At 38.8% G+C, this 133,065-nt stretch overlaps 3 protein-coding genes and 1 non-coding gene across 6 annotated transcripts; 2 read left to right on the top strand and 2 right to left on the bottom strand.

Annotated features, from left to right (window-relative positions):
* Positions 1 to 13,964: 13,964 nt before the first annotated feature.
* On the bottom strand, positions 13,965 to 14,037 carry trnat-ugu (transfer RNA threonine (anticodon UGU)). The gene has a single exon. It is a non-coding gene; the product is annotated as a tRNA-Thr (tRNA).
* Positions 14,038 to 14,558: 521 nt separating this feature from the next.
* hhipl1 (HHIP-like 1) lies at positions 14,559 to 25,412 on the bottom strand. The gene is given in 10 exon segments (XM_067455701.1): positions 14,559 to 15,849; positions 17,219 to 17,301; positions 18,006 to 18,087; positions 18,476 to 18,621; positions 19,143 to 19,269; positions 19,399 to 19,727; positions 19,855 to 19,998; positions 23,861 to 24,354; positions 24,356 to 24,508; positions 25,209 to 25,412. Coding segments are annotated over 10 exon segments (2,184 nt in total). The 5' UTR covers positions 25,275 to 25,412; the 3' UTR covers positions 14,559 to 15,289.
* Positions 25,413 to 29,489: 4,077 nt separating this feature from the next.
* Positions 29,490 to 95,895, top strand: ccdc85ca (coiled-coil domain containing 85C, a). 2 transcript variants are annotated; one of them, XM_067455702.1, is made up of 6 exons: positions 29,492 to 30,526; positions 73,002 to 73,081; positions 82,452 to 82,556; positions 86,893 to 86,988; positions 88,856 to 88,954; positions 95,244 to 95,895. In XM_067455702.1, exons 1-6 carry the CDS (start codon positions 29,821 to 29,823, stop codon positions 95,331 to 95,333), a joined length of 1,176 nt encoding a protein of 391 aa, XP_067311803.1. In that variant the 5' UTR covers positions 29,492 to 29,820; the 3' UTR covers positions 95,334 to 95,895. The 2 variants fall into 2 exon arrangements, with proteins under 2 accessions (XP_067311804.1, XP_067311803.1); XM_067455703.1 differs by lacking the exon at positions 88,856 to 88,954 and having other exon boundaries at positions 29,490 to 30,526.
* Positions 95,896 to 103,557: 7,662 nt separating this feature from the next.
* setd3 (SET domain containing 3, actin histidine methyltransferase) lies at positions 103,558 to 129,628 on the top strand. Of its 2 annotated transcripts, none has more exons than XM_067455700.1 (13): positions 103,558 to 103,665; positions 105,154 to 105,281; positions 106,229 to 106,321; positions 107,233 to 107,381; positions 109,427 to 109,499; positions 110,441 to 110,697; positions 118,870 to 118,928; positions 119,864 to 119,978; positions 122,182 to 122,256; positions 123,527 to 123,693; positions 124,808 to 124,893; positions 125,464 to 125,624; positions 127,398 to 129,628. In XM_067455700.1, the coding sequence occupies exons 2-13, from the start codon at positions 105,179 to 105,181 to the stop codon at positions 127,860 to 127,862; spliced, it is 1,803 nt and encodes a 600-aa protein (XP_067311801.1). In that variant the 5' UTR covers positions 103,558 to 103,665; positions 105,154 to 105,178; the 3' UTR covers positions 127,863 to 129,628. The 2 variants fall into 2 exon arrangements, with proteins under 2 accessions (XP_067311801.1, XP_067311800.1); XM_067455699.1 differs by lacking the exon at positions 103,558 to 103,665 and adding an exon at positions 104,039 to 104,177.
* Positions 129,629 to 133,065: the final 3,437 nt, after the last annotated feature.

Here is a 133,065-nt window from a genome sequence, read left to right as displayed (position 1 = left end):
CAAAGCCATTAGCTTTAAGTCAGAGTTTATGTTACTTTAGCTAGTTCATAAAAAAGGGAGCTACTGTATGTGTACAGACAGCACGGGCACAGGTCCGCTGCCACTGGCCTGGTGGTTAATGCCGTGTTTACTCTTCCAGACCAACAAGAATCCCAGATTTCCTCAGTGCTTCCTGCAGGGGAACCACAAATGCCTATGAGCGATATACTGGCAACCAGGTATCTGTCCCTCACAAAAGAGCAGTGTACATGGATATTTGTGCTCGCACTGTATGTCAAAATATCCCCACAAAAACAGGCTTATGTGGCAAATAAATGCATAAGAGACACCTAAGCTTCCAGATTGCTGATTCAATCATCTGTAAAACTATTTTGTTAGGCTAACATTCTCATTTATCATGTAATTTAACATGTGCTTTAAAATGCCATCTTTGCACAAAATATATTTTTTATGGTATTATTTGCACCACAACATACACTTTATTAGTGATATTAGTGACAATATTATTAACAGAACTAAAGACCAGTTCACACCAAGGACGATTACGGTATAGGCTATAGTCTACTGGTAATATATCAGGTGTCAGATCTGCATCTGCGCTAGTTTCTGTGTTCTTTTCTGTGTCCTGTTTCCTGTGGAGTTTTTGTAGTTCTTTGTAGATTTTCATGTTGATTAGTCTCCCCAGGTGTTTCCCATTATAAAGATATTGTTTTAAAGGCAGGGTAGGCGATTAGTTACAGAACCATTTTTTGTTTTGCCGCAAAATTCGTTTCACATCCTGATATCATATTAATACATAATTTTGTGTTAATATGCCATACCCTATATTAGTGTTGTAGTACTCAAGATCGGCCTTAGTCCACTTGGAGACCACTTTTAAAAGTCTTGGTTTCCGTCTCAGAATGGACCGCATTTTTACTCTGTCTTGTCTTGGTCTCGGACAAAGATGACTCGGGATTTTATCTCAAGATCGGTCAAGACCACAGCTGAGGGCATATGAAGAGCAGAGAACTCCACCCCGCGGGTGCTCTCTCTGTCTTTAAAGGTGCCCTGAATGAGTTGAAACAATATGTTAAATTGTTCTCTGATATCAACATAGAGGGTATGTGAATTTAAAGCTTAAATTTAAATTTAATGCTTATTTAAAGGCAAACATTGCAAGCACGAACGCTCTACTTTCCCTCAGACAAAACCATAACTAGTGATTTTAGACTTGTCTTTTTTCGTCAATGATATTGTTTATATAACGTTAGTCACGATTTAGGCTATGTAGTGACTGTGATGTACTCTGAACAAGCATGCAGAAACATCATAATACTACTTCAGTAATAAAAAATCTACTTCACTACTTCAATATATATATATATATATTGAAGTAGTGAAGTAGATTTTTTATTACTGAAGTAGTATTATGATGTTTCTGCATGCTTGTTCAGAGTACATCTATATATATATATTAGGGCCGGGATTCGATTAAAAATTTGTATCTAATTAATTAGAGGCTTTGTAGTTAATTAATCGCATTTTAATTGCATATAAATAATTGACCTAAGAACAGTGAGATCCATTTTTCACATGGATTTTTAGTATACCATTGAATAATGACTGAATACATAAGCTTAATCAACAAAATATTGTTTATTGTTTGCCATTAAGTGTAGCAATGTGATATTTGAGGCTCGATGTGCTGCGGTGATACACAAATTCCTTGTTGTATAGCTTGCACACAACCATGCTCTTGTCGACGCTTCCATCCTTTCGTTTTTTAAAACCAAATTTCCCATCCACGGGGCCAAGCAAAGCGGTCTCATCAGCTTCATGTTCACTATGGTTTGTTGTTGTCGTGACCGGTCGTGACCGGTCGTGACTCGTGAACGTTAGTTAGTGTTCCAGTATAATCGGTCCGTCGAAACTCGTTCATTGAAAAATGTTCCGCGGTGCAAAAATAAGTGTGGTAAAAATTAGGTTATTTATTTTTTGCATAATTAACCTTAATTAATGCGTTAAAGTCCCGGCCCTAATATATATATATATATATATATATATATATATATATATATATATATATATATATATATATATATATATATATATATTTATACTGTATATATATTTACAAAATGAATAGCCGTGTCAAATGACTATCGTTTTAACTTGACTATCGGCTCGAGTGAACGATCTGTAAGCAAAGTATCTACAGTTGTATTTTGTAATACGAAATAATATTAACTTTTTTCATTAGACACACTATTTAGTTTTGTATGGTACTTGGAGTTTCCTGTTGTTACTGTACTAGCATCTTGCGTTATCTAGACAATACGGCCTCTCTAAGAAACTTTCAATTTAATCAGAAATTGTTTAAACAGTCAATAAGTGGATAAAATCGGTAATTACTGCTTGCACGAATATTGCCACTTTCTTCAGTTTAAGATGCTGAACGTAGCTTACTTGAAATAGGCCGAACAAACGCTCTTGAATTAAATAGTTGTGGTATCCGATTATAAACATCATGAATGTTGACATTTTTTATCTGTGGGAAGGGTAGAAAAGTCCTCACGTCCCCTGCACAGCCTGGAACATGACATTTGTGTCCATGAGAGCTGCCGTTTTTCGCTATCCTCGATTGTCGCTTGTTTACCTCCAGTCCTGATGATTCGGCTCCGTCAGTTCTGCCTGACAATGAACATGTTCAGACATTTGCAAACGTTGGGGGCGTACATATTAATGATCCCCAGTGATTGCGTCGCTGGTGGCGTTATGCTGAGAAGCACTTATTTTTCCGTGGTGTTTTTCATTCACGAGATTTACATATGAAGGAGGAGGCAATGGTGTGAGACTCACAGTATGTGATGTCAATGTATTGAACTCTCATTATTTCACTATGGCAAGGTTAATTCAATTGTTCATTATAGGGCACCTAAAATAAGCACCTTCTTTTCCCTTTCATATTTCACATATTAATCAAAATCAAAAGTTCGGAATACCGAATCCATAGTGAACGTTGCGCATTCTTGCAACAATTTTTTCCCCTTGAATTAACGCTGGGTGTGAATCGCGCTCAAAAAACTTTGATCTTCTCTGACCATCTAAGCATCTGACATAAATCATACTTTAAATAAACGGGAAGCAAATTCTCTCCAGTTATGAAGTGGTTTCTGTGTGACAAATCTTCCGCGATGTTCTAACAGTTGGGATTTACACAGAACGCGTCTGCTAATGTCCGATTCACGACGCGAATTACTCATTTGAACCAAATAATTTTACGCGTGCGTGTGCGTGTGCGTGCGTGCGTGCGTGCGTGCGTGCATGTGTGTGTGTGTGTGCGTGTGCGTGTGTAGTTAATCAAAATAAAATGTTGCACAACAAAGCTGCACAATAACATTTCCAAAATGTAAATGAAAAATATACATATATAAAAAATTGGCCTAGCAGTATACTAATGCATATCTATATAATACACATTCCACCTCCTGTTATTCACATTTATTTAAGACATAATGGACTGTGTCTGAGATTAATTCCTCATCGAGATTAGCATTTTTATGAAACTTTGAGTTTTAAAATGGGCGTGAGCGCTTTTCACGAAACAAACACGCCCTCTGTCAGTGTCAGTTTGGTGTTTCTGTCCAACATAGACCGTAAACAATATGGACACGTCGTCTTCAATGCCTATCACTGAAGAAAAGTTAAGTGTTATTTGCTTATAGAAGAAAAAGTTTAATTCCCATATATCTGCAATGCCTTTTGATTATCAAAACTTCTCACATAGTACACTTACACATCCACACATAGACATAGAGAAGTGCCAATCATGTATATTCGACATTTTATTATTCCATATTTAAGTGTCGGTACTTGCACTGGTCTTGACTCTGTCTCGGCCTGTCTTAATCTTGGTCTCGACCCTTCAAAGTCTTGGTCTTGTCTTGGTCTCGATCCTTCAAAGTCTTGGTCTTGTCTTGGTCTCGATCCTTCAAAGTCTTGGTCTTGGTCTTGTCTTGGTCTCGACCCTTCAAAGTCTTGGTCTTATCTTGGTCTCGATCCTTCAAAGTCTTGGTCTTGGTCTTGTCTTGGTCTCGACCCTTCAAAGTCTTGGTCTTGTCTTGGTCTCGGTTTAGGTGGTCTTGACTACAACACTACCCTATATATTGTATTGTTATATATTGTATTCACAACTCATCAGTTAAATATCTACCATCTTATATTTGGCATGACTGAATGATTTACAAAAAAAAGTTTTAGGGCTGGACAAAATTACAATATGTAACATTGATATAAGTGAGCACCGGGATTTAGACCTTGTATTTATATAAAGCATTCACAGGCAAATTTGCTTTACATATTTCCCCAGAATTTAAATCATTAAACATTTATTAAAAAAGGATATGGTAGGGGGTGCTATGACACATCTCCTAATACATAATCTCCTGATTAAAACACAGGTGAAGAAGACGCTGAAACAAGTGATAGAAGATTACTCACACAAATGTAAAATAATGTTATCATCAAAAATTAAACAGCATATAAGTTCAAAAGTACCTAATGTTACCAAATACAATGTCGAACCCATGAAGAGGAAAGGACTGTGAAACTTTGGGGTTGTTGATGATCTGCTCCATCTGTTTTAATCATTGCTGTGAATAAGGTATATTTCATGTATATTATAAACATAGTAGTATACTGAAAGTGCAAAAATAATATATAAATAGTAAACTATAAGTATAATGCTCTGTTCACTTAAAAAAACTACTACTTGTATTAATATAGTAAACTACTAGTATATTTATAAGTTCACTTGTAGTACAGATGCAGTACAAATGAGAAACGTAATTGTGCACTTAAAGTTTACTACTGTTACACTTATATTACATGTATAATATATACTAAAAGTATTTTAGTCCCAAGCGGTATTGAAATAGTACAGTTACAAGTTTACTACTAGTGAACATATTAGTATACTTATGACATACAGTACTTAAAAATATACCTTTAGATTACTTAAGTATATTTCATAAAATTAACTTGAAGTATACTTCTTTTGAGTACTCACGTTTTGCAGTTTCCCCTATTAAATCTAGTCATGCAGTGGGCTTTTTTGCCACTCAGTTTGGCTGAGGGGGCGTGTTCCGGCGGGAAAGCGATGTCAGTGCATAACCTCTATAGCAGGGGGGTCTCCAAACTCAGTCCTGGAGGGCCGCTGTTCTGCAAAGTTTAGCTCCAACCCCAAATAAAGGCCCTAGTAAGACAATGATAAGTTTAGGTCTGTTTAATTGGGGTTGGAGCTCTGAAGGACAGCGATCCTCCAGCACTGAGTTTGAGGACCCCTGCTCTATAGCCTAAAACGATAACTATAACAATAGCGGCACAGAGAACGACATCATTGGAGTCACTTTTAGAACATTTTTTTCCAGCTGATGAATGATACAAAAAATTGCACTGTAAAAAAGTATTTAAAAAATAAGTTACCTGGTAAATTTTGAGTTCATTGAAATACATTTTTTTAGTTACAATGAACATTTTTTGAGAATCGACAACCTTTATTCAAATATTATTAAAAGATTTTGTAAGCATATTGGTTATGTGTGTTTTATTTGTGAAGACGCAGTAAAACATGCCAAATTGTGCTATTTTCCTGATTTATCACATTTTTTATGTGGTTCAGATACAGTAATATTTTGAGTTTCTATTTATAAAACCAATTTCCTTTATTGTAGCAACTCAAATTTTTAATTTCAATAAACTAAACATTTTAAAGCAACCAAGTTACTTACTTTTTTAAGTTAAACCACCATTTTTTTTCACATTTTGACAGCCAATTGGAATCAGATGATAAAACTGCTGCGCATAATAATAAACAGAACATTACCATGCGTTCGTGTTGATGCTAATATTGTTATTATTATAGTTATTGTTCTTGGTGTGAACAGGCCTTAAGACTCATATATATTTATGAAGAAGTTTCAGCACAGCAACACAATTTCCTATTGGTGAAACTTTTGTGAATTTCCTATTGGTGAACCTATTGTGATTTCTTTCCTCTGTGGATGTGTTTGATATGGCATGTGTATTTTAGCCGTGACCCACAGCTAAGTTCACAGCTGAGCTTGATTTAGGTTTTATCAGTTAGGGATTTCAGCTCATGTGTTACGCTCAGGTTCATTCTTCCACAGGCACAAATGAAACGAATAACAGACAGACCAATGATGTCAGCCTTGATTATCTGCAACTATTCCTTTACACTATACCTGCCCTGCCACTGTCATTTCCTATTATTTATTTAACATTATTCTGTCAAATAAAAACAGATTTCAACTTATAGGTTAGCTCAAGAACTCAAGTATGAATATGTACTTCTGGTAGATTGGTATATTGGCCAGACAAATTCATCTAAAACTTTTTGGCCTTGTATCAGTTCCAAAATCGACTGATAGCCTTTTTTTTTTAAATGTTTGTTTAAATATATATTGTGTAAAATAAATATATATAATCATAATAATATTCTTTCTATTTTATATCAAATTTGCTAAGAGCAGTTGATTTAAAATATCAGCCTCTCCTCAAACCGTACATTTCACCACTCACCAACTAACAAAAAATACCAATATCTCTATTTTCTAAAGCAATTCTAATCCCACATTCCCTTACAAAAACTAAGGATACTTTGATTATATTTTAAGTATACTTAAAGCTGCAACTGTGTCTGTAACTTTTTGCACTCTAGCGGTTAATAAACAGAACTGTATGTACTAGTAGTATACTTGTAAGTGTACTATTTCAATATAAACTGGCATTCATTTTAGTGTATGAACTAACAAACAGTAGTAAACTTTGAGTACACAACACAAAAGTTTTTCGTTTGTATACTGTAACTATAACAGGTATAACAATTTTTACTGTTATGTATTATAAAATTGTTCATTATATGCCTAATATGGCTGCTTGATCAAAATGAGTGTTTCCCCTTTAATTGTTGTAATGTCATGAGCCATCATAACTTCCTGCTCTGTCTCCTTCTCTTCCCTTTCCCATTAGAACTAAATGGGAGAGAGAGAACAAGGATAATTCCACTCAAATAGGCTGCTTATTTGTTCGTTATCAGGATTAAAAGATGCAGGTTGCCCTGGGTTTTATTGTCCAAAGCCTCCACAAAGCTACTCGACACAGAATCAAGTGTTTATACACTGTAAACCCTAATAAGTTGAGAATACTCAAATGATTTGAGGAAAGTGATTCCCTCAATTCAATTGAGTAATGGAGTCTCCTAAAACTTGTACATTTAAGTTTACTTAACTTGGTGCTCACATTCACTGTACTTAAATTGTTAAGTTCACCAAACTGGGTGCACCAGTTCAGTACACCATGCTGGGTACAACCAATCAAAACTTCCCCATTGGTCCCAACATGCATTGCGGCATGAATAAATTATGCATCTGAATTGTGACAAATTTTCTTTGAATTCTTACTATTTGCTGTTACTTTTGCTGTTTTGTTCTGATGTTTTTGTAGCTTGTTTTATGTTCAGAGTTGATCTGTTTATCAGAATTTTTTCACCATTGTAAAAAGATTTTTGTCACCATTGTAGAGATTCATACGCAGATTAGTGATGTGGGTGTATGTCTAACTAATGCCATAGATTTAAACATTTTGTGCACATACATTTTTTTTTTTTTATATTAGCACAATAGTGAAGATTCTAGTATTATTAGACATCCAAAGCATTGGACTCTGCACAAGATCAGGAATTCTGCCTATACATGATGATGTTATTATCATCATCAATGAATGAACAACACCATTTCATGATATTTTCTCTTGGCTTTTTGTTACTTAACATATGTGTCTCACAAATACGAAGCAGCCAGAGAAACACTAATATTACATTATCAAGGGTCAAGAGCCCAACTAAAGCAAACGCTTATCTCCATCATGGTGACTTCCAACAAAACTATTATTTTCATTAAAACAGAAATAAAGTAAATCTGGTTATAAGTTAGTTCACGTATTATTGTTAGGTTTAGTAACTTACAAATTTTTACTTACCGAATTTAAGATTGCACACAATGAAAAAGTCTCCATCTTAATTTGAATCAGCAACAAGTAACAGATGAGGCGAAAAGGATCGCCTTTTGAAAATGTCCTCCAATCAGTGAATTAGTTCTCTTGTTGCTAGACAGAACTCCTTGCATGGCCAATCACATCAAAGCAACACTAGAGTGAGCTATTTTAATTACTTATGATTTTGAGTTCATACAACTTGAAATCTTAAGTTTATGTATTTTGTTGGTTAATAAGTTATACTAACTTATATGTCTGAGTTTTTAGACTCAACTAGTAATATTTAGTCAAGTTTACTTGATTTGTTTAAGTAAAGACAACATTAGGGTTTTACAGTGTAACTGGTGTCGCTGGCTGCACATCATGCTTACACGTGGTGCCGTGCCCCGGATGCGAGAGAGGTTTAGGGGGGTGAGTGTAACAGAGGCCAATAAGAGCTGTGTGCGTAAACCTTGTTAGCACACCCACCTCCCATGTCTGAGACCATGGTTCAAATCCCAGTCGAAGCAGGTCGGTTACACAACCATACTATGTGTGAACTTAGGTATACTGGTAGTTTAGTTAAATATTTGTATGACATTGTTTTGTAAATAAAAATACACTTTGATGTATACTCTCAGTAAACTACTAGTTTAGTAGTTTTATACTGCAGGTATATACTTAATTTTTCTTTAAGTGAACTTAACCTCATATTTATAATTTCATATATATGTATTATTTTTGTACTTTAAGTATTTATGTTCCTATTTAGGTATTTGTTTTTTTTATATGTGAAATAAACATTTAAATGTAGCTACTTTAAGTAGATTTTAAGTAAATTTATATGTTTACTACCAGTGGACTACACAAAAATCACATACTCAGAATTGGGAACATATCTGTTTTCAACATTTAACCTGTGGAATTAGAGAGAATTCACTATCTGAGCGGCTGGAACTTAACCTCTTGGGGTCAGTCTATTGTGTGCTGCACATTTGGGTCTTCATAAAACCTATACTTAAGAGATGTTATCACATTAGGGTATTTTAGCTATTCTCATTCACAGAGCACAAAGATAACTGACCTAGCCATGCAGACAACAGAATGGTATGATTGCTGCGGATGGCTGTGAAGCCAGATCTTTCATTGTTCAATAGGAGAGTTAACCAAATGTTTGCTGCTGGCTTTCTACGTGCGGCGCCACATCTGCTGAGCTCCGAGGTCCTTATGACTGTTTATTTTTTTTACGGATGCTTTTCTGTGTTTAGCTAGCTTTTACAGCCTCCAAAGGGCAACCATTGATCCATGGTTCATGAATCTGACCACTCAAAAAGTGTGTAGCTTTTGAGAACTGGGAATAAGGCTTTTTCAGTCAACCAGAGAGCAGTGCAAACTAGATTTTGTGTGGATTTTGCTTACTCAAACTCACCTCCACAATGAGGTTGGCTGTTCTGGGTGGTTTCTAGGATGAGCAATAGTAATACAGCTTTCCTTAAAGGGGTCATATAATGCAATTTACATAAATAAGTCAATATGATTCTTTAGTGTCTAAATGTAAAGTTTGTAATATACTTTATAAATTAAATACTTTTAAAAATTAGTGTTGTAAGAAAACTTTCATTTTACCTGGTCAAATACAGCTCTGTTTTCAGCAAGCCATTTCAGAGCATGCGACTTTAAATGATAATGAGCTTTGCTCACCCCGCTCCTTTGAGGGTATATTTTGGAGAAAAACTGTCAATGGGAATTTCTCTGAGGACACATCTCTCTGCAACCATATCAATTTGAACCAGAGTCGAACAAGATAAAAGGCCCAATGAAGGTTGAAAATGAAGGCTCAGACAGGACGTTTCTAAATGGTTGGTTAATGTAACGTCACTTTGATCTATCTTTGTATGTACTGGCAGGGTTAGCATAGTGAGATACAAATGATATGCTTTTAGATGTATATGTTACAGATGATGTTACAGCTAATGGTCATGAAAAACTATTGTAGGCTTGTCAGTGATACGTAACGTTATCTATGCAGTTTAATAACTGTTACAACACTTCTTTTTGGACAGTAATAGACACCGTTATAAACCATCTACAAAAATTAGTGTATTGTTACCATGTTAACTTTATCACCAGTGTACTCAGTTTGTAATAACACAATAACCATAATGTGCTGTTCATTATAAACATGAGATTGTGAATTATATTGAGAACGTCATACATAGAAAGCATGCTGTATGTAACTTACCCTGTAAACTTTAGCCGCATTCATCGTGAAGCGTGCACGCATTTCATACTACACACTGTAAAATGTAATAAGTTGACTTTACTTAGAAAAAGTGAGGAAACCGATTGCCTTAAAGTTTTCAAGTAAAGTAGCGTATTATTTTTTTGTTGGCAAAACTTATTAAAATGTGCATAGAAAACTTGTTAATGAAAGTATACTTAACTCAAAATTATTAGTTGGGTTAACTTGTTATTAGTACTCACATTACTATGAAAATATTAGGAAACCGACTGCCTTCAAATTCTCAAGTAAGCTTACTTAAAAAAATAAGTGAAGACAAAAAGCAACAACTGAACTCCATTCAACGCGTATTTATTACTTAATCGGTTTCCACGTTTTCTTCAAAGTGAATGGATGTTTAGTAGCATGTAGCCTGACAAGCCAGACCCACATCAGATGTATTTATCAAACTTTATTCGTTTATATGCAGCCTGTATCTGTGTCAGCTTTGCAGTGTTAATCTGCTGGTAACCTGGTTGGTGCCGAGCCTTTTTGTGTGTCGAGGAAACAAGAAAAAATGTGTTTTTCTTGTTTCCTTGACGGGAGGGAGAGCCCCCTTTTTCTTCTTCTTTTTTTTTTTTTTTTTGCATTTGCGAGTTTATATTTAATTCTGGCTTTTTTTCCTCACAATTGTGATTTTATATTTTGCTTCCATCAGAAATGTGAGATATAAAGCTGCAATTGCGAGTTAAAAATGCCAGTTTTGAGGGAAAAATGACTTTTTTCTCAGAATGTTTGTTTAAATCTGTTTATCTCACAATCTCAATGTATAATAGTATTACTTTATATCACACAACTCTGACTTTATAACTTACAATTGTGATTTTATATCATGCAATTCTGATGGAAAAAGTCTGAATTGTGAGATAAAAAGTCGCTATTATACCTTTTTCATGTTTTATGCATGGCAGAAACTAGCTTCCATAACTCAGGGTCTCCAGAGGGGGCAGGTCCTCAGGAAGGCCTCAAGCTGTGAGTAAACAGCTGTATGTATGATCGCCTGCCGGTCTGGAGCCAGGCACAGACCTCCAGTCCCACTCACTGACCCGTTCGTGTCAGTCACCACTCCTATTAATAGACAAGACCTGCAGCCATACTCTTCTAAATGAAAAACTGTTAGGCATGACCAATGGACCTCCATCAGATCTGTGTTTCATTGTTTGGTAAACCACTGAATCTAGTTTAAAGACTGCAAGAACTGTTAGAAGATAAACTCATTTCCTAACAAAACGTATTTGGACATACAGGTGTGTTTGACATGATCCACTAATGTCTGACAACCAAAAGGTGTCCAAATACTTTGTGAAAAGTTTTATAATGATATATAATTATAATATATATCTGACCGTTCAAAAGTAGCCTACGGGGTCTTTACATTTTTTTTAAATATATTTACAATGATATATAATGAGGATATATATTACCATTCTTTTTTTTTATTTTTTTTATGTCTCTTATGCTTACCAAGGCTGCATTTGATATAAAATATATTTGGATATAATAGATTGTAATTTATGTAATTTCATGTAATTTATTCCTGTGATGGCAAAACTGAGTTTTCAGCATCATTACTCCAGTCCTCAGGGTCACATGATCCTTCAGAAATCATTCATGCTGATTTGGAGTTCAAACATTTCTTATTTCTTACACATAATGTAGCCTATGTTAGCAAATTCATATTTATTTTGAGAAGGACTATACTTCTTGGCTGGCCTTCATGTGGTGATGTGATGAGCAGTGACACACAAGAGTTTGAAATACTCCAGCGCCTCTCCAGAACTGCAGGATGTGGTGGAGATGACCAACCTTTTGATAAGACAAGGGGGAAACATGGCAGGAAATGGGATTTGTTCAGGTTCAGCGCTCCACTTAAAGCTTGCTAGAGGAGAGCACTCACTAGTGTCCCATTAATTGACCATAATTAACACGAAGACCAATGTGAGATATGAAATGGGTTCATGTTGGGGTGACATGGTTGTTCTGGTTTGAAATGGCTTAAAACCACTTACATCCTACATCCACATGGCCCATCCTTTATAGGGGAGGCAGTTGTCAAACCTTTCAACATTTGTTGATTTTTGCATCATGTAATAATCATTGTGTCGGTTTTCGGTCATTTTCCAATAAATATCATTTTAAACAATAATGACAGGGACATGATTTTTGAATTGCACACTTTTAATGTGTTTGACAAGGGGATAGATGAGCAGAAGCACCATATGGGTGGCTGGCAGACTATTTATTAATATTTAATTACATGCCCATTAATGGCAGATTCCTAAAATATGACAGGTGCTCTTTCATATATTACACACACTCATTGATCTATTAAACAATAACATTGTAATACATGCAGTAGGCCTACTAAACCAGAACTGTTAAAATTATTTGTATTTAGGATACTTAGATTAAAAAAAATATTTTAAAAAAAAAAAAAACATGTTAAAAGTCTCTTAGTAGTTAAATCGATTGTTGATGAACTGTGCATATTAGCTGAATGCATTCGAAACAAAAGGTAGCCTACTTTTTTATATTCCGCTGAATAATTATTATGGCAGTGCAACACTGCCATCTATTGGCATGACATGTCTACTCTTACTACACAAATGTATTTTCCCAAATCAATGTATTTACAATGCCAGTAGGTGTCACTCTAACCCCACATTTAATTTATTTGAAATAAACTGTAGGTCTAGCACTGATTTGAATAAAAATCATACATCACACCTTTTTTGCATTATTACATGAGGGATATATGATACAATAATGTACAATGTACAATAACCACAATTATGGTGCCTGGAACCTTAGAATATGGAAACTAGAATATGGAACTTTAGGCACAAAATGTAGTATAGCCTGTGTGATGATTTATCAGTTTTTATGCCTTATGTGTTGAGTGTGAAGCTATGTAAAGCTAATGTAAATTAATAAAAAATTTAAAAAGAATTCTGATCTCGTGAGAGCTACAGTGGAGTTAAAATGACATTCATCTCTATTGCTGCTCTATTTAACAGGAAGACTTGCTTTGTAAATGATGTGTTTCTGGAGGCATAAAGAGCTAAATTACTGTTCAGAGGGATGCCAATTTTGGAAGGGAAGCTGGCAGAGATGGCTGGCACTACCTACGTGATTGAATGCTCAGCATATCAATGACCTCGTTTAAAGCAGAGCTGGAATTCAACGAACAAAGACATCATTGAAATGAGAACAATGTCATCTACCCACTTGGATAACACTTTATTTATTTATTTATTTTTTTAATGTGGATTTTAAGATGAATATATCAAATACAGTCATATCCTGTTTTGATTTTTAGACAAACCCTTGATTTAAAAACTTCGTGGGCAAGCTAAAAATTATGCTTGAATATAACGCATGAATAGAAAGGGGATTTTGCAGTACATCAATATTATTTACCGTTTTCATTAGAAAATGCAGCCTATATAAAAGTAAAACAAAATTACTTTTACTCTATCTTGCCTTTCAAGTTAGGCTACTTTAAAACACGCATTCATTCTTTGCTAACATTTAGCTTCGATTATGATATTCTTATACTAGAGCGTTTCTCTACACATTCTCTACACGTTTCTCTACATTGTTCACAATAAAAACTTTACGTGGTTGTAGAACATAGGGAAAATGATATAGGCCCCAGCGAGGATCGAACTCGCGACCCCTGGTTTACAAGACCAGTGCTCTAACCACTGAGCTATGGAGCCAAGATGTTGTGTGCTAACTGGCTAATAGCTAATAAATATGTGTACAATATGAAGTATCATAACTATGAGAATAGTTAAACATTAATTATAGCAGTACGATAACAACATAATATTTTTCCATGTATTTAATTAAACATCTATATACTTAAATCTAGTATTTACTTTGTTTAGCAAAAGTATTAGAGAAACGGTGTAAAATAAACATTTACTCAAGCAATATTTACAAGCTAGCAACTAGCGTAGAACAGAGGAAAAAATACTGTTTAGAGAAAATATTAAAATAACCAGCAGTAGCCTATCTCTTACAAAAATAAGTATAAAAAACGTCGTGTTTGCCAACAATGAACTTCTCACCGCACCACTAATTACCATATCTACTATCATTTGTAGGCTACAGCCGGTCTATGGCTACAGCGTACGCGCCTACTATAGCTACAACAAACGTATGTCCAAAACATTTTAAGACATTATGCTGATTTAGTTTCTCATGATTTGTGTTTGGTTTAAAATAATCACAAAACTTTATGGTAGGCCATCATTCCAAATGTATTTATTTATGTGACGCATGAATTCAACTTAAGTTACACGTTATGGTGTTATTTATGGGACAACAAACTTTTATTATTTCAGACAATGTAAAACATCCACATGTCTATATGAATTTGAGCATAAAAATCAACATCAAAGTTTTGTTATGAACTTACTAAAATATCCCGTTTTACAGTTTCTCACCCGCCATGGTATATTTCTCAGATCACAACTGAAATTCTCAAACTACTTGCTCAGCCTCCACATCATCTAGCCACTTGTGCACATCTTAAAGCAATTTCTAATAAGTTTGAATGAATTGCCAATGCTTTGATACGTTCATGCAATTGATTATGTAAAACTGTGCTGTTTCCTACATCATGTGATGTTGATCATAATTATAGGCCTACTAGTTCTCTGTTCTCTCATCCCCCGAAGTGCCGAACCATCTTGTTATTTCATCGCATAAGTCATTAAATACAAAATTGTTGAACTAGTTGAACTAAAGAGGATGAATTCAAGAAAAAACTAATCCATATGAATCAGTGGTTTGTAATTAATGACAGAATGTTTGGGTGAACTAACCCTTTAAGTATTTGAGAAATGTACCAGTGTGACTGAGAAAACCGTATTACAGACAATATGTCTTCTCTCTTGCAGTTGGAAAAGATGAGGTATGTGCTACAACTAATAACAAAAAGGTTGTTTCTGAAAATGTTCCAGATTATTTTAGGCCTGAATTTGAATTTCCACATATCACTCCTGCATCTTCGTAGTGAGCACAGTTGTGTGTGCCAATCCCAGCGTGCTGACAATCCAAGAGAGTTTCTTCAGTCCCCTCACACTGCACATCATCCAAAATAATCTTCAGACTCGTCCCTTCCCCAAACTCAGCATGCTTTGCAGCCTTAAGTGCATGGTGGAACCCGAGCTGCCGGCAGACCACTACAGCATTCTTGGTGTTCCAGAGATCATCACAAACGGTCCCCCATTCTCCATTAGCGTATATTTCCACCCTTCCCCGATCCCTCCGACCCTCTTCATCCCCGACTAATCTCACCACTCCGTTCTTGTGCTTGCCCTTCCTGCGTCTACCCTTCCGCTGTCTGGATGTCCTGAGGGGCTTGGATGTAGTTGGGGTCAATGGTGTGGTGGTGATCTGCCCATCCTGCTCATTTAAGATGTCCAGCAGCCCTTGAACCCAGACTTCTGAGCCATAGTCAGGAGGTTCTCCTGCATTTGAGAGTCTGGGATGCTTGGTGGGAACATGGACTCCTATCAATGCTGGAAAAAAGAGTGAATTTATACAAAAATCCTAAAACCTTTTTTATTTTTAATTTTAATTGTGTGTTAATTTCCATTCCTGAAGTCAATGGGGTTGTTTAAATGTGTTTTTGATTAAATGTTTTAAATAAGGTCTATGGTTAACTCAACCTAAAGATATTTTCACGGTTTACTTGACTCAACATAAAACAAATGTTCAAAAAGTGGCTAAATAGGGCTACAAGGGCTTTAAATTAAACATCACACAGAACAAGAAAACTTTTCTACTAGTCTGCTTCCAGAGCCTCATTGTTACTTTACATTGTTTTTACTTCTTACTTTGCATTTAGGGAGGATTGTCATGATGAACAAAACATGTAAGAATCATAAACTTTTGTTGGTTGCTGCCATTTTGAGGGAACCAAGGTGAATTTGGTGCTCTATTGCGGTACTCTATTGCACATTTGGTTAAAGCTACACTGTGTAACTTTTTTAGTTTATTCTTAGCTAAAAACACTTAGTTCTTTCCAAAATATTTCTGCTCATTAATGTATATTTACTTCTTTCAAGTAATAAAGTATTCTCGTAAGTTTATAATATGCCATTGAAAATACATAAGGGTGAGGGGTTTGAATGCTGGTCACCATGTTGGCCCTCCATCTTGAAAGTACATTAGCCAAAGAGGGACATACCCATTAAATCAAACTTCACCTTTCGCGTTTGTAGTTAAAACAGCACTAGGTAACTTTTCAACCTTCATAATATATTTTCAAGACTCTTGTGATAAAACCCATGAAATTATATTCATATGACATGCTGAAACATATGCCACTGACTGTACCTGGGATGAAGACATTTCACACGCGACGCCAGAAGAACAACTGCATGTGATCTCCTCAGTGTTCAGGGTAACTGTTAGTGCTGCACCAACCCGCGGGCCGCTTTTATGAAGTTATTTGGCCCGCCCCGCACCACTGTACATATTTTTACAACCCGCCGCGCACCCGCGACCATTAAATAGACATATGGGGTCCGCCGGGTTATGAGACGACCCACGCATCACTAGTTCAGGGCTATCAGGGCTTGTCGTGTCAACAAATGCACGCGCGATGGCATCCCCTGTTGTAGGATGACAGAGCTTACGACAGTAGTTGAGGACATTATTTTTTCCCAACTGTAGGGGGACCCCGAGAGCAAAAGTTGCTAAGTGCTGCTTTCAAACGAAATCGGAATTGAGAGGAACAGAAACTATTATTCACTGGATGGTCATATACTTTTCACCGCTAGATGGGGGAAAATATCACACAGTGTAGCTTTAAAAGAAGCATTATCGAATGGCAAAAACAGTTTTAGATGTACATTAGATCTCTTTTAAAGGAAGCAAACTTACTTTCCTTTGGCTTGAATGGTATAAGATTGCCCTTAACACGCACTGAAAGGGGCTTATAATGACATTTTCCTGGAGGTGCACGTCTGTAATAAAGCAGGGAGAGCATCTTAAAGTTTTAATGAATATTCTGGGTTCAATACAAGTTGAGATCAACAGCATTAATTTTTTCTATCTCGTCTCTCGGTTTCTTTAACAGAAGCAAAAGTTTAGGTTTTGTGAAACACTTATAATGGAAGCAAACGGGGGGCAATTTCTGGAGGATTTATAAACCAAAATGTGAAGCTTTAAATTTTGTTATTCTGCTAAAACTTGAGTATTATTTGAGCTGCAAACTCTTTCTTTTTCATTTTTTTTAGACGTCATGTTGTCATAGTTGTAAGAGTGGATATAACTTACAAAATAGGTTACTAAATCAATTGACTCACTAAAATCATGCATATTGTTTACATCTAGTGGCCATACTTTTAAAACAGTGAGTATATTTTAACATTAACGAATTGGCCCTATTTACTGTCATTATAAGTGTCTCACTGTAGCCCTGATGTTTGTTTCTTTTTCTTTTTTCTTTTTAAAGAAAGGGAGGGACAAGTTTACTGTAAACCAAATAACTGTAGTACTTTTCCAGTTTTGATTTAATCTACATCAGAGAGAGAGAGAGTAAGAGAGATAGATTACTGAGGCACGTATTGCTGCCAACACAGCATTCTGCGAGTAAAGTCTGATAAGAGGCAACACAAGCTGATCTTTGCACATGCGAGACTACATTATGAGTGATGAAAAAGAATACCTTGAGGGGTCAACAATCTTGTACACAACGCCTGTAGGAGATGTTGCACTTGGTATTTCGGTGGACATGAAATAGAGTTCACCTGGTCACAGAGAACACAAGTTAAGTCACATGAAATATAATGATCAAATTAATATAAAACTCTAAATATGTGTTTGTTTTTGTTATGCATTAGCAACTAATTTATGCAGCATATAGACCCGGTTTCAGAGACAGGGTTTAGATTAAACCAGGATTAGACTTTAGGTTAATTAGGATATTTAAAATATTTATATTTTATAAACACTGGTGTGCATCTTGAGACAAAACAATGTCACTGACATTTTTTAAGACACGTCAGTGCAAGTTGCTTTCAGTTAAAACAGCTCAAACATGCATTTTAGTCTAGGAATAGGCTTAAGCCTTCTCTGTGAATACGGGGGAGAGGTAAAGTGTGTAAAAGGAACATATAGCCTTTCTTGTATACATACCTGCCTCATCCTCTGCAAACGAAATGATGTATGGATAGTAATTGTTGATGAGTCCTGGAAATGAACAAGTCAGACCCACACCCATGCAAATCTCACTGTATTCCCATCTGTGTGTGTTTCTGTTTTCCTTTAAACTCATCAGGCGTCTGGAAATTCACACAGTTCACATTTAAAACAATGTTTGTCATTTAGAAAAAAGTGAGATTACTTATGACCTCAAGTAGTATCACAACAACATACATTACCATTCAAAAGATTTCAGTTTTAATGCTTTAAAAAAAAGTCCAACTCTCACCAAGGTTGCATTCATTTGATCAAAAATACAGTAATATGGAGAATTATCATTACAATATAAAATAACTGTCTTCAGTGTCACATGATCATTCAGAAATCCTTCTAATATGCTGATTTGGTGCTCAATAAACATTTCTTATCATTATTAATGCTGAAAACAGCTGTGCTGCTTAATGTTTGTGGGAAAACATAACATTTTTCAGGATTCTTTGATAGCTACAGTGTAAATACTGCATTCTGCATCAAGGTTGAAACTGCATTTATTTTAAATAGAAATATTTTGTAACATTTTAAATGTCACTTTAATTCACTCTTTCTTTAATTAAAGTATTAATTTCTTTTTTTTTTTTTGCTATTAAAAATGATTACTCACCCACTCATGAAGTCTCCAAATATGTACAAGCCATTTAAATTTGGATTTTCACAGCCTCTGTAAACATATCCACCTGTGACCGATTTACCTATTTTGTGTGGATATGCGTAAATCGGAAGAACATCATCTAGAAGTAAAAGAGCGTAAAAGAACGTAAAAGATTTTTGTGGTTTGAAAAAGACACTGATTCGTCCATCCATCAAATAAAAATGAATTCAAAATTTAAACATAAGAACTTTAAGGACTGTATTCCCACCTAAGGAGCTGTTGGCACAGAGTTTTTTGTCATAACAAGAGAAGCCCTCTTTTGCTCTCCAGCCATAATTCCGGCCCTTCTCCACAATGTTTACTTCCTCATACTTATTCTGGCCCACGTCTCCACAGAAAATCCGTCCTTTTCCTTCCTTGGTGTTCGGATCTCCTCTGTCTACTGAGCATCTCCACATATTCCTCACTCCGTAGGCATACACCTCTGGACGAGCGCTGGGTTCATGTACAAACGGATTGTCCAATGGGATTCTATACAGCGGCCCCCTTTCGTTGTCATCTACATCAATGCGAAGAACCTTTCCCAAAAGGGCAGATCTAGCAGTAACAGATAAGACATGGAAAATTATCATTACCAATCTGTCCTTCTTGTACCTAACTGAATTTAGCTTATTGTACAAAAATATTCAAGTATTATCAGAGTTGAGTCCCAGACTAAACTTACTTGTTCTGTGCATTTCCAAATTTCCCAAAGGGATCTCCTGCCATTCCACCATCCCCGGTGAAGATGTATAAGTATCCGTCATCGGCAAAGAGAAGCTGCCCACCATTGTGATTCGAAGCAGGTTCATCGATCTCTAAAATGATTCTGAGGGGACATAAAGATATGTGGAGTATTGGACAGTCTAAACTCAATTTAAATTATTGAAAGCATACACTCTAAAAAAAGAGGTTCTTTATTGGCATTGATGGTTCCATTAAAAACCTTAAACAACCAATGATCCTTTCCATTGCCGAACAGGTACTTTAAATTGGAAAAAATGTCTTCAGATTATTAAAATATAAATATAATAAAAAGGGGTTATTTTAAGAACTTAGTACAGTATTGTGAAGAACCCAAAATTATTCTTCTATTGCACTGAAATGAAAACCCCATTTTGGAACCTTTATATTTAAGATTGTGTCGGAACCAAATTAGAAAATAATGCATTTAGTCCTGATACACCTAGCAAAAAAAAAGGCTTTTATGACATATTTTGCAACAAAACTTGTCGAAAAAAACCCAGACGAATTTAGCCCCGCCCACAAAATTTTAAGTTGGGCAATTCGGTCTGGACTTGATCCGTTGTGGAGTAGTTATGCCCGAACAGAAACTGTTCAGACAAATCAAATCGTCAGGTCAGGCTTTATACGATGATTGACATATAATGCAACATAATTATCTACGTCACCAAAGAGCGTTTGGGTTAAATTTGTTCTAAACCTAAATGTAGACCTTGTTCCTATATGCATTGACCTTTACTATTTCTCTAAAAAATGACGATTGTGTTAGTAACTCTGTGTATCCTTCAATTATTTTTTACAACCTCGGCAAAGATCGTTTACACTCATCTTCTTCTACTTCTTCCAGCGTGCATGCAGCTGAGATCTGTTGAGTTGTTCATGAACGATTCGTTCTTTTTTTAACTAATCTTAAATATGACTTGGGAACAACGAGTTGTCTCAGAGAGCTATTTGTTCATTTTGTGTTGACCGTGCATGCGCTACAGGCCATCGGTTCTGTACTGGATCTTCTGCACTTAATCTATGGGGCTGTGAGAACGAATGACTCCCGAAGACTCGAGAGGTGAACTAATCAATTCTGTTTCCGGGACTGCATGCATTGATCATACAGGGCTGTCTCGGCCCAGATCAGACACTGTTGACGGGAACTAACGACTCAAACCCAAAAACAGGAGAAGTGTAACATTACTAATCTTTCCAGGGAACAGATGTGAATAAATGTGAACTGACAAAAAAAAAGAACGACTCGGATTCGAAGGGGAGGTGATCTAACAGACTGCATTGCCTGAAGACCCAGCTCAGCAATTAATTAATCATTTTTTTAAAGGGTTATTTCACCCAAAAATTCGAATTATTTAATTAATTACTCACCCTCATGTCGTTGGACACCCGTAAGTCCTTCATTCATCTTCAGAACACAAATTAAGATATTTTTGTTGAAAGCTGATGGCTGAGAAAGGCTTCAGAAAGGCCTCCATTGGCATTCAGTTCCCACTCACAAGACCCATAAAGGCACTAAAGACATCGATAGAAAGTCCATCTCGCTACAGTGGCTGTACAATAATGTTACAATGCGACGAAAATAGTTATTGTGCGCACAAAAATCAAAATAGCGACTTTATCCACCAAGATATTGACGTGAACTCAACGCATGCATGAGAATATGATGCAGATCCGCCGTTCAATACATGACCTGGAAGAGACCTACACGGAAGTTCACATCCGAGACCTACACGGAAGACAATAACTTGGCGGATAAAGTCATTATTTAGATTTTTTTGCACACAATAACTATTTTTGTCACATTGTAACATAATTGTACAGCCACTGTAGTGAGATGGACTTTGTATCGATGTTTTAAGTGCCTTTATGGGTCTTGTGAGTGGGTCAGTGGGAATATACTGAATGCCAATGGACGCCTTTCTGAAGCCTTTCTCAGCCATCAGCTTTCAACTAAAATATCTTCATTTGTGTTCTGAAGATGAACAAAGGTCTTACTGGTGTCCAACGACATGAGGGTGAGAAATTAATTAAATAAATGTCATTTTTCGGTGAACTAACCCTTTAAAGTTTGGCCATGGCAGCATTAGCTTATAATTTATTTTTTATTCCAAATGTGATCAACGTTTGCATAAGTGCTAGATATGTTGGGGAATTTAATATGTGACATTTTAATTATATTATGCTGAAATGAACGAAATAAAGATTTGTTCATTTTGCTGAACGAGATTCAAAGATCCGAGTCCGTAAAATGATCCAAACATCCCACTAATATGCGTCGCTCAACATACTTAATTTACTCCGTTGCTCTGATTGGTTGTGGGTCTATCCAATTTAGGTCTTTCCTGTTTGGTTGAAACATACCCCAATAATCACAACCCAATGGAGCAGTATCAGACTCATATTCTGATTAGAATTGAGTATGACCGTCAGGTTTAAACAATGCTGTGTACTAGGCTAAAGGTGCTCATTGTATGTGCGTACATATGATTGTATAGCCTCATATTCTGGCTAGAATTGTATTGCTACTGAAGTCTGAAACTGCTCTATTGGGCTGTAATTATGGGGCGTGTTTATGCGTGAAATAGTGAAGGTGAATGCATATACAAACAAGCTCTCTGTTTAGGATTCGAACAAATATAATCCAAGCCCCTTTGATGACGTGCATGATTACGTTACTGTTGATCATCTATCCGTCATCGTCTAAAGCCCGTCCTGATGATTTCATTGGTCCGAACAGTTTCTGTTCCGAGATAATTATTCCTCTATGGATCGAGGCCAGACCGAACCGCCCGACCTAAAAATGTTGTGGGCGGGGCTAAGTTCGGCTGGCATTCAGGCTAATGATTGTATATGATGGAGCTGAAAACTCATGAAGAGCTTATTATGTGTAAAGGAGTCAAAACAGCGGCAAGAATGCCTCTGTCACACACACAAATGAAGATCTCCTTTGGAGATACGGTTCTAATGCCTGTACCGAACTGTGATGGCCAACATCACGACTATGATGAGAAAAAAACAGGTATGCGTGAGAATGCTGTCATTTCACGAGTTCACACTTACATATAATTATATAGAGTAAATTTACATTTTTGTGAGCATGTTTGGCGTGCTGTCTGGGAGGAGGGATTGGAGCTTGAAGTTGGCCCGAACCCAGAGTACACCAGAGTAGTAAATTGGTTTTACATGTCTTGTTCCAGGTTGCGTTCATATTTTAATTCAAGGCAGGAGTCAGTTTCGACGTGGCCGGAGACCCATTTTTAAGCAACCTCTGTCCGCTTTTTTTGGTGTGGCAGGGTTCACACTTATGCAAATGGACCGTACTAACAAAGCAATCGCACCAGGGTTCATTTTAATCAAACCAAACATGCCAAGTGTAAAAGGGTGCATGCACACTTGTAGTTTGGTTCGCTTGGACCAGGACTGTGTGAATGCTGTGTGATTGGGATAAATGCGCTCATTGTTTGTCCGTGCGTATGTTCATATTTTTACCAGTTTACCAGTTTACCAGTTCGTGAAGAGCTTATAAAATCTGTAAAGTAGTCAAAACAGCGGCAGGAATCCCTCTGTCACACACACAAACGATCTGTGGCGAGGAGATGCGGTTCTGATGCCTGTACCGAACTGTGATGGGTAACATCGTGACTATGACGAGAAAAAACAGATGTCTTTTTTTGGGTCTCATCTTCCTGTCTTTGGTCCGTGTTGTCATTTATATATCATTCGAACTGCACTGGAGTACTCTTGGAAGCAGACCGAGACCCACATTTTCAGCTGTATCGGTCCGCTTGTTTGGTGCGCACCAGGGTTCGGATGGCAGTGTTCACCTTTATTAAAATGAACCGCACTAACAAAGCTATCGCACCAGGATTTGTGTTAATCGGACCAAACATGCCAAGTGTGAACACATCCTTAAAGTGTTTGGTCAAAGATAAACAGCAGCTCACCTCTCTGAACCATGGTCAACCACATTCATATCCGTAGAAGAGATACGGAACTCACTGACACGGATTCTCTCATCAAAGCCCACCTCAACAGAGTAGTATACATACAGCTTCCCATTGTATTTAAAGTGGGGGTGAAAGGTGAGTCCCAAAAATCCTCTTTCATCACCTTCCCATGGAGATGTCAACACAGCCTTTGTGATGTTTAGAAATGGCATTTCAAGCTTTGATCGATCTGGAAGGTATACCCAGACCAGGCCAACTTGTTCAGCAACGAAAAACCTATGCGTGCCATCATTGGCGTGAACCATGGCAAGAGGATTTCTAAGTCCATTGGCTACCTCTTCCAAACACAGCTGTAAGCAGCCCTCAGAGTCAGCAGCAGTGCGGCCCAGATTTTTGCTCAAGCGTTCATTGCTCAGCAGATGAGGATAGCAGTAATCTGGGTCATCCAGCTCTAGGTACTGACAAAGCCTGCGCTGGTCATGCTCAAGTTCTGGAAAGACGTGGATCGTCAGACAACAAGTTAAGAAAGGATCTGCACTTGGAATGGAACTGAGAGCAATAGTCGGGGCAGAGTCCAGGTATGGTCCGTAAAGGTGTGCTGGGGTCTTCGGCATCAAAAAGATGAGCAGCATACGGAGAGCATTCCTGAAGAACAGAAACAGAGTGGGGGATGTAACTGAATCAGGCCGCCCTCAAGCAATGCATTTGAATAGTCATGTCTGCTTTCCCACATTCAACACTCTGTGAAACCACAACCACTTAAACCTCAACTGTAGTGTTTAGTGGCGCATGCTGCACTGGGGAGAAAAAGCAATCCCTCAAGTTTTTATGTGACCCCTAAGAGTTCAAAACAGGCAGCTATATTTAGTAATATGTTTTCTACTTTGGCATGAATGGTTGGTAGGGTGTTTTGGCTGGTTGCTAGCTATATCGACTTCATTGTCTCGTACGTGTTTACGTTTTTTAAATTTCTTTTATATAGCCTAGGCCTTTTATTGTGCATGTTTATGTTGTTTTGTTTTTAGCCAGAGCTGTTCATTTACATTAATGTGCATATGTCTATTTGAACTGTTCGCTATAGTAGGTTCAGTTAGTTAATATTGGCAAAAAAAGAGATTCCTTTAATGACGTCATTTGGCCCCTCACCAACCAACCGTGTTTTCAAATCATTAGCAATGTCTGCCAGACAGTTGGATATCATATCATCGCGTTTACAATTTATAGCTGCAAATTGCGGTACGTGTTGAGAGGCACACAAACAATGGTTCGAGTATAGGCTACATTTACAAAGCAACTAACTAAACAAAAATATCGTTTCATTATTTGTGCAGTCAACTAAACTTACCTGACAAATCAGATCCTGAACGTACGCGGCACAGTTCGCATATCCATAATAATCGAAGCTTTCCATTATCCCGATAGTATTTTGCCATCAGCTCTTGGTCCCTGGCATAGTTACAGCAGCCGAAGTATTTGTACATCTGGCAGAACTGAAGCTCTTGTTCAGGCTGAAAGGGTGCTTTAAAATCCAAACACTGTGGATGCAGGAACGCAGGTGCGACCCAAAACGCCAACAAATGAAACAAAATAAACGGCGATTTCCATACACGGCCGAGAACATCGCAAAAATACCACATATTGCGCTCAAATCCTGGTGCCCAACTTACAGATACATGGAAGTAAAAGTTATGCAATGGCGAGGATACTCGTGTGTCCTCACTGACTTATGTAGTCGTGCACTTTGCCCTGAATTTAATCATCAACCATTCCCAAACAAATTCACGTCTTATTCACTGCGTAGTGAATCGCAAAGCGGTTGGACCTCTATCATAACCCATCTCCTTGTTTGAGTTACGAGACGCGTCTTACATTCTGAGCAGCTGTGAGACACACACGGGTCCAAACGGCAGTTCTCAGACTGTAATTCATGTCTACCAGTAATGTTGTGCTGCAGTTACCCATAGAAACGATAAAAAATGCTCATTACAAGATGTGTTTAGTTTTTGGTTTAACCCTTTAATAGTTTTATAATGTTAACACATGGCTTTTGCTTAATTATACACAATTATACAAATGTATACAAAAATGCAATTGTTATTTTTTTATTGCAGTTGTAGGCTACTTCAGTGTAATGCAGTTATATTTTTGTAAGGGCAGCATTTGGACTTTATGCTATAATATGAAATATTAATTTCATATGTTTCAAAAGTCCTAATGATGCCCTTACCAAAAAAAAAAAAAAATAAAAAAAAAAAAACAATTCTGAAGTAGGACTGCAGTAAAAAAATAAACATAATAATAATAATAATGGTATATTTGCAGTATAATGAAGTATAGGCCATACAATACAGAACATTGAAGTTCAACAGGAGTAAGATAATACAACTGCAGTAAAATTAACTACAACGGTACACCATTGTAAACCCGGAAATCAGTTAAGAAATTTAAAAATTAAGTAAGCAGAACTTGCAGAATTTTATTTTGTAATCAAACATTTTAATTGCTCTTAACTTGAAATATTCGCGTAAGCTTACATTACATAAAAGCGGTAGCCTACATTTAAAATTAAAAACAAAAAATATTATGTAATAATCTAAAATTTGTAGTGAAACTTGACTAGTTTTAACTAGCTAATTCAATGGGATTATTAACTGCTGAAATTAGGACAGCAGTATAATATATTTAACATATTATTTGTTCTCAAACTAAGCACTTGATGGTAACCCTATAAAAAATATAGCAGAAACTCTTCTAAACTAACATAACAAAACTTTAAACACTTTGTCTTCCTCTTTACATTGATTTTGCTCACAAAAACAAAACAAAAACAAACAAAAAAATGATAATTTATTTTTGGAATCTATCCCTTTTGAGTGAAAACAGATTGTGTATAACAATCTGTGCATGTAACAAAAGTGCGTGTCAGCACATAACGTTGTTATTACATCAAATTAACACTTTAACAATTTTCAAAAAATATTATTGATTATTATCATCATCATCATCATCATCATCATCATCATCCTAACTTTATATAGAACAGAAAGAAAGTCAACATCAACAGAACATAAGTCTTAAAGTTAGGACTTTGAATGTACGGTTGGCTTTGAATGTACGGTTGGCTTTGAATGTACGGAAACTGAACAATAATCTTTGTTCCATCTGTTCTTGCTGTTGTTATGCAATCACATTACCAGTCCTATTTCAAACGCTTGGATCACGTTGTGTTGTTTATTTTATGGCATGTTCTGTTGAAACTGGCTTTGCTTTGTTTGGTGTATCAAAGTCCCTAAGTGTAAAAACTATTGTTGCAAACCTCAGGATTATGTTTATTATCCAGGATACTAATATTTTTGTTCTGTTTTGAGTCAATGTGACCAAAGCAAATATGCATATAGAAAACTATATTAAATCATAGCCTAGTTACAAATGGCAGGATTGCATACTGTATATACAAATTATATATGAAACAGCATGTGAAAATTAGGCCTAATTAATTACTCTTTTTTATTTTATTTGAATGAACTTGAAGTTGCAGTCTTGCTTGTATTGTAACTTGGTGTGTGTGTGAATGACTTTTTAACCCTTGTATTGGAAACATTATGGAAACAAAAATAGCCAGTCATGTGCTATATAATGGCTAATGTACAGCGTTCTTATAGCATGATGGACAGAATCAGACTATATAAGATAGTATTCCGTCAATATTATGTGTTGGAGTCCACATGCAGTTTAGGATATTCATTACAGAGGTTTTTGTTTTTAAGGTTTTCTGCAAACTCTTTGCAATCTCCGAGTCAGTTCCAGCCATTACATTTGTTTATATAAGTTATTATATGTTTGTCTGTTATCATATTGATGCCATGCTACAATTATTGTAAGCAATGTTGAGTCATTTTAGCCCCTAGATGGCGGTGTGTTCACATCACAACCCTAAAGTCCTCGTTCCGTATTGAGATCATTTGATATTCAAATGTTATTGTTCATTCATTTACATTACATGATGTTTTAACATATAAATAGGCAATTTACCGATGTTGCTCTAGTCTTTAATATCTACAGGAATGTTCCTGCTATTCTTCATTGTTTAAATGTAGGTCAGAAATTAGAACGTTATTATTAACGAAATTAAGCCCCATCTGAATGCTCACAGAAAGCTTGGTGGCTATTTTTGGAATATCATTCACATGAAAATTATGAACTGCTTTTGGGAACCGAATTTGACTGATTCCCTATTGGCTGAAACATGCCTACTCTTTTGCTTGTGTTCAACCCTATCATTTGTCATTCACTCATCTCAAGTGGTGTTATCAAGCACAGTGTTATAAACGCTACTACATTGTTGGCTTTATATTAATGTGTTGCTAACATTGGCAAATTGTTCCTTTTTATTTTATTTTATTTTTAGGGTTTAAATTAATTGTATTCTAATGCAATAATGTGTTTCAATAGGATCATGGTCCTGTGAAGCATTTGGGTCTTTGGAGACTGCATTATGTGTTGTTCTAGTGGCAGAGCCCATATCTTACTTTAAACTACATGGGCAATTTGGCTTAAAAGACCCCCCCCCCCCCCCCCCCCACACACACACACACACACACACAAAAAACGTCTTCTTTTTTTCACAGATAGGCATACATTGGTCCTTGCCTTGCATTGGATGTGCTGAGGGACCTGGCAGCCTGATCAGCTTGTGTTGCATTTTCAGATTATGTGAATTAAATCTGGAATCATATCATGACATTCAAAGCTGCTTCCTCCTGGATGAATTGGTGATAATAATATAAAAACCTAAATAAAAGAAAAACTAGCGCTTAATAAAACGATTTGCATAAATCTTAATGGAACAAGGGAATGGACCAATGTTGACGGGATTTGTTTTAATAAAAATAAAATGTGTTAGGTTAAGTTTAAGATTTATTTATATATTTGAACACAAAATATATTAAGTATAGTTTTTTTGTTACTTATTTAAAATTCTTAATTCATAATATGAATAATATGTAAGAATTATTCAATCTGATGGAATAGCCTACATTAATTGAAATTCTTAAAACTTGAAAAAAGGCTGAACAAATTTTGATTGTAGAATTAGCCAGGTCTCTATGTATTCAAACTCAAAAAATTATAATTTTTAAAAACATAGCCTACTGCAGTTACTATACATTGTTATTAATGGTTATTAATTATTGCCAAGATTGTGCCTAACTCATTTAATCGTTCTTTCTTTCTTTCTTTCTTTCTTTCTTTCTTTCTTTCTTTCTTTCTTTCTTTCTTTCTTTCTTTCTTTCTTTCTTTCTTTCTTTCTTTCTTTCTTTCTTTCTTTCTTTCTTTCTTTCTTTCACAAAAGCATATTTAGTGCAGTCTTTGTATGTTATCCCAGTTGTGAATTCCCTTTCCATTCACTCTCATTTATAAAATACACATGATTTATATATAAATATATTCATTTTAACCAATAGAAAGGCTTATGTATTAAGACAAAAACGTGATATTGAATGCAGCTCAAAGCAATTCGACTGTCTGATACGTCAAGCGCCCCCTATAGGACATTAACATTGCAGGCAATGCAGCGCGCGCGTCGCGTACAGCGCTGACGTCACTGAACGCAGAGCTGATCTGAAGCGCAACTACAGGCGCATTTTCTCGCCATTCATCTGCCTCAGCGGCCGGAGAGTCTCATCACTAGGCACAGTGTCAGAGAGAGGGGATTACAGCTCTATTAAAAATGAAATGACGACATAAAAGGAATTTATTTAAAACACGGCTTAGCGTTTACTTATCTTTGGGTCACTTACGTGAGTTTTGTTCGTTACGCGAGTCCTTCTTTCATCTCTCGAATAACTGGATTTAATTTTAAATATGAGTTTTAATATCGCTCGCGACGTTTTCGCGAAGGAATGATTAGAAAACCGTGACCAGATCTCTCGCGTCAGATCACTTTTAACGACAGGAATATGGCAAAAAATATTATAGACGTCCCAAGGGATGATTTAAGTAAGGTGTCCGATGAAGAACTGCTTAAATGCAGCAAAGACGAGCTGCTTAGGAGACTCAGAAAAGTGGATAGTGAAAAGATGAACTTAATGGTGGAACACGGGAACATGATGAAGGACGTCAACCGGAGGTTACAAGTGCATCTTCACGAAATACGGAGCTTGAAGGAGGTCAACCAGAAACTGCAAGAAGACAACCAGGAGCTTAGAGAGCTGTGCTGTTTCTTGGATGATGATAGGCAGAAAGGGAAGAAGCTGTCCAGGGAATGGCAGAGATTTGGCAGGTACACTGCCAGTGTTATGTGGAAGGAGGTTGGCATATTCCAGCAAAAACTGAAAGACCTAGAGACCAACCAGGAGAGTGTGATGAGAGAGAATGTGGAGCTCAAGGAGATCATCCTCATGTTGGACGATGAGAGGAATGGAGCTGGATCCAGGAGCTCCATAGACAGCCAATCCAGTCTGACCAACCTGAATGGAAGTTCTACCATTGTAAGGGATGTTGGAGATGGGAGCAGTACCTCCAGCACGGGCAGTGCTGGAAGCCCTGATCACCACCACAGTCATATTCACAAGCCTTCAGAGGGAAAGATAGTTTCTATCAGAAGGTCTATGGACGATCTATCAACCAACCATCTTCTCAGAAGCATACCGAATGGGCTCAATGGTGAGTTTGGGCTTTTAAATTGAGGGTTTCATGGAACCCTTGAACCCATGTCTCTCCCGAATGTTGGTGTTTTAGCTGCTCCTTTACATGAAGAACATATATTTAATGGAGATTTGATATGCAGACATATGGGTATCATATTGATACAATGAACCTGAAATAGTCTAAAGCATGTAGAAGTGGGTTTTTCTGGGTCCTTTTGGTGCACTTTTAACCGTGAAAATCTTATGCAAAAGTATCCAAATATAGAAAAGGATGCTGCCTCATAATTTTATGCCGATAAGTAAATGTATTTATTGAGACATACATAGGTTTCCAGGTAAACACAGACTACACAGGATCACTGGGACTTATGGCCTCAGGTTTACTTCATGTATGTGACAGTATTAACACGTGGTCAGCAACTTATCCGAACAGGCTGGAGCTACAGATGCTGTTGCACTAATTGCCTGAGCCTGTGAAGTCAGATCTAATGTGGATTTAATGCTGTCTTAGCCTTGTGGCTTTGGGACGTGCTGTCAGGTCTGTCAATAGACCATCAGATACCTCATTCAGAAATCAGACATTTAATTCCTAAAAATGTCTGAGAAACTCTATTGTGGTGGAAAATGATAGGCCCTACACTAGCCTAAGTTTAGGGTAAATAAGAATTTTAAAAGGGTTTGATAGAAGTCGCTTACACTCTCACCATGGCTCACCAAGAAACATTTCTTATGTTATTATCAATGTTGAAAACAATTGTGCTGCTTAGTATTTTTCTGTAAACCATCATTGCTATTTTGATAAATAAAATTCAAAAGAACAGCATTTGAAATAGATGAAGAATAGTCTTATGTAACATTCTAAAGGTCTTTACGGTAAACCTAATCTTTAAACCTAACCCCAAACTTTTGAGCCGTAGCGTATAAATCTCTATATATTTTTTGCAAGTTGTTACAGAGATTTATTGTGATGCAGTGTCTTTAGAGCCTCTAACCTGTGACCCAAGAGGGTGTGTATCTGCTATTACGTTGTGTACTTTATGTGTTTACTTTTGGTTTGCACAGACAGATACCAAATGATCATAGCGTAACATTTGACTCCTTAGTATTAGTTTAGTTCCATCCTTTGATGTGCAATGCACATTTTCCAGTGCAGCTAGTTTTGTTTTATTTGAATGCACAGTTACTTGTATAGTGGTTCCCCTTGTTCCACCATTTATTTCCATAATCCTCTCAGTAAGTTGTACACAGAGGCAATAAGAGCTTTACATTTGTTATTCACGTCGCATTTAGCAATTTTAGCAAATGCTTATTTTTTAAGCAACATAAATGAAGAATGCTACAATGCAATTTAGTTCAAGTTTCAAAATGAAAGGTACAAGCTATGTGCTGGGATTCACTCAGCATGTCTATTCAATCGGTAAGATTCACTTTAGACTAACAGTAGGGTTCTCAACTCATTCCCGCCACTTGACAGGTAATTAATGACAAGCTCACCTTTACTCCGGCATGTAAATGTAGCAGAAAAAATACCTGTTATATTTACTGCTGATAGTGTCAGCTGGAAGCATCTGGCATTGGTGAAGATGTGGCTTTTATGCTTATAGACTCTCAAAAGTGGTATGCGAGTACATTTTTTAAATTATTGTTTTTTATATTCAGTGTTACAGAGCGTCTGATACCCTTTTGCTATTTATTTAATATACCTTTGCATTCTATTGGATGTGATTATACCTTTGCTTGCACTTCTCTTCGTGTGCCGTCACTGGCTAGTGAGCAGTCCAGTGCCATTTGACCTACGCATGCCAGGATGCTTTCATGTGATTGTTCAGTGATCCTTAGTTTGTCTGCTGAGCCACAACTCCGCCTCCAGAACTTCCTCCCATCATGACAGGCCATAGCATCCATGCTGTCAGTCACGTCTATATGGAGTAAAAGTTGTTTAGACAGAAATGAGCCTTTTTGGATTTTCTTTAGAGTCGTAGTACAAATTTATGGATGTTTGTTTCCACCTCAGAGTGAAAAAAAATATCACTATGGAACTATATTTATAGTTGCATGTGAGTTATTTTCCTATTTTAAACTTTATTTCAGTTACCTTTTCATTATTTTATTTTTTTCTGAAGTTAAAACGAGCTTTCATTAGAATTCATTACTTCTACTTTTGAAAAAAAGTCTCTAATTGTGCAAGTGACCAACACAATCTCATGAAAGTGCACCTATAGCACAAATTGTATTTATTGTCACCCTTTGGTGTATTAAATGCTTTGAGTATTAAATGCCATAAAAACTACGTGAAAACTATGTGGACACAAAAAAAATATTTTTTTGCTTATAAATTGCACAATAAATACAATTTGTGCTATAGATATGCACTGTCATATGATTTGAATTAGAGGAAGATTCAATTTAACATATTTTTGAATTAGAGGAAGAAGTTTTTTAACATATTTTTTCCTTTTTTTTAAAAAATAGTGGTATTTACTAAGTTTAAGAGCTACTCAGAACACCTTAGTTAGCAGCCACATAGCAACACCCTGTCCCGACATCATGTGGGCTTATGCATAGACCAGCGTTTTCTTTAGAACATGTTAAGACTATTTTGAAAAAATCCTGTGATCCTTTCCAAACCGTGATGCATTCTCAGAACTGCAGTAGTGTTGTATGTAAGCCTGTGTTCAGTCAGGGAGGGAGATTAGGCTGGCCGGCGTTCTCTTTCCCAGGCCTGACCCCCCGATGAGTTAATCTGAGCCACAGGTTGCATCTCTCCTTGTTTACAAAACTCAAAACAACCAACTTGGACTGCCAACCAACTAGGATAACATTCCTGCTTCCCATTCCACATTGACCAAATGTGAAAGAGTTCCAATTCTTTCTTACGTGGCTTGCATTAAAACGAAAAACAGAATAACTTCTTTAATGCATAGAATCAATCAAAATATGCAAGTTATTTTGTTCCTTCTCAAAATATTTTTTTCTCCTAGTGCTGTATCTGGAATAGCTCCCTTAAAAATGAAAATTCTGTCATCATGTACTCATCCCCTTGTATTGTTCCAAACCTGTCTGATTTTCTTTCTTCTGTGGAAGACAGAAGAATGTTGAAGAATGAAAACAGTTTTGGTTACCATTGACTTGACAAACAAGACAAGACATTACTTTAAAATATCATCTTTTATGTTTTTTGCTCAGAATAGGGATGTCACGGTACCAAAATTCCAGTAGTTGGTACCAATACCATCAAAATATTACGGTACCAATTTCGGTACCACAGCAAAATGCTATTTTAACTATTTTAAAAATGTATCATGTATTATTTATGATGATAATCATTATAAGTAAATAATGCAAAACATTTAAAGGCTGTAGGCTGTTTAAAAGTAGCATTGCTTATTAAAAAAGACAAAGTGAAAAATAATCAACCAGAGGCATAATTATTATCAGTAGAGGCCTATTATTATTACATATAGATGTAGCTAAATCTACTGTAGCCTACAACAGTAGCCTAATATATTGTATTAGTAGTCTAATAAAATTCAATTTCAATTTTTTTTGAACTTTTATTTTGACAGGATGCCGTGAAGAGCTAGAGTATCTGTGTTCCTGATATGACAGTTTTCACAAATGAAACAGTAAACATTTTGGGTTGAAATATCTCTTTAAATGTACTCCCAAATATGTGTGTGTGTGTGTGTGTGTGTGTGTGTGTGTGTGTGTGTGTGTGTGTGTGTGTGTGTGTGTGTGTGTGTGTGTGTGTGTGTGTGTGTGTGTGTGTGTGTGTGCGTGTGTGTAGGTATATATAAAGCTCAAATATAGCTCAGAAAATATAAATATAGCTCAGAATCATTTTATGGTTAAGCCATCCCGAGACCTGCCTTTAAAGTATGTATCTGTCCTTTTGAGGTAAAAATGCTTCTGTCTTTCATGCTTTGAAAAGACTCTGGCCCCCCAGCAAGCCGCCAATGGACTGATAGTTTAGTGGCTGGGGTCGAGATTCTGTTTCAGAGTTCAGATAACACTCCTCCCTGACTCTTCCCACGGATGGAGTGAAAAGGCCTTCAGTTGCCCCCATTCAAGACCCTCCATCAAGCCTTTAGAGCCCTTCTGTGGTACTCAAAGGTACAGATGCCTGGCTTGTCATAAAACAGATCCCAATTTACGAGTGAAGCTTTCGGTGTGGGGGTCACCCCTTTGAAAAAAAGCCCCTTGTTTTCTTGCGTTTGATTGAACCTGAATTGGATTAAAAAGCATTGTTTTATTATTCATGGCAATGCATTCTAAATTCCGTTCACGGTTCTTTACCAATGATGGGAATTCCCTCAAGTAATCTGTGAGATAATTGAATTGTTCTCCTGGGAATGCCAAATATAGGACAACATGGCTGCACCTTTTAATTCCCCATGCCAATTCTTGTTTAGTCATGCTTTACCTAAGAGTAAAGATCAAAGCAATGTTAGTTAAGTTGAGTGACTCTGCAAGTGTGTGTCCTGGTTGAGGCCGTCTTGTGCTGTTGGTGCAAGGCATTGTTCTTTTAAAAACAAACAGTGTTGGAGTGAACCTCCCCGACTGCTCAGACTTGTCAGAGGAGGGGGTCTTTGGTTCTGCTGAATCTGAAGTTTACCGTGTTATTGCTTGTTCCCTGCCGCTCGTCTTTGCCTCATAAAGAAAATAATAATCTTATGAAGCATGCAAAGTCCCTGTGAGGCGGTTTTGCCAGAGCAAGCTTTAAATGGGCCTGTAATTGGGCTGTCCCACTTCAGTCTGCTGACATTTACAAAATGGTCTCCTGGGACCAGCAACTCTGAAGTGCTAGTAATGATTATGGCTGAGAGGAAAATGGTGTTTAGTTTTGTGTTTTAAAGAAAAATTATTAGTTCATTTTTACATTATTACATGCCTGGTTTCACAGACAAGGCTTAAAGGTGCACTGTCAGAAAAAAAAGGTACATTTCTGTCACTGGGGCGGTACCCTAAGGTACAAAACCAAAAAAGGTACTAATATGTACCTTTAAGGTTCTACTATGTACCTTTAAGGTACTAATTTGCACTCTTAAAGTACTGATATGTACCTTTTAAGGTACTGATATGTACCATTTGGGGGTGAGTAAGGTACAAAGATGTACCTTTTCAATTTTGGTACCACCCCAGTGACAGCACTGTACCTTTTTTTCTGAGAGTGTGCTGTATGTTTTTGACTTTACTAAAGCATAATGCTGCGTTCACACCGCACGCGAATGACACGATTCGAGTGATTTACATGTTAAGTCAATGCAGAGACGCGAATAGGCATTCTGCGGCGCGATTCGCGCGAATGACACGGCAAGGATCACGCGAATTGAGCGTTTTGAAAGCGTGAATCGCTTAAGTTGAAAAATCGGAACTTTGGCGGATATTCGTGCCGCGTTAACCAACACTCTCAGAAAAAATGGTTCAGTGCTGTCACTGGGGTGGTACCCTAAGGTACAAAAGTGAAAAGGTACATCTTTGTACCTTACTCACCCCTAAATGGTACATATTAGTACCTCATAAAGGTACATATCAGTCCTTTAAGTATGCGTTTTTGTACCTTAAAGGTACATAGTGGAACCTTAAAGGTACGTATTAGTAACTTTCTGGTTTTGTACCTTAGGGTAGGGCTGGGCGATATGGAGCAAAAAATATATCTCGATATATTTTGCTATATCTCGATATACGATATATATCTCGATATTTTTACAGGAAAAATAACCCCCTAAAAACTACAGCAAAAAAAAAAAAAAAGCCAAATACCAAAAAACTTTTTTTTAAAAAAATTGAAGTACAAAGAGGTAGTCAATTGCTTTTGCGACATTTAAAAAAAAAACTCCCTGATTACATAAATAATAATAATTTAACTGTAAAAGAAAATAAATAATATTGTCTTCTTTTCATTTATTTCATGCTTTCAAAAGATGAATCAAAGACTCCCTTTTTTACAGTTAAAGTAAACAGTAAGCATTTTGCAGAAAGATGGGGGCATGACTGAGATATAAATAAACTGTTTGTCATAACACCACTTCCTGTTAAATTTGTATCAAAATTCAAACAGTGATGTTTGTCATGAGTTTGACAAAATTCAAACTCATCATGCAGATCATGTAGGCTACACATGAGCTGAATTTCACTTCTTTTCCAGTTACAGAACGAAATATGAATGTCAGAAGGTAGGCTATATGATAATATGATACAGTACAACTTACAGAAGAGCACCGCGTGTCTCAGGACACTCGGGATGTCGCGTTTTTCCCTCTTGGTTAAAACGTGAATAGACCTATTCATCATAATCCCGTGATAAAGCTGACAAAATAATAATAGTAATGATATTGCAATACTTTTTAAATGTTTTCAAATGATATGCGATCATTTTGACATTTTAACCGAAAACTATGCGATCAGTTAGACACAGATCATAAACTGGCATGATTGCGACCGCGTCTCGCACCAATAGTGTCAATCACCTGACTGTGGGTGAAACGTGCGATTTGAACTATGATGAACATTAATGTTTCTTTATGAATTTTAGCAAGCAGTTGTGTTAGAAGGAAAACATGGTCTCTAAACTGAGTCCTGAACAACGTACGCGCTTGTCAACATGATAACTAATCCTCACCTGGTTGTGGAAGCAGCCGTGTTCAATGAGACAACACGCGAGGGGAGGGGGAACAAAGCAAGAGGCGGGAGGCGCGCGAGGCTTCGAGAGCACAACACAGAGAAGGCAAACAAACAAAGTGGCCGAATCAGAATTAAATATAAACAATATATCGATATATACGATATGTCCAAATCCATATCGAGCTGAAAAAATATCTCGATATATTTTAAATATCGAGATATCGCCCACCCCTACCTTAGGGTACCGCCCCAGTGACAGAAATGTACCTTTTTTTCTGACAGTGAATGAGGAGCCTGCTTACTGCTGTCATGTGGTGAAGTGACGGATGGGAAACCCATAGGGGAAACCCCGAGGCCAGAGTAATTTAAAAATACTACTATATCGTGTCACAAAATGACACGATACAGTAGTTTTTTAATAGTTTTTCAGGCGAGAATGTAGTTGTTTAAAGCTCAAATATGCGATTTATTTATTAAGAGAGCTCCTATTTGAAAATTTGATCTGCCGTTTTCGGAGGTGTGAGACCCAGGCGATCACCGGAGCTCAGCGCTCATCAACCCCGGTGAGAGCAGCCTTAACTCGGCTAGTCCTTCTGCTGACTGCCGCTGCCTGGCAGAACCCCCTCCCATGACGCGAATTCGCGTCTGTTGTGTAGTGAATGTCACACGCGAATGAAGCGAAATTCACGCGCGAATGAAACGAATGGATTCAAAATGTTCACGCGTACAACTTCGCTCGAATAGCGCGATTTATTCACGTCATTCGCGTGCGGTGTGAACGCAGCATAAGAATAATATATTTGCAGACATTTAGGAAACATGCTCACATACTTATTTCTCTAAAAAAACAAAACAATTTATTTTTTGGTGTAAAACACAGCATATTTCTCACATGTAAGCCAGCAAACAAACCAAATGCCTCAGCACCCATCTAAAAATCTCTATGAATGGGAGCATGTTAAATCAACTCATAAATCAACTCATCAACTTATAGTGTATGAGTCTCCTCGCCTTCCGTTGTCAACTGCGCTAGTTCCTGTTGCATGTCCACAGACATGAGCATCGAGTCTGAAGCGGAGGGGGCGGGGGGGAAACCCTCTCCAATATTTTGAATTTAAACTGCAGTATTCATTTCAACTGCTAGCTGTCAATCTTACATACTGCACCTTTAAGCTAGTCCAAGACTAAAATGCATGTTTGAGGTGTCTTAAATGAAAGCAACTTGCACTGACATATATTAAAAAATATCAGTGCCATTGTTTTGTCTCAAGCTGCACACCAGTAATGTACATTGAGTAAGACATACTTATGTAAAGGAGTTTTTTATGCAATGTTTTGTGGTCACTGTTGTGGTGTGATTCATATTTATCATCTTGATGGGTTTTATAGCTCGGAGTTGTGCTATGATAAAGATCAGAAACCATGATCATGAAACTTTGACCATGTCTAAGTGTGAATTAGAAGGAAGAAAAAGTGCAAAATAGCCTTCTTTCCTCTCACAGAACCTCTTTACATGTGTATAATCCTCTCTATAAACTCCTTAATCAGATTCTAAAATGTATGAATATATTTACACCTAACTTCCTGCATCACTTAAGTCTTTAGAAAATTGCCAATTTTTAAAGCTGTTCCTGAAAAAAACGTCTGCTTGGAATAGGGAGTATTTGAATAATCTTTTACAGAATTACCATTCAGGAAAGACAGAAGTCCATTAATGGAGAGAGCATTTTTTCTCAATAGCTTCATTGTGTTTCTACAGTAGTTTACGTAAATTTGAACATGGTGTGTCAAGGTGAATCATAGACTTGGCGTCAATTAGGTCAAGAGACATATAAGAACGAATAACTTTTAATGTAGTTCACATAATTTTGGTGTGAAGCATCTTGATGCCATATTTAAATAACACTTTCAGTCTGTTTCTCACATAAAGGTATCATGTCTTCAGAAATCTTGGAATATAGTTTATGAATCATGTTTACTACTTTTATGTTACTTTAATGGTGCTATATATATATATTTAGATTTTTTTAAACTTGGCATTTTAATTTACTTTTTAAATATATGGACAAAAGAAATGGAGACATCCTGTAAAATATATCCTTTTGTGTACAGCAGAAGAGTGATCTAAATATTAAAGTAGATTTTTGGTGTTTTTCCATAATGCTTTTGAAGGTTTAGCTTTTGTGCCCATCCTATGTATGCTGTGTGATTTAAAAAAATGAAGCATCCCAAGTGAGTGTTCTTTTCTGAGATATTTCCACTTGTGCGTATTGAAACAGTTGACTGTCCGGAGTTACTACATTCCGTGACAACAATAGTGGAAGTTTCACATTGTTACTGAGTGAATACTGCTGAAGGGGCAGAGGGGGGTGGAGGGGGTGTCAGGGTTTAACTGTTGAATTCTGTTGTATTCTGATGCGCAGAAAGTAGAAAAGCCGTCATCTGTAGTCAGTGAACTGGTTAACCCTGTCAGAGGGTTGAACAGATGTAAGGTAATGAAGTCACTACTGAATAAATACATTTACACATGCCTACATGAGCCTGAAATTTCTGCCCACCGAAGCAGAAAGAACGTCCATATTGAATTAATTAACCAGTCATATAAAATGTTTTAGTTTTGAATAGCTGCTACCTCTGTTCCTTCTCTTTTTGCTCTCCATCCATTTCATATCCCCTCCTCTCTTTTACCGTGTGGAAAATATGAAGGCAGTAGATGGAAAATAGGGTCACAGGGTGGGTGGCAGTACTGGGTAAGTGGTGAGTGCCATAGCAACAGTAATTATCAGCTGGTTGATTGATCATGTAGAGCAAGATAGGGTCGGCACTGTTTGTATTCCGAGATAGTGGGTCAGGAGACTGGAGGGCACTTCGGATGAGATGATTGAGAGTAGGTATGTTTGGATTTCTTGACCACACAAAGGGGATACTGTCAGTATGTGACATTTGTGGAGGATTTTGGGTCTATTTTCTCATATTTAATGGATTTAAAAGGGATATTTTCACAAATAAAATGTTGCCCTCAATGTCACCAGCTCAATACTCAGGCTGCTCTTTTACAACAAAACCTTGTGTTGACCAGTTGGCTGTCAAGCTTCAAAAAAGAATGAAACTTAAAGCTGTCATATGATGTTGTTTTTATATTTTATATTTGATTATAAACATGCTTTAAAGTTAAAAAAAAAACACATGATTTTTTAAATAATGGACATTATTGCATATATAATGGACCTCTATTCCCAGTCTGTCTGAAATGCGCTGATTTCTACGAAGCCCCTTCTTCCAGCTCAGAATGCTCTGATTGGCCAGATGACCCAGTGCGTTGTGATTGGCTAAACACCTTAAGCGTGTTTATGCGTGTGTTTAAGCGTGTAGGAAATGTAATGCCTCTAACCATAATAATCAGCTTCAGCTTTCAAGGCTTTAAACAATTGTAAAAACACAGTTAATAATGTCATCAGTTGCAGCGGCAATAGCCCGGAGCTATGCCGAGTTCGCATCCCGAGTTTGAATCCTGGCTTTGTCGACTTTTCCTGATTCCATCCCCCTCTCCATCTCCAAGTTTGCGTCCTGTCATCTTTATAATTAAGGCAAATTGAAAAAAAAGGATTTATTTTTTTAAAGATGCTGGTTTTACCATATCAGTTCAAGCCCAAAATGCTGATGATCAAGCCAATCGACTTTGCAAGCACAACATGAGAAGAACGTTTCACAGTGGGGCTGAAACTGACAGTTTTTTTAAATCGATGAATCTAACATCTATCCGATGAATTGAATAGTCTAACGATTATTCTCCTCAACCCATGGCCATGTCCTTAAAACCTTGAAGTTTGACCATGATTGACAGAGCATTATTAAATCAATAAGTCCAATTTCCACACTTTAGATCGGGCTTCATATTTTTGTAACTACCCGAGTCTAAGCTGCCATCATTGGGGAACATAAACAGTGCAACGCATGCATTTAAATTGATTAATTTACTTAATTGATTATGTCAATATGTTGTTCAAGCCCTATTTTACAGTGGTAACTAGTCTTTGTATATAGCCGGCATTATACTTTCCCAGGTTCAGGAAGCACTACAATTTACTGCCTACAATTCAAGCCATGTCTGTTTTCTTTGTGTATGCCTTTGGATGGGCATTATGCTGATATTTCAGATTGTGACGTAGACATTTGAGCAAGTAATATCCAGACTTTGATCAAGGCATTTTTTTAAGGCATTTTTCATAAGTAGATTAAGGGTGTTTTCACACTAGCACTTTTGGCGTGCACCAGGGTTCAATTGACGGCAGGTTAAGTAATAAAAAATAATATTCCAATCAATCGCAGATGAGAGATAAATCATTGTGTTTGTCTGATAAAGACATTTTGCGAGCCCTGTGAGACAATCATTCAAAACACGTTGACGCTTTCAAAACAATCCCTCCCTCATGTGAACTGACAGGGGAGCAGAAGCTCATTAAATATGCAGATCTTATCCAATCCTAGCCGTGGGCTTTTACTTCCAGGTCTTCAGTGCGGCACGCCCATAAAAAAAATAATAATAAAAAAAAACAGCGTTCTGGAGAGAGCATCATAACTAGGGTAGAATTAAGAAAGATTACTTATTCTTTATGATGTTTTATAATGTAAAAAACACACAAACGTCATTAGTTGACCTCAGACAACAGTATAAAAACACACACACGCACGCACGCACGCACACACACACACACACACACACACACACACACACACACACACACACACACACAAAGTTCATGACCCCTTTAAAATGACACTGGATCATCATTAACTTTTAGATGCATAAACCCAAAGAGAAACAATACTGTGCTGTCAATAGAATAAAATACTTATGATTTATTTCATCATTTCCAGTCTTTATAAACCATTAAATGTTTTTAATTGAACTACAGTTAATACATTTTTTAGCTATATTATTATATATTATATTTGTATTTACATTTTGTACATTTCAGTTTTTCTTTGACTTGCTGTATTCTAGAATATCTAGAAAACAGTATTGTTATTTGAACATGTTTTATTTAATATTAATATTTTATTTGTATGTTTGTTTTTTTCTTTCCATTTTTAACACTGTTTTTCTCTGGCACACTCGTTTGAAAATCCCTGCTCTTAGGTACAAGTACTATTATTAGTGCACATTTCTTTAGTGAACTTTCTCTGCAATAGCTCAGAATGCATGTGAATTGATGCTCTTTTAATGGGACCACTTTTCCATGGCAGCTCTGAAACGGCTCAGTGTTTTTTCCAGAGAGCAGCCTGGGTCCTAAAGTTGATGTCAAATGGAAGGTCAGATTTCAGCTCCATTGCACTGATCTTGTTGACTCAGGTTCCTTGTCTTGGCATGCTACCTCTGGAGGAAACTAGCCAAGCATGAGTGAATCCGGTTGGATGAGTCTTTTATTGCTAAATTATTTTTCTTTGGATAATGGTCTGCCAATAATTTGATATTTCAATGACTTATGTGAGTTTTCTTCCAGCACACACATCTATTTTGTATGTATCATTGAATTATGAAGGATTGCAGTTTTATTAGTTGTGCTTGCGGCCCATTCATTTTTGACATTCATTAACTATTTACTTTGTGCAGAAAAGACAATTTTTAACTTTATAGTTTCTTTCCACACTCATATCCTTTGTGTCTGTTTTAATATCAAAATCTGTTGCTTTTCTTCGCTAATACTTTATATCATGTATGTGTACAGTTGATATCCAGACCATTGCAGAGCACATAGCCAGTTTTGAACCGCATTGAAGGTGTTTGGATGGATCTTTATTGTCCTTCTATGCTGTCCTCTAGGTGGGGGGGAGTGGGGCTGGCGAACCCCTGCCTCTGTCTAGAGGGGGTGTGAGGTTGTGTGCCGTCGGTTCGCTTGAGCCATCTGTCCGACAGTATTGTTTAACACACAAAGGGGAAAGAGCCCTTCAAAGACCACTAAGTGAATAGAGCCATAACGTCATTCTGCTTGAGCATGAGAGCGTCTTCTAGTCCTGGAGCATCTCTGTTTCCTGTTCTTTACTTCCTGCCCCATTCCTACTTTATTTTTTATTCCAATCAAGCGCTTGCTATTCACTATCTAAACTGTTCTCAACTCCTCGCCGATGCAAGACCTTTCCTTCCGCTCTTCTTTTAAGGCAAACTTGTAAGAACATGAAGTCGGGTGACAGTGTATTTGCTCTAGGAAGATATTTCAATGGTATGTTTATGAATTGTGGAATAGGTTTAATGTCGTTGTTAGGCAGCAAGTGAAGCGAATCAGTATTCAATACTTGATTTCCTGGCTTTTGTGAGTCACAAAGTCATGCACTTCACATTAGCACTGCATTTCTGGAACTGCTGCGAACACTTAATAGTGTAAGCATTATTCCATAAAACTACATTTGTACTTTTTTGAAGTGGTGCTTGACTGTGCAAAACTTGATTGGGTGTTGTAGGTTGTTGCCACGGTGTTCTGGGTGGTTTTTAGGAAGCCAGTGTTGTTATTTTTAACTAGAACGAAAACTAAATAATTATGAAATAATAAATGAAAATTAGAAAGGTTGCCTTGGCAGTTAACTGAAAGAAAAAAAGTTTACATTGGGAAACATGAGGAAAAGTGATGAAACTTGCTGCCTTAAAACTATTAGGTAAATAAACTTCATGTGTACGGTAATTGAAAAAATGAAGTTATATGAACTTGACAATTCCACATAACTTAATTGACTTAATTAAATGGCAACAGGTTTCCTCACTTTTTTAAGTTGTGATCACAGTTGAAGGAATATAATTAGGCTAATTAGAAATAAAAAATATATTATGCTAAAACAAATCACTAAACCTAATCTTAATGCTAATTATTAATTAATATTGATTAAAATATTAATATGTACTGCAATTAGATAATATAATACTATTTAGTAAGATTTTTTTTCTTTCCAATTTAGAAGATGGATGGTTGGATGGTACTACCATATGTTTTGTTGTTTCTGAAATGTCAACCCCAGGCAAAAAATCGGATCACTTAGAAAAGTCAGTGAGTCACACTATTAAAGGTATGCTTGATAGGACGAATTACTTTGTAAAATACTGTGGGTGCATTTCAATCAGCTTGTCAGGGCATTGATCAGTGAGTCGGCCATTTTAAGGGCTGTCTCAATTGCAGAATCCTACCAGTGCACTGACAACTCCACTCCCTAAAAAGTCCCACAATGCACTGTGAAAACCAGGGAGCATAGATGCCCACAAAGTTCCCTTTACAGAAGTTCTGGAGAATGATACATAAATCAAGTGAGCCAATTTTTACATAATAACACGTATTATATTTCAGACATACATCGCTAGTAAACATAATCTAGCTAACATTTATCATTTATTTAAGGTTGAAATGTTGCATTAAACAAGCAAAGTATACTATATATCGTAATGTATTTTAAATAACATTAAGATATCGATTCTGCTGTTCAGAAATACCAGGAGTGATTTAGAGAGTTGCATTGTCATGTCGCTGGAAAATAGTCATCAGTGTACCAATGTGTAGTGAGCCAGCGTCTTTACTGTCATTATCCTTGCCTGAAATCATGTACAAGATACACTGATTCATGACCTCGGAAGCTATAAGGAGCTGATTGAAACGCACCCTGTGTGTTTTCGGTGCCCTCAAACTGTCAGGTCTGTCTTCTGAGATCTCTTTGAAGCTGTGCCAGGTGAGGTGTATTTTGGAAATCACTGTCTTCAGCACACCTGTCCACGAGGAACCTTTAACAAATGCTGATTTCCTTCCACTGAACACGATCCAACAGAGTTAAAATAGCGTGAGTTTTATAAAGAATCTCCAGTGGCGGAGTGACTGTATTTTCTCACTTGCCAGTTTGAATTACATCTCATAATCTTTAGGGAGAAACTTCACACTTCATTGGAGGAAAAATAGCACATGTATACATTGCCTGTATGACATACCTGACATGTCATTGTTACAAGTTTTTATTGTGGGCAGTAGTACATAAACATGTCACTCTTGCCACAGTAAAGGTTTAATGGATTTTTTTACAAGGGATAGATTATCCAAAAATGAAAATTACTCCATAATTTACTCACCCTCAAGCCATCCTAGGTGTATGACATTCTTCTTTCAGACAAATACAATCTGAGTTATAGTAAAAAATGTTCTGGCTTAATAATGGAAGTGTGTGTGTGTGTGTGTGTGTGTGTGTGTGTGTGTGTGTGTGTGTGTGTGTGTGTGTGTGTGTGTGTGTGTGTGTGTGTGTGTGTGTGTGTGTGTGTGTGGCGGGGGGCTTTAATAAAGGCCTCCTGAAGCAAAGCGAACCGATGGGTTTTTGTAAGAAAAATATCCATATATAAAACTTTTTAGGGTAAAATATCTAGCTTCCGCCAGACCGCCTTCCATATTCAACTTACGCAGAAAGCGTAACGCCCCTCGCAGTTCAAAATGCTTAAGCTGCAGCTGACATCATACGTCTTTTTTCATAAAGAGACATCACACGTCTTTGAACATGGAAGGTGGTCTGGTGGAAGTTAGATATTTTACTTTATAAAGTGTTAAATATGGATACTTTTACAAATGCATCGCCTCACATCAGAAGGCCTTTATTAACACCCCAGAGCCGTGTGGATTACTTTTATAATGGAAGGATGCACTTTTTTGGTCTTCAAATTTTCCCATTCACTGCCATTATAATGCTTGGATTATCTAAGAGATTTTTTAATATAACGCCGATTGTATTCGTCTGAAAGAAGATATATACACCGAGTCATATACACCGGATGGCTTGAGGGTGATTAAATCATCGGCTAATTTTCATTTTTGGGCAAACTATCCCTTTAAAGTCTCTCATTGACCAATTAAATATAGTTTAAAACTCACTAATCTTTATTTCTTTGTGTCGAATGCACTTTTTACATGACCCGCTCACTTTTAGAGATGCAGCTTAAAGGTCTCTCAAATCATTCCTCTACCTATTTAGTATGCAGTTGGAAGAGTGCGGGTGAATTTTTAAAACACCCACCCTACTTCCAATGCTTGAAACGCTTACTGGCATACAAGTTAAATGGAATAGTGTTTTGTAATAGCGTTTTGAGATTCCACCTTCATTATGGGTGTGATCTGTTTGCCCCGATAATCATGTGATTACTCAGTATAAGATGTGCAATCAAACAGTGAGTCATGTGTACAGCAAGTAGATCACACACGAAACTGAGTGTTTCCCTGTAAAATAATATTTGAATAAGAAAATACCAGAATAATGCCGTTTTCTAGTACGAGCTGCGCTGCAGTCTATGCATGCTGAATTCATGTGTGTGTGGAGAAGAGCAGAGAGAGAGAGTGAAAGAAGGAAAGAGAAAGCTCATTTGGCAGAGGCTGGAGGTGTAATACTAAAGCACTGGCAGGCCCTTTAGTCAAACGCTAGGGCTTGTTGCTAGGATACATTCTTATCAATACCTTGGTATGCCGTCTATCTTCCCCACACGTTTCTCAGAGCTGCGCTGCGCCACTTGCTTATTCACTGCTCTATTTTTGAATCAAGCCAAGTCTGCAGCAAGCTGGGAGACCCCAAAACCCCTGTGTTAACTTTTATTTGTTGATGAGACGGCCCCATGCATTCTGAAGAAAAATAACTCTGTTCCTTTGTGCTTGAATTATAAAATGTGTCATTATTAAAAAAATTTCGGAATACATTTTTCCTAAAAAAAAAACAGTTTTTAGTCCCTATTAATGCATTCATAAGATATTTTTCCACTTTCTTTTTATCAATGTATCTAGAGCAGGAAGAAAACATGGATTCTGTGAATCACTGTTAGTTGGATTGAACTTTATTCATGTCTGCATACTTTCAGAGGGCGTGTGCTCAGTCATTTCAGTGTTAAGACGGTTCTTTTGTCACGTGTAATGCGTCCGGACAGTAGCAGATGATAAATGGTTATCCTTCATTATAATGGAAAGCACTGCACATATTGCATAGTTGTATTCAAACAAATGGGTTCTTTTATCTTTCTTCTTTTGTACGACGATGGGCAAAACAAATGAGAACAATGCATTAGTTTCTGTGAGCAGAGAGTTGATGATTTACAGTATACCACACAACTCCTCTGGGAATACTGCTGTACTGTATGTGCATAGTGTGCAAAACTTCTGCATGCATGGAATACTGGATGAAGTATTACGTGTCGAAATGTGCATCCAATAATGTACAATTACACAGTGCACTATGCTCAGCTTAACATTGAATTTTGAGAGAGAAATGAATCAGAAATGATATAAATTTCATTAAGTGAACTGCATTTTTATTGTTATTTTTTAATTCAAAATTGTATTTTACTTTTTATGATAACTAGACATCACTAGAGATCTATCAATGTTTACCAATACAAATTATTTTAATGCCTGCTATGCAGTTTTTAATAAAACATTATTTTTTGTTGTTGCATTTTTTCAAGTATTTGTATTAGTATATACTTTATTTTTTTAAAGAACTGATAAGCACCATAAAAAAATGTGAATATTTTTACTAAAATATCCATTAAAGCAATTATCCCGCTAATGTTTTCAGAACTTACCCAACGATCTGACTAACTCTCAAAGTTATTAAAGGATTAGTTCACAAAAGTATATTCATTTTTATTTTTGGGACGGAAATGACAGGTCGTTTCGCTCGATAAGACCCTATTCCTCAGCTGGGATTGCGCAGGGCATTGATTTGGACCTTTCAACCAGTTGGTTGCAATTAAAAAACATTATGTGAAGAAAAATCCTGGAATGTTTTCCTCAAAAAACAGAATTTCTTTTCGAAAGAAGAAAGAAAGATGCAAATATCTTGGATTAGATGAGGGGTGAATAAATCCTGGTGTTCTGGTGTTTAATTCTCAAAATGTTAGCAAAAAAAGATAATGTTATGGGAAAATGTTAAATGAACAGTCAAACAATCCCATAACATTAAAATTAAATGTTTCCTTAATGTTTGCATTACCAAGACAACATTTTAACACATTGAAAAATCTGAATGTTTCAAATGTTCAGAGAACATTTGGAAATGACATTTCACAACTTAATGGGAACATTCTTAGAACATATTTGTACCTTTTTAGCTGGGTATAAATTGTCTCTTGTAACCTAGCACTGGTATTTTATAACGTTTGTTGTTGCATACTGTACTGTTCCACATTATATTTTTAAAGGGGCTGTAAGTTAGGCTGTAAGCAGTGCATTCAGATTGCATTCTAAGCATAGTCGTCTCCATTCACATACAGTCATGGTAAGTGAGGTGTCAGCAGATCCTCAGAGTCTGTCTGGAGACATGCTCTGCTTTTCCTTTACCGGCATTGAGTGCTTTACTCCCTGGTGTTGTTTCAAAGCCTGTAGATAAGCGATAAAATAACCATATGACCAGATAAGCTTGTAATATGGCAATGCCGTAGGCACATTTATTGCTGTGTATTTTCCAAAGTCCCTCGCAAAACTCGTGATGACAATTACCTGGCAGTAAACACAAACTGTGCAATCATTCTTCACCAAGAGAACACAGCGTGAGTCACTATTATGAGTTCAATAAACAAAAAGATGACCCCTGGGCAATTTACACCTCTTTAAAAAGACAAACATCGAGTTCAAAATGAAGAGAGAGGGCAATAGAGCAGGGAGAGACAGGGACATTTAGTGGGAGAGAGAGCATATGCCCCTCTGCTAATCTACAGATTTCAGCTGTAAGATGATTACAGCTTTCAGAGCCTGCTTGAAAAAACGCAGTGGGCAAAATGGCTATAGTCCATCCTAAAAGATTTAGTAACTGTGCATTTAAAGAGAATTCTGCCCCCGGCAGAGTAAAACTCATTAATTAGACACTCGGCACAGCAGTGGGTTGTTCCGCAGCAGCACAGGGTCAAACAGCAAAGGAATCTTTAAAAAGCTGTTTTTATTATTTCTTGCCTAAATTGTGTTGCTTGCTGTTATTCAGCTGCTTTTCTAATGGACTGTGTAGATTGATTTGCATTTTCGAACAGTGGGATGTATAAAATAGTGCATTCAAATATGAAAAATATGTCATTATTTACCCAGCCGTATGCTGTTTTTATGCAGCTATTTCCTACACTGTAAAACATTTTGGTTGTTTTTTGTTGGTTTAACTTAAAAAACTAAGTTTAACTAGTTTAAACTGAGTTTATTGAAAAAAAAATTTTTAGTTGATACAATGAAGGAAATTTGTTTAATAAATAGAAACTCAAAATATTATTGTATCTGAACCACATAAAAAAAAAAGATAAATCTAACACTATTTGGCATGTTTCACTGCATCATCAGAAAACACACACACACACAATTACCAAATATGCTTACAAAATCTTTTAATAATATTTTAATAAAGGTAATAATTGTATTAACTCAAAATTTTAAGGCAACCAGGTAACTTATTTTCTAAATAATTTTTTACAGTGTATATAACAGCATTTTGTTATGACCAAAAAGCACTATTTAGGCATTTGGAAAGAATTGTGTGCTTTAAATGTAAAGTTTGTTTTGCACAAATTATATCTATATCTACTATATCGACTTATTTATATACTTAAAGCGAAATCAAAGAACATACTAATATGATGTGATTTCAAACAAAATCAGGCCTAAATGAAGTTTGTTTTGGGTGTTTGAATCAGTTTTCCAAAGCCATCTTTCCGGAAAAGTTTGCTCTGGCTGATAAAATCGGGAGACCATATTTTGATTGGCCCGGCAATGAGATAAACGAAGTTTACTCAAAGATGCCTTATTTAGTTCAATAAGTCTTCTGATGAAACAATTATAAATGAATCATGTTATTATTATATTTAATACGGTAGCTGTTTGATTTTAAGCTATCTTAGATAAAGTGATATAAATAAACATGGCCTGACTTTACTGGAGTGCCGTAGAGCTCGTGCAAACATCCACATTTTCTTATGCTTTATTAAAATGCTTGCTTTGTTCTAAGTTTTGCTGTTATTGAGAGGAAAGCATGCAGTACATATTTACATGCGGCGACGGATGTTCGATAACAGTACCGCTGGTCATGTATTTTGAACTTCGTTTTACCCCTACATGAACAACGGAAAAGAACATTGCAGTGGGTATATCGGGGGCCTTCAGAAGAGACTCATCTATTCGTCCCACATTATGAGGGAACAAATAGTGCCAATGTCTGGACTGAGGGAATTGTCTTGTCATGTGTAAAGGCCAAAAAGGCCAACAGAAAAAACGACATAAAGGTGTGAAACGACTATTAAAATTAGTAAATAATGGCAGACTTGTCATTTTTGCATGAACTATCCCAGTAAAGGCCCCGATATACTTCAAGTGAAATCAAAGAACGAACTGATATGACGTAATTTCAAACAAAATCAGGCCTAAATGAAGTTTAAAAACTGAGCTTAAGAACTGTAATATAATATTTTGGTCACAATACTGAATTTTTTCACCCACTTTATCTTATTCACATCACAAGTCTGATCAAATCTCCTCAATAAGCTGTATGATTTGCGGTGTAATTAATGTCTGTATATATATATATATATATATATATATATATATATATATATATATATATATATATATATATATATATATATATATATATATATATATAATATTTAGAATTGAAAGTTTGTTCAAATGGACAGTTTTCAATGTAGTCAAAAGATTCACTCAGTGTTCATTAAGAATGCGTGGGTGGTCACTGCTGCATTCTGGGTCTCTTAGGCATCAAGCGATGTGTCTTGCACATGCAGGTTGTGGTGTGGTTGACAGGGCAGTGTGCATCATGTTTGTGTAAGTGGCGGGGGGCACGACTGACTCTCGTCCTTGCCGCCTTATTACACCCCTGCGTTCATCGCCGCAGACTAGGGATGCGCGATATACCGGTACTGGAATAATACCGGTATATATTTTATTTAAAACGGTACGATATCATGATTTGGCACATTTCGGTATATGCTGCTTTTCCGAAGTTCACCGCTAGATGGCAGCGCGCTACCCCAACTGACCCGAAACAACCGGCTAATGTGACAACAACATAGACGGACAAAATGGATAAAGCAGTTGAATCTCACTCAAGATGCCCAAAACGAATGAATAAAGAGAGGAGTAGAAGTGACATTTGTAATGACTTTGCTTATAAAACTGATGAAGAACCATCAAACCTAGCCAAGAAGCATCTGTCACTATCCTGACTTTAAGACTTCTGAAGAGATCGACAGGTCAGTGGATCATTCAAACCATCTCATTTAGACATTTTTGTTTTTTTAACACTGATCAACGCACACACACAGCCTAACATAAGATCAAATATCACAATCTCCAGCGTTCGTTTCAACCAATGACATTTAGATCTCATTATATTTGCACGCATACTATTGCACTGTTTACATTCGCGTTAGACACCGCCGACTGTGTTTATGTGAATACTCACTAAAGACGGACATTTGTACATAATTCTGTGTATTTGACTGTTTAAGGAAACTTAATGTGTAATGTGCGAGCGTGACTAAGTGACAGGCGTGTGTGTGTGTGTGTGTGTGTGTGTGTCGTTGTTATAAGCTCATGTCTCCTGTAACTGTTATTACGAAATGCTATAAAATCTCTTGCGTGTTCAAATGATTTCCGTTCTCCATCCCGAGACGAGCGTGAAATGTTGAATCGGATTATGCAGATTGCTTTAGTGTAGTGCGATGTCTTTTGAAACCAGAAGCAATTTGCTAATTTTGAGAGATTTTTGCTGAAATTATTTCTCACAAGAAAGTTTTCAAATGACTGATTTGATGTGATAAGCTTCGCTGATTAATTTACTAATAAACATTTGTGGTAATTTCCCACTTTATAAACTCAAAACTTGCATAATTGTTCTCATTCGCGTGCAATATACCCGCGCTAATATCAGACCTTGTGGTATCGATTTAATATCGGTACTTCGGTATTAGATTGTGGTACCGTACCGAAGCCAAAATTGTGGTATCGAGCCATCCCTACCGCAGACAGAGATTGATAGTGACAGTGGCGTTGCTGCACGAGTCTGCGTGCACAAGGGCACATGCACGCTCTTCCTCTCTTTCTCTTCACGTTCTTCCTCTTGCTGTCTCCTTCTCTCATTCTTTTTCTTTTCCTCCCCCATCTTTTCTCCGCCTCTGGCTGTTTAGGCTGCGGACCCTATTGAGGATACAGGAAAAGCATTTGTTGACATTCAAATAACACCCGTGGGCCACGTCTTGTGAGCACACACTCCGTCACTGACACATGCTGCGCTCCGCAGCACATGAAGCCTTCTGGTGTTTCCTTGAACATGATATATGTCATTACATGATAGTTCATATTTGTGGCTTAACACAGCGGCATTGTTTTGAAGAATGTTTGTGTGAATGAAGACAATATGAATGAAACACAAGGGTTTAAGATGAATAAGACTTTTCTTATAGTTTACTTTTCCCATCTGTCATTTGCTTCTTTCTGGAATTGTCTTAATAGTTATATGCAACCTGAAATCTGACTTCAGACTTTCAGATTTACTATTCAAAATCTACTCATTGGTAATTTTACAAGGACGAAGACTTTGCGCTGTTCTAAAACATAATAATGTAAACCATAGCGAGCAAGGCAGCTCACTAACCGAAAAGAAACCTTACAAGATTAATAGCGGCCCTCGTGAGAAGCAAAGAATTGATACATTGATAGAAGCTTATGTTAGGATGGTGCTAAGTTAATTCTGCGACTTATTACTACAGTATGCGCATTGTTGTAGATCTGTTCACAAATTAAACCATCGTTTCTTTTCAAAAGATTTGGATTTGGATTAGACCACTTGATTGGTTATTTTTATGATGCCTTTATGACATTTTTTGGGATCTTTTAAGTTTTAGAGGAATTGCAGAAAATCTCTCAAATAAAAAATCTTTATTTGTGTTTGGAAGTTAAATGAAACAACAACAGGGTGTGATTAAAAATGTATTTATTTATTTTTTTTTTGGGGGGGGGGGGTGAATTATACCCATTAACCTATACAGTAAGTTGAGGCTTGGATAAAACAATTCTGTATCGCGGATCTTATTGCTTACATCAACGATACATATCGTCACATTTTTATATCGCTATATCTCGTTTAACGATGTTAATTTTTGTTTTGATTACTAAAAATGAAAATACACAAGTCACACAAATATCGGGTAAATATTTTGAATAATATTTAAAGGTGCACTGTGTAGTTTTCTATAGTAAAATATCCAAAAACCACCGGGCCAGTGTTACATATTTTGTTCAGCTGAGTTCTTACAATATCTCAAAATGTTTCCAACTATTTGTAAATTGTAAGAAAATTGCTATTTTAACCAAGGAGGAACGTCTGAGGGAGTCGCCTGTCAATTGCGTCATATCTGCGTTACCCTCGGTTTCTGGTTTTGTTTTGCAGAAATGCTTTACTCTTACTGCAGTGTGCAACAAGTGACACTAAGCGAATGCACAGAGTAACGTCATAACATCATTTTAAACACACTTAAATGTATCTAAAAGGATAAACAGAGCTGCATTACCTCATACTCATGATGTAGTGCAGCTTTAAAATAATATTTTTACATGTTAAATAATGTTTTTTTGTAAATGTAAATAAAACAAACAAAATTATTTTCTGTCATGACTCTTGGAGAGTTTAGCATGGAAATGGATATGACAAATGTTATTAGGTTTGGTCTTGGTGGAATAAATCTGCTACTCTGCAGTTATTTTTATTGTTGCTGCTGCTGCAGAGCAAGTACAGCACTTGCTACTGCAAATATACATGACACGCTGCTGTGAGCAAGTAAGACATGCTGCTGCTGTACAATAAAGCACAGGGGACGCCAACTGGCGGACTCCGGTCCGGATCCGGACCGAGAGATGCATCCATCAGGGCCGCGAAGCCTTTTGACGTAATTAAAAAACTAAATGCCAAATGCGAATTAAAAAATAAATTAATAAATTAATAATCACATTTATATCAGGCAGCTCAGTAGAACCGTTTTTTCCTATGTTGCCACAGTTGCGTTGACAGTTAAAGGGGTCGCACACCAAATGCACACATACAAAAAGTTCTCTCTGAATCGACTTCTGACAGTTTTGAATTGACTTCTGACAGAAGAACTGCACGATGGGTGTATCTTGTAGCACAGGGTAAAATAAGTATGTACATGGATGATTTGAGGGAAATATAATATAAATTTTATAAACCGTGCAGCTCGTGGCGTGTCCGTTTTTATTTCGGCTCCCATGTTAACGGGTGAGTTTGCACACCGTTCCGTCTTTAAGTTCAACTCAGCTCAGCCTTTTGAAATGTTATTTGAGGTTATTTACGTTTTTCTGGATTTAAAAGAATAGTTGAAATTAAGAGATACAATGTTTCTTGCATTTTTTTCATTTTTCCAACACTGGTGGCACTTTATTTTTACCTGTTTGTGTTTCTGGATAATATTGCTAATGATTTTTTTATCAGTGCAATTTGAAGCACAGAGAGAGCAGTGCTGAAGATAGCCTACATTTAGTTAGGTAGAGACTATACATGTGAATGAACATAAAATTATGCTATGAGATTTCTGTTTTGTTTGTGTTCATTGATTGTTACTGTTTATGTCAGTTCAGCAGAAAAAGCACTTTAGTTGTAGCAGTAGCCATGTCTGACAAAAAAATGATGAATGAAAAAATGCCTTCATCATTTTTTGTCAGATATGGTTGAATTAGATATTTTGTACCAATGCAACTTAAACAGAACAACCTCAAAATGAGATACTTTTATTAAAGGATTACTTATTGCTTTAACGATATGAAAAAACATGTTTATCTATATGAGAACATACTATATTTTGTTCAATAAAGACACTTTTTTAATCTACACGTATTTCTTTAGTCTGGCAAAAAGACAGCAATTCATGTTTTAGGTATATAATTGTCCAGACCTCGGCCAGTGAGGAAGGTTTATTTACTGGACCCCAAGCAATTTTAGTTGAAGACCCCTGATATTGCATATATGAATTACTCATAGGAGCTCTATACAGGCGGATCTAGCCAGCTGGGGAAGGTGGAGGGTTTCTGAAAGTGTACTTCATAGCAAATGCTGACCGAGTATTTGAAGGTTGAGCACGCAAGCTTATTGGCTACTGATACAGTAGAAAGTGAAACCAATCAGCTAGAGAATGATATGATTGACTTAAGGACCTATCAGCCTGCACCATCTAGAATTTTTTTGTAAATTCAAAAAAACTTTGTATTTACAGAAAATATACAATTTATATACAAAATTATGTTTTGTAATGTTTTTTAAAGCCACTTTCACTCACCATTTATTTACTGAATTTGTCTGCATTCATTTGATCAAAAATACAGTAAAAAACGTTTGTATTGTGAAATATTATTATAAATGTTACTTTCAGAACGGTTTTTATCCAGCTGGTGAACGATACAAAATAAACAGCGGCAGGTAAGCACGAGCTTAAAATAAACAGAAACAATATTATCTGTAGATGTGGACGCTAATATAGTTATCTTATATTTTGCTGTGAACAGGTCTTTAGTCCAGATTTCAGTGTCTCATGATCCTTCAGGAATCATTCTAATATGCTGATTTAGTCTTGAAGAAAAAATGTATTTATTAAAAAAAAGTAAGCTATAAAAGTTTGACTATCTTTGATGATTAAAGCCCTCCCCCTCCCCCCACCATTACCACCACCACCACGCACACACACACACACACACACATATACACACTCAGCTCGTTGTAGCTTGCAATACCTCCTGGGAGGATGATGCTGCTTTAGAATTTCCCCAAAATAAGGAGCAAACCTATAAAGCCTTGGAATTTTTTTTTGTTTTTTTTTGTGCAAATTATTTAAAAAGCAGGAAAATGACAGTCTGCGTGAAAAGTTATATAATATTTGTTTGGTGAGTGAGTGAGTGAGTGAGTGAGTGAGTGATACGATGTACTTTGACGTTAGTATTAGTCTGGACATGCCTTTACTGTGCATTTAAGGCCCTTTCGTTTCATTGCTGTCATGTCAGAAGGCTCTCTGTATTTTCCCTGACAGCAGTGCTGAAGACGTGCCCACGGGGCCAGGACAGGAGCCTGTTTCGTAACACAGTTAATGAGTGAAATCAGCACATCTCATGATTGTTAATGTGTCCCTGCTGAGCTTGCGCAATCTGAACTGGATACCTGCGCCAAAGCTTCCTGCCTCTGCCTCTCTGTGCCAAGGTTGTTTTACAGGATGCAGACTGTTTAATTCTATACTTGTCATTAGCGATTGCTCTGAAGAGGGAGTCGGCTTTGACTTTGCTGTAATTTGGCCAGCCTCATTGATGAGGGGAAGGCTATATTTTCTATTCTAAGCTCTTTGAGCAGTATTTTTGCAGAGTCTTCATTTATGGTGGGAACATTTCTGATGGAGTGGACATGAGTCAGTGGTAGTTTATAGGACCTGCAGGGACACCGTATCTCTTAATAACACTGAGCTGTTGTCTAGTCACAGTAAGGAATGTGAGATACCAAGATTATGTTGTGTAACTGATTCTAAGATGTCTGTAAACTGTTAGATTGTTATTTTAGGGAGCATACAAATCAGCCCCTAAAAGCTTATTTGTGTTTATTTATTTACATAATTTAAAAAGGGTTAATACCATGTATCGGTAAATAAAACAGAATTAATATATATATATATATATATATATACTTTGATATGTTTGATAGCTTTGTTAATCAAAATTGTTAATCAATATACATGGTTTCACATTTTTATGCAATTCAATTTGTACAAACCCGATTCCAAAAAAGTTGGGACACTGTACAAATTGTGAATAAAAACAGAAGTTTCAAATTTCAATATTTTATTCAGATTCAGAATACAAATAGATGACATAACAAATGTTTAAACTTAGAAAATGTATAATTTTAAGGGGGAAATTGTTGATTTTAAATTTCATGGCATCAACACATCTCAAAAAAGTTGGAACAAGTTCATGTTTACCCCTGTGTGGCATCGTCTCTTCTTTTTATAACAGTCTGCAAACGTCTCAGGACTGAGGAGACAAGTTGCTCAAGTTTAGAAATAGGAATGTTGTCCCATTCTTGTCTAATACAGGATTCTTGTCCTTGTCCTCTTTATTCCCGATTACATGGCATCTAAGGTTTTCCAGTTTTCTAAAAAGAACTTCAAATTTTGAAACGTCTGACTACAGAACAGTTTTTTCACTTTGCCACAGTCCCTTTTTAAATGAGCCTTGGCCCAGAGAAAACGCCTGCGCTTCTAGATCTGAATGTTTAGATATGGCTTCTTTTTTGACCTATAGAGTTTTAGCCAGCAACGGCGAATGGCGCAGTGGATTGTGTTCACCGACAATGTTTTCTGGAAGTATTCATGAGCCCATGTTGTGATTTCTATTACAGTAGCATTCCTGTATGTGATGCAGTGCCGTCTAAGGGCTAAGGGCCTGAAGCTCACGGTCATCCATAATGGTTTTCCGGCCTTGACCCTTACGCACAGAGATTTTTCCAGATTCTCTGAATCTTTGGATGACATTATGCACTCTAGATGATGATAACTTTAAACTCTTTGCAATTTTTCTCTGAGAAACTCCTTTCTGATATTGGTCCACTATTTTTCACCGCAGCATTTGGTGAATTGGTGATCCTCTGCCCATCTTGACTTCTTAGAGTCACTGCTACTCTGAGAGGCTTTTTTTATACCCAATCATGTTGCCAATTGACCTAATAAGTTGCAAATTTGTCTTCCAGTTGTTCCTTATTATGTACATTTAACTTTTCCGGCCTCTTATTGCTACCTGTTCTAACTTTTTTGGAATGTGTAGCTCTCATGAAATCCAAAATGAGCCAATATTTGACATGGCATGTCAAAATGTCTTACTTTCAACTTTTGATATGTTATCTATATTCTATTGTGAATAAAATATTACGTTTATGAGATGTAAATTATTGCATTCCTTTTTTCACAAATTGTACAGCGTCCCAATTTTTTTGGAATTGGGTTTGTACAATTTACCTATTTTTGCTTTTCTGCTTTTGTGTTACACACTTTGTGCAATAACTATATATCGATGTTAGAACATTATTTTTGTCCTCATAATTACATCAAATCATCTTTTTATGTGTTATTGCGTATTTAGCAATCTTTAGCAACATGCGAAACTTACCCATGAACTGTAGCAATCGTTACCTGAGAAACATATTTAGTTCCTGGTGACTCTTGCTAGAGGGGATCGATGTTCTAGTTGCGGGGTGGACAGTATCCAGGTCCCTTTGAATATCAACCCGCTTCAGGTTTCATGGGGAAATGCTTAACACCAGCGAGACGTACCAGAGTGGTGTGGAACAATGCCTCACTGTTTGGCTAGCCCCACTTCCACATCTTGCAGTAATTGAAATCATTCCTGGGCCTCCATCCTACCAAAGCTTATTTCCCTGTGCTGCTTGGGGACTTGTACACCGCAGAAGGTGGGAGGGGTGTAGAGTTGTTTTTGTAGAGTGTTACTTTATGTATGAATCGAATGTGGGGTCAACTGGAAAAGCTAATGAGCGTTTTATTAATTCCAGCCGTCAACCTGCCTGGGTGGCTGTGTTCAAATCAAGAACTGCAAAAGTTGGCACTAAAAACACTTCGTCCACACCCATACTGTAATATTTTCAATGTTTCCAGACATCACAAGACTAAGATTACATAACTTATGTAACCAATGTGTGCACAGAGATCAAAGTCCTTGCGGAGTTTTCCACCTCTGTAGTCCATTCGGTCAATGCATTGCATGCTAATGTCTATCTAGTCTTTTTTTTTTCTTAGTTTTTTCTTTTTTTTTTCTCCTTTTGTCAGTAATGGCAATATTGTAATGCTCATTCTGTAGAAACTCTTATGAGAATGGGTTTGGTGCTACAAATCTGCAGAATGGAGGTTACTACAGTATCAACAACTGTTTTAGTCACTCTTTGTTTCATTTTTGGGACTTTTTGCCTTTTATTTTGATAGGAAAGTTGAGTGTAGATAGGAAAGTAAGGCCAAGAGAGGGGAAATGAGATTAGGACACAACTAACCTCCCATGACTCACTGGATCTTACATGTCCTGAGCCACATCTGTGACTGTTTTTTGTCACATTTATTGATATTTATAGTTGAGAGAGAACAGGAAATTGTGGATAAAAGTTGGGGCCAGATTCACAGATTTCACATTGCCCATGTGAGCATAACTGCTACCCACTAATCCATAACGTTTTTTTCACTTTAATATGACACTAGCAGAAACCCATGCCATGTCCAGGGTTATTAAAATTTCAGTTTGGGTTTATATTTTAGACCTATCGGATAGATTTCACGGGAAATTGCGTACATACGTCACTCACCTGTGCTTGTCTCGTCATATTACAATTGCAAGTTTCAAACAGAGATTGGCGACAAAGAGGCAAAACTTACTAGCCTGGTCCTACCAGACTCTCGTACATTTAATTTGTACAGAGAATCTGGCCACTCTCCATTGACAAGCGTTAACTTCCTTGAAGGTGGGTACGCTGGATCTGCCATAACCAATCACTAACGTTTGGTCGTGAAGTCATTACAAACCATCAATGTCACCGTTCTCAGCCACTCCCTCTTTTCACTGATTGGACCGGTTATAATTTGATCAGAGAAAACCAGAGACTATACCTCAATCCCATACGGAGGAGAATTTGAGCGGGAGTACATAGGATGGCGGAGCCAGGCTAAAAACTTTTGGACTGCAGCTTTAAATTATGAAAATGTGTTTTATTTTTGTTTTTTCCCAGTTATGTTGGGGTTTCACACTTGGCAAGTTTGGTTAGATTAAAACAAACTCTGGTGCGATTGCTCTGTTAGTTTAGTTCATTTAAATAAGTTTGAACATCATCTGAACCTTGATGCGCACAAAAACAAGCGGACAGAGACCCATCTTGTCAGGGGGTTATTTTGACTCCTTTACACATTTTATAAACTATTCAAGAGTTCTCTCTGCTAAAATACCACCATATGTACCAACATACAATGAGCACATTTAGCTTAGCACACATCATTGTTTTGGATGTTCAGTAAGCTACGTCTCAGATATATGTCATAAAAGCTGCCCAATCAGATTGTGACCTTATCCTTATTCCTTTTGTTTTGTAGCTTTAGGTTTAGTTTTTTTATGTCCAGATCAAATTAATCAAGAGAGCTGAACTAAAAGTGTAAACACACCCTTATTTTGAGTTTGCAAAAAAAAAAAAAAAATCCCTTTTTTTGGTGGTTAGTGTTATTAGCGAAATTAACTTTTCGCTAATAACACTAACCACACCTCAACCAGATAGACGTCGACAGAAGGAGTAAAAACATGGCTCTGCAAGTGGGTCACTACTAAGACATGATCAAATAAGACAGAGGGAGACTTTCTCTGAGGCTATTCCACATCACAGCGTCTCTCCAATTAAGTCAAGCGCACCCCGAGATGTTGCCAGCACGATAGCAGATATATCTGGCATTACCGCGAACACGTGTTTCACTCCGTTTCTGTAAAGACACAGTAGGACAGCTTGTTAGAGTTGAATGTTAAGTTGTGTGCTCTGTTGGAAAGCCTACAGCGCTTTTGCGGATGGAGGAGAGGGTTGTGCGGCTGAGAATGTCTAATTTAGCCGAGATCACTAGAGGTGGCCAATGCTCTCACAAACGTCCCTGTGTCACTTACTAACATTAAATGATAACCTGGAGCCGTGTATTTTTATCCTTTTTGAATGTGAGTACAGGTGTTTAAAGGCCCACTGAAGTGCCTTGAAACTTGCAGCATTATACAATGTGTTGACGTAATTTCCAATCAAACAGGAAGAAAGGGTAGGACATATCAAACAGCTCCTCCCCTTTTTTAAAATAGCCAATAGTGTTTAGTTTATATCACAGCTCGGCTAGTGCCAATGAGATCAGTAAAGCTGCAGTTTGCTCCCAACCTCTAACCATTTCTCCTCCTAACCTCCTCCATATAGCTTTAAAATATAGCATTCTGTGCAGAATTCAAATGGGTCAGATATGTTTTCTTTTATGCGCCGACTCGCGCATATGATCCGCTCTGTGCTATCATGTTTCTGGACTGGAACCCCAATGGAAAGCATATTTACACTGTCTGAATGTGCCATTTACCATGTAGAAAATAGTAACTGTGTGAACAAGTTCCTGCATCTATTTATAATGTAGGAGGCGGGACACTTAAGATTCTAGAGAGCTTTTGATTGGACAGAAAATCTGATTAGAAGGTGCAGTGCAGAGTGATGTCATTAAAATCATTTATCGATATTGGTGGAAGTTTTAAATGTGAATATTGTCATTGCTCACTGAGCACAATAGCTTATAGATAACAGTAAGGCTAACATATTCATACTAAAAGCCAAAAAACTTTATTTATATGAGTGCGAGATGGAGAGGAGCGCTGAGGTAAAACCCTGCCCTCTGTTCAATATTCCATTTCACTTGGAAATACATTACAGCACTGAAGAATACTCACTCGCTATTTCTGGTTCAGTGGGACTTTAAAGGAAGATTCCACTTTTTGTGAAAATAGGCTCATTTTCCAACTCCCCTAGAGTTAAACAGTTGTGTTTCACCGTTTTTTAAATCCATTCAGCCGATCTCCGGATCTGGTGGTAGCACTTATAGCATAGCTTAGCATAATTCATTGAATCTGATTAGACCGTTAGCATCTTGCTCAAAAATGACCAAAGAGTTTCTATATTTTTCCTATTTAAAACTGGACTCTCCTGTAGTTACATCGTGTACTACAGCGTTTCTCAAAGTGTGGGGCGCGCCCCACTGGTGGGGAATAGAGACATGACAGGTGGGGCGCGACAAACGGGGGGAAATGTGTTAATTTTTTGTGCCCATCTCTATTAACCTTTTAAGCGGTCCCACATAGGATTTTTATTTCTATGCCCCTGAGAGTAAGGACCCACATATGGGATTTAGAATGTTCAGTGACTTGACATAACTGCCAGATTCAAATGGTGGGACACTTCAGATCGCACTGAGCCAGATGCTGACGCGCTCAGCTCTTGACATACATCATGCAGTGTTTTCAACCACATACTGTTTATTTTAGGTTTAATTTAATAGGTAACATTTAAATACACAAGTACTAGTAAAACAATACATTTAGAGTTTGTAGAATACATACTGGTGTCTATGGAAGCAGCAATAACAATACATTCAAAAAAATTGGCCGACATGTTTTATTCATATCAGATACACATAGTGTAAGTGTAAACTATAAAGTTAGCTCGATTCTTCTCCCAGTTCACCGGTCACTTACTTATTCCAGGAGAAGCTGATGAATATACGTGCTGTAAATCTGATTGACAGGACTCGGACCTGCGGTTGCATTTTTTTATAAACGGTTCAAATGTGGCAACGCCCATCTCACATTAAAAAATCAAGATCATTTATTTTTAAATGGCAAAACACACCCACAATTGGATTATTAGATAGTTGATGACATGGTAAGCAAGTTTGTCAGTATTTTGAATAAAAAACACATAATAAAAACACGTAATAAAAGCGATACATCTAGCGCTATTTTGGTTGTGGTGAGTCACGTGATAAACATGACGCGTTGCCATAGACACATTGAGGCGAAACGTTCTAAAATAACATTGCCTTAAAAAACACTCACACTGGGAGTCAAATGGGCTAAAATATTTTGACTGTTCACATGAAAGGTTTAAATGTGATGTTAATAAAATAAATGTTAACAGGCAAACTTAAAGGCTAGATATTTACCATTTTGTTGGGGTGATTGGGGACAGGTTCCCTACCTCCAAAGTGGGGAATGGCAGAAACAGTTTGAGAAACACTGGTGTAATCGTGTACTAAGATGGCTAGGAACTATACTCTCCACTTTTTATTTTCAAAAAAGTGGAGTGTTCCTTTAAATTTCTTTTATAATCCTTTAATGTCAACAATTGAAAATACTTGTACAATTTACCATTAATCCTCTCACCAATAATGGTTGTATAATCTGGGCGTATACCTATACATTTCCCAACAAAACATTATGGAGGGGTGTAGAAAACAGTTTTTCTCGCATGTTCAAAGAGTTCCTGCTGCATTTCAGCCCCTGCGGAGATAAAAGACACTCTGGCTGTGAATGGAGCGGGAGGGAGTGTAGCCTTCCGCTTCGTCTTTCTCCGGTCACGTCAGAGGAGGGTCGAGGTGGGGGTTATGTACGTGGCAGAACCGGTCAGGCTTTGTAGACAGCCTCCCTAATCAGCTTGGCTGTGCATCAGGTGATCAGATGTACTGTAGTTAGATTAAAGGGTCACAAGGATTGGCAAAGAGGATTAACGAAGAAGGACCTCTGCCTAGCGTTGCGTTTCTGGTGAGTCCACAACCATGTGTCCATCCCATCTGAGCTATTTAAGTTAAATTACCTTTCAAATCGTCATCTTCAAGCATGTATTGTTGTCAGAAATAAGATATGAATGGAAAACAAACATTGATTCGTTCTGGGCTCATTAAGTGTTCATCATATACTGTAATCAAGTCAGAGGCAGCAGTGACACCTGCTGGAGATCATCAATTTTATTGTGATGAACCATGAAAATGGTGTGGGAATGACTGATTGGAGAATGAGGATTAGGCATGTTTTATTAGTTTTGGGCTCAAAGGGCACAGGAGAGGAACCTTTGAATCTTATTTCAAAGGGCCGGGGCGGCCCATCCTTGACTGATGCTGTTAACATCTTTCTGATGTTTCGGGGGTATTAGAGTGATTCTGTGGGCAGAAACATGTTTTAAATGTTTTTAAAAGAATTGTCTTATGCTCACCAAGGCTGAATTCATTTGACTTTGACGGTAAACTAAATTTTTACAATTTAAAAACAACTGTTTTCCATTTCAATATACTTTAAAATGTAATTTATTCCTGTAATGTATGTGTGTGTGTGTGTGTGTGTGTGTGTGTGTGTGCGTGCTTGTGTACGTGAATGTATACATGCTCTTAAACAGCTAATCTCTTCTTCAGACTTCGCTCCTGAATGGTGCAAATGCATGGCACCATATCACCCTCATGATGTCTGTCATCTGGCATTTGTAGAAAAAAAACAAAAAACAGGAACTGCATTGTTGACATCATATTATGTAATTACAGAAAGCAGGAAATACCATTATGTTTTAAAGAGGCCATATTATGCCCATTTAAAAAAAAAAATCTTGATTTTGTCTTTTGACTCTACTAAAATAGGTTCCCTTATCGAGGGAACTTCCCACTGCGTCGAAACGCTTTGGGGATGCTCCCTAAGCATCAGCGAATCTGAAGCCTGAATAAACACTAGTCCAATCCGATTGGTCGTGCGTGATGACGTCATTGTGACGGCGTACCCGGAAGTATAAAAGGGGAGCCGGCGCATAATGGCGGCAGTTATTGCTCTTCAGCATAGCGCTCTCTGTTTGGTCTGTCTATTTACTGTTGTCTGTCCAGTTGCGAGTGTGTGTGTGAGTGACTTTATAGTAAAAGTATGGAAGAAAGAAAGAGTGGATTTAGACAGTGTGTGCATCCGTGTCCCCGCTTCATCTCGGGATCGGATACACACCTGTTATGTGTGCAGTGTCTGGGTGTGCAGCACGCTCGGGCGGCTCTCGAGGGAGCCGCCTGTGAGCACTGTGAGCGGCTGACACTCAGGCTGCTCCGCTCTAGGCTGGCCGTGTTCGATGAGACCGGCCAGCCTCGTGAGCCCCATGGTTCTGGACCCGCGGTCGCTGAGGCGTCGCGGCGTCGCAGATCATGGGGCTCACAGCGGGATCTGTCAGAGGGCTTTGGGACTGCTGCGGCACTTTCCCAATCCTCCTCTGACAGTTCCGATGATCTTCCTCCCCGTGTGGAAGCCCGCTTTGCGGCTTCTTCCCCCGGGGCGGAGGGTCCGATGCTCGTTCTCTCCGGTTCCGAGGAGCCGGAGGGCGCGGGCATCGGGGCGGGGGATGAGGTTTTTCCATCGCCTCATCCGCCCGCCCAGGAGGAATTGGTCGAGGTGTTGACCCGGGCTGTGGCTAAACTCAATATTGAGTGGCCACAGGAGGAACAGGAAGTCCGGCCACCCAGTAGGCTGGATGACCGGTTCCTCGCACACCGGGTCCAAACACCGCGCCGGGGTTTGCCTTTTTTCCCCGATCTGCACACCGAGGTGTGTAGATCGTGGAGGAAGCCCTATTCCTCGCGTGTCTCTAATCCCCCACTGTTGGACTATTCCAACGTCCTGGGGGCACGCGAGGCGGGCTATGGGGCGATGCCGCGGGTGGAGGATGCTCTCGCGAGCTATCTTTCGCCCGAATCGGCATCGTCCCTTAAAACCCCGGTGCTGCCCACCAAACCCTGTCGGGACACCTCAGGGCTGGTGGGCAAGGCTTATATGGCGGCTGGGCGGGCTGGTAGTGCGCTGCACACTTTGTCTATCTTGCAGGCCTACCAGGCTGACCTTCTAAAAGAGCTGGATGAGGGCGAGGGTCCCTCTCCGGAGGATGTGCTGGAGCTCAGGAAGGTCGCAGATTTGTCTCTCCGTGTTACCAGGGAGACGGCCCGTGCCATCGGCCGCTCCATGGCAGCTATGGTGACAACGGAGAGACATCTCTGGCTGAATCTGTCGGGGATAAAGGAGAAGGACAGATCCTTCCTCCTGGACTCCCCGATCTCGCCTTCTGGTCTGTTTGGGGACGCGGTTAACTCCGTCGTCTCCAGACACCAGGAGGCGAAGAGACAGTCAGCGGCCTTCCAGCAGTACCTCCCTCGCCGCTCTAAGCCCGGGAAGGCTGGCCCTAGCGGGCAGCCTCAGCCGCCTGCCAGCTCCTCCTCGCATCGTCAGATGCAGAAAGAGAGCGTCGCCTCTAGAGCCCCTCCTCCGGGAGCTTGGCAACAGAGGCGGCGCGCTCACCAGCAGCCTTCCGCTCCGAAGGGCGATCTGAGGAACGTCCTTCAGGCGCGAAAGGCTGCCGCAAAGAAGTCCTAGCCTCGGCAGGACTTCTCAGGGCGGTCCCTCCCGCGAGGGGGCAACCGAGGTTGCTTCCTTCGCGGCGCCCTGGGGAAATCGATGTGGTAATCCCGCCGTCTATGACGCTTCGGGCCACATCGATTTCCCGCGAACGCACGCTGCTCCAGCCGCCTCTGGAAAGACCTGCGGCTGGGCAGCTGGCGCGTCCGCACACAGAGACTCGTTCCCAACCACTTCCTGCCGGGCAACCGCTTCAGGGGGTCGGGGACGAGGCTCGTGTAACACCCGACGCCAGCCTCGAGAGGCTGGTTCCCTTAGTAGATTATCTCGGCGCATGGAAATGCCTTCCGAGTGTATCCACATGGGTCCTGCGCATTGTAGAAAATGGGTACAGACTGCAGTTCGGTCGGCCTCCCCCTGGGTTCAGGGGGGTGACCTGGACTACAGTGGTACCAGAGCGGGGTCGGGTAATGGAACTAGAAGTAAAAACCTTACTGGCAAAGGGGGCCATAGAACATGTTCCTCCGCCAGACAGGGAGTCCGGGTTCTACAGCCGGTACTTTATAGTTCCCAAAAAGGATGGAGGGTTGCGTCCGATTATAGATCTAAGGGATTTGAATCGGTCTCTAAGGAGGTTCAGATTCAAAATGCTCACTATCCCCATGATCGTGAGTCAGATCCAGTCCCAGGACTGGTTCGTCACGATAGATCTGAAGGACGCATACTTTCATATCTCCATCCTTCCATGTCACAGGAAGTTCCTGAGGTTCGCTTTCGGGGGCGAAGCGTACCAATATCGAGTACTTCCCTTCGGCCTAGCCCTCTCCCCACGCACATTCACAAAGTGCATGGATGCAGCCCTGGCTCCTATGAGGCTTCAGGGCATCCGTGTACTGAATTATATCGACGACTGGCTCATACTGGCCCAGTCGTACGAGATGGCGGTTCGGCATCGAGATGTCGTTCTAGCCCACATAAAGTGCTTGGGGCTGAGACTCAACACGAACAAGAGTGTGTTGACGCCGTCCCAGAGGACTACGTTCCTAGGGGTGGTATGGGATTCGACGACGATGCGGGCACAATTGTCTCCCGCGCGCGTCGAGACCATACTGGCGATGGTCTCAGGAATAAGGCTAGGCCACACCATCACTGTGAAGCACTTTCAGAGAGTGCTGGGGCACATGGCAGCAGCGTCCAACGTGATACCGTTCGGCCTGCTACACATGAGACCCCTCCAGTGGTGGTTGAAAACCAAGGGGTTTTCCCCCAGAGGGAATCCTTTTCGTATGATCAGGGTAACGCGCAGATGCCTTCGTTCCCTAGTCATATGGAAGAAACCTTGGTTTCTGTCCCAGGGGCCAGTGTTGGGAGCGTCCTGTTGCCGGAAATCCGTTTCAACAGACGCCTCCCTCACTGGTTGGGGCGCGGTCATGGACGGCCGCTTTGCGAGGGGCCCATGGGAGGGCCGTCATTCCTCCTGGCACATAAATTGCCTGGAGATGATGGCGGTCTACAAAGCTCTCAGGAGCTTTCTCCCGGACCTCCGCGGCCAACATGTCCTGGTGCGGACAGACAATACGGCTGTCGTAGCGTACCTCAATCGCCAGGGAGGGGTAAGATCGCGCCCTCTGTGCAGATTGGCGCATCTGATCCTCCTGTGGTCCCAGGGGAAACTGTTGTCCATCAGGGCAATGTATGTCCCGGGGGTTCAAAATCAGGGAGCAGACATCCTGTCGAGGCAGGGGCTGAGGCCCGGGGAGTGGCGGCTCCACCCCAAAGTGGTGGAGGCCATATGCGAGAGGTTCGGCCCAGTGGAAGTGGATCTGTTTGCGTCTCGAGAGACGTCCCACTGTCCACTGTGGTTCTCCCTCACGCATCCAGCCCCGTTGGGGTTGGATGCCATGGTGCAGACGTGGCCGAGGCTGCGTCTGTACGCATTTCCCCCGATTGCTCTGCTCCCGGGAGTCCTGGAGAGGGTCCGTCGGCAGGGGGTCAGTCTACTTCTGGTAGCACCCCGTTGGCCGACGCGAGTTTGGTTCTCGGATATCATAGCCCTGCTGGCAGGTCATCCATGGCAGATTCCTCTGAGGAGGGATCTCCTGTCTCAGGCGGCGGGGACGATATTCCACCCCCGGCCGGAGATTTGGAACCTTTGGGTCTGGCCCCTGAGGGGGCCAGGTACCTAGAGGCTGGCCTGTCGGCAGAGTTGGTAGAGACCTTACTCAGCTCCAGGGCTCAGTCCACAAGGAGACTGTACAGCCTCAAGTGGAATGTATTTTCCACTTGGTGCAGGAGGCGTGAGGAGGACCCAGTTAACTGCCCAGTGGCTTCAGTGCTGGAGTTCCTCCAAGATCGCTTCTCTGCGGGCCTAACCCCGTCCACACTCAAGGTGTACGTGGCTGCCATTGCGGCTTTCCACACTCCTCTGGGTGATGGGCCTTTGGGTAGGCACCAGCTGGTTGTACAGTTCCTCCGTGGGGCTCGGAGGATGAGGCCTGTGGCTCAGTCCAGAGTTCCAACCTGGGACCTGGCAGTGGTTCCTCGAGGGGTTGGCTGAGGCCCCCTTCGAGCCACTGGAGTCAGCAGAACCTAAGAATCTGACCCTTAAGGTGGCCTTTCTACTCGCCATTACCTCTCTAAGGAGAGTGGGGGATCTCCAGGGCTTGGCAGTAACGCCGACTTGCCTGGAGTTTGCCCCGGGTGGAGTGAAGGCCATCTTACACCCTAGGCCGGGCTATGTGCCCAAGGTCCCATCGAGGGTGGTCAGGTCTTTGGTTCTGCAGGCATTTCATCCTCCGCCTCACGTGACGGCGGAAGAGGGGAGACTTCACCTACTCTGCCCGGTCAGGGCACTCAGGGTGTATCTGGCGAAGTCCGCACAGTGGAGGAGATCTCAACAATTGTTGGTGTGTTTTGGCTCACCCAAGAAGGGGTTGCCTGCGTCTACCCAGACAATCAGTAACTGGATTGTCCAGGCAATAACCATGGCTTACCAGGTGCGCAGTTTGCCTTCACCTGTAGCCGTGAGGGCACATTCCACCAGAGGCATGGCCTCTTCGGTGGCCCTCCTTTCTGGGGTCCCCTTGCAGGATATCTGCGAGGCGGCGGGGTGGGCTACTCCACACACTTTTATCAGGTTCTATAGCCTGGATCTCCCTGCGACGCCTGGCGCGAGGGTGCTCCAACCCTAGTTGTGCCCGGTCTCCGGCTTCACACTAGGACAGGCGCTACCCTCGGTGTGGCCTAGTGGGTACTCGTTCCCCAAAGCGTTTCGACGCAGTGGGAAGTTCCCTCGATAAGGGAACGGCTCGGGTTATGTATATAACCCTTGTTCCCTGAGAGGGAACGAGCACTGCGTCGTACCACCACACCTCGGCACGCCTGGAGCGCATGCTTCAGAGCAAAGAACTGCCGCCATTATGCGCCGGCTCCCCTTTTATACTTCCGGGTACGCCGTCACAATGACGTCATCACGCACGACCAATCGGATTGGACTAGTGTTTATTCAGGCTTCAGATTCGCTGATGCTTAGGGAGCATCCCCAAAGCGTTTCGACGCAGTGCTCGTTCCCTCTCAGGGAACAAGGGTTATATACATAACCCGAGCCGTTTTCATGCTGGAATGTTAAAAAGCACATTATTCACATATTTTACTTTGTTGCTGCACCTCTCTTCCCAGTCTGTCTGTAATACTCTGTTTAGTTCGGCTTTCTATAAAACCCCTCCTTCCAAAAAGTGCAATGTGCTCTGATTGGTTGGCGGGAGCAGTGTGTTTTGAGTGGTTAAAGGGGTTACTTCAGCGATTAGCATATGGCTTTGTATCAGTAGAAACCCTAGAGTATATTCAAATAATTGTGCTTTCCCCCCTCATATCCTGAAGCAAGAGATTTATGCATTTTATTTCTGGAAAAAATCCTCCTATGATGCAAATCGATGATATTTCCATCAAAGGAGGAATGTTTGGCCAAAGGCTAAAGACTACAGCCAGCAGAGGGAGCCATTTCCGCATGTTTTGAACCCGCGCATGGGGGATGGAGATCACACTCAGAGCTCAGCTCAGCTACAGGCTCTCATTTAAACTGAGCTATGGTGAGCAATGCAAGTCTTTTAACTTCTCAAATTAATTTCTATGAAAGTTAAGCTTGCAAAGGCATGAACTGAAACGCGCCAGACTGAACTTGCGTTGTGAATGTATGCCGCGAGTATAGTCGCGATTACCTCAGCTCTCATCACGAGAGCTCATTCAGCTCATTTATCTCACTCCTGCAGTTAGTGCTCAGTGCTGTGATACTCTCGCGATGACTCATTCATTATATTGAACAGACACGTTTAGTTTTTAATTGTAGTGTCTTCTCCAACTCAGTCACAGTAATCAAGTAGGTGGCTTTGGAAATGGCCTCACAGGGCAGCGAAGCATTCTGGGAATTGTAGTCTTTCATCCCCATGAGACAAAAATACATTTTCTGTCCAGTCTAGAAGGCACCAAATTCAGAAATAATTTCACATCTCTACTACATTGTCAACATTGTCATCTCTACTACAAACCTTGCTCCAGCCTTTATCTTTACTCAAAGTAGTAAGCATTACAGACAGTCTGCATTAATTGACACAGTTTTAGCCAATACTGCAGCCCAAAGCTGATTTACAGTAGTATTTCAGTACGACATTAATAACGTGAGTTAGACGGTTAGCCAGAGACATACACAATATGAAACACACGAAACACATTGTAGAGCACAACATTTTCTTGACATGATACTATCCAGTATCCGCTGCAGTGTTTGAGGTGCTTCAAGGTTTCCCTGGTGTGTTCTGCATGCGCAATAAGTGGACGGGCAATATGCTAATGTTTCGTAGTGGTGTCACAAAGAAATGGCTTCGTTTATTTACTCAGTGTCGAATCTTACATTAGAGAGACAATAACTTTATACACGCTGCACTTTCAGATTTAAAACTTTGCAGGATGTTTTTATTCACTTAGAACTATGTTACACACTAATGAAAGGTAATTTTCAAAAATCCATTATAGGGTTTTTTAAATGAGGAATGCTTTGACGAGTACGTTCTCTGAAGAAAATGCAAGACTTCAATCGAGGCATTTCAAGGAGTTCAGAAACAGTGCGCACTGATATAAACAATAACTCCCTTTGGAATAGACTTGGGCTTTGTAACTTTGCAGACCTTTTTCATGCCTAACCAGCAACATTACACACTAAAAAAAAGTTGAAAATGTGAAAAAGCATAATATACGAAGACTCTAGAAAACTTGATTCTGATTCTGGCATTCTGGAAGCAAATATATTTGTGTTATTGTTCCCAGTATTGTATTATTTCATTTATTGTTAATATTACATAAACATGTCATTTCATTTCACACAAAACCTTTCTGCTTTGTCTCAGGGGCCTGATCACCCTGTCAGGGTTTATTTTGCAATATTGGCCATGTGACTGTGTGTATATACAATTGGATTCAGATATTTTAATATGTTTAGATAACTAAGCACCTCTTGGTCTCTTCCAGGAGGGTTTTGAGAATGAAAGAGATATTTAAGGATGGCCTAAGTAAAATTACTAGTCACTCTTTTGGCATCTCCTCTAGCCAACAAATCCTCCATCAGCAAAAGGTCATGAAAGGCATGATGGGAATGCAGCATAAACTCAAGACCAGACACCTCAAGATCTCCCTCTGCCACTATGCCAAATCTTTTATTTTGTTCACTGATTCATTGGCTTGCAATTCACAGACATGAAATCAGTGTGTTTACCAGTGCCTCTACGTTCTCTGACGTCTGATTATGTTTCGAGACAAACGTCAGCCGGCTTAAATGAAAGCAGCTTGTGTGCGTCAAAGGCAATGTAGATTTCCCGATTTGAGATATCTTTGCCGTCTAAATGAGTTCTTTAAAGTATAAGCCTTTATGTGATCATGTTGGATGTGAACTGTGCTAAACGTTCGTCTTTCAGCATCTTTCTTTTGCTTTGACAGATGTCTTCTATTTAAATTATGTAGCTGCAGTGCATTCTGGGATATGGTATTATATGTCAGTGCCTAATAGAAAGCAGCACCATTTAAAAATGACTTAGATTCCAGGATGACCAAATCACTTTTAGGGAGTTTTTACAGTGAACCGGTTTTCATAACATAAGAAATTATGTTTAGAGAAACTTGAGGAATGAGGAGGGTAAAAAAAATCTCACAAGCTGCTTGTAGATGAAAAATCAGGGGCCACACAGAACTGCAGATCATCTTGATTCCATTAACTGTCCTGATCACAATGGACTGAATTTCAAATAAGAGGAATGCTGTGTGTGTGTGTGTGTGTGTGTGTGTGTGTGTGTGTGTGTGTGTGTGCGTGCGTGCGTGCGTGCGTGCGTGCGTGCGTGCGTGCGTGCATGTAATATAATATACTACTGTTCAAAAGCTTGGGATGTTTTTGTTGAAATTTCAAGGAAATGTATACTTTTCATCTGAAAGGATCCATTAAATGAATCAAAAGTGACAGTAAAGACTTAAGAATTAAAAAGTATAATAATAATAAATGCTGTTCTTTTGAACTTTCTGTTCATCAAATAATTCTGAAAATAATGTATGAAATAATGTAAAATAAAACATGTTTGTTAAGCATTTGAAGTTATTTTAAATTTCACAATATTACTGTTTTTACTGTATTTAAAAACTATATATAAAATTGAATCAAATCAATGCAGCTTTCAGGAGCATCAGAGACATCTAAAAAAAAAAAAAGAAAACCTTCTGACATCAAACGTTTGAATTGTAGTGTATGTGATGTATGTTCTACTGTATGTTCAAACCAGTTTCCGAACTTTCTAATCCATATTTCTATTTTTTCCCTCTTTATTCTTTGCACAGATCCATCTTCAAACTACATCCGCCAACTGGAGACTAAAGTCCGCATTTTAGAGGATGACAACAAGCAATTGTTATCCCAGGTAAGAGTCTAATCTGCCGACAATGTGATAGAATAAAATAAAAACACAAAGTTTCATTTTCACGCCAGCTCCCAGAGGCTAGCCAATCATAAGAGGGTAATTTGCTTACAGAATAGACATAATATAGTAATAGGGCTTTATTCAGAAAGAGTAGAAAGTTGTTATGTAGACCTAAATTCAGTTGCTTTTGTTAAATAACTGTATAATAATGGTAAAAAAATATAAATGAATAATAAATAGTAATAAGTCTGTTTTTTATTTGTTTTATATATCACATTTAATAACGACAAAAGTCTACCAAAGTGTTGCAAAATAGAAACGTAAAACCAATAACATAGAACAGTAGTATACAGCAAATTACTCTAGCCCATAAGCTATACCTATCACTGTGAAGCTGCTTTGACACAATTGTGATTGTAAAAGTGCTATATAAATAAATAAAGTTGATTGATAAACTGTTTTAAAAAGATACAGGCAATGGAAATGGAAGATCACACTCAACTGCAAATGCATGATCCACCTTCGAGTTTCAAGCGTGTCACTGGTATCGAATACATTCAAAGTATTCGAAGATACAGTGACTGTCAGTGTCTGAAGAGAGATGTTCTCATCTGGTTTCTTTAGAAGATCAAGCTTTATATCGTCTGCATAAAAATTATATAAAATCTGATGTACTTAAAGTTGCAGTTTGTAACATTTTGCACTCTAGTGGTTAATAAACATAACTGCATTTGTCTTGCGGAAGAACGTTGCAGCCAGAGCTACTTCTCTCTGTTTATGTCTATGACGAGTCACGCAGCGGACCCTACTAGACCGGTCTGAAATAGTCCCAATATAAACACTTATTATAAGTGTACCATATTTATTAAGAGTAAGACAAAAACAAGGTTTGGAAAATGGTTTCATGTTTTGCATTCTCATTATATATAATTTTTGTAAATCTTGAACACAAAAAAAGTTGCAGACAGCAGCTTTAAAGGGTTAGTTCACCCAAAAATGAAATTAATGTCATTAATGACTCACCCTAATATTGTTCCACAGCCGTAAGACCTCCGTTCATCTTCAGACTTCAGAACACAGTTTAAGATATTTTATATTTAGTCAGAGAGTAAATAAAGATTCAAACGGTAATTCATGACCGTTTGAATCTTTATTTGAGGTTTGAAAACAAACGCGGAAGAGAAGACAATGCTGAATAAAGTCGTAGTTTTTGTTATTTTTGGACCAAAATGTATTTTTGATGCTTCAAGAGATTCTTATTAACAAACTGATGTCACATGTGGACTACTTTGATGATGTTTTTATTCCCTTTCTGGACATGGACGGTAGGTATAGTGCGCGTACACTTAGATACGCTGTCAGAATAAATATAAAATATCTTAAACTGTGTTCTGAAGATGAACAGAGGTCTTATGTCTGTGGAACGACATAAGGGTGAGTCATTAATGACATCAATTTCATTTTTGGGTGAACTAACCCTTTAAGGTAGGATGGGAACCAAATTAAGGCTGTTACCTTAATACCAACATATGCCTCTAAACGTTTTAATAAAATAGAGTGACCCTGTGCTTAGATCCAAAAGAACCAAAACATCACATTTTCCTGGGTTGATAGGATTCTGCCAATACTGAGCTCTGAACCCGGACTGAAACCTATCCAATATATCATTATTCTTTAAAAAGGATGAGAGATGATGAAAAACAACCTTCTCCAATACTTTGAAATAGGCAGATAACTAGTTAATTGGAAAAAGTAAAGGCTGAATCACAGCATGTTTCAACAACAACAGGATAAGACCACAATTAATTATAATGCATGGGTCAATAGTGTCTAAAACTTCCACAGTGATCCAGAAAGGTGGGAATAGAATCCAGAGAACAGGTTGCAGGTTTCATATTGCAAGTAATATCTATTCCTATTAGATAGGAAAGAGACAGGCTCGAAGCTATTTAAAGTAGAGGAATTGCAATGGCTGACAAGAGAAACTTTAAATTAAATTTCAAATTAGTATATATATGATTTTAAAAAAGTTGACTGTTCCCTTTATCGAGGGAACTCGCACTGCGTCGTCGAGTGACGACACTCTGGGGAACGCCCTCGGCGTGACGTCTCTGAAGAATGAATGAAATCTGCCACCAATCTGATTTGTGCTACGTCATGATATAGTAAGTGACGGCATATGCGGAAGCTATAAGAAGGCGCCGTAACATAGTACGCGGAGGCGGAGGCTCTGTGTGCATATTGTTTGTCTATTTACTGTTGTCTGTCACTATTAGAAAGCAAGCATGGCAAGCGAGCAGTTTAGAAGGTATGTGCACCCGTGACCACGGGTGACACACACCAGCTGTGTGTGCAGTGTCTCGGGCGCAGCACGCTCAGGCGGCTCTCGAGGTTGCAGCGAGTGTGAAAAGCTGCCGCTCCGGGTGCTGTGCTCACGGCTGGCCGTATTTAATGATGGCGGCCAGGCTCGCGAGCCCCAGATCCGGTCCCGCGTCTGTTGAGGCAGCGCTGCGGCGGCGATCATGGCGCTCACAACTGGATCTCGCGACGGGAGGCGGGCATGCTGAGGCATCTTCCCAATCCTCGTCCGATGATTCAGACGCTCTTCCGCCTCGTGAGGAAGCCCGCGGTGCGGCATCTTCCAGCAAGGTTGATAACCCAGTGCTGATGCTGTCTGATTCAGAGGGATCAGATCAGTTCAGCCTGGAGGTGGGCGGCGTGTAGGTGGATTCACCTCTTCACTCCCCCGTTCAAGAAGAGCTTGTGGACGTGTTGACACGCGCTGTGGCCAAACTCAACATCGAATGGCCACAGGAAAAAGTCGAAGTCCAGCCTGTGAGCAAGCTGGATGGACGCTTTTTCAAAAAGAAATAAATATATATTATATATATACATATTCTAGTAATCAAATGTAAAATCGCGCGCCGACTTGGGAACAATCTCTTGCGGACATTTTTGTGCTTTTAATAGCTCTTTTTATTATTAAACATGTCCCACAACCAACAGTAGCTGTAGCTAGACTGTATTTTACAACAATCACTGATCGTTCTGATTCTGTCATTACATTTGCGTTTTAGGGAGAAATGGCAGCATTGCTGCAAAGGGAATTAAGTTGCGCTAGACATAAATATTATTATTATAATCTTTGGAAGCCAAAATCTAAAATAAAATCAGACTATCATAGATCTAAAGTGTAACCAGACTTTGTTTGAATGTTTAGTTCTGTCCTCGGCTGTCGTTTGCGCCTCTCTCTCTCTCTCTCTCTCTCTCTCTCTCTCTCTCTGGTCACGTGTATTTTCAAGAGTACCGACAGCAGAACCGATAACGTCCGAGCTTATTGATACAAAGGTCTTTCAAAATTCACCCCCGGGGCCCGTTTGATACCGGTTTTCGGTACCCATCCCTACTTGCATCCAATAATAGATCTGAGGTACTTGAACTGGTCTCTGAGGAGATTCAGGTTCAAGATACTCACCATTCCAGCTATCGTGAGTCAGATCCAGTTCGAGGACTGGTTTGTCACGATAGATCTGAAGGATGCATACTTTCATGTCTCCATCCTCCCTGCCCACAGGAGGTTCCTGAGGTTCGCTTTCAGGGGCGAAGCGTACCAGTATCGGGTTCTTCCTTTTGGTCTAGCTCTTTCCCCTCGCACCTTCACCAAGTGCATGGATGCAGCGCTGGCCCTGATGAGGCTCCAGGGCATCCGTGTACTCAATTATATCGACGACTGGCTCATATTGGCCCAGTCGCGAGAGATGGCAATTCGGCATCGAGATGTCGTTTTGTCCCATCTCAGGTGCTATGGGCTGAGCCTAAACACGAACAAAAGCGTGTTAACGCCCTCCCAGAGGACAACGTTCCTGGGAGTAGTATAGGACTCGACTACGATGCGGGCTCGCATGTCCCCCGCGCGGGTTGAGACCATACGGGCGGAAGTCTCAACTATGAAGCTAGGCCACAGCCGCACTGTGAAGCAGTTCCAAAGACTTCTAGGCCTCATGGCAGCAGCGTCCAACGTGATTCCGTTCGGCCTGCTATACATGAGGCCCCTCCAGTGGTGGCTGGGGTCTAGGGGTTTCTCCCCGAGGGGAAAACCTTTCCGTATGATCAGGATAACGCGCAAATGCCTTCGTTCCCTCGTCATATGGAAAAATACCAGGTTCCTGTCCCAAGGGCCAGTGTTAGGAGCGTCATGTTGCAGGAAGATCCTTTCAACAGACGCCTCCCTCACGGGCTGGTTTGCGAGAGGTCGGTGGGGGCCCCAGCTTTCTTCCTGGCACATCAATTGCCTGGAAATGTTGGTGGTTTACAAAGCTCTGAGGAGCTTTCTCCCGGACCTCCACGGCCACCATGTCCTGATACAGTCCGACAATATGTCTGTGGTATCGTATCTGAATCACCAGGGGGGTCTGAGGTCGCGCCCACTATGCAGGTTGGCGCACCAGATCCTTTTGTGGTCCCAGGGGAAGCTGTTGTCTCTCAGAGCGATGTACGTCCCAGGGGACCAGAACCAGGGAGCAGACGTCCTGTCGAGGCAGGGCCTGAGGCCCGGGGAGTGGCGGCTCCACCCGTGGAGGCCGTGTGCGAGAGGTTTGGCCCAGTGGAAGTGGACCTGTTTGCATCTCATGAGACGACCCACTGTCCACTGTGGTTCTCCCTCAGGCATCCGGCCCCCCTGGGACCGTTTCTCCGCCGGTCTGACCCCATCCACTCTGAAGGTGTATGTGGCTGCCATAGGGGCTTTCCACTCGCCTATAGATGCGGGTCCATTGGGTAGACACTACTTGGTTGTACGGTTCCTCCGTGGTAGTTATCGAAGGGTTGGCTGAGGCCGCCTTTGAGCCACTGGAGTCAGCCGAGGCAAGAAACCTGACCATTAAGGGGGCTTTTCTCCTCGCCATGACTTCTCTGAGGAGAGTGGGGGACCTCCAGGCCTTGGTGGTGATGCCAACTTGCTTGGAGTTTGCCCCGGGCGGGGTGAAAGCTATCTTACACCCCAGGCCGGGCTACGTGCCCAAGGTTCCATCTGTGGGGATGAGGTCAGTGTTTCAGGCTTTTCATCCTCCGCCTCACTAGGCTGCACCTGCTCTGCCCGGTCAGGGCTCTGAGAATTTATGTTGAGAGGTCAGCACACTGGAGGAGATCGGACCAGCTTTTGCTGTGTTTTGGCCCTCCCAATAAAGGGTTGCCTGCGGCAAAGCAGATGATCAGCAACTGGATCGTCCAGGCGATAGCCACGGCTTATTGGGTGCGCAATTTGCCTTCACCCATTGGCGTGAGGGCTCACTCTACGAGGGGCTTGGCCTCCTCGGTGGCCCTCCTTTCGGGAGCTTCGCTTATTGAGATTTGCGAAGCGGCAGGTTGGGCCAACCCTCACACCTTCATTAGGTTTTATAAGCTGGATCTCCCGGCTACACCGGGCGCTAGGGTTCTCGCGTCCTAAGTGTGCCTGGGGTGTGCCAGCTTCACACTAGGACGGGCGTGATACGGTGTGGCATAGTGGGTATTCGTTCCCCAGAGTTTCGTCACTTGACAACGCAGTGCGAGTTCCCTCGATAAAGGGAACGTCTCGGGTTATGTATATAACCCTTTTTCCCTGAGAGGGAATGAGACACTGCGTCTCGTCGCCACACCTTCATGTAGAGCACCTGCTTCATCGCAAAGGCTGTCTGTACTATGTGACGGCGCCTTCTTATAGCTTCCGCATATGCCTTCACTTACTACGTCATGACGTAGCACCAATCAGATTGGTGGCAGATTTCATTCATGCTTCAGAGACATCACGCCGAGGGCGTTCCCCAGAGTGTCGTCACACGACAACGCAGTGTCTCGTTCCCTCTCAGGGAACAAGGGTTATATACATAACCCGAGACGTTTCGCAACCATATACAATATTAGTCATTTATGGGTTTGACATACAGTGCAGCAATGCAATAGTGTGCTTAAGGGTTTTAATCAAGTGCTGATTTTTAAAAGCATGTTTCCCTACACAGCACATGATCAGCAATATAATGAAAATTAAAAATGAGTGTGGTCATGGGGGCAGGGGGAGCATGCTTTGGTCAGCTGGGACCCCTTTTTCAGTCTTGCATGCGCAGTAGAATTTGCACTTTTTGTGTGTTTGTGTTGTAGATTGTAATATTGTAAAACAAGTGGTAGAGACTAAGAATGGCATCAACTATTTTACCATTTTAGTCACATGACTTTCAGAGCTTAGGTGATCAGCTCACAAACGTGGCTAAGTGCCCATTAGCAAAGATGTCAGATTTTAAATTGCATCCTGTTCCTTTAATGCATGTCATTGCACCAAGACTTGATGCTGAAATGAGACTCTGATTTAGTTTATGACACTGTAAGAGCTTTGAACAAAAGGCCCTGGAGCTCCGACAGTTATATGAGACAAAGATACAGATCTGTCACTAACAATTTTCTGTTTCAGACGGTCTTCATCTCCCATTTTTCGAGCCCAGATTTATAGGCAGAGATAGCACATCTATCTCAATATATTTAGACGGCACAGGCGACTAGTTGCTGTCAGTTTAATTGCATACGCACATCTCTGATATTCTAATGATACTTCTTCATATTTTTCTTTCTCTGATGATGGATAGAGCCACGTTTTCTTTTTATTGCCTCCATAGATAACTCAATTCTTTGAGGAAAGATATCTCAGAATTTGCAAGTATTGTGTGTTTTGCTCTGGGTATTATGCTGTGCCTGATAACCTTCAAGAATGGCTGATCAAGGCATTCTTGCTGTTGCTATAAGAAATATGAGCATTTTATAGAATGGTTTTTAGCTGACGGGAATTTTAGAACGATCATTTAGCTATAACCAGAAATTAAGCTGCCTTTGGCTGCGTAATGTAGATCTTAAGAGGAGAAGAATGTTGTTACCTGCAGGGTCATCAGTACATGCCAAAGATCTCATTCATGGGGTCAAACCTGTGTTCAATTATGCATGCTTTGTAAAACATGGTGAGCAGAAAGGTATTATTTCACTCTAGTCTTTTTTGTATTTTGATAGAGTTGTCTCGTATCAAAAGATTGAGAGATGCGTATTATTTTTAGATAGATAGATAGATAGATAGATAGACAGACAGACAGACAGACAGACAGACAGACAGACAGACAGACAGACAGACAGACAGACAGACAGACAGATAGATAGATAGATAGATAGATAGATAGATAGATAGATAGATAGATAGATAGATAGATAGATAGATAGATAGATAGCGCTTCTCTTACTGTCTTCTCTTACTAATCAGATGGCGAGTCTGGTTTTGCCGGTTGCCAGGAGAACGGTACTTGCATGACTGCATTGTGGCAAGTGTAAAGTTGGGTGGAGGAGGATTATGGGGTGAAATCTTAATGCTTCAGCATACCAATACATTTTGGACAATTTCATGCTCCGAGACAAAGTTATAGTTTGGGGATAGCCCTTTCTCTTCCAACATGACTGCGCACCAGTGCACAAAGCAAGGTCAATAAAGACATGGATAACCACGTTTGGTGTGGACAAACTTGACTGGCCTGCACAGAGTCCTGACCTCAACCCGAGACTGCGAGCCAGGCCTTCTCATCCAGCATCAGTACCTGATCTCACGAATGCACTTCTAGAAGAATGGTCAAAATCCCCATAAACACACTCCTAAACCTTGTGGAAAGCCTTCCCAGAAGAGTTGAAGCTGTTATAGCTGCAAAGTTTGGGCTAATTCCATATGGAACCCTACAGATTAAGAATGGGATATCATTAAAGTTGATGTGCATGTAAAGGCAGACGTCCCAAAATGTGTGGCAATATAGTGTAGAGAGACAGACAGACAGAAAAAAAACAGATCATGGTAAAATTATTTAATGTTCATTTAAAAAAAGAAAGAAATAGCTGCAGTCTCATGTTCTCTTAGCAGAACTTTTATTAGTACATGCGGTACAGTTACGCAACATAAACACATAGACACACACAGAAAACTTTTGTAACAATCCACTTTTCCCTGAAAAAGGTTCACAACCTTGATTAAGCTCCAGTAATCCCTTTGTGAGCTGTTTGCGAACAACAGCCATCAACATACGGGAGAAGAAAGTTTAAAATGGGGGATAATCACACACAGATGCTTTTACTGTGGAATATTCATTCATTCTCTATTGTGCTGAGGGATTTTGATTTTTTTTTGTCTGCTATAGAATGGTATGCAAATAGGGAAGTCTGTGACCTTTTACAAGGTCTCTCTTGTTTGGAAAGTATTTCATGGCCTGTGACACTCAAATATGCAGCGGAAAGAGTTTTTGCGGACAGGTGCTTTTTGGCTAAATTTCTTAGGTCATTATTTATGGAGCGTGACTGACATTACTTCTCAGCTCTAGAAACTTTTGCTTTTTTGCCTTTTACCCTTTTCTCAGATCACCACTCAGGATATGATCTCACGTGCCATCCACTATCCATTTTTCATTCGCAAACATTTTTGTAAGGGTTTTGTTATCATCCTGTCAAATATGTAAAATATGTTGAACACAGCACATTATGAATCGTAACAGTTGTTTTTCCAGTTTTATGTCCACAATGATAGAGAAAGTGGAGTTGTTCCTGTGGTTTCTTTATGCTTCGACTGCTAGATCCTATCACTGTTTATCTGATAAAGAACTATGAGATTTGCAATAGTCACTTTTTGGTGTTGTGAGAAGAGGTCAGGAAAGGTTGAAAAACCCGGTTAACCACTAAACGTTAATCAGGGACAAATTAGTTTGAATTCAACACAAATTGATTTCATACACCTTTTTTGTGAGCTCATGTCTTAAATGAACTTATTGTAAGGCTTCTCATAGAGTTACTATTTTAGTGGTTATATAATCAGCATTTATTATTGAGGATTTATGCATCATATACATTTTTGTTTGCTATACAAGTACAAATGCAATGTTTATGACCTTTTGGAAAACAAAGGATTGGGGTTTTCATTACATTATAGGCTTTATGACTGGACGTTGATGGTGTTTTCTCATGTCACTGTAAATACAGTATATACTACCGTTCAAAATGTGTCAAAAAATGAATAGTTAAATAAAAGGATGCATTAAATTACGGTAATCAAAATTGACAGTAAAGAATTTTATAATGTTACTTAATATTTATATTTCGAATGAATGATGTTTCTTTTTCATTTTTTATTCATCAATGAATCCTTTTTAATGGTATTATATTGGCCTTCTACTGTACAATGTCTTTCAAATACAAAATTGTTCGTTGTTTCTCTTTTTGGTTGGTTTTGATTTAAAACTCAAACATGTTTGTGTCTGATTTAATTTGGCTGTTAATACCTATATTTATCAAAAATAATCTGTGTTTGACACATTTCTTCTCTCCTCAGCAGGGGAACGTGGGCGATATGAAGACACTCCGGAAAGGACTGTCCCTGTATCACTCAGAGTCCCAGCTCTCCTCGCTATCCCAGTTTCAGGAAACCTTACAGAATGTACGTATTTTACTAATGCAATTTAATGTGACCCCTATTGATTTGCCTCAAAGCCAAAAACCTACATCACAGTTGAGCTTAAAAAAGATTTGTCATGTTGAGCCGATTTGGAAGAGATTTGACAACAATTAGCTGTTGCAATTCCAGCTGGTTCCAGGATTCTCCACTTGTAAAAGCAGATGAGAATTGACCTATGCCAAGGAGCTTAAAACATCAGGAGCTTAAAACCTAAATGACAGCGTAAAATCACAAACAAGACTATCAAATAAAATGATTTATTTGAAAGAATAAGTGCCACTTGTTCAGTGGTTCTTGAACTTTTTCAGGTAGTGTACAACTCAACATTGATCAGCAACAATTGTGGACCACCTAGATACCTCAAAACATGTATTTATAGTTTTAAATTGTGCACTATTTTTATACTATTTTATGCTCACTATCTTGAAATAGTCTGACAATTCAGAATGTTGCCAGACTGTTTATATTTTATTGAACCAGACTGTTCGTTAATAAACTAACTGAACCAACTGTCCTATAACTGTCAGTTGCATTATTGAATTGAGACAACAGAAAAACTATCACGTTTTTGAACGTTAGATTAAAGTTAATTAAAGGAGTAGTTCACTTTAAAATGAAAATGACCCCATGATTTACTCACCATCTTAGGTGTATATGGAATACAATCAGAGTTATATTAATAAATATCCTGATGCTTCCAATCTAGCTCCTGCCAGACGCCTTCCGTATTCAACTTACGCAGGAAGTGTATCGCCTCTCACAGTTCAAAATGCCTACACTATGGCCGACGTCACACCAGTTACGTTTTTTTTTTGTAAGTTGAATACAGAAGGCGGTCTGGCGGAAGCTTGATATTTTACTTTATAAAGTTTCAAATATTGATATTTTTCTGACAAAACTCAATTGATTTATAAAAAAAAAAACTCGCCTATATTAACCCCCCTGAGCTGTGTGGAGTTTATGATGGATGGATGTACTTTTTGAGCTTCAAACTCAATGGACCCCGTCACTGCGATTATAAAGCTTGGAAGCATCAGGATATTTGTTAATATAACTCTGATTGTGTTCACCAGAAAGAAGAAAGTCATATACAGTGACTAGCTTGAGAGTATAAGTAAATCACGGGGTAATTATGAAGTAAGCTACTCCTTTAATATGAGTTCATTTATCATTCAAATATTTGGTGCTCTTTGTCAATCACTTTATTTATTTATGTCCACAGTTTAATTTATTTCCGACTACAGTTAGAGAACCACTGCTGAAGTTGCTTTTTTATTACAAACTTCTTGCCTTTTTTTAAACAAATGTGAAACTAAAAGCATACACTATGTTTCAAAATATTTTAAAATGTAATCCATCATTGTGATTGAAAAGCTGAATTCTCAGCTTCATTACTCCAGTTTTCAGTGTCACATGATCCTTTAGAAATTATACGGTAATCCTCTTCCACACCATCTTTATAGTCAACAAAGCTAGAATCTCTTGATTATAGATTTACAATTACAGTATTGTCATATGCAGCCGGTGCATTTCCAGATGCTGCAGATCAAGGTGCATTAGTGTGTAAATAGCATCCTCAGTACCATGGTTAATCTTATATGCAAATTGTTATTGATCTCAGGATGGCTCCACTTCCCTATGCGCAGCTCTTCTATTAAAATCTGATGATTTCATGACATTGGATGTTAAGGCAACTGGCCTGTATTCAATGTTATTCCTGACAATTTTGTGGAGTTGGAATTATAATCGTTTTATTTTTTATTAATTGATTAAAAAAACTGTTTGCAATTTAATATGTAGGTAAAAAGACTTTGTTTGCTCATAGGCCATTTCTTGTGGCCTTGCAGGGGGTTTGTTGTTCTCTGCTGGAGTCTCAGTGCTGGTCTGTTCCTTAATTAGAGATCCTTTCTAACCTAAAAATGACCTTGGAGGAACAGTCTAACCAGCCTTGGTTTAATTTATCTAATACGTCTTTTTTAAGTATACATATCAGAAACTGTTTTTCAGGTTTGCCAAGATGCCATAGTTTTCCACCAGCTGTGAGGTGAAAGCCACATGTCTCAAGATTCTGAGCTCAAACTTGTCGTCATCAAACTACGCCTTTGTATTGAATAGGCGCCCTCTAGCGGACAGAAAAAATTACATAGTTCAGCTTTAAGTAATTAAATCAGGAAATCTGTTTAAGCAGATATTCCTACTTTTTTTTGCTCCTACCTTGCTCTCTCTCTTCTCCTGAGATATCATCATCATCATTTCCCTACACCCGTATCCTCAGAAAAAGGTCATCTGCGAACCTGGTGCTTTAGCTAATAAGTGCACTCATCAGCTATGACAGCACAGCTGCTCCACTTTAATATGAGAGACAGCTTCCACAGGAAAGAGAAATCAATTAGAGAGTGGCGTGGGTCTCGTCCTCAGAGGCTGCAGGGCTTATTTTATCCCAGCTCGTCTCAGCCCCTGTCTACGAGCTCATCGCTTCATTAGCATGGCTTTGAACTTTCACTTTAATCGCGGGGGGAGATGGCACTAAATAATGCAGTGGCGAGCTGCTGAAACAATAATCAGGTTCGTACAAGTGACACAACAGATCGGTTGCCGTTGTTAGAGGTTACATGAGGAGGAATTTGAGGCGAGGTAATCAGAGCCGTTTGGTGCTTTGGCTGTTTTAGATTTGCTAACCCCTACTAAAATGTATTGGATTTGTTTAATCCAGCTATGACCTGTTATCTGATTCTGATTTCTAAGTGGTGTTTATGATCAATGCATTTTGCGGATTATAGAAAGCCTCTTCAGACTTTTCAATAATATTAGTCCTGGATTTGATAGGACTATAGAAATATCTTAATGATTGAATTTGGCTATATATCATCAGTAGTATTATCTCCTCGTCTCTGGTTGTGATAGCACTTGGCACACTAACCAATCACACAGATGTTCCTCGTGGCAAGGCTTCAAAACTGAGCTCCAAACAAATAGGATAATCACTCATTTTCTGTTAATGCCTTGAGATGCCACTTACTTCTTAATAGATTATTTAATAATATATAATCTGATGATCTGGTGAAATTGTGTCTTTTTTTGTTCAATAGAATAAACACATGGAAGAATTTAGTATCATTCCACCCATTAGAGTATACTATTTGATTTTAGTGATAGCTATATTTCCTCTTTAATATGAATAAACACCATTTTTTATTTTATTTTTGGTTCTTTGTTCAATCTCAGACCATTATTTTATTTTTATATATATTTATTTTAATCTGATCTAATCTGTGCAAACATTAAACGTTGCTGTCTTCACTGTCTGGAAGTGTTCAGTTAGCTCTGCTAAACTATAATTACAAAAAAAAATTATCTAAATGTATTAAAATGAAATAGAAATGTATTCACAAAATAAAAACTGAACTAAAACTGGCAAAACAATTTATGAAACTAATTAAAACTAAACAGATATTTATAGCAAAATTAAAAACAATATTAAAATAAAAACTCATTAAAATGGACCTTGGTGTGTTGTTTAATCTTTAAATTGTTTAATATGATTACATTTCAGTATAAATATGATTCAATTCCAGTACAATATATTATACAGTATATTTTATACAATTAATTAGGCTATGTGGCAATTGAAATTTAGCGGAATATTTATCATATTTAACATCATATAATTTAATTGCATTATGCTGACAGCTTATATGAAATAATTGAATTGTAAGGCCCTGAATAGTCCTTGGCATTTGCTATTAAAAAATCCATATCAGTCGACCACTGCTTGGCTTGTACTGGCAAATGAATTCATGCAGAAGGAATTATGGGACTCCTGGGCTTCTCTAATCAGGCTGCAGGGCGATGTATGACAGCGAGCATTGGGTCGGGATGTTCTCGGGTCAGTCCAGGGTAAAGTACCCACGGCTCCAGCCCTCAATAAACCTGCTGGCAACTGTAAGTGAACATCACAGTCCTGTTCTCCCAGGCCAAAAGCGAGTTGCAGTTTCCACCCAGGGGTCCTCTCCCAACCCCACTGCTGAAATGCCAGCTCAATTGTTGTGGATTTAACGCTAGAATGGGACTCAAAGGGCTGTGTCTATACTGGGGCTCACAAGACCCTGTGCACTGAAAGAGCTCTTTGTTGATGGTACCCACGAAGGGGGAACAAGCAGAGATGAGTTATAATGAGATGGCTTAACCCGATTTCGAGCCTGAGTTGACTCAGAGAAACAGCAATGGGCTTTTCCAGTGCTCGGATCTCTTCTGGTAATCTGAGAGGGCATTATGAGTGATCTTTGATCGTGACGAATGTGTGTCCATCTGTCCACAGGGGTCCACGCGGATGCCTGGAGGTGATCTACCACCCCCTGTCACAGGATACCTGCCAGCAGCACAGAAACCAGAGGCTGTTGTACATGCCATGAAAGTAAGATTATGATGCTGATGTTGCAAAATTTAAGCCATACTTACTTACACGTTGTGTTTGAATTCTAGAACTGACACATGCTAAAAAATATTATGCTAAATTCAGTAGCGTACCGTGGGGTTTCAGTCAAGGCCTTCACTAACAATCAACACCCCCCCCCCCCCACACACACACACACACACACACAAACACACAATCTACAAATACAATAATACACTATACGCAAAACTGTTACGAACCTTGCTTTCAAAGTGTTCGTTGGGAAGGGGCCAAGCAAAAAGTATACGCGAGACAAAAAGGCAATTTGACTATTTATTGATGATACCACTGCACTCACGTGTCACCGTTTAGGCAAATGGTGAAATGAATCGAAATCAGCTCACTGGCACAAATACTCTTAAACAAACAAAAACACGGACCAACAAGAACATTAAAATAAACAGAAAAAACACAGCTTGTTAGCTAACATTACCGGCTTGACATCAGGATCGATCATTCGCACGCAGCCCGTCATCCGCGGCGGCCATAGCTCGTTTCACATAGATCGCTCACAACCTGCGAAAAAGTTCAAACGGCTGATGACATCAGCGGGGGGTAGCGTGCTGACACATCGCTGGGCCTCTGGGCCATTCTATCACTACACATCAAAATTTGATTGGCTGATGACCCACATCTGTCAAAGTTATGGTCCATTATATATATATATGACAGCCCACCACTGGCTAAATTATATTATGCTGAAATATTACTGTTAATTTCATGGCCTAGCAGTGCTCATGCATTCTACTTAGTTCAAGGCAGGTTTGCGTCATTCCCACGTCATTATTTAATCATTTCTCATCCTCTCTTTGTTATCCCTCAGTAAAAAGTGTCATAAATCATCAAAAAGTTAAAGGTCAGGTCTGATTTTAGGAATAAGATTGAGTTTTATAGTAGAAATGCCTGATTGAATTGGAGTTAAAGGGATACTTCACAGATTTTTCATATTAAACTATGTCATTCCCTTAACTAAAACGAGTTGATACATACCTCTCTCGTCTCAGTGCGTGCACTTAATCTCTCTGACACGCGGTGACGTTCCGATAGCATTTAGCTTAGCCCACTAAGCCCAGTTCATTCACTATGGTACCAAACTGAGATCAAGTTAGAAGTGAGCAAACACCTTCACGTTTCCCCTATTTAAATACAGTTACACGAAAAGTTGAACGATCAAGTATGATGACATAAAATAAAACGTGGTGCTTTTCTAAGCAGATTAAAAAGGAGAACTATAATGTATGGCGGAATAGCACTTCTGAGAGTACTTCGACTCAGCGCAGTAAAAATTCAAATCTGAAAAATCCTCCCTCACATCTCCCCCTCCCACTCTCATTTCTGTCAATATGGGGGGAGGGGGAGATGTGAGGGAGGATATTTCAGATGTGACTTTTTACTGCACCAAGTCGAAGGGGTTTGTGCTGTGCACGCTGTTAGTAAATCTGGCCCTTAGTTAACAATAGATACACTGGCTAGGCTATTGTCACGGCACATTGGTTGCTAAGCTGTTATAGGCCATTGTAAGGGGGTTGCTAAAGTGTGCTGGGGAGTTGCTATGTGGTTTCTTATTCTGCAAGTGAAAATAGCCCATTCTCAAGTCTGACTCAGGTCCCTCTTTCATGATAGGTCTATAAAAAATTTTTCACCTAATACTTCAAAAAAAGTATTTCACATGATGTGAGGTATCAATCCTTTTTTAGTACAAAAAGTGGGCCAGATCACTACATACTTCGGGTTAAGAGTTTGTTCGTGTCAGTTAAGTATAGTGATAGTGAAGCTTGCTGTAGCAAACACCGCTAATCATTTAACCCTCTGTTGATTTGCTTTGTAGGTATTAGAAGTCCATGAGAACCTAGACAGGAAGATCCCAGAGGACTATGAGGAGGATCTCAGTGAGAAAGAGAAAGCCATTGTCAGAGAGATGTGTAATGTGAGTCTGCTTAGTAACATTTCCCATCTGCCTCCCCCTACCCTGAACCTCAGCTTAGATTCATTAATAAAACCCTGTTCAACAGAAAGAGGCTGTAAGTTTGTGCTCCCTCTCCCATGTGTTTGTTTTCCTGTCACTTTGTATAATTACGCCAGCTTTGATTGAGGACACTGTTTGAATGTTTCACAACAGAGACCCACTTTCAGGCCATTTTAATGAGAGGCCTTGGCAAAAGTCCTCGGGTGTGTTTACCGCACAGTTGTCCGTGCAATTAAAATAACTTGATCGTTGAAACAATGCAGGTTCATCAGCTCCCTGAAGGGCCCCTGGAATCTGGGACCTGTGCTTTGTTCCTTCACGGAGAGCAAAATCTCAGATGGCACAAGGGCTTCTTTCTTTTCAGATCATAATTAGTCCCCCGTCCCACCCTACGATCTCTCTGATAATATATAATATTATTAATTCATTTTAATTTTATATATAGTTTATATATAGTGGTAAACCAAAATAAAAGTTTGTGTTTACATAATATATGTGTGTACTGTGTATAATTGTTATGTGTATATAAATACGCACAAATGCATGTATATATTCAAGAAACAATTGTTACTTAATATTACTATAATATTTATATTTATATATAATATAAATTATATACAGTTGTGGTCAGAATTATTTGCACCCCTGGTAAATATGATCAAAGATGGCTGTAAAAATTAATCTGGATCGTTTATCGTGCTAATAAATATGGCCAACATGTTTTGGAGAAAAACATTTATTTCATAATGTGATTTACCCCCTTATTTCAATTCTTTTACTTCAATGAAAGGTTAATTTTTTGCGCATTTTTAAATAAAAGATCAAAAGAATAAATATTGCAGATTTATTTTTACAGCCATCTTTGATCATATTTACCAGGGGTGCCAATAATTATGACCACAACTTTAAATATATATATAGTATACGTTAAACTGAGGTCCTGGCTCTGGGGTCATTAAAGGAAGTGTATGTAAGGGATCCTGCACACTGTGCGATTTTTCAAAATCCTTTGCGAATGTCCCTTGTCAGACTGTACGAACATGATCCCCGATGTAAGCCATGTCACACTGTAAGATCTCAGTTGTCATTAATGTCAGACTGCACGATAGTTAAGGCGCGCTAAAAACGGATGCGCGCAAGAAAACTCACCCGGAGTTTTATATCATCAATGAATGACGCGTTGGGTGACAGTGAGCTGCATTACACGCGGAACTGAAATGCTGGCTACAAATAAATTTCTAGCTCTCGTTTTGGTCATAGTTTGTCTTGAAAAACCGAGATATTTGACTGTCGTCGTAGGAGAAGTCACACTGCAGGATTCTGTGCCAAATCTTCTGACACTGCCAGAATTTCGTCTGAGGTAAAGCTTGATCGCAGCGCTCATTAATCGGCTGCCGGTGAACATGTCAAACTAACGACCAAAGACGTCAGATTTTAGCCTAGGATCAGAGGAATCTTTTAGGATTTGCTAAATTTGTCTCAGACGGCCAAATCGTGGGCAAAATCGCACAGTGTGCACCCGGCTTAAGATTGTGGCCAAAACTGGTACTGCAGGTGTATCCCCTCTCCCCCTCCCCCCTGACTCGAGGTTGCCAGATCGGCTGCAGGATCAGCAGGAACGTTTGTAGCTGCAGCTGTGGTAACAAGAGCTGAGCTGGCAACCTGGATGACGAAATATTACTGACTTCATGATTAGTAGATAGGTGGAGGGTGGAGCTTAAGGCCAAAACATCAACATCAGTTGAGGACTGCAACAACAACTTTTAAATGACAATATCCTGGCCGAACTACTGTTGTCAGTGATATAAGTATTTGAAATTAACATGATTTCTTAATGTCTATTGACATATCAGGACCATTTTATGATTAAAGGGTTACTTCAGCGATTAGCATATGGCTTTGTATCAGTAGAAACCCTAGAGTTTATTCAAATGATTGTGCTTTCCCCCCTCATATCTCCCTGAGACGAGAGGTTTATGCATTTTATTTCTGTAAAAAATCCTCCTATGACGCAAATTGACGATATTTGCATCATAGGAGGAATGTTTGGCCAAAGGCTAAAGACTACAGCCAGCAGAGGGAGCCATTTCCGCATGTTTTGAACCCGTGCATGGGGGATGGAGATCACACTCAGAGCTCAGCTCGCAGCTACACACACTCATTTAAACGGAGCTATGGTGAGCAATGGAAGTCTTTTAACTTCGCAAATTAATTTCTATAAAAGTTAAGCTTGCAAAGGCATGAACTGAAACGGCCAGACTGAACTTGCGTTGTGAATGTATGCTGCGAGTGTAGCCGCGATTACCTCAGCTCTCATCATGAGAGCTCATTCAGCTCATTTATCTCACTTCTGCAGTTAGTGCTCAGTGCTGTGATACTCGCGCGGTGACTCACTCATTATAGTGCACAGCTATGTTCAGTTTTTAATTGTAGTGCTTCTCCAACTCAGTCACAGTAATCCAGTAGGTGGCTTTGGGAATGGCCTCACAGGGCAGCAAAGGATTCTGGGAATTGTAGTCTTTCATCCCCATGAGACAAAAATAAATTTTCTGTCTTTTCTCAGTCTAGAAGGCACCAAATTCAAAAATAATTTCACATTTCTACTACATTAATGACCCAGTTTAAATACAGATTCATCTTCCCAGCGCTGAAGTACCCCTTTAACCGAAATGCATTTCTTATATACAGTTCCTTTAAAAATCCCAGGATGTCCTTCGGAAGGGTTTTGCCCATTGGCCCCTGTTCAATATAGCCTCCTAATCATCCCCATATATTGACTGGCTTAATCACTCCTCTCCAGCCTCCTCCTCTCCACCAATCAGCTAGTGTGTGGTGGGCGTTCTGGTGCAATATGGCTGCTGTCGCATCATCCAGGCGGATGCTGCACATTGGTGGTGGTTGAGGAGATTCCCCCCAGAAAAGCACTATATAAATTTAACAAATTATTATATACATGCAAAAATGTCTTAGATATATACATGCATGTGTGTGTATTTATATATACATAATAATTAAACACAGTGCACACATATATATTACGTCAACTATAGTATATTTTGAGTCTCCAAGTTCCCCTCTAATAATATTTTTTTAAAGTGATAAAATCAGGAGATTTATACTGTGCACTTTTATTTTTTAATTCAAATTGTTATTTAAATGTACATTTTTATAACAAAAATTGCAGTCATTTAAATGTTAATTTAATTTAATTTAAAGTTTTTTTCATTATGATGAGTTGGTTCATTAAGTGTCTTTACTAAACTGGTTAGTTGAATTTTTAATTAAAAATGTATTTAGAATAAAATAAAATAAAAACACAAGATAAACTAGATAAACTAGCAGAAAGAAATCCTAAATAAATTAAAATATATACATTTATTTAGAGATTTAAAGGAACTGTATGTAAGAAATGTATTTCCATTAATTATAAAATGGTCCTGATATGTCACTAGACATTTAAGGCCCACTGAAATTAAAATTGAATTTGTTTAGCTTTTAGTATGACTGTATTAGCCTTACAGTTATGAATAAGCTGGTGTGTTCCAAAACAATGACAAAATTTGCATTTAGGAGATATAAGCATTAAAAATGTACAGTCTCACACTTCCGTTAAAACGAATGATGACGTCATCACAGACTTCACTTTCTCGTCAAATCTTCTTGTTCAATTAAAATGCTCTCTAGAATCTAAAGCCCGGCTCCTACACTGCTGAAGCTGCGGCTGAAATCGGTAATTTGTTCACACATTTACTAATTTCTACATGGTGAAAGGCACATAGTACACTATATTTGCGATAGGAAACGATTGAGTGTAAATATGCTTTTAGTTGAGGCAAATTAAGTCTGGTTTTAAATTAGTTTCACACACCGCGGCAGCGTGAACACACACACACCAACAGCTCTGGTCTAAATTTAGACTACAGACGCAGCGCGGATCATATGCACGAGTCGGCGCAGACCACAAACTTATCGGACCCATTAGAATTCTGCACAGAATCAATGCAGCATTTCAAGGCGATATGGAGGAGATAAACGGTTAGAGGAAACTGGCTTTACCAAACAGAAAGGCTCTAGTCAAACTGTATATTAACAAAACGCTATTGGCTGTTTCAAAAAAGGGGAGGAGCTGCTAACAGCTGGAGCCGTTTAAGGGGAAATCACGTCAACACATTGAATAATGCGCCGCTTTTTAAGGCACTTTAGTGGGCCTTTAAGAAATTATGTTAATTTAAAATTTCAGTGACAACAGTAGTCCAACCAGGATATTGTCATTTAAAAACCCAGCTGCAGCTACAAACGTTCCTGCTGATCCTGCTGCCTATCTGGCAACCTCGAGTCAGGGGGGAGGGGGAGAGGGGATACACCACTCTACAGTCATTTGAAAGTGATTACAGTACCACTATTGGCCATAATCTTACATACACTTATTTTAATTTTGTTTAGTTAATTGGCTGCTAGCTATCTACAAGGAAGATCTTTCTCCAAAACCCAAACAATCGCATCATTACCATCACACCCAATCGAAAAAAATCTGCACGTTATAATAAGACCAGATGTTTATTCCAGGACATACTGTCCTGACATACAGTGCCTTGCGAAAATATCCGGCCCCCTTGAACTTTGCGACCTTTTGCCACATTTCAGGCTTCAAACATAAAGATATAAAACTGTAATTGTTTGTGAAGAATCAACAACAAGTGGGACACAATCATGAAGTGGAATGAAATTTATTGGATATTTCAAACTTTTTTAACAAATCAAAAACTGAAAAATGATTCGGCCCCCTTAAGTTAATACTTTGTAGCGCCACCTTTTGCTGCGATTACAGCTGTAAGTCGCTCGGGGTATGTCTCTATCAGTTTTGCACATCGAGAGACTGAAATTTTTGCCCATTCCTCCTTGCAGAACAGCTCGAGCTCAGTGAGGTTGGATGGAGAGCGTTTGTGAACAGCAGTTGTCAGTTCTTTCCACAGATTCTCGATTGGATTCAGGTCTGGACTTTGACTTGGCCATTCTAACACCTGGATATGTTTATTTTTTAACCATTCCATTGTAGATTTTGCTTTATGTTTTGGATCATTGTCTTGTTGGAAGACAAATCTCCGTCCCAGTCTCAGGTCTTTTGCAGACTCCATCAGGTTTTCTTCCAGAATGGTCCTGTATTTGGCTCCATCCATCTTCCCTGTCCCTGCTGAAGAAAAGCAGGCCCAAGCCATGATGCTGCCACCACCATGTTTGATAGAGGGAATGGTGTGTTCAGGGTGATGAGCTGTGTTGCTTTTATGCCAAACATAACGTTTTGCATTGTTGCCAAAAAGTTCAATTTTGGTTTCATCTGACCAGAGCACCTTCTTCCATATGTTTGGTGTGTCTCCCAGGTGGATTGTGGCAAACTTTAAACAACACTTTTTTCTTCTTGCCACTCTTCCAGAAAGACCAGATTTGTGCAGTATACGACCTGTCCTATGGACAGAGTCTCCCACCTCAGCTGTAGATCTCTGCAGTTCATCCAGAGTGATCATGGGCCTCTTGGCTACATCTCTGATCAGTCTTCTCCTTGTATGAGCTGAAAGTTTACAGGGACGGCCAGGTCTTAGTAGATTTGCAGTGGTCTGATACTCCTTCAATTTCAATATTACCGCGTGCACAGTGCTCCTTGGGATGTTTAAAGCTTGGGAAATCTTTTTGTATCCAAATCCGGCTTTAAACTTCTCCACAACAGTATCTCGGACCTGCCTGGTGTGTTCCTTGTTCTTCATGATGCTCTCTGCACTTTAAACGGACCTCTGAGACTATCACAGTGCAGGTGCATTTATACGGAGACTTGATTACACACAGGTGGATTCTATTTATCATCATTAGTCATTTAGGTCAACATTGGATCATTCAGAGATCTCTCACTGAACTTCTGGAGAGAGTTTGCTGCACTGAAAGTAAAGGGGCCGAATAATTTTGCACGCCCAATTTTTCAGTTTTTGATTTGTTAAAAAAGTTTGAAATATCCAATAAATTTCGTTCCACTTCATGATTGTGTCCCACTTGTTGTTGATTCTTCAAAAAAAATAGTTTCATATCATTATGTTTGAAGCCTGAAATGTGGCAAAAGTTTACAAAGTTCAAGGGGGCCGGATATTTTCGCAAGGCACTGTATCTAGAATATATAAGTATAAATAAGAATTTTTTTAATTTTTTACAAGATTCAAGTAGTCAAAAGCTTCCCCCCAACTGTGTGTTCGCTTTGTGTGTTCAGGTGGTGTGGCGAAAGCTCGGTGATGCAGCAGGATCCAAACCCTCCATCCGCCAACATCTCTCTGGGAACCAGTTCAAAGGCCCTTTGTAGCTCGCATGTCAATAACCGGCAGGGCCTTGAACAAACAAACAAATCTGTGAATATGACAAGAGGAGCAGACAGAACTGGGCAACTTCGGGAAATGACACAAAGAACTTGGCTTCTACTGCCAGCTTCTCTCATGGCATTCAGTTGAGACATTTCAAACCTATTACCTACAGCGCCAGGTGGTAGTTTAATATATAATGGACTCACAATTAGCACAAGCTCTATTTATGTGCATACCTTCCAAGTATTCATACAAGGCAGCTTAATGGATTCATGAAAGCACACAGCTCTTACACAGATAAATGCCCCATGCAGACACTCCTACAAGATTAAACCATTCCACTCCTAAAAGAACATTTCATAATACTCTGTTATCCATGGATGTTTAATTAATTTATTTAATTTTTTGTAGACCACTACCATTCAAAGGTTTGGGGTTGGATCTCTTCTGCTCACCAAGGCTGCATTTTATTTGATCAAAATACAGTAAAAACTGTAATATTGTGAATTATTAATTCAATTTAAAATAACTGTTTGCTATCCTTATATATTTTAAAATGTCTATGATGGCAAAGCATCATTACTTCAGTCTTCAGTGTCTCATGATCCTTCAGACATCATTCCAGCATGCTGATTTGCTCGAGTGATACTTTTTTAAGGATTCTTTCAAAAGAACTGCATTTATTTGAAATGGCAATCTTAGTAACACTTTACAATAAGGTCTCATTTGTTAACATATTTGTTCATGTATTAACTCACATGAACTAACTATGAGCAGTACATTTGTTAATCTTTGTCAATGTTATTTAAAATAATACAGTTGTTCATTGTTAGTTCATTTTCAGTTCATTGTGCATTAACTAATGTTAACTAACTAACAAATTCAACTTTTTGATTTTAATAATGTATTAGGAAATACTTGAAATAAACATCAACTAAGAACATTAATAAATGCAGTAGAAGTATTGGTCGTACTTAGGTTATGTTAACTAAATTAGTCAACTAATGAACTAATGAAACCGGATCCGTTTATATAAGGTGGCCTTAACTAACATTTAAATTAATCATTTGATACAATGCACATATTGTGTACATGTTTTTACATTGTAACTTACCCATCCCACCACACCTGTCCCTAACTTTACCCTTAAACTTACCCATCCCACCACACCGGTCCCTAACTTCACCCTTAAACTTACCCATCCCATCACACCTGTCCCTAACTTTACTCTTAAACTTACCCATCCCACCACACCTGTCCCTAACTTTACTCTTAAACTTACCCATCCCACCACACCTGTCCCTAACTTTACCCTTAAACTTACCCATCCCACCACACCTGTCCCTAACTTTACTCTTAAACTTACCCATCCCACCACACCTGTCCCTAACTTTACCCTTAAACTTACCCATCCCACCACACCGGTCCCTAACTTCACCCTTAAACTTACCCATCCCATCACACCTGTCCCTAACTTTACCCTTAAACTTACCCATCCCACCACACCTGTCCCTAACTTTACTCTTAAACTTACCCATCCCACCACACCTGTCCCTAACTTTACTCTTAAACTTACCCATCCCACCACACCTGTCCCTAACTTTACCCTTAAACTTACCCATCCCACCACACCTGTCCCTAACTTTACCCTTAAACTTACCCATCCCACCACACCTGTCCCTAACTTTACCTTTAAACTTACCCATCCCATCCCACCTGTCCCTAACTTTACTCTTAAACTTACCCATCCCACCACACCTGTCCCTAACTTTACCCTTAAACTTACCCATCCCACCACACCTGTCTCTAACTTTACCCTTAAACTTACCCATCCCACCACACCTGTCCCTAACTTTACTCTTAAACTTACCCATCCCACCACACCTGTCCCTAACTTTACCCTTAAACTTACCCATCCCACCACACCTGTCTCTAACTTTACCCTTAAACTTACCCATCCCACCACACCTGTCCCTAACTTTACTCTTAAACTTACCCATCCCACCACACCTGTCCCTAACTTTACCCTTAAACTTACCCATCCCACCACACCGGTCCCTAACTTCACCCTTAAACTTACCCATCCCATCACACCTGTCCCTAACTTTACCCTTAAACTTACCCATCCCACCACACCTGTCCCTAACTTTACTCTTAAACTTACCCATCCCACCACACCTGTCCCTAACTTTACTCTTAAACTTACCCATCCCACCACACCTGTCCCTAACTTCACCCTTAAACTTACCCATCCCACCACACCTGTCCCTAACTTTACTCTTAAACTTACCCATCCCACCACACCTGTCCCTAACTTCACCCGTATCCCGCCTCGATATCAGCAAAAGTGTTTTGCAATAGTATGAACACAACAAACATTGTACTTATAACTTGATGTAAGTACATAGTAATTAAGGCCACCTAATATAAAGTGGGGCCATGAAACCTTATAATAAAGTGTTGCTGAAACCTTTTGCATCATTATAAATGTATTTACTGTCACTTTTGATCAATTTAATGCATCCTTGCTAAATAAAAGTTTTAATATCTTTAAAAAAAAACATTATTGACCCAAACCTTTTGAATGGATGTATATATTTTGATTTCATCACATAATAATTATCATTATAAATAAACTTAAAACAAGAATCATGTTACTAAGTTCCCATTCCACTGACAAATAGTTAATCTTCTCCACAATGCCAGTTTTTACTCATTTATTGCTGCTTACAGTTGGTTTTTGGAACCTGTTTATGTAGTGGAAAAATAAAATACGATAAGCTTTTAAATAATTTTTCCCCAGGCATGAATATTACACATTTGCTTAGGTTCCCAGAAATACATAAAACAACTAAATAAAATAACAATAAAATATAGTTTATATTAGTAAATTCTAGTCTGGAAATATTCGAAAGATACATGCAGGCCAGCTCATGAGTAATAATAAGAATTTAATTAAAGTATTTTTTCCCCCAAAACAGTATATGCCAGCTCAACTTTCACAGCATATTATGTGAAGTATTTTAAGTTCCAAATGGACAATCGTGATTAATTGAAGCTGCGTTCTATGCTTTTGTTTCTGTCTTTGTGTTCTATCATATGAAACCATGTCAAATTTCAATATCATTATTTTATAATGCGTCCCAGTGTAGTGCTTTTAATTGCATATGAGACCTAATGGCTTTATGGTGTCATAATCGCAAGTACTGTTAAATCTGTTTTAGGTCTACAGATTGAGTCCTGTATGAAAAGAACTGGAACCCAATTTCAGGGGACCCATTTTATATTAGGTGGCCTTAACTACCATGTACTAGCATTTAAAGGCTCTTATTGTGTACATACATGTCTTTACATGTACATACATTTTAAACACCTGCATGTAATTACATTTGTAATTAATTTCTGTAGTTACATTACTGTTTACACTTCCCTTATACCTAACCCTAACCTTAAAACTTACCATCCCACCACACCTGTCCCTTACCCATATCCCACTTCAATACACTGTACAAAAAAAAAAAAAAAAAAAAAAAATTGTTGGTTTTTGTTGGTTTAACTTAAAAAAGTAACCTGGTTGCCTTAAAGTTTTGAGTTGACTTAAATTAAAAATTTGAGTTGATTCAATGAAGGACATTTGTTTAATAAATAGAAACTCAAAATATTATTGTATCTGAACCACATAAAAAAAATGATAAATCATGAAAATAGCACTATTTGGCATGTTTCACTACATCATCAGTAATAAAACAGACAATTACACTGTAAAAAATTATTTAGCAAAAAAAGTTACCTGGTTGACTTAAAATTTTGAATTCATTGAAATTAAAATTTTGAGTTAATACAATGAAAAAAATTTGAGATTCAACAACCTTTATTAAAATATTATTAAAAGATTTTGTAAGCATATTGGGTAATTGTGTGTGTTTTATGTGTGAAGACTAGTGCTATTTTCATGATTTATCAAATGTTTTATGTGGTTCAGATACAATAATATTTTGAGTTTCTATTTATTAAACAAATTTCCTTCATTGTATCAACTCAAATTTTTAATTTCAATAAACTCAAAATTTTAAGGCAACCAGGTTACTTGCTTTTTTTTAGTAAGTTAAACCAACAAAAAAACAACTTTTTTTTTTTACAGTGTACCCAATATGCTTACAAAATTGTTTAATTATATTATAAAGGTTGTCGAATCTCAAAAAATGTTAATTGTATTAACTCAAAATTTTTATTTCAATGAACTCAAAATTTTAAGGCAACCAGGTAAGTTTTTTTGTAAATAATGTTTTACAGTGTATCAGCAAAAGTGTTTTACAATACAATATGAACACAATAAATACATTGTACTTATTTTTAGATGTAAGTACATAGCAGTTAAGGCCACCTAATATAAAGTGGAAACATTTCAGGTTCTAGATACTGAATAGGTGAAACATGGAAATTTTGTGTGTTTTCAGTTCAGCCCGAAATAGCACAACTGATTCCAGTTTGCGTTGGGAATTTTCATCATTACTCTATTTCTAAAAGAATTTAGTATGTGATTAAACTTTAGCACATGCAGTTTAAATGGCATAATCTACGATCGGAGCATGTAAAGTACCTCAGCCAGTCACATTTTCCATTATTTCTTTTACCAAGCTTTTGCCATTGGTTCTGCGTAAATGAAATCAGACCATACAGTATGGGTTGATAAAAAACTGGATAAGAATAGCATTATTAATAATAGCTTCTTTTGCTGAATTTTGTGTAAAATGTGTAATTCTACTCCATAGGCCTAGTTCATGAGACCTTCAGGCAATGTCTTTTTTGTGAGCGTACTGTACATGATATAAAGCGAAGTCTGAATGGAAGTAAATGAGAATGCAGTATATTTTGAGTTTGTGTGTTATAATTCAGAACCATTATGTATACAAAAACTGCCTCAAAAGATGCTTGCTGCATTCACACAAAAGCTCTTTTTTTGAAAACCAGTGACCCGATAAGCCATAATTTTGTATTGTTTGTTTAAATTTAAGCTATTTTGAGCATTGCCGAAATCCCTCAGCCGATCTAGTTATTTTTGTATTAAAGTTGTGTGGAATTTAATTGAAATTGTATATTTATGAGAGCACTTTTACAGTGCTAGACTTAAATCACATTCGTATTGGATGGTTTTGTTCACACTGGATGCAGCAGGTGGCTTTTGGCGGTGTTACATTTTTTATTTTATTTTTTGGTCTTATGTTTATGAGAACAAAATGCGCAGCAAACATTTGAATAAGTAAAGAAAATAATTGCATATTTTTACGAAAAGGATACATTGTGAATTTGGGTGAGTAAAACGCTGTGTACCTGTGTAAAGTGTTTTATGTGAACACAATGCCTAAATAATTGGTGTTGAAGTACACATATTCATTAAAACTATTTTTTGAAATCCAATTAAAAGTGTCCTTTATAAGCAGATCTAGTCTACACAACTACTGACTTTTTTGTATTTAAGTATTTAAGCACAAAATAATCTGAAATGCTGATATTTTCTTTTCAAATGCACTGCTTCCTTTTGTGAACGAGGATTTGATGTTTGAATCTTTCATCAAATTCAATGTTCTGTGTAGCTCATCTGTATGTGAAACACACATGAAGTTGTATTCTAGGACATACAATTCAGCGCAATGTAAATAACTTCTATTACTGTAGAATACCTGTAACTAGCATGCGTTTATATATTTTTAATAAGCTGTATGTAGCTAAGAATGGACCTGTATTTTAGCTAATAAAAAAGATCTAAATGCATTGCAAATAACCCTCTTGTAGATTTGAAATAAAGAATCCTTCTCTTTGTAGAATGTCTCTCCTTTTTGTATTGAATGAAATGAACAGCAGAAAAAAGGCAGAGTCTGTCATCTACTGGAAATGTACTGCAATTGCATGTACACTCATAAGGATTGAATTTTTGTTTTTTCAAAGAAGGATTATAGAAAGTGCTTAACCGTCAGAATGTTATTTGCCAACCATTTAAGGTCAAACTAAATATTGCATGAGCTGTTTTATGATTTATTAATTCTATATAAGCAATCCTGTTAATAACATTTCTGATCTGATATGGCTGAATGTAGTGTGTGTGTGTGTGCGTGTGTGTGTGTGTGTGTGTGTGTGTGTGTTTGTGTGTGTGTGTGTGTGTGTGTGTGTGTGTGTGTGTGTGTGTGTGTGTGTGTGTGTGTGTGTGTGTGTGTGTGTGTGTGTGTGTGTGTAGCCTACATTAAATTCACATCATTAATGTCTTTGGTGTAATTTAAACAGCATTATTAGGGAATAATCAGTTATCCTACATGCCCACAATAATAAATAATATATATAACTGTACACATAAGAAGTAAAAAAAGAGAATAAATTATAAGGTACATTATAAAGTTGTAAGAAAATGAATTATTGATTAATTAAATGTATTATTTTTATATTATTATTAGTGCTATCAAATCGATTAATCGTATCCAAAATAAATGATGGCTGGGGGTGTGTGTGTGATTACCTGGGGAACACATGGCACCATGCACTATGGTAAGAAGGAAAGCCGGCGGAGTGGATGCTTTAGGCAATGTTCGCTTGGAAACCTTGGGTCCTGCCCTCCATGTGGATACTTTGACATGTAACATTTTCGCAGACCATGTATACCCTTTCATGGAAACTATTCCCTGGTGGCTGTGGCCTCGTTTAGCAGGATAATGCACCTTGCCACAAAGCAAAAATGGTTCAGGAATGGTTTGAACGAGTTTGAGGTGTTGACTTGGTCTTCAAATTCCCTAGGCTATGGATCTCAAACTAATCGAGCATCTGTGGAATGTGCTGAACAAATAAATCCAATCTATGAAAGCCCTGCCTTGCAACTTACAGGACTTAAAGGATCTACTGCTAACATCTTGGTGTTAGATACACCACTTCACACACTCTAAAAAATGCTGGGTTAAAAACAACCCAAGTTGGGTTGAAAATGCACCAACCCAACAATTGGGTTGTTTTTACCCAATGGTTGAGTTGTTCTTACCCAGCAATCGGGTTGTCTTAAGCAACATTTAACCCAACCACTGGTTTAAAACAACTCAACCACTGGGTTAAAACAACTCAACCATTGGGTTAAAACAACTCAATTGTTGGGTTGGTGCATTTTCAACCCAACTTGGGTTGTTTTTAACCCAGCATTTTTTAGAGTGCACCTTCAGAGGAGTCCATGCCTCGATGGGTCAGGGCTTTTTTGGCAGCAAAGGAGGACCAACAAAATATTAGGAATAATGTTATGCCTGATTGGTGTAAATGCATACATTTAAGAAAAATGTGTTATATGTATATAACTATTTATATCTTATATGTGTGTGTGTGTGTGTGTGTGTGTGTGTGTGTGTGTGTGTGTGTGTGTGTGTGTGTGTGTGTGTGTGTGTGTGTGTGTGTGTGTGTGTGTGTGTGTGTGTATGTATATATATATATATATATATATATATATATATATATATATATATATATATATATATATATATATATATATATATATATATATACAGTATATACATGCAAATATTTCCTAAATGCATACATGAATGAGTGCGTTTTTTATATAGGCCTAAACATAATAATTATAAATTATACACAGTGCACACATATATTATGTAATCACAAACTTTTATTTTGGATGTGATTAATCGATTTGACTTTCTGCACTTATATTATTATTTAATTATTAAATTTAAACCCCATTTGAAACACTTTGGAATTATCAGGATTTTATTTTATTATTATAAATGGTAGGTTTTTGATTTACATATGATAAATGATGTTACATTGACAACAGTATGTTACAGTTGGGTTACGTAATATACTATGATTGACGTTTTCCTCCGCGAATCATGTTGTGCAAAGTTTATCCTTTTATGGTCACTTTATAAACCCAAAGTAAACTTCCAATCACAAAGCACACAAGCCTTTTCAGTTTTGTGTAGTCAACCCAACCTTGTAAATCGGACCAAACAGGATCGACCCCTCTCACGACCAGTGAAATCACAGCAAACGGGTACCGCCTTAGCGCAAACCAATAGATACCTAACGTACAGTTTAGAGAAGTGAAATATATTTACACTTTAGCCAATTATCTAACACGTACGCAGTTGCGTAGGGAACATTAGCGAATTAAGATGCGTTTCTGGACAAACTTAGGGCGGGATAAACGCTTCAATCGCCCAATCCGCTCTTTAGAAATATTATTAGGGCGTGGCATTGCCTCTGAAGAAAGTTAGGTTTTACCAGTAAACCGAGCTGAAGAGGATTGAATTCCAGGTTGACAGGAGGATCCCTGCAGTCAATTGGAAGGTAGTTTTGGTATATAATGTGACATAATATAATGTTTGCAAATGTACGCCATTGGTTTTTAATTTAACAACATGTAATATGCCACACGCTTGCAAATGTACGCTGTAAATGGTGTCTAATTCAGCAAATTGCGAAACACAAGCATGCTGGTTAACACATTGAATGTGTCACAAAACCTAGTGAGCTACCTACGTAGACAGCATATCTGGGCGTCGTAGGCGTGCTTGAAGCGATCGGTACGCTGCCAAAAATGTTTTTAAACGATTTTAATGCGTTTAAAACGCGATTATGATACCCGTAAAGTGATGTCTATGTATGCAGGTTTTGAGACACTTCGGCATGAACTGACTAACGTTAGACAACAGCTAGATGAATGGATATACATATGAATGGATGAATTTGTTTGTTGAGGTTTTAATTCACGCATTTGATGATTGGACCACCCAGTATTTAAAACGAAGACTGACAAGCAGTGCAATAGTGTGTAATGTGAAGCAGGTGATCATCTTCTGGTGGGTTTGAATGGATGCATTGGGCCAGGCCAGTTATTTTAAGGCTTCAAGCTGTTAAGATCATTATCTAATATTCTGATCTTGTATTCTGAATATTGATCTTTAGAGTTTGTTTTATGTTGCATGACTTTTCTGTCAGCCAGTATAATTGCAGTGCTTCTCCTGTTATCTGATAGTTTCAGTCCTAAGTAGCTTACTTTTAAGTGTTTCAATCCAATTTGCTCTTCAGTAATACAATTGGGCCTGTCATTATTTTGTAAATTGTAGGCTTTAGGCGATTTGATGGAAATATCCAAGATTTAAGCTTTGACGGCTTCCGGATTCGTCTCTGAAAAATTTGACAGTTCTAGTAGCCATGCATAGTGTGTATTATGTATAATGGCAGTCTTTATATGAAAGTTAGTTTATGCATGTATGGTTGCTATCATAAACACAAAAACGTGCACTAGTGGTGTTTTCAAAACTTATGGTTTACCATAGAAATATTCTTGCCTTAGTATTTTTGTACGTTGCCCAAATTCGTACAAATAAAGCAGCCAGACCATTTTTGAAAAATGGGAACAGCTGCCATAGGACTCGTTTATTGAATTTAACTGCATGCAAACATGTTGTATTTGATGAGTTTCATGTAAGCCACATGCTCCTTGTTTACAATAAAGTACCTGATTTAGTGCCCTTTGGCTCGCTGTAGCCATCCATTTAATCCCTCTCAGAGACCTTTCTTGGCAGTGATTTCAGATTCAGAGATTATTTGGATGTGAAACATTCACATGTTTCTACCATTTAGTTATAAATATACTGTACCTAGTCCACAGCACCTAAATATTTATATGAAGTGTAGAGTCCAGTACTTCTTCTCTGACTATTGGCTCATTTACTGCACAGTCTTCTAGGCTGCATAAAGGAGAATGAAACCTGGTCACATTTTAGTTATTCTTACTTACATTTTCCTGTAATTATATTGCCTTTTTCACAGCCATCCTCTCTCCCAGACCAGCAAGATGGGCAAAAAGAGCCGAGTGAAGACCCAGAAATCGGGGACCGGGGCCACAGCTGCGGTTTCTCCAAAAGAGATGATGAATTTAATTTCTGAACTACTGCAGAGTGAGTATAATTCTTTATGGCTGCATACCGTTACAATGAATTTCTCTCATGCATGTAAACAAAAGGCTTTTATGTTCCATAATCGCATTACATGATTATAATATTTGTTGTGGTGTTAAAGAGACAGCTGGATCCTGAAAATTAAACCTCTTCGGTGTAAATTATTTCTTATTAATGCATAAGTAAATCAGTTTACTAGTATTTATTTAATCATCTGAAGCTTTTATCCAAATGGATCTTCCTGAGGTTGTGCTCAAGGGTATGGTGGTACATGGAGTCATTTCGTTATCAGTCCAGATTTGTTAAATCATACATCAAACATCTCTCCAAAATAGTATGTCATTATGGGAAGGACATTTGTTTATATAAAAGACAATATGCGGCCTGTGCTCTTGTGCAAGGACTTTTACCATGCCGATGGATGCTGCAACTTTTTATGAAAACAGCTGGAAGAAAACATGAAACAGCCAGCAATTGGTTTCTCTGGGAACTCTACTTAAAGGAATGAGTTCACACAAAAATGAAAATTCTGTCATTTCCTCACCTTAAAGCTGTTTCAAACCTGTATACATTTTTCTTCTTTTGAACACAAAAAAAGATAATTTGAAGAATGTTGGTAACCACACAACAGTTGATGAGCCCCATTGACTTCCATCTGTGGGGGGTTTTCTACTATGGATGTGAATGGTTACCGTCATCTGTTTGATTGCCAACATTCTTTAAAATCTCTTCTTTTTTTGCTCAGCAGAAGAAAGAAACTCATACAGGTTTGGAACAACTTGAGGATGAGTAAATGATGACAGAATTTTCATTTTTGGTTAACTGTCCCTTTAATATAGAGCACTAAGCTATCTCCCCACAGTCCACCTTTGGATTTTGTTGATCAAAAAACTAGTGAGTGATGAATATAAATTGTTGAAACATTTTATTTTCTTTCCCCCATTCAGAGTGTAGCAGTGCTGCTCCCTCTCCTGGGAAAGAGTGGGAGGAATATGTTCAGATCCGAGCTCTGGTGGAGAAGATCCGTAAGAAACAGAAAGGTACATTATTGCTTCACATGAGTATGATTTAGCAGTTCTCAAGCTTTTACGCTAGCCCTTTGATTTGCCATTGGCCATAGTTAAGTATTTAATTGCCCTAGTTGCAAGAATAAAGAGGACGGGAACAAAATAGATGGTGTGGAACTTAAGTATTTTACCCAGAAATTAAGTGAATTCTGTCAATTACTTGCTCCCATTATTTTAATTTTTTCTTTGGGTGAGCACAAAATTTGATATTTTGCAGACTAATACTATTCTTTTATACACACTAAAAGTTAATGGGGTTGTAATGTATGCTGTCGACTTTCAAAACTGGCAAAGAAAAAGTGGCATACAATATTTTTTTTACAAACTCTTTTCAAGCCAGAGTATAGCTTTGTGTGAGGAACAAGCCAAAAATGTTTATACATGCATATGTAGTGTATATATAATAGACAAGCGCGAGTCAATATTGACACAATATTGATTTTTCTTTTTTGTAAACTATTCCTTTAACAAACATAAGAGTACAATAAATATTATTAGCATAAAAGATGATTTGTTATACATTTCTTTATTTGATAGAATAACTTTGATAACATAATGCACATACAGTATGCAGTAAGTTGATGCAGCAAACACAGAAATAGCTTCACCTTTGCAGTGATGCAAAGACTTGAGAATGATCCTATCACATTACTTAATCAAATACTCAGTGGGAGTCTCAGAGATGTGCATTTAGAACACATAAATATCAATTAGAATAAACGTTAGACGGCACATTACGCAGTGGGACACAAGTATTACACAAGAGTAATAGGTAGCACCATTTAGGTTCACTTGTGTTGTGTTACAGCAACATAATACAGTAGAGTGCAGAGAATAATGAAATTCATTACAGAGAGAACTTCTCGATTGTATTATTTCCTCAGGGATGTCGGTATCGTTTGAGGGAATCAGGGAAGACTTTTTCTCCGAGCTGATGGCCTGGGCCACAGAATGTGGGGCTTCTTGTGACGGCTTTGAGATCTCCAACTTTGCAGATGAAGGATATGGTCTGAAGGCCACCAAAGATATCAAGGTTGGTGTCTTTGTTTGCCATCTAATCCACAACTTTTTGATGATAAGATGGATGAGTCGAGACTCTAATCAAAAAAAAATTCCCATGTTGGATAATTAAAAAAAAAAGAAGTATTAATTGATTTAATTAACAAGTTGGTCTGAAAGGCCATGTTGTCTTTTAAATAAGATATATTCTAGCCAAATTAAGATAGAATATAAACTAGGACTCATGCTTATGAATGATTTTATTGACATCACACTAGTGTTGTCACGATACCAAAATTATGACTTCGATACGATACCAGACTAAAATATCGATATATCGATACCACAGTAAAAAAAGAACAAAAGAAAAAAAAGAAAAAGGAAAAAAAAGATAAGATGCTTAATATGACAACAGAACTTGTTATTATTCATTGTTATTTTTTACTAAAAATTCATGTGGCCAGCATGTTCCTTAGGGTTGGGCATCATTTTGATTTTGAACAATTATTGATCAATTGATCAATTACTATTAAAATTATCTCACAAATTTTTGCTATCTCAATGTATTTTTTCAATGGGATAATTGTGTTGCAATAGCTTACACACAGCACAAGAAAGGTTGATTTCGAATGGTAAATTGAATTTAAAAAGACGAGTATACAGTAATAAAATAAGAATACAAACAATAAACAGATTACAAACAATAGCACAAATAAATGCAATATAATAGAAGATACAAATTAAATAGACTGCTTTATTTTTTCAGGTAGGCCTAGGTCTAACATTCAGATAAGAAACTGAATTAAAAAAATGCATAGTAATTACATTTAAAACAACATTGGATAATGTTCTTTGTAAAAAATTCAATAGCGTACAGATGAAACTATTAAAGTTACTCAAGTTGATCAGTCAAGAGCAGTTGATCGTTTGTGTTTTTGTAGTTTGAATAACAAATGACTGCGGTCCCTTTAAGACTAACGGAGGCATGGATTCTAAACACTGTTCCTGTTACTCCTTCTTCCTGAACTGTTTGCGACTGTGTTTACGTTAATACTCTTCCAGATGTGCACTGATAATTTTTTTGAGTGTATTTGACCAATAATAAGCTGGAAAAAGAAGCAAATGTTTGCACTTGTATCATGTCAGTGGCGGCTTTATTACGGCAGGCTATGTGTGCGCTTCAGATGTGAGCACGAAATCTGTGGTGATTAGTAGAATTAATTTATGTGCAATCCCGCGCGAAATTCAGACCGATCACACACTAACACTAACACACTGTCGTGAGGAAAAAGTCCAGCAGAACGCGCGTTGGCCGTGCTCAGAGGTTAACCGGGCTGAGTGAGAATATGCCGGTGTGTGTCAGCTCGCTGTCGGTCGGAGAGGAGAGCACAGCTGGTATCGATACTGTAAAAACTGAGAATCGTATCGTTTCAGATATTCCAGTATCGATATATATCGAAATATCGATATTTTTGACAACACTACATCACACACCCACTTGAAAATAATCAACATTAAATCCATTACAAATCATATGTGCGATATGCTGAATTTTTCTGCCACATACAGAGTGTTCTGTCATATATTCTGTTGAAGGCTGAAATAAGTGAAGTAACCCAACTTGTGTATTGGCAGTAGATAAAGTAGATGATAATTATTTGTGTTCCTTTTTGAGGGCTATTGACCGAGTTTTAATTACAGGCCTTTATGTAGTGATTATAGCTGTTTTTGCTGTTTGTTTTTTTTCTTTTCCCCATTATCCTTGTTAGAGCTATAGAAGGGGATGTTTTTAGAGCTGATTGATTTATAGAGGTTATTGAGTGGCCATATTTTACCTCCAGATTTAATTGGGGTCAATGTTCGGGTGGTTTTCAATGCCTGTTACAATTTTCAGGTTTTTTAGCTAATTGTTATTTACAAAATGTAGTAATGGAATTTAAAGGTGTCAGCAAAGTACTAGCCCTGTAATCAAGTTTTTATTGAACTGTACATTGATGTTTTTATTGAAATGAAATGTGCTTTTGGATGCATGCTTTAACCATGAAATTCAGTTGTTCGTGGGCTTTCTGTTCATTTCAGGCTGAGGAGCTGTTCCTTTGGATCCCTAGAATAATGCTGATGACTGTGGAATCAGCCAAGAACTCTGTCCTTGGTAAGTTCGCATAGTGTAGCAATGTCAGTCTTTGACCTTAAACTCTGACAATGACATGCCGCATTGAAATTTGCAAATGGTTCTCTCTTCACATAGAATATGCAGACCACGTTTATATAAATTTACTTGAATGTTCCCGGTTACAGCTTTTAGCTCCATCGACAGCTTCTGAGACATGCTGTTGATTAGGAAACAGAAAATTAATTGGACTCAGTCAACAGTTGGTAAAACATGCAAGTGTTTCGGGCAAACATACAAAAACAAATTCTATATTTATTTATTTTTCTATGATTTTTGTTTTATATTGCTATTTATTTTTTCTTTCATAATGGTAATAACGTCGTATTTAAATTGTCATTCTACCGTGTAGATGTTGTTTTCACAGTTATACAACATGTTAGAAACAGTGCTGTTTTTAGTATTATTTATACTGTTATATTATTAGCATTTATTTTTATATTTTTGTTCTTTGTTTTAGTACCTTTATGTGCTTCTGTCTTTTATTTATTTATTTATTTATTTATGTATATATATATATATATATATATATATTTATTATTATTATTTTGCTTGAATTTATTTTAATTTCAGAGTGGGGTTTTTTTTCCAAGTAAGTTTATCAATATAATATTTTTATTTCAGCTTTTTTTCAATAGCTGAAAATGTTTTTGTTTTTTTTAAATAGTTTTAGGTAACAATAACAACACTAGTTGTCCAAACCATCTGCACGGTGTTACTTTTTTCAAAATCTAACTGTGCTGTGCTTTACATGACCCGATATGAACTTTTAACTTTCAAACAAACCAACCTTTCTGCTCATTAAACACAGGTCCTCGTCATATCCTAGTGTGAAAACAGCATTCATTTTAAGTGAAACGTATTAGTTTTGTATTAATATTTGGAAACTTTTCGCAGACTCCTGATTTAACCATTATTCACAGGGCCACTGTACAGTCAGGACCGGATACTCCAGGCCATGGGCAATGTGACTCTGGCTCTACACTTGCTGTGTGAACGGGCCAATCCCAGCTCTCCCTGGCTGCCCTACATCAAGACCCTGCCTGCTGACTACGACACGCCTCTGTACTTTGAAGAGGAGGAAGTGCGCCACCTGCTGGCCACACAAGCCATACAAGATGTGCTCAGTCAATATAAAAACACAGCGCGGCAGTACGCCTACTTCTACAAAGTCATCCACGTAAGTCACACCGATTTCCTCAACTGTCTAGGTGCATGCATGTATATTTATTCATTATTTTCACTTATTCATTTGGCTTGATTTTTAAATGAGAGGTGATGTGAAAAACCCACCAGAATATTAACTGTATGAATGATTTCACCGCCAAATAGCCTAAATACATGTTGTTATTGTTATTATTATTATTATTATTATTATTAAACCCTTTTGTCGATGGCCAAATGTAATGGGGTGTAATCAAGTTTTATATATGTCAATCGGTTATGGCATACTGTTTACATATGTTTACTTTTTCAGAGAAAAATAACTTCAGCTGTTAATACAGGCCTAACTTAAGCACCTAGTCTCACATTCTAGCGTTGGATGTCCCTGAATTTATCACAAGTACACAAAAGTACAAACTTTCTTCAGTAAACTCATAGAGTTGTACCCGTACGTATGGCAGTTTTGATGAGCGTAGTGGCTGATAGCCCTATCTGTGTCTCATACATGGACTGCAAGCCGTTTGAGTGCAGGGTTTTTTCAGCAATCAGCGCGACAAGTTATTCAGACTCTCTAGCCACATGAATAGCTGTCCTTTACACTGCTGTCTGCTGAGGTGAGGAAATCCAGTTTTAAAAGGATCCCTGCCGTTGAAGGTACATTGGAGATGGGTAAAAGGAGCTTTATAATGCCCTCTTGCACCCAATTTCAGGGCCCCTGATAAGCTGCCATTGACATGGCTCAGAGATGGTGATGCAGTGGCCATCTTTGACCAGCAGGGGGAGATGTTTATCCCTCAAAGTAGTGTTCAAAGCAAAAGCAAAAGTGGTCTTGCATTAGTTTTCTTTTAAATAACTGTATGTCTAAAGTTTTAGTGCATATAGAAAAGATGCTAATGATCAATATGTATGATACTTTTTGCTCTGTTGCAATAAGAAATTAAAAATGTAAGAAATAGAAATTTACTTCTAGACTATAAAATCTACTTGTACCTTCAGAAGCAACATTTTTGTATTTATAGAGGTCTCATTGTTTTGATTTTGCATAAGTCCAGTCAAATATATATGCTTAATGTTCAGTTGTAGGCTCACTTGGTAAGTTCTAGAACGAAAGGGGAATGTTCTTTCCACTTTGTTTACAAAAAGTGTATGATATTATTACTATGAAATGTAATTTCAGTGTTATGACGCAAATCTTGAATATGCAGATTTATGATTATTAAATGACACATTGAGACGGCAGTTCATTTTAACGGGACCCTGATCTCTCCAATAAATTTTATCCTGATTCTTGGACCTCCTCTTAGCTATTAAGGAAGCAATAATATGCTCTTCCCAGTTCTCTCCAATTTCAGTTCCACATCTTTGCTGGTACATTTTGTTTCTTTCATTAGATGACTGTCAATTAGGGAAAAGAAACTAATATTTCACATTACTGTCAAGATAAGGCATCAAATATTCATGCAGATAGTTAATGTATTTGTCATTTTGTCTGCAAATCTGTTGACATTTTCTTTATTAAATGTTTTCTAGTGTATAAAAGGGGGTGGGAGTGTAATTAGGAGCGGTATTATTGTTTCTCGTACTCCGTTAATAACTTTAATCAAGAGTATTTATACGGTTTCCTATACAGCGACTGAGACAAATAACAGGAAACACAATAAACTGAAATATATGCATCTGCTACTTTAAGCCGTCGGCATCAGTCATGAGAAAGTTAATCAATTTGTATATGTAGTGAATGATTTCAATTTGAATATTTAGTCCATTAGGTGGCAGAAGTGAGTTAAGCTTCCAAGGGTACGGGTCTAAATGAAATGTTTCTTCCTCCGAAATGAACTTGGTAAAGTTTGTATTGCTAAAATAAAGCTGCAGGACCTGATGACCTCTTGGCGTAATGAATTACACACCGATCACGCCAAGTAAACCTTTTAATGAACAGAATGATTCATTCTCTGTGCGTTTGAAGCGGGAGTTCAGAGTGAAATCAACATAACTCTTTTTGCTCATATAAAGCTCTGTTCAGTTGAGGGGGAGGGTTGTCTTGCCGGCCCTTTGGTGAGTGTCCTGTCCGCTTCTCTCCTCTTGGCTCTTCAGGTTGGGAGCCAGTGTCACTGTAATGACTACTGTCAATGTCAGCCTCTCTTCTGAGGCGGCCGCAGATGACCGGGCTGGAAAATTAGCTTGTCGCATTGGCTTTGAATTGAATTGACCTGAATGTACCTTCCACACATGACTGACAACCCCAGCCCCCCCTTCTTCTACTTCCTCCCACCGCCTGCTTTATCTGGTCCCTGCCTCCCCCCCTCCCAGCTTCTCTTTGGGAAGAACTGAGAAAGCAAGGCCCTTCACCTGCTGGAATTCAGGAGCTTTTTATATATATTTGCCTGTGTGAAGAGGGATAGGCTGTTGTCAACGCAGAGCACCCTCTGAGGAGTATCCAAGCGCCTCCCGTGTCCGCGGGGGACCAATGATAACCGTGCCTTCCTCGTTGGGGCTGGATGCGTGCATGTGTGGGGGAGGTGAACCTCATAAGGTGACCCCGGTATGCAGCGAATGCAAAGTAACCTTGGTGTGCTGCATCTGCCGTTGTTGATGAGAAATGAACAGGGTCCCAGTGGTATGCTCTCATCCCACCCCCTCTCCCTGAACCTGAGAAGATATCTGTCTGACCTTCCTGATGCAGCTCGGAAAATGAGGGAGAGTTTGCATCGTTTAACGACGACGTAGGCCTGCATTTCATCTTTTTCAGCGACGTGCACAAAGTCGAGCATTGAAACAGTCGGCGTAACTGAAGTAAGAAGTAAAAATCAATCCCGTTTGAACCTCAGCATGCACACTGATGACAAGCTCTCTAATACCGGCCAGGGCGGCGGATGGGGAGCTTGGGGATCTCAGCTCCAGAAAGACCTCCTGGAGGCCACCGGCCAATTAGCCGCGTTTCCCGCCGTCCTCGTTAAGGAGAGCAGGCACTCGTGGTGGGAGCTTTTGTTTTCTAATTGATTTACAGGGCCGCTCCCCCCTCGTCTCTCTCTGAGCCGCGGTGCCATTGTGGCACATGATGAATTACCTCTCTCTGGTGATGCTAATGCATCACAAGATGAACCTGCAGCGGTGCAGCTGCCCTTTATCTCCGAAAACTACACCTCATCAAACGTGCCGTCTAAAACTACCTCCGTTTCGTCTCAAACTACCTCTGTACATGAGCACAGTCTATGGTTTTCCAGACTAAAGGCCTTATCCTAACCCACAGCGCTCAGAGGGATCTGGGTGGACCTCTTCGTGGCCTTTCTGCAGCCAGGTTCGCCCTCCCCCCCCTGAGGGTTATCACTCTGTTCAACTAATTATTGCCTTAATTGAATCTATTACGGTACTTGGGCACTCGAGTATTTGGCTCTCAGAGGACTGAAAATATCATTAACTGCGCTTTAACCCTTTTCAGGTGGCCTGTAATGGTTACCGATGCTCAAATGTGGGTTTTTTTTCCTACTTTGTTCAGCTGGCTTCAGCACATCTTCCTGCAAGAAGTCTGCGGAGAACCACTTGACTCTCTAGAGATTTGCCCTATTGCTTCGGTCAACCTGTATTATATGCTTTTTCCCCCAATCCACACATGAACCACTTCCCTTCAACTGCAATATGAGGCTCAAACCCAGGACACCGAATTCTGACTTACCGGCTTTACCAGGCGCTTATCTTTTAATGGTTGTCCGTCAGCATGCGTGAGCGACGCTTCCAAGTCAGCCTGTTTCTTAGAATTGGGGTTGAAATGAAAGGAAGTGGTCAGGCTTTGCTCTGTTATTATATCATGCTTTATGAAATCACAGCTGACCTGTAGACCTTCATCCACCAGTGTGTTACACCTTTGCCTGGTTACTCACAGCAGGGGCAGCCGAAGTACATGTTCTCACGCTCCGCTGTAGGGCTACAACAATTTCAAGACTGGACTCTACTCTGCACTGAGTTACAGGCAAAGATGTGATGTGACCACACTGTATCACCATCTTTGTTGAGTGTGTGTGTGTGTGTGGGTTCCGGAGCAGCAAGGGGGAATACAGGGCTCAATTAGTGTCAGGGAAATTGATTAATGGGGAGAGACGTGGAAGGTAAAAGTTAGCCACTACTTCTGAGCGCTTGCATTTAATGCTTCTATTCCTCAGTTTGCGAGCCTAATGGTGCAGCTTGGTTCACAGAAGGAGTTTGCGCCCTCTTTCCAGTAAGCTCTTTCTGTATGTCACTGAGACATCTGTGGTGGAGCACACTACCTGGAAACCTTCACATTGTATTTAAAAGGGATCCTTTGCCAAAAATGTTTTTTAACTTAGCATCCCATATTCATTGACAACCATATAAACATTCACCACGCTATCTATAGTCAGCTATCTATACCACGCTATCTATAGTCAGCTAGTTGACGATTTTCTGGAATTTCAGTCAAATACAGGCTATTTTTAGCCTGACAAGCCAGACCCACATCTAGATGTTTGGTCTGGAAACTCACCATTGACAGGGCTCAATCTGAGGGGCGGGATAAACGGTTGTCTTTCAAACAACCTCTGCACGCGATAGGATAGCGCTACAACCAACCAGAGCAACGAAGGTGAAGCGGAGCTGATAGATTAAACATTCGCCGTATCCGGTCGGCAAAACTCCGAACACATCTTCCCTTTTTAAGAATGACTTCAGTACCGTTCTTTGTTCTTTTCTCAGAGAAAAGCTTAACTCCAAGTCTTCCAGAGTCACGGTCAAAGCTGATTCGATTCTCCAGCTTATGTGTTCACTAGTAGCACGCAAGCGCAACTCGGCCGTCATTATGTTAAGCCCCGCCCGCCGACTCTATACATGATGTGATTGGCCTGACCAGAGTTTGGCTTTTACAGCTCAGACGTGTATTGAGAATTGCTAGACGACACTCGTGGCAGATTAGATTTGCTGCCGCTAGGATGCGTCTAGATTTCTAGGCTAGGCTATTTTTGCTGTAATATTCTTCAAATGATTATTCATATGTAAATATGTACTAGTATGTAGTGGTTGTGGAAGAAACTAATAAAGAACCAGTCACAGCAGCAATCATTCTTCCCTCCGCCATGTTTAAAGTTTGTGGCACTCCCAACTCAAGAACTTGGGTATCAAAATTATCTCTGAATCCCTGAAAGTCTTGAGAAGGTGTTCACGTCCAATTTTTTAACTAAGATACTCATATTTATGATAATTCAGATAGCATGTAGGCAGCATTAATCTTAGGGTGCACAAGATTAACATATCAATCGAACACATTGACATGTTCCCATTTCTTTGTTAACATGGTTACGAGATGTGCAGGTAAACAAATATTGTAAACGTTTAAAATTTTTGGTAATTATTGTATTTTAATTCCATTTATTTAAATTTGACTATGTTGTAATCTATTAGCTTATCAATTTATGAATAGGTTTGGGAATCAAAAATCGAATCAGAAACTTTTGAGAAATCAACTTTCTCTTGAGTTTTTGATATATAAAAGGTCATGGTAATATAAGAATATCCTATACATTTTAGAGCTGAAAACTTCCTTGTTAGTCAAATAAAAGCTATTACAGACACCAGGCCCAGCAAATGATCAATCTCAGAATGTGCCAGGCATAAACTTCATTTGGATTACAATATTACAAATGCATGGATGATATTTTTAATAAATATCCAGTCACGTGGGGCTGGTCCGAATATCTTTTTTTGATATTCGAAGCTTCGGTAGTAATCAACATTGAATATTCGGAGGGAGGGGGCTGAACATAATCTTCTCTCTAATTAAAGCATGAATCTTGAGAAGCGGCACACCTCATGTGGGCAGAACGAGAGTCACAGCAAAGACTGCAACAGGAGTCAGATTTCATTCATCACAAGAGTGAAAAGCTAACGGAGATAAACGCGAAAGATTTGTTTTCAAAACGAAATGTAAAGGCACCTATTGAAGGGAGTTTGTCATTGTACTATTTTGTAATGTTAAGAATAATACGCTAATGAACCCACAATTCAAGCTTCCCGCCCCCGAATAAACTGCGCACTGCTGCATTCATTCACGGCCATTCAGTGCACAAGCACTGCAATGTGACGGTGAGGGAAAATTTTGTAAAAAGTGTATTGTATTTCGGCAGATTTTATAGTGTAAACATATGCAAGCAAAAATAAGAACCGTTTCAAGGGGGGATGCCTTGTGTGCAGGAAAAAAAAACAAATATTCGAATCCCACATTTGAAAATCGAATACCAACCCATCGAACAAATATTCTGGTCCAGCCCTAGTAAACAAGAGCCTGGATTTGCAGACAGGACATTTTTACAGATCATTAGATATAGCTGATTTTGTCTATGTGTCTTACTGAACATACCTCAGCATGCTGTCAAAGACTGAAGAGTCCTTTATTTGAGGTGTTGTTGGTTCATTGTGATTCAGGATCAGACTAGAACATGTATGGGCCAGGTCTCGCAAAGCCCGACGTCCCAGGGCTATGTGTTTTCCAGACGGGCTACCAAAACATAAGCCTGGCTTGCCGACTTGATGTGCGTTGTTCAATCTCGTGACTTAATATTTGAATTTAAAATACAATTGGGGAGGTTTTCATCTCTGTGTGTGAGAGAGAGAGAGAGATACAAGGTTCGTACTTTTTGCACTTGAATGGAAAAAAAACACTTTTTTTTTTCTAAATATCATCATAAACGCAGTCTGTAATGTCTTAAGTGAATGTAAGCAGTTGACGAAGAAAATGCATGAGGGATAGTATATTGGATCCATGCAGCTCTTAAAGTGACAGCAGCCTAATAATTCTGCTGCTTTCTCTATAATAACATTAATCAAACAATAAAAGACAAAGAGAAAATTCACTTGCTGTTCTTGGCTGAATAACTTTTGTAACTATATTTGTAATTGTTGTATTTTATTTATAAATTGCAGTTACTTTACATTTGATTAAGTTTCTGTACCTGAATACATGAAATCAAACATTGTTTATTTCAATCATATCTTTAAGTTGTATTTATTTCTGTGATTTGCTAATTGTATGTTTATTGTATGTATTTGTTTTTGTTTATTTTTTCTGTTTTAATTACTGAGTGCATTGAACGGTTTTGTGTGAATATGCACATTTAAAAAAAAAAAATGTACACACCTTATTGGAATCGATAAAAATCGGAATTGACCATTCGATTCTGAATCATTAAAATTCAAACAATACCTCTACTCCAGGGGTTTGCGATCCCCAGGTTTGAAAAAAAAAGAAGATATCTTAAAGATGAAAACCCTCATGTCAAAGAGACATCTTTATTATTAAGGAGGTTATTTTGTATTGATATCTGTAAGTGATTTATATCAAAAGAAAATGTGAACATGGCAGATTTCTAATATGTTGTTTTGGTTCCTGTGTCTGTTGGGCAATTTTATCACTCGTTCTGTGTGATGGACTGATCACCTGAGTCGTGATTATGATATTCGAGCGCAAGCTTTTTGATGTATTGTGTTATATACATATCAGCACCATTACGGTTTGCACGGTACCTCATTGTGGAGTACAGTGCTTCATTTCACAGGACAAGCACCACACACACAGCCGTGAGAGCACCTGTGGGGGAAAAGAAGAATATCCTTCACTCTCAGCTTCATACCTACGTCTATTTTTATGGCTCATTTTGCATGTTCAGGAGGGTGCTACGGGCCGGCTGAATTAGACCCTGGCATTCTTTGCTCCCTGCTTCCCCCCCCCCCCCCCCCCCCGCCCCCCTCTTCTACGGGATTGTAGCTGCTTTTTTTCCCCTCTCCATGACACCCGCTGCAAATGAGCCCTTGGAGGGAGCGAGTCTGTGGCTTTAAATGTAGATTTCTGTGGCACCAGTGGCTCTCTGTCACACAAATTGATGAAGCAGATTTATGACGGCTGCTGGGCACAACAAATTAAGTTGACAGTGATGTATGGGGGGCTAATGCCACCATGATCCTTGCATAGCACCACTGGACGCTCTTTGCCTGGCTACACTCTTGTTAGGATCTGTTAGGCAGCCACATAATGAAATTCCACTGACTGATTTGTGTTTTTTTTTTTTCTCTCTCTCTTCTTTCCTCCTTTTTCCCCTTTACCTCTATATCTCCTTCTCTGGTCCTTTATGCTCTTTTCTCCTTTTCCTTCCCTCCACTCTCTGTGTTCTTCATCTTCAATTCCCAGACTCATCCGAACGCCAGCAAACTGCCCTTGAAGGATGCTTTTACCTTTGACGACTACAGGTTGGTTGAAATGCCCTACCATGTTAAAAAAGTAGAACTTCACTTCCCTGCTGAGGTTCAAAAAAAGAAAAGAGCAGGAAGACAAGCCGTAGGTTGGTTGTAGGGCTACGCGATGGCCTTTAAAAATGAGGCGTTTGTTCTCATTGTTCTTTCATTAGCACCAAATTATCTGTGAAGGAATAATTTATCATTGGTCCCCTTTCATCTTCAGATTGTTGAATATGATGCAAGTCTGTGCTCCCGTTGGGTAATGTGTGAAGAGAATGGAATAGCGTCTTGTCACAGCTAATGTTGTCTTCGGTGGACTTCAAGTTCCTTTTAATAAATTATGTCCAGATTATTTAGACTAGATAAGTAAGACGCTCTTCTGGACAAATTCAGATATAAGGTCATTATATTGCCTGATATGCAGGCTATTAAAGCAGCTGTATTCTGTACTTTTTTCTATATATATATATATATATATATATATATATATATATATAATATAGTAAGTCCACTCGTAATGCAAGATGATTTTCTTTCAATTGTAATTTAGTTTTACATGAACATTCCCCACCCTCTCTCTGGCCTTAAGAATTAAAAAGGTCATTTTTACTCTTGTAAATTTAGGAATTTTGTCTTTTGATTAGTACATTTTTGCATGTGAAATGTGCATCAGTGCTGCCAATTCAGAATACTAAACGCCTTGGTGTGTAAACATAGGCAGTGATGCAATAAAGTCCAGATGAAATCAGTAATGGCTTCATTTACTTTGTTCATGCATATTACTAGACCGTTATTTCACAGAAACCTATTTTTTTCTAGTCGCAGAATCTTTCAAAAGATTTCAAAAGAACGAGAAATCTGGTTTTCATTATATTTCCCTTTAACTTGTACAACAATTTTAGTAGTGTTTTGAATCTGTAATGAAGCAATGTCGTTTTGTATGTCAGGTGGGCAGTGTCTTCTGTAATGACTCGTCAAAACCAGATTCCTACAGCTGACGGAAGTCGGGTCACACTGGCCCTCATCCCTCTCTGGGACATGTGCAACCACACCAACGGACTGGTGAGTCTGCAGCACTGCTGCAAAAACAGTGCAGAACTCCCCGTCAAATCATTTAATGGCTAGCAGAAGGTTTTTGCAACCAATTTAGTTCAGCCGTTTTATATCATATTTATATAATATAATTTATATAATATAATATTCCATTCCATGTTTACAGTGCTTTCACTTGTATTGCAATCTTGAAGTATGGGGGAAAAACATTTACTTTTAAGGAATGCGGGAGCAAAGTCTAATGCGATTTTTCGGTAGATTATGTCTTCATCCCAAGGGATCTTTTATATTTATTTGGATAATTTGTCTTTGATTGTGCTCAGCATCTCTTGCCACAGAGCAATATATCGCCTCTGTTCATTTGACTCTGTAATGCACTTATATTCTAAAATGAAGTTTTGTTTCAAATTATCATGTGCATTGAAAATCACAGTCATTAAAATGTGTAATGAAATGTTTTTTTTCTTGTAATCCCCTGGTTAAGGTTTAATAAAAACATATTGTATGTTTGGTAGCAGTGTTTTTTGTACAATTTACTCAGTTTAATTGATTTAGTAGATTTCTGAAGATTTTAAAAATTTTATAGTGAAGGATTGTATTTGTTAGTGTGTGTTATTTTAATAGGCTGTCTCTATAACCATTAGTAAGTGCCATTTGTTTGTTGTTTTTGCCTTGTAGTTTTTGTTTCATCTTTTTCTCACCTACATAAATATTTCATGAATTAGCAGTTTTGGTTATGGAATCACATGTTCATTTTGTATTTGCAGCCTTTGCTCAATACTTTGTTGAAGCATCTTTGGCTCCAGTTACAGCCTCAGGTTAGCCTAGAAATCTAGACGCACCCTTGCGGCAGCAAATCTAATCTGCCTGCGAGTGTCGTCTAGCAACTCTCAATACAGTTCTGAGCTGTAAACAGCAAACTGATCGGGCCAATCACGAGTCTGTGGGCGGGGCTTAACATAATGGCGGCAGAGTTGCGCTTGCATGCTTCTAGTAAACACAGAAACTGTCTAACGGCGGTCTTTCGAATCAGCTTTGTGACTCTGGAAGACTTGGAGTTAAGCTTTTCTCTGAGAAAAGAACAAAGAACGGCACTGAAGTCATTCTTAAGAAGGGAAGATGTGTTCGGAGTTTTGCCGACCGGATGTGGCGAAAGTTTAATCTTTCAACTAGCTCTGGTTGGTTGTAGCGCTATCCAATTGCGTGCACGCCATGCAGAGGGAGTTTGAAAGACAACCATTTATCCCGCCCCTCGGATTGAGCCCTGTCAATGGTGAGTTTCCAGACCAAACATCTTGATGTGAGTCTGGCTTGTCAGGCTTGCCTCAGGTCTTTTTTGAGTATGGTTCTACAAGCTGGGCACACCTATTTTTGGGCAGTTTCTCCCATTCTTCTTTGCAGGACCTCTCAAGCTACATCACGTTGGATGGGGAATATCGGTGCACAGCCATTTTCAGATCTCTCCAGAGATGTTCAATCGGGTTTAAGTCTGGGCTTTGGCTGGGCCACTCAAGGACATTCACAGAGTTGTCCCATAGACACTCTTTTGTTATCTTGGCTGTGTGCTTAGGATCATTGTCCTGTTGGAAGATTAACATCCGGCCCAGTCTAAGGCCCAGACCGCTCTGGAGCAGGTTTTTTTTATTATCAAGGATGTCTCATTACATTGCTGCATTTATTGATCCTGATATAGTCTCTCAGTTCCTGCTGCTGAAAAACATCCCCACAGCATGATGCTGCCACCCCCATGTTTCATTGTAGGGATGGTATTGGCCAGGTGATGTGCAGAGCCTGGTTTCCTCCAGACATGATGATTGCCGTTTAGGCCAAAGAGTTCTTTGTTTCATCAGACATTCTCGTGGTCTAAAAGAAGAGTCCTTCAGGTGCCTTTTGGCAAACTGCAGACAAGCTTTCAAGTGCTTTTTTTACTGAGGAGTGGCTTTCATCTGGCCACTCTACCATACAGGCCTGATTGGTGGAGTGCTTCTTGTTTGTAGAATTTTGTAGGAAAATATTGAATTGAATCCATTTTGGAATAAGGCTGTAACTAACATAACAAAATGGGGAAAAAGTGAAATGCTGTGAATACTTTCCAGGTGCACTGTATATGTATGCATACAGCTCTCATATATAGCCGAGTCTGTGTCTTGTATGAATAAACCCCTATATGATTTGACTCAAATGTTAACAATAATTTTCTGTTCTGTTCTAGATTACGACTGGCTACAATCTAGAGGATGACCGATGCGAATGCGTAGCTCTGAAAGATTACAAAGAAGGTGAACAGGTGAGTCTTAATAACAATAATAATAATTAATTACATTTATATAGAGCTTTTCTAGACACTCAAAGCGCTTTACGTATAGAAGGGGGGAATCTCCTCAGCCGCCACCAATGTGCGGCATCCACCTGGATGATGGGACGGGAGCCATTTTGCGCCAGAACGCCCACCGCACACCAGCTGATTGGTGGAGAGGAGACAGAGTGATTAAGTCAATCAGGATATGGGGATTATTAGGAGGCCATGATTGACAGGGGACAATGGGCAAATTTGGCCAGGATGCCGGGGTTACACCCCTACTCTTTATCAAAGGATTTTTAACGACCACAGAGAGTCGGGACCTCGGTTTAACGTCTCATCCAAAAGATCTTACAATACCATCACAGCAGCTCAACTGTTGACAGGTCACAATAAGGATGACCCATTGGTCTTTTACTGCAGAAATATCTGAATTCTTTACATTACTCATCTATGCGATTGACAAAAATCAGCGGGTGGATTTCGTGCCATGCACTGTCCACCTAATGCACTTGTACATTTTCAATTTCTATTCGCACACTCTCACCTCGCACTATTGCTCTATGCTTGTGCTTCCGTGATGCATTTATCAGCCAGTGGCCATTACGAAGGCCCGGGGGTAATATCAGAGTGGAGGCATTCAGATCCAGCCATGGGGAGAGAGGATATGCGGGGCACACTGTGACAAGCCAGGTATACACCCCCCTCCTCTCTCTCCAGAATGTGAATTATTTGATAAGATTCACAGAGACAGCCAGTGGAAGAAGAAAGAGAGTGCGGGGGCCGGCGTGTGGGACTCGGACAAGCATGGGGGGGAGTAGGAGGGGCCGTTCCGGGAGCGTCGCTCCGTACAGAGCCGTTTGATCCCTGATTCCTGCTGCTGATTTCGCATCGTGCCGGAACTCACTGTGGAGAGGCTGAGAACAGGATTGAACTGTGCTTCTCTCTCGCCCCCTCTCTTTCTCTTCAGCACTATGTTTAATCTCTCTCTCTCACACACTTTCTGCACAGCACTATCTGTAAATTTTGTGGATGTATTGTTGAGGGGAAGACGTGAGCGGTGTTTTGAAGGAACTGTAGTGTGGGGAGGAAGTTTTTGGTGCTAAATTGCCACTATGTAATATCGCATCCATTCCCATAAACCTCTGCGTCCAGGTGTCCATGTCTACTTCCGCCATGAAATAAAAGGCAGTGCCAATTATGCTTTCTTGTATTAATATGTTGAATTACAAAAGCCCTTCCCTTTGTTTTCCCACAGATCTACATATTCTATGGTACAAGATCCAATGCAGAGTTTGTGATCCACAATGGTTTCTTCTTTGAGGACAACGCACACGACCGCGTGAAAATTAAGCTGGGTGTGAGCAAGAGCGAGCGTTTGTATGCCATGAAGGCAGAGGTTCTGGCACGTGCTGGGATTCCTGCGTGAGTATCCTGTACAGAAATGACATCCCAGTCCACATGATGCATATAGAATCAGATCTTTGACTAGGTTTTTATCTTATCATTACCTTTAGTGTTTAGTCTAGTTTTAATTCAATATAAACATATCAGACCTTATGATTGCATTGCATACATTTAAAATTATGATTTGTAGCTGATAAATTTAGAAAATAAGTTATTTTTCATAGCACTACTTCAATTTTCTTTAATTAAGATGAACCAAAAGAGGCAATGGAAAATGGTCTATCTTTTATGCTTTCAAATTTCGCCATCATATGATTGTTTTCCAAGTGAATAGGAAGTTTGAATAGCCACTTAAAAAGTTGTTACAAAAATTGGTAAAGTTTTAGTTTAATAAGAGTAACTTTTAATAATAAAAACAAAAAGTTAATTGAAAATAAATTAAATAACTGTTATTGTTATTATTATTATTATTATTATTATTATTATTATTAGCTGATAGGTAACATCAGCACTAGAGGGCAATGCACATGTAGTTTCTCCCTAAAGTAAGAAAAGCATTTTCTTGTCTTTTTGTAAATGTAATGTGCAAGGTATTCTCATGTTAACATCCGATCCAATCCTAGATGTCTCAGTAGTGAGTTGTACGGCTGCAAGAATCATCCTTCAGGTGTAACAGAATTACAGTGCTGTAAAACCTTTCTACTGTGGTATAATACTATCAGTGAACTTTCTGTCACACAGATCAATATCCTTTAAGTCTCAAAAAAAAAAAAAAAAAATCCACACAGGCCCATATGAAATTACCTTTTGATTCAGGTCAGAGTCAAGATGCTTCTTTTCATCCCACTGTAAGTCAGACAGGAAGAGGCCATAGATATGCTCCAGTAATTAAACGGTAAATTATAAATGATTGAGCGTGTTTTTAAAAATGCATCAAGTTCAGTGGCCTCTCATCGCTTCAGATCAATCAGTTGTCATGCGACGGGGAGCAGCGCTGCGGTCTCGTGCAGGCAGGAGGCTTCCATTAGCACCTGCCCGTTCCACTGGAGTTAATTGGGGTTTAATTTGAAATAGGTGGGGGGGGGGGGGTCAGATGGTGCTTTGAACCCTCTCCGGTTCTTCTCCTTCTCAGGTCCAGTATCTTTGCCCTGCACTGCAGCGAGCCACCCATATCCGCTCAGCTCCTGGCCTTCCTGCGTGTCTTCTGCATGACTGAAGGTATGCATTTTTTTTTTTCCTTTTTCTTCGTGATACCACCATCAAGCATGGCACTAAGATACACCAGTGGCCACCTGTGGTCCATAAATCAGGATGTGAGATGCCTTATTCCATATCACATCCTTACACTGAACTAGACAGGACAACGAAGCGTAAACAAGTGCCCCTCAGGTGTTTAATTGATCAAGACAGTGTGGCAGATGTGTGGAAGGACTGATCCAGAGTCTGTGAAATATTTATCAGCATCCATGTAGTAGAAGTTTTTGTCATAAATCCCATAAAGGAAGGCCATGTCCTCTGGCAAGACCTCTTAACTCTGAGCTGATACATTATTCAGAATTTGTATGTTAATTTTTAAACTAAGCGAAGCCCCTGTGCTGGGGGCTTCTATTTTACTGGTGTGACAGGATTCAGCGGCGTGCGCGTGCAAAGCACTCGTTCGGCAAGCCCTTTCATCTCGTTAGCAGCCGTGTAATCATACCTTACATAATCGTCGCAGATCAGACCTGCCGGCTCACTTGCGCAGCAGATTACTCCCTTAACCAGAGAGGTGTGCATTTCTGATTGCAGAGGAACTCAGGGACTACCTGGTGGGCGATCACGCCATCAACAAGATCTTCACCCTGGGCAACACCGAATTCCCTGTCAGCTGGGAGAACGAAATCAAGCTGTGGACGTTCCTGGAAACACGAGCTGCGCTGCTTCTCAAAACCTACAAGACGACCTCAGAGGTGCTGGAACAGTCAAACAATATCTGAAACTTCTCACCCAAATATTATAAAGCATCTTTTAAAGCTGCAGTCCATAACTGTTTGTGTGTGTGTGTGTGTGAGAGCCTGTTTATGAGGACACAAATTTGTATAACTACATGGGTATTACACTGTTATTACACTATAAATGTGGTTTATGAGGACATTTCAAATAGCTTTAAAAACATACTAAATTGTTTTTTTGAGAAAGTAAAATGCAGAATGTTTCCTGTGATGGGTAGGTTTAGGGGCAGGGGCAGTGTAAGGGGATAGAAAATATGGTTTGTACAGTATAAAAACCATTACGCCTATGGAGAGTCCCTGTAAACCACATAGACCAACATGTGTGTGTGTGTGTTCAAATTTTACAAAATGTCAGTTTTCCAAACCGTGTTTTTGTCTTCTCCTGAATCACTACGGTACATCTAAAGTGTTTAAATTCAGATTTCAGACTAATTTATCCTGGTTTGGGTCGGCACGGCTGCGGAGTAGCCCTGTACCTATGTGACTCATCATAAACATAAACCAAGAAAAGTAGCTCTGGCTGCAATGTTCTTCCGCAAGACGCTTGCAGTTTTTTTATTTATTAACCGCTAGTGACAAAAGTTACATAGTGAGCTTTGTAAACATTTAAATTGCATAGGGAGCAAAAGTAGCATCGTTCTGATATGCTGAGTTGCGGCTCTACACTTTATTTCAAAAGTCCATTTTAGACATTCTACATTCTACTACTATCGGTTATGGCAGATCCAGAGTGGCTCTGGGCAGATCCAGTAGTTTTAAACTTCAACAGAGTACCCGCCTTCAAGGGAGTTGACACTTGTGAATGGAGAGTGGTCAGACTCTCTGTACAAATGAAATGTATGAGAATCTGGTAGGACCAGGCTAGTCTGAATCTGCCATGTCTTCTGCCACGCTTCAACTTCAGTACAAATTCCAGTTATAATGACCTACCGTTTTTTGACAAACTAAACGGTCTTCTAGAAAATATAATCCTGTCCTGGGTTTGTTATAAACAAACTTCATATGAGTTTAAAGAAGTGTATATTTAAATTGGGTTTTAATAATAAATGAAAGTTATATCAATAAGTAATTCATTAAAAAAACCATAAATCAAAAGTGATGCATGCATGCACAGCAGATAATGGAAACAGTTTTTTGAGTATTCTTTGTATAGAACAGCAAGCTTTTGTAATATTACAAACGTCTTTGTTACGCATATACACATATACATAGCTTTTACATTTCTTAAACAGCCATGTAGGAAGACACATTTTAGCCATATTCCAGGATGACAATGTCAAGATTCAGGGTTGGGAGGGAGAATGAATAATCATTGTCACACGTGAATTGGAACCTCTGAATCAGACTTCAATTCATTGAAAGTCTTTGGGATGTGCTGGAGTAGACTTGGCTCAGTGCTTGACTCTGGCATTGTCAATACATGATCTTTACTAAAAATGAATGCAGCGCTTGATGAAAATAAATGTGATGTTATATCCAGAAGTATTCAGTAGATTTATTTTCAAAATAGTTGTTAGTTCTTGCCCACATTTTTACACTTGAGGGCTTTGAATGTGGTTCATCCAATCAGAATAGATTTTTTTTTTTTTTTTTTTTTACATTAGAACATTTCAGAAAGATTGTGATAACCGATTTTGTAATCTAGCACTTATGTTACTGGTTGGTAAACAACAATGGTCATGCTACCCAATATCATCGTTATTTTAAGATCTCTGTTGTTGTCTTGTTTAGGAGGATCGCTCCATGCTGGAGAAGTCCGACCTGTCCCTGCACTCCCGCATTGCTATAAAGCTACGGCTGGCGGAGAAAGAGATTCTGGAGCGTGCCGTGTCCTGCGGTCGGGCTAAGCGTCTGCACTTCCAGAAGCAGCTGGACGAAGGGGCTCCGCTGCCGCTGTACGAAGAAAGTGACATCGCCCTTTTGGAGAACGCAGAAGCCAAGCTCCCCATCATCCTGCGCAAACTGGAAGAAGAAGACGAGAATGTTCAGGAGGAGATGAACCTGGCCGAGATCAAGCCCGACGCTGCCTGCCTGGACTCTTCCAAATCCCTTGTTCTTAACGGCCAGTGTAAAGATCTCAATGGTACTCAAGAGGATCCTCCAGGAAGTGACGCAGTGGAGAAAGGAAGTGAGGTTGAGAAGCACGACCCCAGTACCAAACGAACTGAAGGTGAACTAAAAGATGGTTGCAAATAGTCATGACTAGAGCATGGTGGCAATCTTAGTTCCTGCTATTTATTTATTTTTGTTTAAGAGACTCACCAATAGGAGCAAAAGCTTTCTTAACAAAAAACGCAGAGGATTTCAGTTTAAATGTTTTCTTTTTGTTTGTTTTTTTAATAAATGCAGCTTAAGTATGAGCTAGCTCAAGCTATAAAAAGCCTGTCGTTTTATTTTTTGTTTCATTTGAGTTTTTAATCAGTGCCACATTGGTTTTCTTTTGTAGTAGCTTCAATCGTGCTGCCAGAAACGTTCCTGGTAACAAGGTGAGGAAGTAACCAATCGTATGGACTCCTGTCTAGATGAAGGCTTGCTCGGACTTCACAAAATGAAAGAAATATATATATATATCAGAGACTTTAACATGGTAACGTTGCCAAGGATGCTTCTGTTTAGTCATCTAAAATTCTGACTTGGGGGATTTTACTTCTCTCTAACCAGCCGTTGCTGTAGATCATGCCAGAAACATGCTTGACGTTTAGTGCCGCTTGACAATCATTACTCTTTTATGTTCTGACATTGATCTGCGAAGAGATCATCACTGCTGCACGCTGGTTACTTTACTCGCATAAAAAGTAAGGTTACTGAAAGACTTTAGTCCCAACATAGTGAACTTTAGTTCCGGTTTTGAATGTTGTAACCTGAACCAGAGGATAAGAGGTTGCTGGTGGCTGTATGGTTGCTCTTTGCTGTGAATGTAATTCTAAGTGTGTGTTAAAACCATTCACTTTTCAGTATGGTATATATATTCATTTGAATTCTTCTGTGCTAATGAGACAACCTCGTAGTTAATGGACATGGAGACTATGATCTCGGAGGACTAACTTCACTCATACTGGATCTTTGAGAAATCTATTTTTACTTATTTTTAATGTAAGTATTGAGTATTTTATTTAAGTATTCACTGCAAAATTCTCTCGAATTTGTCATGCGACTATTGTGGTCATCTTTAAGCCTTAACAAATGTCATTTAGTTGGTTTCCAGCTAGAGAATTATTGATCCAGGATGAAGACCTTGCACACTTACAGATCTTCAACTCCCACAAGGCAAAACTCTGATCCTGACAACTTTTAAACAACAAAACTTTGGGGACCGTTTATAAAAGGAATTGTTCACCCAAAAATGAATTATTCACTTACCCAAATGTTTTTTAGAATCTGTATATTGTTTTTTATTTCGTTTTTTATGGACCTAAAAGGTTGAAATTGCAGCTCTTGCCATACAATGCTTGTGGTAAACAAGGGCCGCCACACCAAAAAGCTTCATGAAAGTGGTCTATAGATGCAACCTGTGCACTATATTTCAAGTCTTTTGATGCTATATGATGGCATCAGTGGGATGAGACTGAAATTTAAGTTATTATTTATTGATAATCTTGCATCTTTTCCCCACACAAAGCTATTGTATGGCTATTTTTGCTCCTTTTTCACCCTTGGTCACAATTAACTCTCAAATATAAAAATTATATAATATCCAAATTGCTTTTTATTTGCATTTGATCTACTAATATAATAATATAAATTGCGTAATTATGGTTTGGTACAACATGAGGCTAAGTAAATAATGACTTTTGGGTGAACTATTTGTTAAATCTTGATTCTCCAGTCACATGATCCATCAGTAGTGACTTGTATTAGGTGATATCCCCACAGTGTTTTGTTGTCCTTTTGAAACTGCATATTGAAACTGAAACTGCATTACGTTTAAAGTGTTTTGCCCATAAACAGCACTGTTCAATATACTGTTCAGGATGGTTTGTTTTTGTTGAAAGATGTTTGAGTGTATGGAAGCCTGCCACTTGTTCTTGCTGCTTCTGTATATAGATTTATAGCTTTGAAAAGCTAACAGCTTTAATACACTTCTTCTCAAGTCTTTAACATGATCTAGCCATAAAGAAGGTACATTGTGGATTGCACTGACTCACAGTACATCAGTACGACTGTATAGGTAAAAGCCATTAGAGTCTGTCTACAATGACAAGTCCGAGATTAAAGTTGTGTGCATTTTTTCACCGGAATCAAATAAGGTGGAGTGCTTTTCTTGAAATCTTTGACCTGTCTATCTGTCTGTAAGAGGGCCTTTTTAAAAACAATTTCCATTAAGAGACATAAGGGCACTTGTCCATTGTCCTTTCATTCTTCGTTTCATTTGAAGGGGAAAAAAAGGTTTTATTTAATGTATTTTTTCATTCTTTGCCCCCCAAGCCCCATTACAAATTTATAAAAGAAACATTATCTTGAATCATTTAATTCGGGGCAATTAAATTTTGAAATTCCACATTCATTATTCATGGGCTTCAAGATAAAACCCCTTTAATCCTTGAATAGATTATTATAATGGGCGATAGTGTGGGCAGTGGTAAACTCGGGCAGCCCTGCACATGTCCGGTATTGTTAGTATTCCTCTTGTCAGGGCTGAGAGCAGAAGTGCACGGAGCTCCCTTTGGCCTGGGACCATGCCACCAAAGTAATTCTGCCTATGAATAATATACAGCGCTTCTATTAATATAGAATGCCATCAGGTCCAGGGCGGAGGGCCCATTGTCATGCAAGTATTTACCAATATGTGTGCCATACTCGAGAGAGGGAGGGCTTTGTTCCAAAGTTGCGTGGTCACATTTACATGCACGTTAAGTGGTAGCGGCCTGACTGGTACTGTTGACATGAATATATAACTTTTTTTTTATGTTGCACATTTAAAAATAAATGTTCCAGAAAGGTTTTTACAGCCTGATGACATGGGAAAAACCATTGTTTTCAGAAAACCATCTACAATGCGGTTAGACTATTAATGAAAGTTATTTCTAGGATTCTTTTGACATCAGCGCTCGAAGTGAACACCTTCAAGAACGGATAAAGTTCTCCAGGATAATTTGAGATGGTCCAAAGTGCAGCTTTAGTGGAAGCAAAAACATCTGTAAACAGTCACATGATCAATTTCACATTGACTTTGATTAGTGATGTAGCAATAGAGCTGAATATTGCTTTATTTTATGACATTTTTGCTCCTGAACCATATTTTCAGGTATAAATAATAAAACGGCATCATAGTTTTGGAGAACACTGGTGCTTCAAAGAACCTAGGAGAGCTTAATTTCTCTGCTGTTTTTTAAAGAACCAATAATGTAACTTAAAAACCTCCAGAATTTGCATATAGCAACTTGAAATCCCAAATGTTTGTCATAAGGTTATTTAGAGGTTATTTCGCCCTGTTTTTACACCTGGGGCACTTTCAATGCCCAAACCGGTGCAACATTTTGCTATGGTTTCCGGTTGAACATCATGTTTCCTGGAAACAGTGTGCAACTGGTTTGAGATACGTTTTCTCTCGTTTGACGGGCGTGTCAAATATGTCAGCCCAATCAGCAGCAACATTTATATAAACCATGCAATGTTAAAGGGTTACTTCACCGCTTTTTCATATTAAACTATGTTATTCCCTTAACTAAAACGAGTTGATACATACCTCTCTCGTCTCAGTGCGTGCACTTAATCTCTCTGACGCGCGGTGATGATCTGATAGCATTTAACTTAGCCCACTAAGCCCAGTTCATTCACTATGGTACCAAACAGAGATCAAGTTAGAAGTACCAAACACCTCCATCTTTTCCCTATTTAAATACAGTTACACGAATAGTTGAACGATCAAGTATGGTGAACAAAATAAAATGTGGTACTTCTCTAATCGGATTAAAAAGGAGAACTATAATGTATGGCGGAATAGCACTTCTGAGAGTACTTCGGCTCGGCGCAGTAAAAAGTCCCGGCCGAAACATCTTTCCTTACACCTCCCCCTCACTCTCTCATTTCTGTCAATAGGGAGATGTGAGGGAAGATGTTTCGGTCGGTTACAAAAACACCTAAACGATTATTAGGAACACCTGTTCAATTTCTCATTAATGCAATTATCTAATCAACCAATCACATGGCAGTTGCTTCAATGGATTTAGGGGTGTGGTGCTGGTCAAGACATCCTCCTGAACTCCAAACTGAATGTCAGAATGGGAAAGAAAGCTGATTTAAGCATTTTGAGCATGGCATGGTTGTTGGTGCCAGACGGGCCGGTCTGAGTATTTCACAATCTGCTCAGTTACTGGGATTTTCACGCACAACCATTTCTAGGGTTTACAAAGAATGGTGTGAAAAGTAAGAACATCCAGTAGGTGCAGTCCTGTTGGCGAAAATGCCTTGTTGATGCTAGAGGTCAGAGGAGAATGGGCCGACTGATTCTGAACACTCCATACAATCGAGGTATGCAGCAAAGCATTTGTGAAGACAACACAACACGCACAACCTTGAGGCGGATGGGCTACAACAGCAGAAGACCCCACCGGGTACCACTCATCTCCACTACAAAGAGGAAAAAGAGGCTACAATTTGTCACCAAATTTGGACAGCTGAAGACTGGAAAAATGTTGCCTGGTTTGATTAGTCTCGATTTCTGTTGAGACATTTAGATGGTAGAGTCAGAATTTGGGATAAACAGAGAACATGGATCCATCATGCCTTGTTACCACTGTGCAGGCTGGTGGTGGTGGTGTAAGGGTGTGGGGAATGTTTTCTTGGCACATGTTAGGCCCCTTAGTGTCAATTGGGCATTGTTTAAATGTCATTGCCTACCTGAGCATTGGTTCTGACCGTATCCATCTCTTTGTTCGATCACAATAATTAGGAACCACAGTTTCCACAAATCCCTCCACTAGATTGGGGTGTTCTCTTTAATCAAATATGTTTGAACTGCCACAAAAGACCTACTCTCTGCCTACTGACTTAATGCGTAAACATGGGAAGCTCGCTAGCCAGATGGGATTTAAACTGCCGGCTGAGGAACCAAGTTTGGTTTGAAGATGAAAAATGTACCATTCTCTCACCATTCCTGATTTCTAACACACACTCGCTTTCTTTGACAGTCTAGTGGCTATCAGAGAAGAAATGAAAGAAATGAATTCTGTTATACCCCTCAGCAGTTAATGCACATTGAGAAAGTTGTCTCATGAAAGCTTTCTGCATGTAGTGAGATATGACTCTTTAGCTATTCAGGTCTTCTAATGCTAAACCTGCGTCTGTGGTCTCGTTGCTTGTTCAACTAGCGTGTTTCTTGAGAAGAGCAGCTCTACCGTTAGTTCATGCACCGCCTGCCTTGAATTGAGGATTGGTTGCCTACCTTGTACTTCTCTAC

This window comes from Pseudorasbora parva, chromosome 10 (assembly GCF_024679245.1).
Source record: "Pseudorasbora parva isolate DD20220531a chromosome 10, ASM2467924v1, whole genome shotgun sequence".
Classification (NCBI taxonomy): Eukaryota; Metazoa; Chordata; class Actinopteri; order Cypriniformes; family Gobionidae; genus Pseudorasbora; species Pseudorasbora parva.
The sequence above is the reverse complement of the archived record's forward strand: the minus strand, read 5'-3'. Positions and strand labels throughout refer to the sequence as shown.

Excerpts from the sequence above, each read along its gene's own strand:
- ccdc85ca (XM_067455702.1), top strand. The coding sequence starts at position 29,821 with ATGGCAAAAAATATTATAGACGTCCCAAGGGATGATTTAAGTAAGGTG. Across the intron at positions 73,082-82,451 it reads ACAAGCAATTGTTATCCCAG|CAGGGGAACGTGGGCGATAT; the intron begins GTAAGAGTCTAA and ends TTCTCTCCTCAG. Across the intron at positions 86,989-88,855 it reads CTGTTGTACATGCCATGAAA|GTATTAGAAGTCCATGAGAA; the intron begins GTAAGATTATGA and ends TTTGCTTTGTAG.
- setd3 (XM_067455699.1), top strand. The coding sequence starts at position 104,059 with ATGAATTTGTTTGTTGAGGTTTTAATTCACGCATTTGATGATTGGACC. Across the intron at positions 110,698-118,869 it reads ACTTCTACAAAGTCATCCAC|ACTCATCCGAACGCCAGCAA; the intron begins GTAAGTCACACC and ends TTCAATTCCCAG. Across the intron at positions 123,694-124,807 it reads GCACGTGCTGGGATTCCTGC|GTCCAGTATCTTTGCCCTGC; the intron begins GTGAGTATCCTG and ends TCTCCTTCTCAG.